This window comes from Cornus florida, unplaced genomic scaffold, assembly GCF_030987335.1.
Source record: "Cornus florida cultivar Cherokee Brave unplaced genomic scaffold, ASM3098733v1 CherokeeBrave_3.0.0_Hap2_Chr01, whole genome shotgun sequence".
Lineage (NCBI taxonomy): Eukaryota > Viridiplantae > Streptophyta > Magnoliopsida > Cornales > Cornaceae > Cornus > Cornus florida.
Genome location: NW_026775571.1, coordinates 113,535,988 through 113,680,166, shown reverse-complemented (window position 1 = coordinate 113,680,166; position 144,179 = coordinate 113,535,988). Strand labels below are relative to the sequence as shown.

Below are 144,179 nucleotides of genomic sequence, written 5' to 3'. Positions count from 1 at the left end.
TAGTTAAATAGTAATATAATGCAATATAAATTGGTACTTGGTAGAATACTCGTTGTTTTCTTGTGTACCTTGAATTCTATAGAATATACTCATGGTATCCTGTTTCCATGACCACTTGCGATCCTGCATGATGAATGCCCTGAGTTGTAATTGTTTGATTAAATTCAAGTATCAGATGTTCTGACATGTTTGTGTACATTTTGATGCAACAGGTAAGGCTTGGAAAGAATGGGGTGGAGGAAGTCCTTGGACTGGGTACCCTATCAGAGAAACAAGGTCTTGAAAGTCTCATCCCTGAGCTCAAATCTTCAATAGAGAAGGGAATCAAATTTGCCAATCAATAGCTAGACTAATCTTACTATGTTTGTTGGGGTACTAATCCCCTATTGATCTTTCCGTTTGAAGTCATCGCAATTTTGCTTCTGTAGAAGAATTCATATATTTACGAAATGTTTTGCCTGCCTATCAGAGATGAGAACTAGGATCATTATTGACTCTTGAGATCCAATTAATAAGTTTCACTATCTTGTAATAGTTCTTGTAATAAACTACACACCCATTTTTTTGTCCTTAGTTGGACTTAAATCTTCGACCCTCTAGAGATACCACTAGGCGACAACAGTACAACTGCTAGTGTTATTTTTATTCTTGCAGGGTTATTCTTCGATGTATCCAACAAATTGAAGTTCTAAATTGAATGGGATATTAAGTGCAGTTGGTGAAGTTTTTATTGATGCTTTAAAAGCACTTTTGGGGTAGTTGATTTTCTTAGATGAAAGATAGGACCCTCATTTTCTTTGGTTGTTTTAATAAGGTGAAAACTTCAAACCATAACAAAAACTGATTATGATACTATTGTATATCATTGAAGCCTGATGTATGATTTTAGTTTCTACAAGGAAGGTGTTTATCTGAAGCTAAGCTACAATGTGTGCATCTACTCAAAAATGGTTAATGGTGAAACACTTGATGTGTGATGGATCACAGACGTCCGGTGTGTTGTAGCACTGTGCTATAAATGCACCAAATCCTCTCACTTGCATTACTCCCTTTCATTTGTAAGGAAGTTTTTAGTGAAGAATTTAATGCAATTAACCAGACGAAGGAATAAAAATTCCATTACCATTTCTCTCCGACTATGTTGGTTGTTTTTTATATTTAATTGTTACCTTATTCTTCTCTCAACGATCAAACGGCCTAACGTCAAACAGATGCTGCTTTGGAACTTATTATGTGGGTAGAATGCCAAGCCCATACAACACATTTATGTTGTGTATGATCCTAGATTGGGGAAGAAAAGGAGTAAGAGAAGAAGAGGTGAGAATGGGATTCATTGTGTGAGCAGCATGATTAACAAAATTTTAGGAAGTGAAATTAGGTTGTCTTGGAACAGAGGTTCTACTCCAAATAAGGAGATAAGTGCCTAACAAGAGGCCTAAGCTGTCATACTTTGTTCGTTATTAGGCAATAGTTCCCCAATATGTGGGATGGTGATTAATACAGTTATTTCCAAGATTTTTGACGCCTTCTGATTTGTTTGGATGCCGTTTGGATTGTGTATGCTCTTCAAATATGCTGTAGCTGTGTGTTTGCTGTTGCATTTTGGTGTTTTAATGAGCTTTGTTAAGCTTTTACTATTACTTGTTTATTGTTGTTTTGGTTGGAGTGGTTGTCTTTATGTTCTGTTCTGTTTGTTTCTAGTATTTCTCTGGAGGAATTGTTATGATGGTTTGCTAGCTCTTGGTTTTGGTTGCTCTCATATTAATAAACCTTATTATCAAACCAAAACAAAAATCAAGGCACATGGAAAGAGTAACATTAAACCGTTCTTGAGCACAATTCAGTCAATTTCGATTTAGGCTTTTACATAAAGAATGAAAATATAAAACGAACAAACAAATTTTATTAACATACCATGTATAGTCTCAGATTAAGAGAACCATACTAATTAACAAACAGTTGTCCCTTTTGGTGAAGCAAAATGAACAATGGACATTAAACATATCAATGAGCTGCATGCATGCTGAATTTAGGAGTCCCAAATGGGGCCAAAGCCAGGAATTCCCGCATCCTTGCATGCATTGACAACGTCTCTGCTCCCTTCCGAATTGCTAGTAACAATCACAACTTGTGCTCCCCATCTTTTGGCAGCATCAACATTCATCTGAGAGACGTTAGGCCGGCCAAGCACTGCGGTGTCATAGACAATCACTTTCTCTTTAGGGTGCCCACTCATCATCTCTTTGATTTCCTTCCCAAAGTTCTGTTCAATCCATTTTGCCACCCAAAGCATGCAAACATCAGCCGAACATGGCTGCAACAGGAATGACAGGAACACGCATATGCCTAAACCCGTCGCCACCAACAAAACCCTGTCGTACATGTTGGTAAGATAAGGCAAGCCCGCAAAGTGCACCTGCCGAACCAATAGGTAGCTTGGTGCGTTGGAGACCAAGGACTTTGTGAAGTCACCAACTGCACCAGCCAACATCATATGCTTTTGCTTATCATCAGAAATGATGCCAAAGGCGTGCCATTCTGAGAAGGGCGACGGACTAATCCTGCCCAATATACCGGATTTCACTCCTCCTTCGAACTTGATTATGGAGGCATGGCCGGAAGGAGCAGAGACCTTAACCGGGACACGTCTCATAGTCACCCATGGAATGATAATAAGTACTGTGATGGCAAGTGTAAACCAAAACTCTTGGTGTTTAACCAACCTAAAACCAAAATGGTCCCTGTAGGACTTAGTCATAGAATCATAGGATATTTTAAGGAGGATAAAGGCCCAAAGGAGTATAAGAGCTGTCCAACCAGCAAAATGATGAGTCCTTTCAAATACATTATGATGGAGATGTCGAACAAGAGGGAATGTTGCCAAAGAAGATAGACAGAGAAGGGCCAGAATGGCAGAGGCAACGCCAATGATGAGCCATGCAATTGACGATATACCACAACCACTATGTATCCCGCTAAGAGACTGTAAGAGGGATGTGGTGGCTGTCTTGATTCTTAGAGGCACACATGACCATCCCAAGACGTTCACTACTAGCCAGAACACAACTCGCAAGAAAGCCTCACTTCGACAAAATGTCAAAGCAAAAATGTTGGCGATGGAGAAAAGGACAGCTTTGCGATTGGCGTAAGAGAAGTGTCCACTTGCTGCAACCACCAAGGCAGTGATGTTCAAAGCCAAACAAACTACAAAGAGTCGCTTGTAGACAGTGAACAAACCTTGATCAAGCAATATAACAGACAGTCTCGACTCTTTTGGCTTAGTAGGCTTGGATGGTGGTTGTTCACGCTTGCTACGAGCCAGTGGAAGAAGAAGTTCCAAAACTTGCTGTTTGTTCAATCCCTCATTTTCTTGGCCTTCTTTTAAGGACTCCAAAGAGTGGTCGACGTCCTTGTCATCCTCAATGTCCAAGTCACAGAAATGGCTACTAGCACGACTCGCGGACTTTGTATCGGATCTCCAGATGGGAAAACCTTGGAAAAGCTTCCCCATGGAAACCAAGATTTTTTGCTGCCACTGTGCTGATCAGGGGCGGCTGGAGCCTTAGGCGAGTTAGGTGGTTGCCTATGCCCCAACCAATAAGAAAGCCTCATAATTTTTTATTTCTTTATATATTATAAATTTCTTAAAACAATTATAGTATTTTTTTTAATTATTAAACTTTAACGTATAGAGAAATTTGACAATTAACTTAAAAGATTTCTATTATTTATATTTTTCTGAGGGGCTTCCAAATTTTTTTTCTTTATATATTATGTCACGACCCGAAAATCTTAATAAAATCTTCAATTTATACAAAATTAGATACATCAAAATATACCCAGGATCATAAAAAAAAAATACCCTCTTTTATACAAAGTCAATTTCATAAAAAATACACAAAAAAAATAATACAAATAAAACTCGCAACGCCAACTTTTCATCCTAAGCCCGTCTCTAGCAATTTCCGTTCATTTTCGGTACCTGAAACTAGAGGGTGGTGAAACAAAAAGTCCCAGTAGGAAAAACCATAATAAGAATTTTATGGAAGTTTAACAAAACAGCTTCACAAAATATACATATTCATGTGAGTATATAAACAAAATAAAAATGCATTTAATCAAAACATTTAATAAAAATATTTAATCAAAACCACCCCATGCCATTCAAGATACAGAGAATCCTACAGTGAAAAAGATTTTTCCTCAAACTACCGGCCTTCTCCGCAACTCGGCTCACTCTGTATCTGCAGTTCATTCTCTCACTTTCTCATTTTTCTATTATGTTTGGTCACTAAATTCACAAGACAAGGCCCCACATATAAAGGCAAATCCATCCACCTCGCACAGAACCCAGCCAACAGACCCACGTGAACCCACTACTTTCCTTCCTAATCTTACATCATTTCAGTACCAACCTGTTCCTCCTTTCTTTTCTTCTCAGTCGTCCACCTTGCTTCCTTATCACGTCTACACTGACAAAACCTATATGAAAAAAAATCAGCCCAAAACCAAACAATTTTTCAACTGAACAATCCAAGTGGGTCCCGTTCAAATCACACCAACTTTTCCTTCCTTCCTTTTCTTTTCAATTCATAACACACACAAAATATATAAAAAAAATGAAACAAAAACAAAAATTAATAAACAAGTGGGACCCGCAAAAGCCAACTTTTCAATCTTTCCTCTCCTATTTCGCTGCTGCCCACTTCCTTTTCAAATGCAACAAAAAATATATTACGTATATATACAAAAGTAACCAAAACAAGACCAGATCAAATGGGGCCTGCCAAAATAACTTTTGCCTTTCTTTTCCCACTTTTCATTTCCCAGCCTACCATGTGTGTGTATATATATATATATATATATATATATATAATATAACAATATGAAACAACAATTACAAACCAAACCCATTACTCTGTTTCGGCTCATTTCCTTACAATACATATATAAATATATATATTATATAACAATACTAATTTAAATTTCAAAACCCACTAACTTTAATAAATAAATAATTAATTTAAACAGTCTAAAACTCATAAAATAATTAAATTAAATTTTTAAAAAATCGGATCATCACATATTAAGACTTACTTAAGTATTTTATTTTCTTATATTATCAAGCCTCAATAAATACAAACTATGCCCAAAATATTTCTATCTTTTTATTATTATAATTTTTTTTTTTTTTTTTTTGCTCTCTCTCACCTTCATTACATTAGCATATATACACACACTAAATATTAAATATATATTTAAGTGAAAATTGGTAAAACTTTCTATATTTTTCTAATTAAGACTCCTATTAACTTTTATTTTCTCTTTTTTTTTTTTTTTTACTCCTTATATTTTTTTTCTCCTCTCTCATTATAAATTTTTTTTTATTTTCATCTTCTCCACTATTACAATTTACAATCTCACAACCTCACTCTGTAATAAGATTTTGAATACATTTATATTCTATTAAAAAATTTATTGGAGTATTATACCAAAATATAATTTTATTAATTTTTGTTATCATAAAATTATATATTTTGTTTATAATTTTTATTTATATTGTTAAATGTGACTATTAGAAAGCACATGACCAATTAATTAACAATGGAACTAGAGTTTTGAAAAAATTTAGTGATAGATTTAAAAATCACAAAACAAATAATTATCATAATATCGACATAAATATATCGGTAAATTTAATTAAAAGGCCACTTTATTTTTTTACCTAAAGTCTCAAATAACATTGAGCTGCCCCTGGTGCTGATTAATAGACTGTGTTGGAATGGCGAATGGATCAAAGTGAGGTTTGATCTCAAACGCAACACCTCTACAGCTCGAAAACCTATCAATTCTTTTCTGGGGTTCCATGGTTGATTGATTCTCTCTCAAGACCACTACACTAACTAGTAATTAGAATGTACTAGAGCTTGAGAGAGGCTATATAGCTTGTTCTCTGGTGGCATGAGAAGGTGAGTATTTATAAGCATGTGTAAAGTGTATGTACGAAGTGTACGTAGCTGGCACATAGCTAGTGACATCTTGAATCATAGTAATTTTTCTTTGACCAACTCAAATAGTGTAATACCCCTAATTTTAAAAGGATAGTCTCGGTATTTATTTATTTATTTTTATTATATTTTTTTTAATTGTTTAATTGATTATTTGACTAATTGTTTATGTGTTTAATTGAATTAAGTGTTACTTGATTAATTGGTTACTTATCTATGTGTTATTTGTATTTTGTCTAGGTGTTATTTGTATTATTTGTTTAATTAGATTGTGTGCTTAAATGATATATTTGATTAATGTTAATTAATTGTAAATTAAATGTTTTCATTTCTTTTATTATTTTATTTTATTTTTCTTTTATGGTTATGGTGAGTGGTAATTGGCCAACCAATTGGATCCCATGGACTGCTTGGATAGGAGGTTGGATGGGTATGGATAATTATCCATGGATAGTTGTATATGTATATATATAGATATATATGTATATACATATATATAAAAAGGAAAGTAATTTATTAATATTATAGTAACTTTAGTATTAATAAATAATCTGATGTATATATTTTATATATTTATATAATAAGGATATACATATATTTTATACGTAACATATTTTAAGTTACCTTTTTAATATTTTCATTTTTATTTATTTTTATTAAGTTGACTTGGATTGGGAAAAGGAATAGGGTTATTATTTAGCCTATAAATACACAACTATAGGTTGAAAAAGGAGTGAAAATATATCACGTAATATATTCTAGAGAGAGAGTTAGAGAGAGAAGGAGAAAGAGGGAGGAAGGAGGAGAAAACCCTTTAGAGAGAAGATCAAGGAAGAAGAAGTTTAACTTTCAATCCGAAAGTTTAAGGCAAGTTCTTCTTCTATCTCTTTCCCTTTGATTCGTATTTCTGTACATGCCTAGGAAATTCCAGGATTTACTAAACACATAAAATTAAATAATTATGCATGTTTAATTGAATTAAAGTATAGGTTTTTGTGAAATTGGGTCATATCTGTTCTTGTGTTATAAATTAAAAAATGCATGATTTTGATTTGATTTCTGGTGTGAATTTTTATATGTTTGAATTATGTATTTTTCATATATGTGGAATGATGGAACGTAGAAACATGCCTAGGATTCCTGAACATTAAATAGGGACTAGGTTTGGGTTTAAATAAATTTAAATACACTCAATCATAACGATGCTTGCTATTTAAATGTTTACACAAACGAATGGATTTAATCTTTTAAAATGCTTTAGCAATTGAGAATAAATGTGTAGGATGAATTGGATATGGAGAATGCTTATTTGACGATATAATAAAATATCATCATGTATAAGATTCAGTTTGTGTAGGACATATGATATATGAGCTTAAATAAATAATAAGTCATTCATATTCTGTGATAACTTGATATCATATTATCATAGTTATTTCTGGAATGTTTGATGTATTTCTTTAATTATTACATCAATTGTTGGATTGTGTGGTTTAATGCACCGGTATGGGACGGTGGCATTCTAGGGACGGATTAACTTATCAGTTAAGTCCTACCTATTTTATATAAGGGAATGGATTAACTAAAATGTTAAGTCCTACTTATATTCAAGTTAGGTCAGCTGAACAAGTTGAATGACTTATAGAGGATTAATTTATTATATAAGGGAATGGATTAACTAAAATATTAAGTCCTACTTATATTCAAGTCAGGTCAGCTGAACAAGTTGAATGACTTATGGAGGATTAATTTATACTGGATAGGATGGTCACTATATTTTATATATATAAGTATGGTACCATGATATGAGTTTGAGTCTCAGGATCAGTGGTTAGGGTGCGTATATCGCCAGGGATGTGTAGCTAGATATAGTGTAGTTGTGTACCCTGGTAGGTCTAGGTACTCATGCCCACTATATGTGCGTTTTGCATGTTGCCTACTATTCAGGTTGAGACAACCCTATAGTCTAGTGAGGTTCCTTTAGTGTGTGTATATATATATACGGACTACTAGTTACTGTTGGATTGACTAGGATGTATACGTGTATCGGATCTCTGCTTGGACTGTAGTAGAGTAGAACTTGTTTATGGGCCTGACCCACCATTGTTTTTCAGGTGTTCGTCACGAGTAGAGGTTGTTCGTGCTGAGCGGGGATCAATCTACTTCATTCTTCCGATGCTACATAGGAGTTCCTTTATGATTCAGTTTCCTGTTTTAGAATACTGTCATTTGTTTAGTTTGGATTTTCTAGGGGTCCACACAGTATGGATTCCCGAGTTGTATTTTGGAGGATCAGTTTTATCAGAAGAGTTTATTAATTAATGGAAATATATTATGAGGTTTATTATTAGATTATCATTTTAGTTTCTGGTCAGCATTTTATTTATTCTTCTTTATTCTTTTGTACTCTGTGTTCGTTTATTATCAATTTGTTTTGATATCCTCGGGTATTCGGGCGTGGGCCTGGCCAACCCACATTCGGAAATTCGGGGGTATCACAGTTGGTATCAGAGCACTCCAGGTTCAAGTGTCCTTAGGAGTGTCTTTCGTTATGTGACTTCCGCGTTGCGTCTCTTAAAACTTAGAGCTCATATTAGGATTCGTTGTACTCTATTTACGGTTCGTTAGGAGGAGCTGATGTCAATTAGATTCTGTAGTTACAGAATGGTTGGCATTAGGAGGAGGATTGGGTTCAAGGCGAAAGCAATAAAAACCCAAAGAAGTAAAGGAGTAAGTTATCGATTTCATTGCCCGAAAGCAGAGTTAAGGATTGACGGTTTAGGTTCGTTTGGCGTTACTTTAAAAGTATAAGCCAAGGAATGATTTAGGTGTACGTGATAGGTCACCGCATATCGGAACCAACACGACTTCAGTTGATCTCAAAAAGGAGACAAGCGAAGAGTAGGAGCCGAAGAGGATCCTAATGGAGGAGATTTATGTGCATTCAGTAGAGAGGGTACTAAATCTTGAAGATGGATGATCGCACGAGGTGATCTGAATTACTAATAGTATAGCGAATGTTATTAGTAGAATTAGGGTTGATCAATCTACAAATAATTAAGCTTTCTTATCATCTCTAAAAGAGGTATATAAGAAGTATTGTTCAGGAGTTTGGGGATCGGATGTGTTCTTATCAGAACGAAATACATAATTTTTAAATCACATACAAAAAGGCATATGGATTATGTTGTGACGTTCTAATTCACTTTATAAAGCCAAGTTAGATAGTTTACATTCCGTGTATAGGGAGGATGAGGGTTAAGCCCTTAGTATTTGCTTAGACTAACAAATGTTGCTTTTAAGCTATGTTTTAAAGGATATGTTTCGAGGTTGAATGATTATTTACAAAACTATAAAAGGAAATTTTGAAACAATCTAGTAAGGTTGATTTCAAAGGAGACTTTCTTTTCTAGAAAGAACGATGTCCTAAGTAGGAGTATATTTTGTTCTGTTGTGTTTATCATACGTGCTTTATGTTATTATTATTATTTTTTATTATTATTATTTTTTTTTTTGTTAATTACTCGGGATTTGGTATGTGGTTTAGTTGGGGACATAAGCGTGTGATCAATTAATTATTGTTTTAATAACATGGAGTCATAGCGCTATTTACGCTAAATTTGTGAGCATACGGTCATAGGATTTGGTAGATACACATAAATTTAACCAATCTATTGGACCTGGACATGTGTCATTATGGTGCGTTTTGGGATGGGATAATTAAACCATCACTACGAGTCAAACAATCTAGAACGATTAACTTGATATACTTTACGTTAGGTGTGGATTCGTATCATATTACAACGCCATGATATTGGTGATTGTTAATGTTTCGGTATGCGTGAGGTATTGGTAAATAAAGATCACTAAAACGCCATGATGATATATCAGAGGTGCTGGATTTGTTGAACATCTTCTTGAAAATTTTAGAAGTTGTTACCAAGTCGGAAGGAGGATTTAGTACTGGATTAAGTACTTATTGGAATGACACCGAGTGAGGATAGGAGACTGAATAAATATTCAGCACTAAATTCTTAATCAAGAATTTATTCAAGAGGGTGTGTCATTAGGAGGAATTTACCGGTGTTGCACATGGAAGAGGAAGCTAAATATTTTTATTTCCATAAATAATATGGAATTATTTTTTTAGTCACAATTTGCAACAAATAGTTGTTGCAAGGAAATTGATGACTTATGTGGAGGATGGAAAGATTTCATATTCTTTTGAAGTTAGACAAAGAAGTTGGATTGACACTAACTTGTCTTAAAGAAGCAGGGTGTGTCAAAGATAAGATGGTAAGACCAAACACCTATATAAAGATGAGGTGCATGGTATATATGGAAAGGTCGTAGTTTGTTGACTTTTGTTGAGTTAAAGTCATAGTTGACTATTGATAAATGGAATTACCGATTGACTTTCAATATCGGTAAGTTTATCACAGATCAGTAGTGGATAGATTTAGTTGCAGAATTCGCTTTTGAAGATGCTCCAATTTAAATAATGGGTACAGACGAAAACTGGTGGTACTGGATTAACAGTACTTTCTGCAGACAAATTGGATGGAGGATGCAAAGACTGAGTTTCACAACTCTTAGTACTTTATTCACCCTAATAGAAACATGATGCTTCACAGTATGAAGCAGATGTTTGGAGGACAGGCAGGAAGAGGAATATAGTGTTTTTTCTCTAAGTCTAATATTTATTAAATAGTAGAGATGGACCATCAGAGATCACTGGATTCTTGCAGCTATTTTCTATACTGAAGTGGAAATGACAGAGCATTTTCACGGATTTAGTTAAGGGATTGCTGATTTGATGCAAGGGTCAGGATTCTAGATGGGATATTGGTTGACTGATAAAATTAAATCAGTTTCATTTTATCTATTTTGATCGAGCTGGTAAGATATCAGTTCATACGAATATAACGGATCACGAGATGGTTTAGATAGATAGAAGTGGTAATTCACACTTTATATCAAGTTCCGTCTGGTGGAAGCAATTATGGAAGTGGATGCTCTTAACAAATGATAGAATATTTAAATCTTTCGATTAGTTGTTGAGTTATTAGATGCATTTATAGCATGTGTAATAATAACACTTGTTATTACTACGGTAGTTGAGGAGTTCAATTTTGAATATCGGAGCTAACCCTCGAGAAGGTGTTACCTTACTCAGATGGAGTTTAAGGTACTGGAGGAGGAGTTAGTAGTTTCTATAAATAGTGATATGACGGTCGAGCGACTGAGATGGAAATTTATAATTTTTTTTTGGTACACCCAGACGGTTAGAAGGTACATCACGACATCAAATATCGGTTTTGGTGAACAGGTACGGATAGGGACGTGTCTATAATTGCCCTAAGTGTAAAACCTGCTACAAAGGTGGAAAGTTGATCATTAGATATCATAGGAATCTTTAGCCACTTCCTATACCAAATATGGAAGTTGAACTAAACAAGAGTGATAGTCGGTGGGAATGATCGACATTGATTTGGAATTTCAATTTTCCATATGGAATCCGAGTGGTGGATTGAGAAAGATCGCTTATTTTAGAACTTCATAGTAGTTTTATAGTTCAGTGATAGTGGTGTTATAGCATGTGGATGTCCATATTAGTGGATGCAAAGTGCTATTTCGAATGAGCTTTATGAAGATTTTAGAGTAGCAGCTCTACTTCATAAATATAGACGGGGGAATTAATCGAGAGATTAAATTAGACCATAAAGGATATGTTTGAGGCGTATATCCTAGATTTTCATGGACTGTTGGAAGAATTTACTTCACTTGTCGGAATTTTGTCTGTGATATTGTTGGCACAAGGAGGTTAGTGTGACAACTTTGGAGGTTTTGTATCTTTCACAATTCATACCTCTCATTTGTTGGTTGGAAATGGAAGTAAGGATTGTACAATTAGACCTTGACTTCATTTAAAAATATGTCGAAAATAGATACTTCCCTTTATATTGAACTGCGCGCGGTTGGGAAGCAACAGTAGGATGTTGTAAATAGTTGAACTCGTATACTAGAGTTTTTCTATCAGGGAGTAGTTTGCTCGTTCTGTTTTCTATGTAGGAAGAAAGACGATTTTTGGAGAAATGTCAATTTTACTTATTACATTGACTTTTACACGATTGTGTTTCGCAATTGAGGCAGTCACCTCTGAATTAGCGTTACCAAATTATTAGCGCTGGGTGCATAGGAGTTTGTGCGTATATTCTATGGCACTTGGAGGTATGTAGATCTTTCCCTTGTCGACATAGGAGGATTACGTTGTTATTTGATACGACCTACACATTGTATGATTATTGTGTTTCTTAAAATATAGGAACTCTGTATACCACTGGGTATATTAGAGTTAAGTGGAGCCCTTATAGTGAGGTTGCGTCTATTTGGGAATATGATGATGTTTTTCGCTCACAGTTTCCAAGCATAATAGAAGAAAGTAAGGGCGAATTCCGAGGACGGAATTCCTTTTATTAGGGGGGAAGAATGTAATACCCCTAATTTTAAAAGGATAGTCTCGGTATTTATTTATTTATTTTTATTATATTTTTTTTAATTGTTTAATTGATTATTTGACTAATTGTTTATGTGTTTAATTGAATTAAGTGTTACTTGATTAATTGGTTACTTATCTATGTGTTATTTGTATTTTGTCTAGGTGTTATTTGTATTATTTGTTTAATTAGATTGTGTGCTTAAATGATGTATTTGATTAATGTTAATTAATTGTAAATTAAATGTTTTCATTTCTTTTATTATTTTATTTTATTTTTCTTTTATGGTTATGGTTAGTGGTAATTGGCCAACCAATTGGATCCCATGGACTGCTTGGATAGGAGGTTGGATGGGTATGGATAATTATCCATGGATAGTTGTATATGTATATATATAGATATATATGTATATACATATATATAAAAAGGAAAGTAATTTATTAATATTATAGTAACTTTAGTATTAATAAATAATTTGATGTATATATTTTATATATTTATATAATAAGGATATACATATATTTTATACGTAACATATTTTAAGTTACCTTTTTAATATTTTCATTTTTATTTATTTTTATTAAGTTGACTTGGATTGGGAAAAGGAATAGGGTTATTATTTAGCCTATAAATACACAACTATAGGTTGAAAAAGGAGTGAAAATATATCACGTAATATATTCTAGAGAGAGAGTTAGAGAGAGAAGGAGAAAGAGGGAGGAAGGAGGAGAAAACCCTTTAGAGAGAAGATCAAGGAAGAAGAAGTTTAACTTTCAATCCGAAAGTTTAAGGCAAGTTCTTCTTCTATCTCTTTCCCTTTGATTCGTGTTTCTGTACATGCCTAGGAAATTCCAGGATTTACTAAACACATAAAATTAAATAATTATGCATGTTTAATTGGATTAAAGTATAGGTTTTTGTGAAATTGGGTCATATCTGTTCTTGTGTTATAAATTAAAAAATGCATGATTTTGATTTGATTTCTGGTGTGAATTTTTATATGTTTGAATTATGTATTTTTCATATATGTGGAATGATGGAACGTAGAAACATGCCTAGGATTCCTGAACATTAAATAGGGACTAGGTTTGGGTTTAAATAAATTTAAATACACTCAATCATAACGATGCTTGCTATTTAAATGTTTACACAAACGAATGGATTTAATCTTTTAAAATGCTTTAGCAATTGAGAATAAATGTGTAGGATGAATTGGATATAGAGAATGCTTATTTGACGATATAATAAAATATCATCATGTATAAGATTCAGTTTGTGTAGGACATATGATATATGAGCTTAAATAAATAATAAGTCATTCATATTCTGTGATAACTTGATATCATATTATCATAGTTATTTCTGGAATGTTTGATGTATTTCTTTAATTATTACATCAATTGTTGGATTGTGTGGTTTAATGCACCGGTATGGGACGGTGGCATTCTAGGGACGGATTAACTTATCAGTTAAGTCCTACCTATTTTATATAAGGGAATGGATTAACTAAAATGTTAAGTCCTACTTATATTCAAGTTAGGTCAGCTGAACAAGTTGAATGACTTATAGAGGATTAATTTATTATATAAGGGAATGGATTAACTAAAATATTAAGTCCTACTTATATTCAAGTCAGGTCAGCTGAACAAGTTGAATGACTTATGGAGGATTAATTTATACTGGATAGGATGGTCACTATATTTTATATATATAAGTATGGTACCATGATATGAGTTTGAGTCTCAGGATCAGTGGTTAGGGTGCGTATATCGCCAGGGATGTGTAGCTAGATATAGTGTAGTTGTGTACCCTGGTAGGTCTAGGTACTCATGCCCACTATATGTGCGTTTTGCATGTTGCCTACTATTCAGGTTGAGACAACCCTATAGTCTAGTGAGGTTCCTTTAGTGTGTATATATATATATACGGACTACTAGTTACTGTTGGATTGACTAGGATGTATACGTGTATCGGATCTCTGCTTGGACTGTAGTAGAGTAGAACTTGTTTATGGGCCTGACCCACCATTGTTTTTCAGGTGTTCGTCACGAGTAGAGGTTGTTCGTGCTGAGCGGGGATCAATCTACTTCATTCTTCCGATGCTACATAGGAGTTCCTTTATGATTCAGTTTCCTGTTTTAGAATACTGTCATTTGTTTAGTTTGGATTTTCTAGGGGTCCACACAGTATGGATTCCCGAGTTGTATTTTGGAGGATCAGTTTTATCAGAAGAGTTTATTAATTAATGGAAATATATTATGAGGTTTATTATTAGATTATCATTTTAGTTTCTGGTCAGCATTTTATTTATTCTTCTTTATTCTTTTGTACTCTGTGTTCGTTTATTATCAATTTGTTTTGATATCCTCGGGTATTCGGGCGTGGGCCTGGCCAACCCACATTCAGAAATTCGGGGGTATCACAAATAGGCTCATCGACCTCCATTTTGAGTGTATGTGTGTTGTGTGGTGCTTTTATTATTATTAATTTAGAGTACAGCAATATTAATTGCATAAACGGCTCTTTATATTCACCGAAAAATCAAGTAGACCTAGTCAAGAAACAGTTGTTTGCGTGATAAATTATCTCATTGCTTTATAACTTTTATCGCCAATCATTTTGATTCCTCCGAATGAATTTTGATGATCATATGAGTTTTACATATTTTCATCAACTTAATTGAGTGTGAAGTTACATGATCTTATCAGCAACAGATGGCAAGGTATTTCCGTAATCTTCAAACACGTAATTTTAGTTAGGATGGCAAATCTTGCATGAATCAAAACGTACAATATGGATACATAGTATCTTCTGTTTGATAAATGTTTGTTTGTTATTCAAATGGTTAACACTTACTTCTACACATCCCAATTAAGAAGGTACTTTGATTCTTGAATATGAACTTGCATGAATATTAATTACTGAAAATCTTCAAACACTTGTAAATTGGGACGGCAATTTTGGCATACATTTACATCAATATGGATGTATACATATTATCTTCTGTATGATAATATATATATTTTTTTTTCCCAATGATTGTATGATAAATGTTTGTTGTTCAAATGGTTAAGAATTTTAATTACATAATATTCTAAAATGGAGTTTCATAATGAAAAATGTTACAAGGAGTCACATTTTTTAAAAAAAAAAAATCATGATCTTTTTTTATTAAATATGTGACTGTACCGGATTCGTGGGGCATGTTTCATTGGTTCCATAGATTAATCGGGGCAAAAGTTTCAGAAACCTTTGTCATAAAAAAAACATGTGATTATTTTTTTTTTTCCAAAGAAAATGAGTTATTTAGATGGATCAATTAACCATATTTTTATTAAACATGAGTGACATAAAAATTATTTTGAATTCTATATATATTTACGCAGATTAATTAACACTGAGAGTTATTCTATGAGCAGTTATGCTTGGGAAATGTACCCTGCAATCACTTGTGAAACACACACACACATATATATGTACATCTAGAGAGATAAAACAAATTAAAAAAACTTAAATTTAAGAGACAATACGGTGTATAAAAGTAAAAATTGAAAAAATTAAAGAGAATTCAAGTTGTCATGAGATTATAATGAGATAAAGCAAATTTAGAATAGCCAATTTAATAGAAGTTCTAGTATATATTAAAAAGTAATGTTATCAAAGGAGTCATCTCATTTCAAGACTCAAGAGTATAAACTTTTTATTTATTAATTATTCTCTCGATTTCAAAATAGATGTTTACTTTGAGAATTGTGACTCATAAAAACAAAAAGGATATTAGATTTAGACAACTTGTAGGAGAAGTAAAATGCCAAATAATTTTTCTTAATAAATCTCTCGATTTACCCTTTTTTTTTTTTTTTTTGAAAGGTATCTCTCAATTTACTTGATTGAGAAAGTTTGTAGGTTATCATGACTAAAATTGAAAAGCCTAATTATAAGAACACATAGCTCCAAGGGAATTGTATTGAAACCAGCCACCTGGTTAAGGACTAATGGGGGCGGATGCCCCAGTGGAATTTTTTCTATTTACATTATTATTTATATTTTTTTGTTAAAAAATAACTCCTCTTAATTTGTAAAAAATTTAAAAATGTTCCCTTTCAATTGATAAAAATACCACACTTTATATTTTTGTTCCATTGATTTTTTTAATCCAAAGGATAATAATCTCTTTTTCACTTTCTCTGTCACCCGCCACATTCATGATTCTTTCACACACTTTGATATTCCCACACAATTTTTAAAAATACCCACTATATATATATTCTTGCGTTTTAGATCCAAAAGAAAGTAAAGTAAATCGGCTTTCTTTCTTCCCGTCCCACATCCATGGTAATCTAGAAAGCTCAGACACAGTTAAAAGATCAAAGAACCTCAATCAGACAAGCCACACAAAATTAAATTATTATATTTATTTTAAAAAAATATCTTCAATTTTCTTTATTCTTTAACAACGCCCCCTCAAAAAATATTCCACGATCCGTCACTAATTGAAACATATATTTGAGGATATACTTTTTCACAATGCTATGCTACTATAACTCGTTGATACACCAAGCTGGGATTTTTTTATCAGGAAAAAAAAAAAAAAAAAAAAAACAAAACAAAAAAAAAACACACACACACACACACACAGAGGAAAGCCTAACAGAAATATAATTGGCAATATGCATGAAATTTCTTGGCACTTGGTAGAATGTGCATTATTAGGTTATAGCCATTGCAGAGTCAAATATTTAACCCAAAAAAAAAAAAAAAAAAATTGCAAAGTCAAATATAAAACTTTAAAGTCTTCAAGATTCTTGTGTTGGGTTGACTTGAGTAGAGTTGACAAAGAATTGTGAGCGTGAAACACGTTCAAACTCCAACTTGGAGTAGTTTCCAAATTGAGACTTGCTACGCAAATTAAGTCCACTACCCACAGTAACACCCTGATTGCAACGCATCTTCCTCACCATTATATATATATATATATATATATATATATATATTGTGAAGTGACTCTTTCAACCACTTGCACTAGAACATTTGGATGGAAGAATAACTTGGAGCCTACAAGGAAACTCTTCATTGATTCGCACTTTGTAGGTATTATGACCAACAGTGAGAGTGCAAAACATTGATATTTGGGCCATGTCATTAATATAAATTTTTTTTTGATACATATGTGTAGAAATTTTTTGATTAACAATTATTTGAATTATTGACAAGAAATTTGTTTACCCAATTGTCACTATAGAGGTTCAAACTCTCATCATTTCAAAATAAAAATAATTAAATTTCGACATTTGTAAGATCAAAATTGTTGTCTAGTCCGTCAACAAAATTGGCCAAAAATAAAGAGTACTCCAAAATTCCATTAAAAAGTACTCCAAAATCCCAATTATACAGAGCTTTTATACACATACTTTTTACACCATTTAGAGCTTGGGTTCCACATAGAAAAAATATTTTGAAAAGAAATACAAAAACTAATTTCCTGTGTTTGTTGTAGTTTGTTAGTAGTTTTAAATTTGGGTGGATTGTATTCCACTTGATACCATCCTTCAAATGGACACGAAAACAGGCCGTGGAAAACTCGTGTGGACCTACTCTTAAAATTCGTTTGTTAGTATTGATGTTTTTAAACTTTCAACAATTCACTAAACTAGCAAAGGCTTAATGAAATTAGGTGTAAGCTACTCTGCTGTTATGTTGGATTGTATGACATTGAAATTTTAAAATTAAAATTTGAGAAATATTAAATTAAAGTTCAAATATTATATATATATTTTTTAATTCCAAAATACTATTTTCATGCAACTAACATAATATGAATGAATGTTCATGACCGGACATGATTGATTATAGCAATTAATTAGATGAAAACATTGTTGTTTTGGTTACTTAAACAATATGTGCGTCTAGTGCTTCAGTCTTCAGCAATATTATTCTGTTACATAACTGAAAGAAGTAATCCCCAATTACAAGTTTTATTGATCATTTTGAAATTTGTTTGGAAAGAGTCGAGCAATTCTATCACCTTTTAACATACTTACTCTGTCCCAAAATACATGTTCTGCATGGAAAATTCAACTTTTTATAGTAGTGGAGTTTTAATAGCTTTTTATTGTATTGATAAGAATAAAGTTTCAAATATATCATTATTAAAAGACAAAGTAGTACTTCATAATTAGTGCAATTATTTAGTTAAAAGGATAGTTTAAAAATGTTATAAAAAATAATATATTTAATTTTGAGATGTGATATGTATTTTTGAGACATACCAAAATAAAAAGATGGATAAGTATTTTAAAAAAAAAGAAGGAGTAAAAAAATTTTATTGTTTGATTTACATCAACACTCACTTTAAGCTATCGACAAAGAGCATAACATATTAAATTGACTTTAATTAATTAATCAATTAATGGAATTGTTCTATAGGGATGATATAGTGTTAAACAGTGACCCCTCCAAATTTATGGTGGTGATGTCAGTTCCATTATAGTTATATATACACTGTCTACCTTGAAGATTTCCAATTTGAAAATTTTAAAACTTGCGGATGCGACAAGCCTTTCTACCTGTTCGGGTGTCCCATCGTCACTCTTTCAATATTCCTGAAAACTTGTGGATACCGGTATTAACAAATAATGATTTCGGGTATTACATACCTACATAGATTTTGAAGACATTCGGGCTCGAGCCTAGGCGGGTTACGTAGCCGCCTAATACCTCAGCTAATAAAAATATTTTAAGATATTATAATTGTCTAATATATGATATATTGTAATTATTTTTTTATTAAACACTAATTCAAAAAAATTTAACACTAATTTTAAAAAATTTATCTCCTAAAATAACTCTTCTTTTTTTGTTTTCTCACTCCTCTTCATCATTCACCCCTTTCATTAAACTTTAATTAAGAGAGAAATTATTTATCTCCTAAAATATTTCATTTTTTATTTATTTATCTCCTAAAATATCTCATTAATATTTTATTTCTTTGTCTATTTTATGTATGTTTTTTTTTTTTACACCAGTACTATATATATTTAATATTTTTTTAGTAAGTTGCACCACAATAAATATTTAGCCGTTGTATGGGAAAGTAAAGAAACTTTTCATATTCTCTTTTTTTAGATTTTTATTTTATTTATTTAATAATTAATATATTGCATATTATGATATGAAAAGACCTTCAAAAAGCAAGAAGGATGATTTTTAATTAATTATTATTTAATAATTAATATATTACATATAATGATATAAAAATGTCACTTTTTATTTTTCGCCTAAGGCCCCGATTTACATCGAGCCGCACTAGAAGACATACATTTAAAACATAGATCAATTTTATTTAACCATTTTAATTCTAGAAAATCTAAGAATGTTGGCAACACTACAAATAGAAATTAAGATGAAGAAATAGTATTTCAATTTCGTTTTATTTGTTTGAAAAATTGTTATTTTCCTTTTCTGCTTTGGTAGATTACAATTGTTTAGATCTAGCCGAATAAAACAAAAAAGGGCATAAAAAAATACTCACACTTTAATAAAATTTTTAAAAATGCATACAATTAAAGTGAAGTTCATCTGAAATTTGATTGAGATCCTTGTGGGATTTGTTCAAGGTTGGCTGATTTTGTTAAGTTGGAAGATGATATATGTTCATTACTTTTCGAAACATAGGTCATTGAATCGATCTCAATTGGATTCACGGAACTTGGTCATCTTAATAGTTGTTATCGAAACGATGCATTTAAATATGGAATTAAAGAGAAATAGCATCGTCCTCTTCGCTCTCTCCCGGAGCTATTGCCGGAATTACGATTGCATCTGTTGTATTCATTGTTTGCTTATCTGGGTTTAAGTTTCTAACGTTAATAGCATCCTAAACAATCTCATAATTAACAATGTTAGCTTCAGCCTTCACACAAGCAGTTCATATGGTGCCAGGTCCATGAATATTTGTTTGACATGAGAATTATATGTTTTACAAGCAGGAACACATGCATGCAGTTGTAAGAAAGTCAATACATGGATTTTGTAATTAATCATTCACATGCAACATTAAAGAAATTCTTCTACAAGAGACCTGTTCCAATTATGATTATCCCTCCAGTTCTTTGTAATTTTTTTTTGGATGGTGATGTCATTTCACGGTGTTAAATGTTTTTAATTTAAAATTAAGATTTCCTCTTATGCACTAGACGGTCCAATGCGTTGTGAGAGAGTGGAGACCATTCAATATGAACGTGAATCCAATCCAACAGACAAAGTGGAATGGTCGAGATGATCTCCACGCTCCCTTTTATACCTGACCATTTCAAAAGAAGATCTGAATTCTTTTAATATATATATATATATATATATATATATATATATATATATATATATAATATATGAGTTTGTGATTTAAAATTAATGGAAAGTTGAGAAAGATTTGGAAACGATGAGGAGGGTACAGTTTTATGGAGCACAAGCTTACCCATTCAACTAAAAAAAAGATGTATGGTTGGACTAGCACTCATTCGATCAGCGGAAGGAATTGATCCAATCTTATTCAATCTTATATGGATCCAATCTTATTCAATCTTATATGGATCCAATGCGTTGGGAGAGAGTATAGACCATCCAATATGGATGTGAATCCAATTCAACAGACAAAGTAGAATGATCGAGATGATCTCCACCCTCCCCTTTGTACCTGACCATTTCAAAAAAAGATCCGAATTCTTTTAATTTAATAGTTCGAACCACTTCAACCATACATCTTGCTCTTACAAAATATTAAATAAGATTGGATCCATTCCCTCCACTGATCGAATGAGTGCAGTCCATATATATATATATATATAATATGAGTTTGTGATTTAAAATTAATGGAAAGTTGAGAAAGATTTTTGATCTTTTACAACCAAGAAAAAAAATTAATAATAATAATACAAGTGGAGTAGTTAATAATTTAGAGAGTAAATGCATGGGAAGTCAAGTGATCAGGAAACATTATTTTCATAATAAAGATTGCTTTCTGATCCAGTTCGTATGCTGCAAACTGCAATGATCAACAAAATTTCCTATTTAACTTGAACTAGATGTTGTTGACAAATTATTTATTTATTATTAAGATTAATTGTCAAAGTTTTATTTCATTAACATAAACTTTGCTAATAAATATTACGTAATATAATTAGGTCCAACATAACACAACTAGACAAGTTTATTTATTAAAGGTTGAAGATTTGCATAGAGGAAGCTAGGCACGCATATAACCTTGCGGCATAGAAAGAGTCGAAAAATTAAAGCATCATATTTGACTGCAGAGTCTTCTTGAGAAATTTCAATGTAATTTTGTGGTGTTTAGGTGGCGATGTGTATTGATTTGGAGATAAAAATCGATTTGTTTGATCTTAAAAGGGCTTGCGAGAGAGAAGAAACTAAAACTCACTGGTCCACCCAGTTGTAGGAAAGCGAGTCTTTTTGGGAACATTTGATGAAATAATCCTCATTTCACATTGTTTGGTGTTAACTTTCAAATACATGAATGCCTAGTTTGAAATGACTGATGTCTCTTGTTTATTGCAGTTTTTGATCCATTTTTACATCTATATAATACATTGAAAGATGCTGACCGTATATAAAGAATACCATTTTCTATTTGATGTGTTCTCCCATCTTTAATTAATTAATTAATTAATTTTTTTTTTTTTTGGGTAAATTTAATTGATTTCTTTCTTGAATGTAATACCTTAACTACTAATTTTTTTTTTTTTTTTTTTTTTTAAAAAAAAAAAAATGCATTATGACTGAGAATAATGCTTGGGTCCAATCCAGTTGGATGAAACTTTATCTAACCCGCTGATGTGACCCAATAGATCTAAAATAAGTGTCCAAAAGCAAAAACTAGATTTAAAACACATGTTCAAAAACAAAAGTTAGACAATGTCCAATTTAATTTTAAATTTAATTTTAACAATTGTCGCACATTTATTAGACTACATTAACAGGTTGGATGAACCTAAATTGGACCCAAACATTATTCCATGATATATATTCGTAAAAAATAAAGTAGGCACATTTGATGGAGCAAATTAAGTGAGATGTTATTAATCTGTTAACAGATATGTTTGCTAGTGAAAGAAGGCCAAGTCTAATGCTTTTGTCATCAAACCTATTGTTTGGGAATAAGTTGACAAAGACTATCATCATTGACGTACCCTCCCTATCTTGCATTATTTGTTTATTTGATGACTTGCAACACCAAACTGCTCTCTGCCATGCATACAATTACTACCAAGATGTCTATTAGCATTAACTTAATTTGCATGTATTATCCAACTTATAACCAATATATATTCTACATTCAACTCTGGAAGCAACTGCTTCATGAAATTCCATCCTCCAACTACTATATATTACTCTATTGGTCTGCAATATGTGCTTTGCTTTAAATTCCTTCTTTACTTACTCTGCTTCTGCGAAGAAAAAGAAAAGAAAAAAAGAAGAAAGAACATGATGATCATGTAATCATAATTCTCTTGACCAATTTTAATCATTTAAATTAGATAATATTACACACATGTAAATAGTAATATTACATTCTTGATCACTCAGTTGAATCCTGGAAAGGCTCTTACGTCAAGCATAAAAATGTAAAACAAACATATTATCAACATAGCATGTATCAGCCCCTTATTTATTGTTATCCCTTTTGCTGATGCCTTCAAAAACACACACTATGATATATATATATATATATATATTGCATGCTGAATTTTAAGAATCCCAAATGGGGCCAAAGGCAGCAATGCCTGCAGCCTTGCATGAATTGACAACGTCTCTGCTCCCTTCAGGATTGCTGGTTACAATCACAACTTGAGCACCCCATCTTTTAGCAGCATCCACGCTCATTTGAGAGACGTTAGGCCTTCCAAGCACAGCAGTGTCATGGACAATCACTTTCTCCTTAGGGTGTCCACTCATCATCTCTTTGATTTCCTTCCCAAAGTTCTGTTCAATCCCTTTGGCCACCCAAAGCACGCAAACATCAGCCGAACATGGCTGCAACAGGAATGACAAGAACACGCATATTCCTGAACCAGTTGCCACCAGCAGAACCCTGTCATACATGTTGGTAAGATAAGGCAAGCCTGCGAAGTGCACCTGTCGAACCCATAGGTGGCTTGGTGGGTTGGAGACCAAGGACTTTGTGAAGTCACCAACTGCACCAGCCAGCATCATGTGCTCTTGCTTTCCATCAGAAATGATGCCAAAGGCATGCCATTCTGACAAGGGCGATGGACTAATCCTCCCCAGGATACCCGATTTCACTCCTCCTTCAAACTTGATAATGGAGGCGTGGCCAGAAGGCGCAGAGACCTTAACCGGGACACGTCTCACAGTCAGCCATGGGATGATAATTAGTAATGTAATGGCCGCTGTTAACCAAAATTCCTGCTGTTTAATCAACCTAGAACCAAGTTCATTGCTGTAGGATTTGGTGTGTGGATCATAAGAGATTGTGAGTATGATAAAGGCCCAAAGGAGTCCAAGAGATGTCCATCCAGCAAAACGATGAGTCCTTTCGAATATGTTATGATGGAGATGTCGGACAAGAGGGAATGCTGCCAAACAAGATAGGGAGAGAAGAGACAGAATGGTGGAGGCAACAGCAATGATCTCAGGTGAAGTGTTGTCTCTGTCCTTGAGAGTGAGGACTAAGGCATATACAAGCCACGCCACAGATGAGACACCACAGCCACTGTGTATGCCACCAAGACACTGCAAGAGGGATGTGGTGGCTGTCTTGAGTCTTAGAGGCACCCATGACCAACCCAAGACGTTCACCGCCAGCCAGAAGACAACTCGCAGGCAGGCCTCACTTCGGCAGAGTGTCAAAGCAAGAATGTTCCCAATAGAGAACAGAGCAGCTCTGTTCCTTGCATATGGGAAATGCCCAATTGCTGCAAGGACCAAGCCAGTGATGTTCAAAGCCAAGCAAACTACGAAGAGTCGCTTGTAGACAGTGAACAAGCCTTGATCAAGCAATATAACAGACAGTCTTGACTCTTTTGGCTTAGTAGGCTTGGATGGTTGTTCGCGTTTGCTCTTGGCAGGTGGAAGAGGGAGTGGAATTGCCTTCAGTTCCTCCTCCTCGTAGTGGCCTTCTTCTATGGCCCTCAACGGGTCATCGTCATCTTCATCATCATCGAGGTCCAGATCACAGAAATGGCTACTGGCTCGACTCATGGTCCTTTCAAGCATAGCTGAGGATGGGACAATTTTGGAAGAGCTTCCCCAAGGAAGCCAAAATCTTTTGCTGCCGCGAGGAGGCTCATTCATGACGCGAGTTGGGATGGCAAATGGATCTAAATGAGGTTTGATCTCAAAAGACACACCTCGGCAGCTGGAAAACCTTCCAAATGTTTCTTGGTTTGCCATTGTTTTCACTGATCACGAGGACCAAAACAATAGCTTAATTGTAAAATGTAACTAAGAATTAAGGTATAGAGCTTGAGAGATGCTTGTTCTAGCTGTTGGTGTGTAATGAGAATGTTGAGAACTCTATTTATAAGCGTGTCTATGAAGCATAGATGACTTGGTCCTAAAGAAATATAATCATTTGTTTTCAAGCTAGTGTGAACTTTTACTTGGTCAATAGTTCAATGGAATGGATATAACCAACGGGTTCTAGTGGTATCAGGTCCTTACTTCTTAAAGAGAGATTAGGGGTTCAAGCCTTCATAAAATTTTGTAAGAATGAGTATCAACTATGAAAAAAAAAAAAAAAAGTTCAATGAATATAAATTTTATGCGTGTCTGTGTAAGTGTGTAGTGTCGACTTTTTAGTTCAAAGTGTTGTGACGGTTTTACATTCTGTAACACATTTCAGGCGGACCAAGACTAAGACCAAGTCAACAGTGGACTTGCTTGTGCTAGTACGTTAGAACTTGTGTCTTGCTTTGTTTCGTTAATTTCAAACTTAATTTGACGAAGTTTGTGAGATGTATTGCTTCCATCGATCGGATTTTGACTTGGTCAATATGATAATTAATTAATATATATTATTTTAATTAGCGTACGTCCTTCTCCTTATTGATTCTCTCCACCGTCCCATGAATTCTATTTGATCTTACCACTTCTCTTCCCTAATTTATACTCTTAATTAATTTAGAAGCGAAATGTCCTGTCTTGTAATATGAAGTTTGCATGAATTAGCTGGATATAAAGCCAAACATAGATGAACGAACTTCACATAAAATACTTTCCCATGGATTCACATTAGTGTAGCTGGAGACAACATTCCCACATAATAATGGTTTAAAATCATATAATGCTTTTATGTGAAGTTGATTACGGCTGTCTAGCTATATGGCTTGATTAGACCAAGTCCAAACCCACCAACATGCTGACCGTACATTTTTTTGGACAGTCGAATAGAAACAATAGATAATACTCACTAATTATATTTGTAACATATGTTATTTTTAAGCCTACGATAATTTTTTACTCCAAAATTGTATTTTTTTAACATGTACGGTTGAATATTTCAATTTTTTGTTAGAAAGAATGGATTCAAATTTTTCGTTCTTGAGTCGTTTATAATGATTAGATTTATCTCCTTTTTTTTATAATTTTTAGACATATGATGTACTTATTACGTAACGATGATGTCAATCATTAAACACATTTGCTTGAACTTGAAATTTATTTACAAATATAGATTGGCATATGGATTTTCTTGGCAATTGATTGTAGTGTGTTGTTAATTCGTTGTTGGAGATTGTGTGTTTGTGAAGAAAGTTCAGAAATTGCTATCTCGAGTACTTTCTTCTTTGATGGTGAGTTGACAAACAATTCTGCAAGTGCTACTATAACACAATCAAACCCCTCATTCATAGTTGCTTCACAATTGACTTGCCATACCGTATATAATCACGGATTTGGAACCTTTCCAAAGGTTGCAATGATCGTCTACTTTATTAAAGGTGGAGATTGCATTATTAAGTGACAAGAGTTTACCGCCCATCTGATGTGTTTTCGAGGAACAATGCATCCACCGTTTCACATTGACTAATTGGCAGAAGAAACAACGTCATATTATTCCATCCGTGTGAATCTGCACGTCATATTATTCCATCCGTGTGAATCTGCAAGATGCATAAGTCAACAATGTAAAGCTGATAAACTTTCTCCTTAGAAAAAGTTATCAACTTTCTGCTCTTTTGAGCTTTAGCCTCGCCAAAAGCAACGAAATTGATCCACAACAATCACAAATGAAACTGTTAATGTTGGTGCCAAAAAGGTGCATTTCAGAAACGCTATTTTGCAATATCAACTTTCAACAAAAGAAAACAGAAAGACAATTTACTGTATAATATATGCAAGTTAAGCTTTAGTTTTCCCGTTTCTTATGAATATAACCCGAAACGGTAAACTTTTTATTAATTAATTTAGTTCTTATATACTAAAATTGGAATATGTAATTTAGTGATTTATTCTCTGCCTTTCAAAATAGTTAATGAATTTCTTATAATCAACAATAATAATAACAATAATATTAATAATACTAGACTACCTTAATTTATTATACGTCAAATCAAGGATTAGCTTACGTACAAAGTGCATGCATGGTGCCCAATATTTTTATTAATTAATATTGCTTTATCGTTTTGGGGCCAACAAGTATAAAGTGGCATGCTGCCCATTGACAAAATGTAAATAATTCCGGATGCTATGCTGTAATCCACCTAGTAAGTGGTGTTGTATACACCTTCACCACATTACATGTGCTTTGTAACACTTTATATCTATTTTTTAATATATTATATTTGTAAAAAATAAGTAGATGTAAATGTATTAAAAAAATATATAATGATATTATATTAAAAATAGAACAAAAATTTACTGAACAAATAACTTGATACGAGTTAATACTTAAAAGAAATTTCTAGATATTCACATGGAAACATAAAGTAACTTTGTATTATTCTAATCCTTTACGTGTGAAAATACTTTTAAACGCTAGTTTAAGGATTCACTGCAACAAGTTTAAGAAATTTCTTTGTATAAACTGCCATCTTTTTTCGATCATTCTCAAAGAGGGAAAGTTATACGACAAATGCCAAAAAAAATAAAAATAAAAATAAAAAAGTTATACGACAATTACGTTTAACATGCATAAGTTAATACTAGACATAATGTCAATTCAACGATTTAATTAAACAATCAAACAAATAATTTAAGGAATAACATATTTTAGTCAATGTTCTATACATAGGAGACTTGGTCCTTAACGATAATCCCTAGATTAAAATTAGTGATTATTTCTTTTAATAAAAAGCTTTTTAAAATAAAAGTTTTTGGATTTTATTTTTGGCTTGAAAGCATAAAAACATAGGACAAGATAAATCCGTGCGTAAAGAACAAGTAATTAGGTAACCGACACTTCCATTAACATGTTATATAGAAGATTGAAAGTGACATTTAATTGAAACTTGTCCAAATTTAAAATAAAAACAAAGCAAGAAATTGCAGAAACCAACCTCTATTTTTTAGATCGAATATGAGTCCTTAACAAATTAATACCAGTTCACATCAACCACATAAGCTTTAGGTTTCAAAGCTACCGTGTGCCATACCTTCAGAGTATTTAATATTTTTTTGACATGAAAAGAAAATTTTAATTTTAGTAGTTATTTATAGATGACTGATTTTAATTTGACGCAAAATATTATTTTTGGGAGAGATTTTTCTTTTTCACATAAAATAAATTTTACTTTTTACTTTTTCAGTATTTAGTAAAAGTATGAGTCAAGATTGATGTCAAGTCCATCAAGCGAGACATATAAGATAATTTGTCAAAAATTGACGAATAAATTATTTTTATTAAATTTTAATATATATTTTTCTCATAAATTTTGTACATCAAACATAAACCATAAAATAAATATTTTACATCAAAACAAATGAAGTTAAGATGTTCAATTCTTGAAGCAACTAATACTGACAAGATACATTAGTGCTTGAAGTTTTTGACATAATTGAAAGTTCACACACACACACACACACACACATATATATATATATTTATATTGCCGGGTCGACAATATATATTTGTTTAACATGCAAATTAAACACTGGTTATAAATTAAATCGATCCATGGCCGGCGTTTATAATCAATTATGCACATGTACATAGGTCGACTAAATAATCATGAAATAAGGTTGAGTAGACAGAGAATTGTTCAATAAGAGATCAGTTCTAAATTCCAATGATTTCATGCTCATGTCATTTTAATTTAGTTTTTTATTTTTATAAAATTAATTTCCAAAGTAGCTGTATGACTGACTCTTAGCATTAATAGGGTTTTAAAGGAATGAAACACATGATCAAAGCTAATTTTGAAACATTAATTTATTATTGTTAAAAAAATTTAATATTAAAATTACACTCTCCACCCCTTAAAATTTTAAAACAAATGATTACTAATATAGTACTCCATCAGAGAGCAGGTAGGAGCCCATCATTGTCCTGGTTGTGTTACTTGTGTATGATTTTTGTGTCAATATACATCAAATCTTGTTTTGAGTTCAAATATTTGTCATTTTCCGTATTTGGTTGTAGGTAAAATATCGCAAAATATCACACGATCTTCGACATAGTAGTATAACTTTACTATTCTTAAAGAGAAAAGAAGGGGAAGTTCGAGTTTGATGGGGAGATCCGTTTTAGCCTCCACTTAAGCTATCAGTGGATCACTTTAACAAATAAGTCTAATTAGTCTGTAACTCTAATTTAGACCTGTCAATAAATCAGATCTAATCCAAATTTGATTTGATTAGTCGGATATGAATTAGAAAAAAAAAATCCGATAACCCAATCATGATCCGAATCTAATAACTCATTAGCTTAATAAATCAAATATAAATTATACTGAACTGATCCGATATATATATATATATATATACTTTTATCAGGTTTTTATTAGAATTTAGAGGTAAAAAAAAAGGTAATCGTAATATTATACATACAATAATGTAGTGTTATCACTCAAATATTAAGAAATATGCTAATATACATACTAATAATGTCATAATATTTATTCATTAACAAAGAGTAAATGATTTTCTTTTTCTTTTTCTTCCATATTTTATTATCTTTTGTTTTTTATCAATTTTTTTTTTAATCATAGTTATTTATTTATTTTTTTAACATTCATTTCGTTTTTTTAATATATAAAATTAGATATTCGCTGATTAACAAATTGGATATGAATTTATTTATACAAGACTTATTAGATTCGGATTGGACCAGGCATGATCCGGTCCATGGACAGGTTTACCCTAATCCACTGTGCCACCCGTGTCTGTTAGCATTCTTGCACATTTGCTCACAGCATTCATTCACGCGATCAATCTTTCACAGGCAGCAAGAAGCTTAGAAGAGTCTACTTTGCTCCAAACTCATTAACATCATTTACTGGGCAGGAAGCTTCAGTGACGTATGTTTCCCATTTCTCCTTGCCTCTTTTGATCTCTTATATGTGTGTTTGTGTGTAAATATGGTTTATGCAATGTTTAGTGTTATATGGAAAACTTGTTGGGAATTATGTCTCAGATTCCAGTTCTGATTACATCTCTATTTTAGGGTTGTATTTTGTATTACTGGTGCATAGGAAAATGCGGAAAATTTGCAATGTGTGTTTTAGTGCTCTGATTGGTTTCTTTAATTAAAATTTGACTAATTTATTTTGACTTGTATGAGGAAATGATAGGAGATCAGTGTGATCTCAGAATCTGGATATGCCTTGTTTGTTAATGTGTGTCTTGGTGTGTTATAAATTTGTAAATAATACTGTCTATAACCACAGGGATGGTATGAAAGTAATCAAGTTGAATTAAAGCTCTATGCTTGTTGAATCCGATATCCCACTCTCTGTGTGTTAGGGTTACTCCATATCATTATTGAAGTAAAATGTGTCTTAGTTACCCTTTGATTCACTACCTTATCTTGGGGTTAAATTGGATTATTGTTGAGTCTCATAATCAGCTTGTTTTTTCTTCAAAGCATTACGGTATGTGAAATTATTGTAAATTTGAACTCAAGCAATCAACAACAAATTAATGTCAATTCTGTGGATAAAATTTAGGGTTTAAACTTAGTTTACACATGTTAGGCCTTCAAAATAAGAGTAATTAGGCTAAAAGTTACGTGGTAAGAGTCAGAGAGCAGCTACTTCGTATGAATGCAACTTTTATAGCAATGATCTTTGAGAGGATATTTTTCTCAACCATAATAACTAGTTTAACAGTTTGAACCACTTCAACCATGCCTCTTGTTGGCACAAATTATTAAATAAGATTGGATCCAATCTTTCCATTGATCGAATGAGTGCTAGTCCACATATATATATATATATATATATATATATATATATATATATATATATATATACATGAGCCTGTGATTTAAAATTAATGGAAAGTTAAGAAGACAGATTTAAGAATGATGAGGCAAGGTACAATAACATGCAGTAGATGTTTTTTTATTATCAAGAAATAAAAAGGCACTAGTAACTAATATTTTAAAGAGAGAATGCATGGGAAGTCAAGTGATCAGCAAAAGATTAATACAATGACATCCTTAACAGTTTCATAATAACGATTACTTCGTGATCCACTCATATGCTGCCAGCTGTGATGATCAACAAAATTTCATAGTTAAGTTGAACTAGATGTTGTTGACAAATTGTTAATGCATTTTAGATGCTAGATAAGATCTATTGACAAAGTTTTATTTCATTAAAATGGACTTTGCTATGATTTGTCTCTTTCTCTATTTATCTTAAATGAAAAAACTAGTACTGTTGGATATAACATTATGACAGTTTTTGATGTAGTTGTATATAAAAAATGCCATTTTCTATTTGATGTGTTCTCCCATCTTTAATTGATTTTTTCCTTAATTAGTTTGAATGTATTTCCATTTGAATTTTAAGACGTTTATCAAAATATACACTCTCAAAAATCTATACTCTCTCAAAAATCTAAGTAGGCACATTAGGTGCAGCGATGTCTACTATTCAACTTCAATCATGAAGTATGTTTAGGCAAAAATTTCTGACATTTTCTCTTTGCTCTATTTATCTAGAAAGAAAAAAACTATGTTATTAGAGATAACAACTAGTGTATGACACGTGATGGAATTTCTAGATTAAGTGGTTTTGGCGACTTGTGTTTATGCCCTTTGGATGGAGAGAAACAATAGGGTATTCAATAATTCTTCCTTAGCTTTTAACTGAATCCATTTCAGAGACCATCTCGAAAGAGGGAGGAAAAAAAAAAAAAAGAACGTAAAGTAGATTTAAGTAGGCACATTGGGTGGATCAATGTCAAAGTTTGATGTCAGATATTGTCAATCTGTTAGAGATGTTAATTTATTATTACTGAAAGAAGGCCGAGTCTAATGCTTTTGTCATCAAACCTATTTTGGGAATGAGTTGACAAAGAGTTTGTGCTAGCATCATTGACAGTAACCACCCTATCAACTGTTTTTTAATTTGATGACTTGCAACACGAAAGTTCTCAGCCATGCATACTATTTCTTCCATCAACTTCGCAAATAATATCCAATATTGGCTTGCAAGATGTGCTTTAAAATCCTTCTTTAATTACTCTGATTCTTGAATATCTTCTAGGAAAAAGAAAGAAAAACAAAGAACATACCTCTTCATTCAAAATGTTGATAACTGAAAACCCAATAAAATAGCTTCTCAATAGGACATAATTTGCTTAATTTGGAGAGCAAAGGCGCTTTGGTGTTTAGCGTGGAAGTTCCTAACGAATAAAACGTGATAAATTTAATATTTAATTTCATGTGTATATAGTTATATATTTAAAAATTTTATTGTTTTTAATGTTTATTTATTAGAGGAATGTTTAGAACAATGACCAAGGTCATTTTTTTTGGGTAATTAATTGCCAAGGTCATGTCCATTCATAGTCGCTATTATTAGAAGTAATGATTTAAAATGACTTGAGAAATTCAAAAAATTAATGAAATCCATTTGATATTTTGTGTGAATTGAAATGCAATGAATTCTTCGAACGTATCCTTAACTGAGATGTTAGAATTTGGGTAAAGTACGCTGACACTCCTGAGGTTTGGGTGAAGGACACATAGATGAAAGTTGGGTTATTTTCGGACAGTGACACCCCCTTGTAAAATTTATCATCCAAACAGAGCCCTAAAACATGTGAAAAGTCAATTTTACCCTTCACTATTTTATTAATTTTAATTTTAAAAATCAAAATACTTAAATAACCCAAATTACCCTTTTCATCTCTCTCTCTCCCTATATATATACACAGAATAAACTCTGTGAATCCCTACTGTACATGTTCTTGAGATCCATAGGATCGAATTCCCATCTCCGGAATCCAATCATCATGTCACGATGCCTAGACTCGAAATCTCCTTGTTGCGTCACATTTGCCTGGTTGTCGCAAGTTACAAATTAGAATCAACCATGAGAAAGAGCACAGCAACAGAAATCTTCTTAAACCATGATATGTTAAAACTTGAAACGAAGGAAACTCAATTGCATCACAAATTGCTCGAATGGATCTAAAAGTTGCAGTGTGTATGAATATATAGTGTTGAAAAATATAGTGTTGAAAAGTATAATTTCAAGTTATCAAAGAGCACTATCTTCTTAAACCATGATATGTTTAAACTCGAAGGACACTCAACTGCATCACAAATTGCTCTAATAGATCTAAAGTTGCAGTATGTACGAATTTATAGCGTTGAAAAACATAACGTCAAGTTATCAAACACCACTACCTGACGTCGTTCCATTAATCAAGGGTGCTAGGAGGAGTGGACTATAGCATCCCCAAGATTATTTGCACAAAGCAGCTGTTATCAGACTGGAATCGGCTTTTCAGTCTGATAACCCGACCTTTAATGGCATCAAAAACCATCCACACGCGCGAGCAAGGATGCCGGCGACGTGACTGAACTGCGATGAAGGAATGACCGGCAAAGAACAAGGATCAGAACCGTATGTCCGTAGCTACAGACGGTGAGCTTAGAGGACGGCAGAACTGCAACCACCGTCACCGCCTCTACTGCAACATGGTCGTTGCCGCCGCCCCTGTGTATATATAAGTATACTTGTGTGTGTGTATATATGTATGTATCTGTGTATACATATATACATATATATATATGTATATATGTGTATATAAAAAAAGAAAAAATTGAAGGATAAAGAAATGGCTTTGGTCGAATTAGGGGGCGGTGAAGAGGAAGAGAGAAGGAGAGGACAGTTGCAAATTGAGGATAAAAAAGTCATTTAGCTTTTAAATTGGTCAATGCAAAAGTCAAAAGGTAAAAATTGTTAATTCATTAATATTGGGGTGTCTTTAACAGTTGTATTAAACTTGATGGGGTACCGTTGTCCGTAAATAGCTAAACTTTCGTATGTGTGTCCTTATTCCGTACCTCAGGAGGTGGTAGTATACTTTACCCTAGAATTTTATGTTAGACGCAAATTAATGTTACAAAAGGTATTTATCTCACATAAAAATTTAAATGAAAAATAAAAAAGCACAAAAAAATATAAATAATTGAGCATGCAATATTACTCAACGGATTAAGTTTGTAAGTAAACGGTTATAGCTACCTCTTTTTACCCACCCAATCCGCACAGGTAGTTTTAGGGATATTATTGTAAAATGATAAGATTTTATTGATCATTGACGGAAAGAGATAGCCAACAGGTCCCACTGAAGCCAGCTTTCACCATATGACAATTACGTTTAACGTGCATGCATGCATGAACTAACACTTGATAAAATGTCAATTCAAGGCTTTACAGTATTAATTTAAACAATCAAACAAAGAATTAAGGAATAACATAATTATTAACCACTTTTTTTGGTCCAAAATAAAAATAAAAAGAAAACAAGAAATTGCAGAAACTAACCTTTATGTTGTACTTAGATATGAATCCTCAACAAATTAATATATATATATATATGTATGTATGTATGTATGTATGTATGTATACCAGTTCACATAATTAAGCTTTAGGTTTCAAAACAAGTACCTTGTGAATAGAAAATTTTAATTTGAGTAGCTAATTAAAGAGTTTTAAGAAGATAATACATGATTAATTACATGCGTGAAAGAAAAAAAATAAATTAAAAAAGAAAAGAAAGGAAAGACAAGTGACATCAAATGGATCCAATTCTGGAAGGAACTAATGCGAAAACCAGGTCAGAAGAGGCTGCATTATTTTGGTTGAATTCCCATTTAATTCTGGCATGAAATTCCAGAAGATCGAAAAAAAAAAAGTACGAGAATATTGGCTGCAAGACTAGAGAGAGAGAGAGACAAGACACAGTAGTAGTTCAACTTTCTAACATAATAAAAAAATCATATTGTTTGGTCTCTTCAATGCTTCAACATTTATTTCATATATTGTTTGACATGCAAATTATGTTTGAATTGCATACAAGGGCTGCTCAATATGTATAAGAATCATGAAAATGGTTGAGTTGACAGGGAATTGTTTAATACATAGGAGACTTATTCCAATTACAATTATTTCTTTGTGATCTCATTTCCAACTTGGAATTATTATAATACAAAAAAAAATCAAGAATTGTCAGTCAATCATGCTAATCCATATGATATGATCCAGCATGTTAATTTAGTTTTTTTTTTTTTTAAATAAATAATAATTTGCAAGTAGCTAAATGACTGAGTGTTAACATTAATGGGGTTTTAAAGAGATGAAATGCATGCATAATCTTAGGAGGACATTGTTTCTATATACAGTATATAGCAGTATTGTTATAACTCCTATTAGTGCCATAATGGTGCATTGTAGATGATTGATACAAGTGATCCCCTAATATGTTTTTGTTATCGTTAGATGGACATCATGTCTCAACCTTAATTCTGAAACACGTACTATTTTGCAACTAAAAGAAAAGGGAAAAAAGAAGAAGAAAAACACTTAGACTGAAAAATTAATGTTTTCTGTTTTACAATATAGTTTTGTAAGAATATATATAGTTTTTATCTGCTTTATGAGAATTTGAAAATTTAAAAAAAAAAAATGTACCAAATGTAAATATGAGAAAAATTTACCATGCAAATAGCCCGATGAGAGTGAACATTTAAAAGAAATTTCTGGAGATTAACATTATTAATTGGAAAAATGAATTTGCTACGTTTCATTTAACATAGAGATAAATAAATAAAGAGCTAGCTTGTTTAGATATACTGAACTTCATTTATCTGACAGTTTTTATGCCATAAGTTGTGGAATTAGTTTAATGCGCATAAGAATTTACTACAACAGAACCGGTTTTAATAATTTTTGTTGTATTTTATACGGTGAATGTTATTAGTCTACTGCTTCAGCAATAATATTATATATTCCGTGAGGAAATTGAAGTAGCACTTGATTACGGTATATGTATATATATATGTGTGTGTGTGTATGTATGTATATATGATGAGCTTTTACTGATACATTCTTAAAGATGGAAAGAGATACACCAACAGGTGTTATAGGTCCAGTGAAGCCATTGTAACACCTTTGCCAATAAATATAATTAAAATAAAATTATATGACAATTACATTTAACATGCATGAATTAACACTAATATATATAATGTCAATTAAAACAATAAAATTAAGAAAAACAAAGAATTAAAAAGCATCATATTTGAGTCGATATTCTATACAAATGAGCTAGACTTGGTTCCAAACGATGATCCCTAGCTCAAAATTAATGATGATTTCAATTAATTACAATCTTTGGATACATTTACAATAGCTAAGAGACACTTCCATTAACATGTTAAATATGTTGAAGATTGATAAATATGTTGAAGATTGAAAGTGACTTTTACATGAAACAAATTAATTATCAATTTTTTTTTTTACATACAAGAAATTGCATGCAGAAACTAACCTTTATTTTGTAGAGGATATGAATCCTCAACAAATTTAATACCGGTTCAATAAAGCTTTAGTTTTCGAAGGTAACGAAGGTATAAATTAAGTCTCCCATTATTTAAAATAATTAAGCAAGGTACTTACCTTCTGGTATGGAGAATTTTTAATTTGAGGAGCTAATTAATTATAGAGCACTTTTAAGAAGATTATACATAATTAATTAAATCGATCCAATTCTTGAAGGAACTAGTGCTAAATACTGAAAAAGAAAAGAAGAAGAAGAAGAAGAATAAAAAAAAAAAAAGTAAGAGAATGCCTGCAAGACTAGAAATAGAGACAAGACACAGTTGTACTTGGAAGTTTCTAACATAATTAAAAGATCATCTTCAGGAACAGATGTAGAAATTCATATGAAGGGGGGGGAATTTATATAGAGGGGTTTTTTTATAATTTCAGTGAGGACAATTTCAAAATTTTATGGGCATAAATGCAAAAAAGTACAAAATTAGAAGTGAAAATGTAAAAATAAAAAAATTCAGTGGGGGCATTCGCCCCCACTAAGCCCATTGTAGATCCATGCCTGATCATCTTGCATGGTCTCATCATTTGTTCAATATATTTGTTTAAGATGCAAATCATGTTTATATTGCATACAGGAAGACTGGTTATGAAGTAATTTCATGGCTAGATAGCCTTTATAATCAATTATGCACACATATGTCACTAAATTAAAGAATGAAATATTGCGGTTTTTTTTTTTTTTTTTGTTAGGTTAAAGGGTAAGCTTGTACATAGAAAGGATATACATGGAGCCCCAAGAAGGGGAAATACATCGCAACACAAATAACAAATTCATACACTAACTACAACAGCAAAAGAACAGCTACCACAGGCCAAAGCATTGGTTACGGTTCAAACTCAAAAACCTCAATACCACCCTATGAGATCAGCCATGAATACACACGTGATGAGGAACAAGACTGCACAAATAGGTTATGGAGGCCATGTTCAGTTGTGATTATTCTAAGATCATCACTCCTCTTCAACTTAATTGCTGCTAATTGAGATCTGATGCTGGATTTTATCATGGAAATAACATGATGAGGGGTATTGGAGACATTCCTGAATGCTCTTCCATTTCTTTCTTGCCAAATTAAGAAAGTGAATTGCTGCTGACAGTAGGAGTTTGTGAATCAAGAACTTTGTTGAGGTCCAATAAGCTGAACACCAGCTAATCAAATCCATCCAGCAGCTTGGTAGAATGTAGAACCCTGCAATATCTTGTATGAAGTTCCAAATTTGTGAGCTAAATGACATTGGAAGAACAAGTGATCCATTGATTCCATCTCAGCCTTACAAAGGTAGCACCTGTTAACATAGTACTTGTGCATCATCGGTTTAAAGTCAAGTGTGTAAAATCTTACCCTCACTGCTAACCAAGCAATACAATTGTGTTTGGGAATATGCATGGTGTTTGAACCAAATAAGCTCATGCCAAATAAAGGTTGGTGAAGGTGGTGCAAAGTGTGCAGTGGTATGAGAGAATGAGTAAACCTGAGAAGGACAAGGCAACCAAACAGTACTATCTTGTTGTTTAGAGGGTTGAGGTAAGGAGTATAACTGAGAAAGAAAGTTCAGGGATTGGAAAAACTGTGAGTAGTTCAAAGATGGGGGGACCAACCAATGAGTAGTGGAAATTAGGCTATCAACTAAGGTCTTAGTGTCATTCAGCCCTATCTGTTGAATAATATATTGGACCATTAGGGAGCCAGTAATCAACTAAGGAACTGAAATATTACGATTGATCGAGTCGACAGAGAATTGTTCAATTATAGACTTTGTTCCAATTAAAATTACTTCATGGTGATATCATTTCCAACTTAATTTGAATTATAAAACAAAATAAGGGATTGCCAGTCAATGATATTGCTAGCTACTCCATATGACTTCTTACTTATCAACTTGTTATTTTAATTTTTTTAAATAAAGAAATATATCTATTAATTTGCAATTAGCTAAATGACTGAGTATTAAAATTAATAGGTTTCAAAGAGATCAAATACATTATCAAAGCTAACCCTGAACCAAAGAAACTGCAGTTTCTTGACTCGGTTCAAGCCAGCATCATGTGCTCTTGTTGTGATGCATTGAAAATCAATCATAATAACTGTGAAGTGTTTCAATCAATCACCACAGCAGTGAAATAAAATAAACTAAAAATTATTTATGAAGTAAAAAGTTTCAATCAATCGCAACAATTGTTTTGATTTTGATTTTTTTTATTTTATAGTTGTTGTGATTGGTTGAAATATTATATATATATATATTAGAGATTTGTTGTGATTGGTTAAAATATTCTTTTAAAAAAAATTCAAAGTTGCTCTAATTGGTTGAAACAATTTTTTTTATTATTATTATTTCACAACTGTTTTGACCTTCTTTTTCTTTTTTCTTTTTTTTTGTCATTTTCTTGGTTGAAGTAAAATATTTTATGTGTAAAATCTTAACAAAAATATTGCAAAAAGGACTTCTACTTATAAAAAAATTCACGTATTGGGCCTCCTCGGTTTACTTGTATCCTTGGATTCGCGTGTTGGGCCTTCATGTCCCTATGGGTTTTTTTCAGCTAGGCCCAACCCAAAATAAATGAATCTAACCCATTTGAAAACAGAGCCCATGGGTTTTTGTCTTTGCACTTTTGTCTCAAATTTTTATTAACACCCTAAAATATTGGCCTCGTGAAAACTGAAACCTACCTTCCCTGTTGAAAAATACAGTAAATGAGATACATGATATATCACTAGGGTAGGTGGTTTGGCCTTTGTTAGACCTTACTAGCTTCAGTGAGGTATGTTTCCTATTTCTCTTTGCCCCTTTTGATCTGTTATATGTGTGTAATATGTTTATGCAACGTTTAGTGTTATATGGGAAACTTGTTGGGAATTATGTCTCAGATTCCCGTTCTGATTAGATTTTTATTTACAGTTGTATTTTGTTTTACTGGCAAAATGGGGAAATTTTGTAAATGTGTATTTCAGTGATCTGTTTGGTTTTTTGTAAGTAATAATTGATTCATTCATTTGAACTTGTATGAGAAAATGATGGGAGATCAGTGTGATCTCAGAATCTGGATCTGCCTTGGTTGTAATTGTGTGTGTGTGTGTGTGTGTGTGTGTGTGTGTTTGTGTGTGTATTATATATATGTTGTTCCATTGTCTAGTTGTATATGGTAAAATGCATAAACTTTGCAATGCCCATTTTAGTTTTCTCTGGCTCTTTCCAAGAAATTATGCTAATGGAAGTGATTGTGGTATGCTCAATTTCTTTGAATGTAAAATATTTTTCAGAAAATATTTTTTTATTTTTTTGGTGTTTGTTTGTCATGCAATATTTATGAAGAAATTTTTTTTTAAAATTTAACAAAAATAACTTACCCATTAATTTTCGATAAGTTTGTTCACAAAGTCCATCCGATGGACTCAGATCTAAACATTTGTCAAATATCCAAAAATAAAATATTTTTTCCAAAAAATATTTATTTTACAACCAACCGAACCTAGCCCTTCCATCTTGTTTTCATCGATCTTTACAAAAATATTCTAAATTTGTAAATTCTTTAATATCGATATAGAAACTAGAATACCAATATTAATTAATACTGTCATTAATCACAGGGATACTCGGGTGGCGGAACCACTCTCTCCGTGTGAGGATTACTCCAAATCATTATTGAAGTATCTTAAACCACCATTTGATTCACTACCTTATCTTGGGGTTTAATGAATTATTGTTGAGTCTACTCGTCAACTTGTTTTTTCTTAGCATTACAGTATGTGAAATCAGTGTAAACTTTAACTCAGATCAACTACAAATTAATGTAAGTTCTGTGTATAAAAATAAATAAATAAATAAATAAATAAAATAGATGCCCAATTTAAATTTAGGATTTAAACTTATTTTACACATTAGCTAGGCCTTCAAAATAAGAGCAATTGGGCTATCATTCTCCAAGTTTAAGCAGGAACAATCCGCTAAAAGTTACATGATCAGAGAGCAGTTACTTCGTACTATATTACATGGACACTTCAAAAGTAGTGAAGTATCCGTGTTGGACACGTATTGTTCGAACATGGGTATGGGATATATGTGTCCGACACTTTTGAGTGGACATATAGTTAAATTCCATATCTAATCATTCAGTTATATTATATTATTAATTTTAAATGAATTAAATGCCTTTATTAAACACTATATTAGATAAAAACATTACTTTATTATAGAAAATAAGATAAAATAATGAAATAAAAGGAATATTTAGCGGTGTCCATGTGTCATTATGTTTATAAATCTAAGATGTCAAACGCATGGATACATATCCGTGTCCAACACACGTACTCAAGTTCAGGTAACATAGACTTCGTATGAATGCGGCTTTTATAGGAATGATCTTTGACAGACAATATTGCTCTCCACCATAATAACTAGCCAGTACCAGCATTCAACACCTTTGTATAATTCAATCTAAACAACTTGATTTGTACAACAAGACATGACTTCCTTTTACAGCACTCAAAGATATCTGTAGTTCTCTACGTACCCCAAATACATGTATACAACTTTTTAACTCAGAGCTTCTTTCATCAACAATATATTTTTTACACACATAATATTCCTCTGGAAACTAACTAAGATTTCTTTAAAATTCTAGACATAATATCCAAACCTTGAAGTTTACATCAAATCTTGTTGACAATTTAAGATACAACTATGGTTGGAGGGTACGGTTTGACAAATTAAAGCTTGCTGGCTGAATTACAAAGAAAGAGTAACTAAACCTAGTTGGTTAATTTTTCTCCCGCCTTGTTAAGATCTTTTACATGCATGAATTAGGATCTTTTCCAGTGCACTGAATTCCAGAGCATAGGAAATGGTGGAGATCACTTCATACGTTTGGACCGTACAATGCACCGGAGATAATTCAACATTGTTTCAGATACCAACAAATTATATCAGATGAACATCTACTTAATATACAGAAATAGACCCGACTAGACACCAAATGTTAACCACAGGAAATATTCAAGGAGCAAAGTCATCTGTCTCGTGATCCATCAACTTCCAAGAGCCATCAGTCTGCTGAACCATGCCCTTGTTCTTCTCACACCACCACGAAACTGGCACGCAATACTCATCCTTTAGAGCATCCGTTCCTTTGTTAACAAGCGCAATATCGCGATTAACTTCCAATTCAAATCCTCCCTTAGACCCTTGTGTTCCTGCAATCCCATGCATGTAAGCCTCCAAGTTATGCCAACTTTGGACATTTCCAGGACTCTTCAGATATTTAGACTTTGTAGTATCAATAGCCAACTCTTCTCCCACATCTGAGTAGCCTATAAATGGATATTTTGGAACAACATCCAGTGCATTATGGACTCGCAAGACTCGTAGATTGTTCAGTCCAGAGAAGACCTTCTTGAAGCCCGAGTCTCCAACCCGAGGGCTGGCATATACAAAGGCTGTCACAGGACAGGCCTTGTTTGGTTGATCTCTAGGCATGTTCAACCCATTGGAAACTATATCAACTGCGTTTAGTGTTGCAATCGCTGCACCCAAGCTGTGCCCCACTATAGTTATGCTGATTTCTTCATTCTTATATTCTTCCACTAGTCTCCTAACCTCACCAAGAACCTGAATTTTAATATACAAGAAAACAATGGTTTTAACCTTGGTATTAATTTCCAGGCGAAAAAAATAGTTTTAACTATAGCATTATCTTTTGTTTGTAATAGCTTAAGAAATACTATTATATGTTATTAAGCTATATAAACAGTAAATTAATTAAAAACTTAAAACCTACCTGGTCTCTTGCACTTGTCTTGTTGAACGGTGACCTTGGATCATCTGAAGTGTAAATGGAGTACCAGCCTCGGTGCACCTTAGAGTCACTATCCTTTCCAAATACTTTTGGAGCTGAGACTAGAAGAAATTCCAAATCATTAACCCATTCCAAGGCCTGAATTGTTCCTCTCCAAGCAACCACAATATCTCTCCTCCCTAACGCAGCCTTCCCTTCATCTGTGGCCACCGCGACATACCCCATCCAATTTGATTCCTTGCTCCATGCCTCCCTTGATAACGACTTTATAAAGAAGGCCTCAGGGACTTGAACGGATGATGTTGCGTAGAAATATTTGGTCACCCGATACTTGAATGGATTGCCTTTGTCTATACTCACTTTGGAAAAGAAATCCTTCTCTGTATACCGGCTACTTCCTGCATACCTAGACACCTTCTCAGAGATGAAGGCGTCAGCAGTTGCTTGAGCCATTTCACCATAGTGAATTAAGTAACGACGAAGATCAATGTCTAGAGGATCCAATAAGTCCTCCCAGTTGTTCTCGCCGCTGAGATGCCTCCATTTTTTGGCAATGCTATCCATCTTATATATGCTTAACAGTTTGCTTATACTAGCTAGATGAAGTTGTGAAGATGGGGTTTTGGTGCATGCTTTATATACTGAGCTTCAGAGATGTTGAACTACTATTTTATTTTTGTTATATTGACTTCTTGTTGTATATGCTACTGTATGTTTCAAAGGAAAATATATGTGTATATATATATCCTATGTTAACCATGAAAACTTAACGTGTCTCCTTCCACTGAGTTCGTCAATGGTTGGATATGGTAAGTTGTCTAATAACTTGGGCAAATTATATTATTAATTTTATAAAAGAAAATTCACTTTAGCTAGGTATGGATTGGACCCGAGAGCCGTGATCATGATGATGATTAAGGTTAGGTGATGACCATGCATGTTTATGAACAACTATTCTTGATCCGAATCCACACTACCCCCAACCCAAATGAAGGTCATGCTACTTAACGTGTAAGCACTTCCAATTCTTTTTTTCTTTTTATGTATTTACATATGTGTGTGTGTGTGTGTTTTTTTTTTTGTATGATTTTTATATAAATAATATATTGATAGGAAATATGCTCTGTTCACAAGAAATATCATGTTATCAGTGTAACCAATTATATGTGTCAGCATTAAAATTAGATACCATGTTATCAATATTCCAAGAACATTACAAAAACTACGTCCTAACAGCCAAATAAGCAGATGACAAAAATATAAGAATATACACCCAATTCTTGCAAACATTGCATGTTCAAAACCATCAAAATCATCATGAATGAAGCTACTGCCGAAGAAGAACAATTATAAAATTGGGTATGGAAAAAAAAAAATAGTACTAATTCTTGGCATGCATTTCAACAGTTAATTCAATTATTTATCCTTAAAAACTAATATTTGATTTTTTTTTCCGGTAACAAAAATTTCGTTTGACATTGTATTTAGTTGTTTTTTTTCTTCCCATAACCAAAGTAACGAACGCCCTTCTTCCAGAGTTGTGCCTGTGCAGGTGCCATGCTAACATAAACTGTTATCTTATTACAGAAAGAAATCATCCATTATTGAAACAATGTCTCAAGGCAATGATGATGATGACGATCATCCAGAATATCTTGTTAATTTGCATATATCTACTTCAATGAGTTTTACCATACCCATGAGTTTTTTGGTTGAAACAATGTCTTAAGGCAATGATGATGATGATGATGATCAAGAATATCTTGTTAATTTGGATATATCTACTTCAATGAGTTTCACCGGACCTATGAGTTTTTCGGTTATTAGTCGTGAACACAGTGATGTAGAGAGGAATGTGTTTCGAAAATAATTTCTCAAAGACTGAAAAAAGTCTTTGCTTTGAAGTATTACGGAAATATATATATATATATATATATATATATATATAGGAGTATGTTAGATTAGGAGATGCTTGCAAGTTACATAAGGTAAGTATTGCAATTTATTGAATATTGTGGTTACCTTTTTTTGTTAGATGATGTTTGAACTTTGAATAGGGCAATTCTAAGGTATTCCACGAAACCTCCAATTTGAATTCAACCTTATTTGATGTCCCTGTAATGTAACTTAGCTGGGGATGTTTATGAAGAAAATGTGAAAATGATTAGCCAACTAATTTAGATAGCTAGGACTTAAATACTAATCCTAATTTGTGATAATTGTTTTTTAAGTTGGATGATACAATTTCTTAAGGCAATGATGATGATGATCGAAAATACCTTGTTAATTTGCATAGATCTACTTCAATGAGTTCCATGAGACCTATGAATTTTTTTGGTCATTAAAGTCGTGAACATAATGATGTAGAGAGGAATGTGTTTCGAAAATAATTTCTCTAATACTGAAAAAGTCTTTGTTTTGAAGTATTACCAAAATAATAATAATAGGATCGAGTATGTTGGATTAGGAGATGTTTGCAAGTTACAGAAGGCAAGTATTGCAAGGTATTCCACGAAACCTCTAATTTGAATTCAACCTTATTTGATGTCCCTGTAATGTAACTTAGCTTATGGGGATGTTTATGAAGAAAATGTGAAAATGTGAAAAAGATTAGCCAACTAATTTAGATAGCTAGGACTTAAACACTAATCCTAATTTGTGATAATTGTTTTTAAGTTAGATGATTTTCTGGAAACAGCTTATTAGTTGAACTTCTAATTCAACCATTAGTTGGCTTATGGGGGATTGTTTTGAGAATAGGGTGAGAAAATGATGTGTAACTAAATTTATATTACTAAACCCCCACTAAGTGCCAGCAAAGAATTCCATAGCAAAGAATTCTCATGATGCTTTTTATGTAGTGGGGGTCCCTCTTGTCTTGAAGCTAACCCCTTTTCGGTATTAAATTTCACGTTCGGATTGGAATCTATATAGGGTCGATAATGGTTTGAGAAACAAGTAATGTGTAGTATCTAGATTGGTTAACAGACTGGGCTCTAAAAAAACTGTTTCGATCCGTAAATCAATTCGATCTGCTCTGCTTAATTTATACAAATATATGTTTATATGGTATATAGTATATAGTATATACATTATTTAAATATATTTTTTATTCTTTATTTATTTTTAAGTATTTCTTTTATTCTTTATTTATTATTTTATTGGACCATCATTAAAATATTATATTGAGCCGTCTGGAAAAAGCCAAATCCATATAATCGAACCCATCCAATCCGAGATATTTCACGTATCGGATCGGTTCGGTTCGGCTCGAATTGATGCATTCTACATATTGGTTCGATTTCAAATTTAAACAATCTGTTGAAACTAGATTGGATTGAATTTGACCCCTAATCTGATCTGATATGGATCATACCTATTGCCGTTGCATCTTAGGTGGATGATCTATTATCGTGATCCTCTCTAATTATATTCAAATTTTGTTTTTGAATGGCACTGGGCTTTTTGACTCGGTTTGTTTTGACATAATATTTTTGTCATTTTTGGATTGGATTGGAATAGTTCATAATATTTTAGATTTTTTTGCCCAAATTCGCATCACCAAATTGGTGATATTGTGTATTTTGGTACTGTTGCAAAGGAACAAAAGCAAATTTCTGAATTTGCCAAAATAAATTTTCATTACCTAACATGGTTCTGAATTTTACCCAAAACACTTACAACAAAAAGATTGTTTTGATACTAACAAAAAAACATAATACTTAAAACATATCACATGCGGCCCTATATTAACCCAAAATTTAACTTGTATCTTTCAGGACTTAATAAATTCTTATCACACTCTTATTATAGTCTTTACTAATAGTAAAACTATTAGTTTCCGCCCTTGCTTAGCCTTGGTATCTCATGAAGCATCATGCTAAGGTTCAACTGCCTTAATGCAAACAATTCCTTAAGGGTCACCCAAGATAAAAATCCATGACTTACTCGGGATATCCAGATTAATATATAAAAATAATAATAATAATAATAATAATTGTTGCGAAAATTGATGAGACTCAAAATTTCATGTATTGAGCCTTCTCAATCTACTTGTTTTCCTGTGTTGGGCCTTCTTAAGTATGGAACAGATCTACTTATAAAAGTCATATAGGTTAGTATTGGGCTTCCTCTTTTTCCATTTACTTGTTTTGTTTATTTTTCGGTCCCTCTTGGGCTTACGAGGTTGGGCTTCCATATTTTTTTTTACCTTCGCTCTGTCTTAATTTATATCTGCTTGTCCTTGTATAGGCCTTCTTGGGCTTGTTTTGGTTTGTTGTTCCGTCTCCTCTTGGGATTGCGCGGTTGGGCTTCCATGGGTTTGTGTCTTTGCCCTTTGTCTTAATTTATTTCGGACTTGATCTTTTGCCATCTATGCAGGGGCGCAAATCACCTGCTGTGTGATTCCCATTCTGTTTCTTACAGTAAGCGGTAAGTGGCTTTGGTTTGTCCACGTTTTACTCCACTTAATAGACACTAACACTGTATTCACTATTTATAAGTAATATCACAGAAGTCTAAAAGTAATATCACATAGTCTAAAAAATAACATCACCTTCCCATGCTGTTTCTTACAGTGAGCGATAAGTGACTTTGGTTTGGCCACGTTTTACTCCACTTAATAGACACTAACACTGTATTTGACAATTGCGCCACTATTTATAAATAACATTTCACCACCATTTTTAAGTAACATCACAGAAGTCTAAAAGTAATATCACATAGTCTAAAAAGTAATATTACTTTTTAGAATATGTGATATTACTTTTAGACTTCTGTGATGTTACTTATAAATGGTGGTGAAATGTAAAAATATGTATACATCTAAATATGTAACACCCAATTCAGCAAATTCAAGTTTTGGCCTAAATTTTAGACACCTAATTGAAAAAATCGATCTAATTGTGCAATTTTAACATTGGACATTATTTTGAGCACTCAACTAAGAAAATTCAAATAAAATTAAGAAATCAACCAGGGTTAGAATAATTTTTAGCATTTTCACAAATAAATTAATCAAATTAAGCATATATTCAACAAATTATGAAATTACTTGAAGTGCTTGCATTTTCAAAAAATATAATTTTTTTTTGAGGCATCAACTACAATAATTCAATAAAGAAGTATTATTTGTTTTAACAAAAAGAATTAATGACGAAATACAATTCCCAGATTCTGAAATTTATAAATGGTGGTGATGTTACTTTTTAGACTATTTTTACATTTCACCACCATTTATAAGTAACATTACAGAGTCTAAGAAGTAACATCACCATTTGTAAAAGGAAACATTCCCACTTTTAATTTCAAATAATAACATAAATGATATGTTGAATTGAGTTATGTTTATATGTGACATTACTTAGTTGCATTATGTGCATGTTTTATTTTGAGGGTGAAAATGGTTTATTACTTAAGTGGTAATGTTGCCCTTTTACAAATGGTGATGTTACAAAAGTGGTGATGTTTCCTTTTACAAATGGTGATGTTACTTTTTAGACTATGTGATATTACTTATAAATGGTGGTGAAATATTATTTATAAATAGTGGTGTAATTGGCCAAACACGACCTTAGTGTCCGTTAGCTGAAGAATGATGTGGCCAAATATGGATTACTTAAAAGTTAGGAAACTACATGGGAACCTCACTGCAGGTGATTCGCGCCCTCTATGCAGTCTGTTTTGGTTATCTTTCGGCACAGTGGGCGGAGCTAGGGGTGGGCCAGCAAGGGTGGTCATGGCCCCACCCAAACTTTTTTAAAATTTTTATTACCCCCCCCCCCCCCCCCCCCCTAAATGTTAATTAATTTGTTGATATTGTCCCTAAAATTTATTAAAAATTTTAATTGTCCCCTCCAATTTTTTAAAAATACTTATATATTGACCCTAAGTAGAGACTTTTGAAAATTGACCCCAAAATAGAGTGTTTGAAAATAAATTTAATACGTGCCTCCTAAACATTTAAAAAATTTCAACTTGAACCATTTTAACTATGCTTCTAAAACTTGAATAGTGTGAAATAAATATTTAAGCTCATTATTATTGTAGTCGTTATCGCAACATGCAAATTGTTATTTTATTTTCATATTCACATGTACAATATCTATAATATTAATTCAAGAGAAAAAAAAAAATAGGATAAAAATCACTAATGTCCCTTTTTGTTTAATAAAAATGAATGAAGTATTTTTTTGTCAAACATTTTTGTAAAATTGTATTTACAAGAAAAAAATATCTAGAATTATATAACAATCTTTATAAGAAAAATATCTAGAATTATATAACAATCTTTATTGACATCTTGTTTAATTTAAAATTATTTTGTTTAGTTAAAATTCATTATTTTTTTCTAATATTTCATCTATGTATATCTTTCCCAAGTGGAATAAAAGTACTAAAATTTTTTCTTCCAAAAATTAGATTTTTAAAAAGCTGAAACAATTAGAAAATTTAATTCTCCAACAATGCTTATTTCTTTACCTCTTTTCTTTTTAATTATAACTAATCGTTTTTTCTCTATATTTTTCTTTCTACTATTATTTTTTCCATCTACTATTAAGTCCCATTTTTTTCATTTATGAATTTTCTCAACGTATATAACTATATATATTATGAGTGGCATTTAAACAAAATTATATTATAATTGATTTATAATTTTTTTAAAACTTTAGTAACATAATACAAATCCGGTCCTCCAACCAAAAATTTATGGCTCCGCCCTCAATTCGGCACCTCTTGAGCTTGCGTCATTGGGCTTCCATGGGTTTGTGCGCATATTGCAGTACCCTTTGTAGAAATGATGCAACCAGCGTAACTCAACAATTAACTTTTTTATGCAAAGATCAGACAAGATGCTATGGAGGCTGCTAGAGCAAAGTATCACGCCCCGGCAAAGGTGGTAAAGCAGCCATGTGAGGGGTCACCAGTTCACAAAAATGATCATTTAAATAATCAAATAACCATAGGCATTTATTAATTAACCCAATAACCCCACAGGGCGGGATAGGGTATCTTGTCTACACAGATGCTTCTTTGCAGGGTCTTGGAGGTGTTTTGATGTAGGAGGAGTGACCGATTTCGTATGGATCTGACACATTTTCCGAATTCAAATGGGATTTTGAGGGCTTAAATGACATTTTTTGGAAAAAAGTTGTGAACAAACCCCCCCTCCCAAAATCATGTTTTCTAACTTTTGAAATCACTTGCATAGCCAGCTCTTAGGGTTAGTGGCCATTTTGGAATTTGCAATGAAGTCAAGTATCTAATGAAATGATGTTTTATTTCTCAATTCCTTTGCATGTGCTTCTTTTACAATTTATATGAAAAAATTCTCAAAAAGGGGAATCGAGGTGGATAAAGAGATAGAGGGTCTGGGAATCTCAAGAAGATGAGGCAAAACGGGCAGGGCGAGCTCCTCAGATATCCCTGGATAGATCTTTAAATATAGTCGTGATATCTGTGCGGAGTGCAGCAAAGTCAGCACGTACAGCCACAACATCAGCTCGGATAGTGGCAGTGTCAGCTCTGATAGCAACCACTCCATCCTCAAGTACCCCTAATTTTAAAAGGATAATCCTGGTTGTAATGACCCGGTCATTTTCCCTCTTTTCTTTTTTTCGGAGATTTCTTTTTTTCGTCTTTTCCCTTTTTCGTCCTTTAGTCGTTTTTCATTTTTCCTTACTTAACCTCACTTTTGTGCTCGGATTTGATTCCGGCTTAGCATACATCCATGATATTTCATTTCTATGATATCTACATTTTTACTTTTGTAGAAAAACATATTGGATGTCCACTTTGAAAAGTCAAACAAAATAAATGGCAATCTTTTCATAATTACTTTTCTAATTTTTTAAAAATCTTGAAATGAGAACAATGCATTAATTGCATGTCTACTCATTACTTATTTTTATAATAATTACCATATTTCGTTCAACGAAAATGGATTAATATAAAAAATTTTAAAAAAAAAAATTATATTTTACGGTGTAATAACCACAAATGTTAACAATAATACGTATTTGTGCGGAATACATCTTGGTTTTTAATTTCCTAAAAATAATTCCAATCTTCTATTTATAAAAAATATATTTGGAATTAAATCAACAACCTATTGATTAATGTAAGAATTATCTTTAAAATGTACAAAAATTTATTAATGCATGTAAATTCTGTGTATAGATAAAAAATAATAATAATAATAAAATAAATAAAAATTAAATTAAATTAAATTAGAAACTAATATTAATGTGGTATAAATATAAATTTTATAGGAATAATGTCTTTTGAGAGAGAATATTGCCGTAATAACTAATAACATCATTCAAATTTCAACACCCTTTAATAATTCAAAGTTCAACTTATTATACAACAAGAAACGACTTTCTTCATTTTACAGCACTCAAAACTCAAAGAGAACAGTACTCCAAATACAACTGCTAAGTTCTAACTACCAACTTCTTTCAAGAACACCTTTCAATCAAGCAGCAAAGTCATCTGTCTCGTGATCCATCAACTTCCAAGAGCCATCAGTCTGCTGAACCATGCCCTTGTTCTCCTCACACCTCCACGAAACTGGCGTGCAATACTCATCCTTTAGAGCATCCATTCCTTTGTTAACAAGCGCAATATCGCGATTTACTTCCAATTTAAATCCTCCCTTAGACCCTTGTGTTCCTGCAACCCCATGCATGTAACCCTCCAAGTTATGCCAACTTTGCAGATCTCCAGGACTTTTCAAATATTTAGACTTTGTAGTATCAATACCCAACTCTTCTCCCACATCTGAGTAGCCTATAAATGGATATTTTGGAACAACATCGAGTGCATTATGGACTCGCAACACTCGTAGATTGTTCAGTCCAGAGAAGACCTTCTTGAAGTCCGAGTCTCCTACGCGAGGGCTGGCAAATACAAAGGCTGTCACGGGACAGGCCTTGTTTGGCTGGTCCTTAGGCATGTTCAATCCATTGGCAACTATATCAACTGCGTTTAGCGTGGCAATCGCTGCACCCAAACTGTGCCCTGCTATAGTTATACTGATTTCTTCGTTCTTGTATTCTTCCACAAGTCTCCTGACCTCACCAAGAACCTGAATTATAATATTATACCAGAAAACAATAATTTTTAATAGTTGTTTGTAATAGCTTAAGAAATACTATATGTTTTTATTTAACTTCACCTAATTAATAAAACAGTACATTAACAGCCTAAAACTTACCTGGTCTCTTGCACTTGTCTTGTTGAATGGTGATTTTGGATCATCTGAAGTGTAGATGGAGTACCAGCCTTTGTCCACCTTAGCATCACTGTCCTTTCCAAATACTTTTGGAGCTGAAACTAGAAGAAATTCAAAATCATTAATCCATTCCAAGGCCTGAATTGTTCCTCTCCAAGCAACCACAATATCTCTCCTCCCTAACGCGGCCTTCCCTTCATCTGTGGCCACCGCAACATATCCCATCCAATTTGATTCCTTGCACCATGCCTCCCTTGACAAGGATTTTATAATGAACGCGTCAGGGACTTGAATGGAAGATGTTGCATACAAATACTTGGTGACGCGATACTTGAATGGATTGCCTTTGTCTATACTCACCTTGGAAAAGAAATCCTTCTCTGCATACCGGCTACTTCCTGCATACCCAGACACCTTCTCGGAGATGAAGGCATCATAAGTTGCTTGAGCCATTTCACCATAGTGAATTATGTAACGACGAAGGTCAATGTCTAGAGGATCTAATAAGTCCTCCCAGTTGTTCTGGCCGCTGAGAATCCTCCATTTTTTGGCAATGCTACCCATCTTATATATGCCTGATTGCTCCTTTTGGACCAATCTAATAGTTTGCACATAGAAATGGAGTTGTGAAGATGGGTTGTGGTTCATGCTTTATATATTAAGCTTGAGTGATGTTGAACTACTATTTAATTTTTGTTAACATTGACTTCTTGTATATATTACCTTTTACTCACGGCATTTTAATTACTTGTAACCGGCGCATTAAAAACCCTCACTCTGTGTGAGACACACAGAGAGACCATTCTATGCTTGATTCAAAAGTCAGTCTTCATGACTAGATAGGAATGGATCGAGATCAGGTTAGGTGATGACCCCCCAAATGAAATAAGGTCATTTTTTTTTTTTTTTTTTACATATTTTAATTAATTTTTTTATATGAATAATAATAAGTAATGAAATCATGACATCATTAATATAATAATGTCATTGTTACATTATTCTTTATATATTCAAATGAATTTTGGTTAGATGTTTTCTTCCTTATTCATATAAATTTCGTTAGAAGTACGTACCTCGTGTACAAAAACTACATCCTAACAGCCATCAGTTTCAATTGACAAAATATAAAACTACAAAAAGGTCCAATTCTCACATATATTGCACATTCAAAGCCTTCAAAATCATCAGAAATGAGGCTGCCATGTGCTAGATACGAACCATTAAGAAATTGGATATTCTTGGTGGGACAACTTGATGCACTTTGAAGAAAGTGAAATATTAAATTAGGTATTCTCACACTAATTATATTAATACAATATTATTAATTTTTATTTAAAAATTATTTACTTTTTCTTAACTTGCAATAAGTTCAAAGAAATATAAAAATGTTATTTATGTTTTTAGTTTAAGAGATAGTGATTTGATTGTGCAGATAATTAATGTGTAAGAATGTCAATAAATTACAAAGTTCAATAGAAATATAATGTTGAATTTATTAATATGTAAGAGAATTTAATAATTAGAAGTCATCAAAAAGATGTGAGATTGTTGAGAGGAAAAATGAAGGGTAAACTTTAAAAAAAGAAAAAAGAAAATGAAGTAATGGTAAAATTAAAAATAAATAAATAAAAAATTGTTAAAAAAAACTGTGTATTGATCAATAGAAAAGAAGTTGTATTTATTTAATAATTAATAAAATATAATTAATACATTAAAGAAATTTATAAATAATAGGGCTTAAATCATAAAATCTCCACTACTTTTATTTTTTGATCATAAAACCCCAATTTGTTTGTAAAAACTCCAACAGGATTACAAAGTTGTCACTTTCCCCAATTCTGTTATATTGGATCGTTAACCTAGCGCATGATTAACAAGTACTTTGGCAATCAAAATTTAGTGACGAAAATACCTTGGAGGAACATGTGCTAAACAAGTGTTATCAATTTATATTTGTTGTTCCGAAAATACCCCCAAGCATCTCTTCTCTCTTTCATGCGTGAAAGTGTTTCAGTAAGCCTTAGAATCGACACCTGGAAGAAGAAAGCAATTGTTTTGAGCCCTTAGCTTAAAAGTTGAGCAATCTCTAAATGCCACAAATAACCAAAACGAACCATTGAATATAAACAACAATTACAATAATAAGCATAGAAATTGTAATTTGAATGCGGCACAAATTCGCAGAGCTTTCAAATGTTGAGCTTTTATTTTAAAACTTGAATAACTCAAGAACACATCCAATGCCCTCTGATCATTCTTGTAATCAATCCAAGCAGTGATCAGATTCCCACTCTTGAAATCGATTTGCTACAACGTGGTATCAGTAGTTTTGATGGATTTGAGGCTGTCAATGTCCAAACAAACATGGTTGTTACTCAGGTCATCGAAACGCAAATCGAGTTTGGTGTCGAATTCGACAGCCACAAACTTGTTCTTAGTCAATTAGGACGAATTGACAAAGCCTAAGTACCCACTTAGGCTTCCCAAAGTGTGGTTGTCAGGAGATCAGAAAGAAGGTCAAGCCATCGCCAAATGATGTGGGATCGACGTTGTTGATGGCAAAAGAGAATCTCGTGGAGAAAAAAGATGTGGTGTTGGATTGGGGGTTGAAAAAGGGAATTGGGTAGTTGTAGATGAGAGTACCGGAGCTGGACGACGGCACACCAAGCTCTCGGGTGAATCCGATAACGCTGTTCCGGAGGTATAAGTCGCCGAGGAGAGTGAGGCCAGGTTGCGGAGAAAGAAATATGAGAAATCGAAACTCCCATTCTCTACTAATGATAATACCAATGGTGGGTGTGAGAATTGGAAGAGAAAGAAGAAGAACAAGAAAACCCCAAACTTATCCAATCTGTCCCTAGAAGAAATATAAATTAAATATATACATTCTAACATAATCTTATCAAATAGTATTTAAAGTTTAGCGGAGTGTCAACAAAAATATTCAAATCTCTATTTCATTGGCATTTTGATTGTATGCTCGTTTTTTCTCTTTCTTTTTGCCCTTTTGAATGGAATATTGTGGGTTTTGTCATTCTTAATTAAATGCTTATTTCCATAATATATAGTTGTTATATCCCACTAATTACGGTGCTACATTATTTAACATGTCATTTTTTTTCTAGTTATTAATTGTAATTGTTAATTACATAGTTGGATTAAGCCAAGAGGATAATATTGTAATTTGTAAAATATAAATTTTTGTTTTTTTAAATAAAGTGGAATAACATAAGGGTAATTTAGTCATTTCACAAACCCTTAACGGTTTATTGACAGAATTGGGGTAAAGTGATAACTTTGTAATCCTGTTGAGGTTTTTACAAATAAGTTGGGGTTTTATGATCAAAAAATGAAAGTAGTAGGGGTTTTATGATTTGAGCCCTAAATAATATAATGAGAACAATTTATTAGGCCTCTTCTTCCATTGAAGGTTAGGAAGCATGGATACGGGTATGACACGCTACGGAACAAAAATATGACAAATCTAAAAAAAAATAGGTGTCGACACCCATTTTGGCAAATTATGTGGCGATGACTTGACAGGTATTTTAATGGTAATGTGGCCACTATTTGAGTGAAGATAATGGCAAGTTTGTTACAGTTTGTTTAAAGCCGTACGTGAATTGGGTAAAAAAGATAATGATATAAACCAAAGTTTGAGGATAAAGCTTGAGTTATTTAGATTTGGAAAAGATTATCAAGTGATAACAACTTGGATGCGTTTCAAGATGATCCAATTGCTTGATGGTAGGTTTAGTTATTTTGGAATTCTATAAATAATTGTAAAAACCTTTGTATAAGAGGTCCAATACGTCGATCATAATCAATTGTATAAATACAATTTCATTTTCAATCATGCTTTCCTAGTTTAGTTTGATTTCTTTAATTTAATTTAACTCTAGTAGTTAACTATTTTAGTTAATATATTCATCTCTCTTTAGTTAGCATTCTAATTTAATTCGGCTTCCTTAGTTAATTATTTCCTTTAGTCTTTGCACTTATTTTCAATATCAGTTTCATCTTTTATTGCAAACACTTGCTATTTCAATTCACGTTAATTTAGTTCTCGTAGCTATAATTTCTTCCTGTTTTAATTTCCATTTCAATTCAATACAATTCAGTTTCATTACTATTGCAATTCGTTTCCCACTTTTAAGTCATTTTTCTAAAGAAGACAATTAGAACCTATTAAGGAGTTTCATGTTCTCTCTTCTTCTTGTCCCCTATTTAAATAAATTTACAAAAGAGATTTAGTTTGACCAAGATCTTTATAAATCGAACCAAGCCAATGGTTCTAGCACGCCAGAATCTAGCCAATTTCTGAATCGGCAGGTTTTGCCGATTTAAGGGTCAACATTTTAGCACGCCCCGGTGGGACCCCGAGTCAAGAAGAATTGCAATTATTCAACAAGATGAGTGCTAATTTTAACAATGTGCAATCGGAAGCCAATATACCAATATTCTGATCAGCCATATAATTGCTCAGAATATTATCAGCCACCAGCAGCAGAATATTATCAGCCACCAACAGCCGATTATCAATAGGTAGTAAATCAGCATGTCACTCCTGCACCACAGTACCCTCCAGTACATGGGGGCAGATAGCCAATCAGCCATATGGTTGGCCTGAAAGTTATCAATCACTAGCAGCCGATTATCGGCAAGTGGTAAATCAGTCAGTTTATTCTATATATCAGCCATTGTCAGTACAAGGGGGGCAGCCAAATAACCAATCAGTTATATGGTTGGCCAGAATATTATTGTTATAATCTGTTGCCGATCAACATGATCAGCAGCAAAGTTAGTTAGAATATTAGTTACCATCAGTAGAAAATCAATTACCAATAGAAAACCAGATATATTGCTAGCTAGATTATCATCAATCACACTCGGAAAAAAATCAGCCACTACTTTCGGTACACAAGGGGCAGCCGATATCGAATATTGAAATCGGCCAGCCTTGTCGATCTCGATAGGAAATTTTACCATAAAATCGACAGTAAAGTTGGCCTGATTATCATCAATCACGCTCGGCAGAAAATCAACCAATTATAGAATTCAACCAACCTTGCCAATTTAATGAGTGGGAATATAAGTCACCATCGGCGGAAAATAAGCCGCCAATGGCTGTTCAATTCAGTATATCAACTAGGAAGAATTCCCTCAAGGATATAAAGTCTCAGACTTTGTTACCACTTATAGTGGTGAAGGAAACAAATCAACTGTAGAGCACATTGACCGTTTTACAATTCAGTGTCGGGAGGCAGTGCTGATCACTGGTGGGGATTAAGGTTTTTTCCAACCTCTATAACAGGAGTAGCCTACTCATGGTTTGCTAGTCTGCCTCCAAATTCTATCCATGCTTGGGGCCAAATGGAAGAAATGTTTTCACGCTCGATTTTATTTTACAAAACCAAAATTAATCGGAGACAATCAGCCATCTCCCTATCAAGTGAAAAGAGAGTGGTTGATACTAAAAAAAGGTCAATCGACAATGGTACTTTAATGTTTCCCGAAAAGTAACCAAAACTTAAGAATGACAAAAGTGTGATCGACCTTCTTTCTAAAAAAAAAAGGTTGATCTTGGTAATGAAAAGAAGTAGCTCAATGTTGTTAAAAGTACGTTGTCATCCAATCAAGACGGAAAGATTTGGCAGTTAAGAAAAACCAAACTTGCTTTAATTCAATATGGTTGCTGCCCTGAATGGAAGGGTAAGTAAATCGGTTGAAAACTAGTCAGCTGAAAGCAAATCGACTTATATACCAGAATTCATTGCCGATTGTGACAGCTAATAATCACCTAGAACATTAATTGGCTGAAAGAATTGTTTTAGCTCACCGTACTCAACCTAATTTCAAGAAAAGAAAAATGAGATAGCAAAAGAAATAGCTCAGGGTGAAGATAAGATCACGAAAGAAAATAAATCGGCTGAAGGTGAATCGGTAGAAAGGAAATTAACTATCCAATGCAAAAATTTTATCTGGCCAATGCAGCACTATATGGCAAGAATCGTATGCTAATAAGGTTCATCGGTAGAGATATAGTGGGTCTGCCGATATTGGCTGCCATGAAAAGAAGTTTAGCCGATGTTAAAGAGTTACATAAGCAAGTATCTCAGCGAGAATGGAATCTACTCAGTTATGGCCGATTGGGTTAAGATGGAATCGGTAGAGGGAAAATCGGTCATCAAAGAAATTTTGTTCTTTTCAGCCGATATGACCAAAATTATTGAGGAACACAAAAATTCAAAAAGATCAGCTGAGAGAACTCCTCATTGGTGCAACATCGTTCTTCATTGGTGCAACATCGTTCTTTTGGCAGAGATAATAGTCAAATCGGCTAATACGATGCTTCACAATAATTTAATTCTAACCGATTTTGATTATGCTTTGTCAGCAGAGTTGGAAAACACAGGGGGGCCAAGTACTTCATGGGTTCTTATGGGCAGCCGATATCAACTAACTTTTTAAGAAGCTATCAAAAAGCCGGGATCAGTAAATTTGGCTAATATGAAATAAAAATTATCTTTAAGGTGATTCAGAATAAATGAAACTTTGGAACTCATTAATTTGTCATCTTATTCCAAGTGATTAGCTCAGCCATGGTTCAAAATATCATTCTAAGGTACTTTAAATTTCAAATATCTTATCATCTTAGGCAGCTGACAGCTAATAAGATTTTTAAAATTAGGGGCATTGTTGATACCCATTTTGGCAAATTGTGTGGCGATGACGTGGCGAGTATTTTAATGGTGATGTGGCCACTATTTGTTAATTCATCTATCTTTAGTTAGCATTCTAATTTAATTCAGCTTCCTTAGTTAATTATTCCCTTTAGTCTTTGCACTCCTTTTTAATATCAGTTTCAGATTTTATTGCAAACACTTACTATTTCAATTCACATTAATTTAGTTCCCATAGCTATAAGCCTATAATTGCTTCCTGTATTTCCATCTAAGGCAATTAAAACCCATTAAGGAGTTTAATGTTCTCTCTCCTTCCGGTCGCCTATTTAAATCAATTTACAAAAAAGACTCGACTTGACCAAGATCTCTACAAATCGAACCAACCTATTGGTTCTAGCAAGCGCTCGTCTAACCAATTGGAGAATCGATTTGCCAATTTAAGGATCAATAATAGGACATGGCTTGAATACATCAAAAAATATAATTAATATATATATTTATATATGTAAAAAAAAAAAATCCCATTTTATACATAAAATCATAAATAAATCACTAATTTTGCATTTTAGAGCAATGCTATTTGTGTTTTCTTAAATTTTATATTATATTTTTAATTATAACTCATAGTAATTTTAAATTGCATTGAATTTTATTTTTTTAAGAAAAATAATTACAAAATCACCATATTTTATTTGAAAGTGTCCAAAACGTATCATTGTCGTTTCCATGTCATATCCTAACGATCAGAAAATTAAATTATTTATTATTTAGGATACTTCTAACTGTATTCGACACGTATGAGAATTATATCTGCATATTCAGAAATGTCTAAGTGTCCGATACTACTTCTTAAGAAAAGTATCCGTATTTCCTAGATTTAAATAGGGGTAGGCAAATAATTCACGAATCCAATCCAAGCGAATCGGATTGGATTGTTACACCTACAGATCGGTGGCAGATTCAAAAAAATCGAATCTGTAGCTCATGGATCGAATCACAGATTGGGTTGTTAAAAATACGATCCGATCCGTGAAATATATATATATATTTTCAAAGAATACATTGTTAATTTAATTAGTTAATGATAATTTAATGGACTGTAAGGATGTATTAGTTCATAATTATTTAAATATATGAATTAATATTAATAAATTAAAATTGTATCTATTAGGTTATGGTTAAAAGATAAATAAATAATAAATAATATTAATTATAAAAAGTAATTATAAATAATTTAGATAAAATACAATCCATGAATCCAATCCGATCCGTTATTACACGGATCCGATCTAATCTGTAAAATAACGAATCGGTGACAGATTAAGATTTGTCTAATCCGTTAGGAACTGACCGAATTAAAATTGATGACTAATCCGATCCGATCCTTATAATAACGAATCGGTAGCAGATTAAGATTTGTCTAATCCGTTAAGAACATGATTAATTTAAAATTAATGCCTAATCCGATCCGCCGCCCTAAATTTAAAATGTTATGCGGCAGCCTAATTAGTTGTCTTCTTGGCTGAGCCGCCTCTGTCCTTGGCCTGCATTTAGACAAATAACTAAATTATATTTGCTTAGAAACTGATATTTTGAATTGACATTTGCTTAGACAATTATATTTTCGTTGTTTTCTTTCCATCTCTCTTTCTGGTCCTCCACCCTTTAAAAACTCAACTGTACATCACCAATGGACCATATGCCCTTCTTCGAGTGAATGTGCTCGCCCACACAATGCATCTTCTTTTTCTTTGTCTTTTTTTCTAAAAAAACTCTATTCTTTGCCACGTGTCAACACCGATTGTCTCACAGTTCACGCAATTAGTTTCAAAGGCCCATTTATGGTTGTAGTTCATTTTTATGTCTAGGTTCTCGAAATTCTCATTAATTTCTCCACACAATTCCACATCATAAGTTATGTCGTTCGTCGAGGGGGTTGGGGTTACTACCTCACATCCACAGTCGATGCGGACATGTGGCAAAGAATTTAGAATAGCATTGCTCATTTTTTTATTATTTTCAAGTCACACCATAAATCGTTGTTAGAATAAACTACTCCGTATTACTAATTCCAAAAGAAATAAAAGTCGCCCTTTATTGAATGGAATATAATCTTATTAATTTGCATATATCAATGAGTTCCATGAGTCGTATGAGTTTTATGGTTTTTTAAAGTCACGACCACTGAGTGATGGTGGAGTAGTATGTTTCGAAAATAATTTGTCAAAAAGTCTTTGCTTTGAAGTATTGCCAAAAGAAAAGTAGTAGCAATAATAATAATAATACATAGGAGTATGTTGGTAAAAATAAGATTGTTGCAAGTTTCAGAAGTCTAGTGCTGCAATTTATAGAATATTGTGATTAATTACCATTTTTTGTTAGATGATGTCTGAATATGGCAACAATTCAAGGTATTCCACGAAATCTCTAATTTGATTTCAACCTTGTTGGATAATGTAATTGGCTTATGGGTATGTTTATGAAGAAATTGTGAAAATGATTAGCCAACTAATTTAGTTCGCTACGACTTAAACACGTATTAATCCTAATTTGTGATCATTGCTTTTTTAATTAGATGAATAAAATTTTATTCGTTGAACCATTAGTTGGCTTATGGAGAATTGTTTTCGAGAAAATGATGTCTGATGTGAAACCGAATTATATTCCTAAACCTACACTAAGTGCTACTTTAGTAAAGTAATAAAATGAAAAGTAAGACTTTTTTTTGTAATCCTTTTAAACTGAGCAAAAGACTAACCAAATGTATATATATATATATATATATATATATATATATATCATGACGTGTAGATGTGATTCAAGAGAATATATATATATGAAAAAAATGATAAATGGGGGAGTTAATTAGTCAACAGAAGAAGAGTGAGATCAACTATCGAAGGCTGAGCAACAAAAACTACACCTCATCAAAACGAGCTCTCACTCTCTCAATGAATGCTAATGGACTGAAGTCTGAACTGACCAAGCCTGGTGGGTAATGCGTTTGGACCTCTCACAGACCCGGATATATATATATGTTTGTTATCAATACATTATAACCAGGCCCACGGCCCAAAAGCAAGTGCCTAAATATGTTTTGTATTCTCTCTCTATATATAATCAAGATAAATATGTTAGCATAGTTAGTAAAATACGGTGCGGGAAAAATACGGGTACGGAAACGTACGAGTATAATTCAATATTTTCCAAAAAATACGTTTAAAAAATTCGGCAAAAAAATACGAAAACGTAAAAATACGAATACAGATACGTACATGTATAATACGTTATATACACTAGAAATTCGGGATCAAAAATTTGACTATACACATCTTATTATTTTCTTATATATCATATATTTGTAAGGAAAATAAATAATATGTAACAAATAATAAAATAAATATATTACAATTGACACAATCATAATAATCATAAAAATATATATATATAAACTATCTAAATATAATGAAACAATAACCATATGTCCATAACATGATCAATTTCATTACAAAATTAATGAAAAAAATTCTAATTCAAATAATCAACTATGTTACCCAAAATAAAAATAAAAATAAAAAATTGTTCTAAATTTAGATAACACCATCTAACCAAGAAAGATCTTCATTATTGGTGACTATATCACTAGAAACGTTATCTGTTGGCTCTAAGGAATAATCCTCCAATTCTTCATGATCAATATATTTAAGATTGTCACTAAGTTTGTCAAGATTAATTGGCTCAAAATCTTGTGCTTCGAGTGTCTTGAATTTTTCCATCATCATTGTGTCCATTCTTACGTATACAAGATTGTCCAACATTGTAGGTGCCAACCTATTCCTTTTCTTTGTTTGCGCAGCTTCCCAAGCACTCCAATTTCTCTCACATGAAGAAGAACTGCAAGGCTGACTCAATATACGAATGGCATACTTTTGTAGCACAGGAAGACAATTCCCACAATAATCCCACCAAACTCCTACACATAATAAAAAATAATAATAATAATAATAAAACTAAATATATAAAGCTTATTATAATTTTAACAAGAAATTTTAAAAAATAAAAATAAAAACTTACGAGGATGAGATGTTTTCAACATTGTCTTTGCTGTATTTGTGAATAAAGTTGTGATCTTCATACGGTAAAATTGCAGTTCTCGAATAAAATCTTCCTTTTCTTCTTCAATAATAAAATTTCCTAACATAAAATCTATACCGTCTTTCATTTCACGATTTTCTCTGAAGTCCTCGCTACACATAAAGGTAGGATTTAAAAATGCAGCAGCTGCATGTATTGGATGGATTACATTTTCAATTCTCCGTTTTTCAAATAACACCCATATCTGCATGTAATTAGCTTGATTAATACAACAACGTTGTTTAATAGTTTCTTTTGCCCTTTCCATCGCCTCATACAAATATCCTGCAGTTGAACCATCTCCATCAACGAAACGAAGAACTCTAACTAAAGGCTCCAGAGTTTGTATTACTTCTTTCCCTTTACTCCAAAACTCAACACTTTGAATAATACTAGCAACCTTTAGTCCCATCCCTCTTTTGTTGTAATCCAACCCCCTCCATTCAGAAGATGCCACAAGTAATCGCAATCCATCTTCAACTTCTAAAATTGATTGAACCATCAAAAAATTGGAGGCAAATCTAGCCGCACAAGGATGTTTGAGTTCTTTATGATTTGTGTGCTCTCTCATTAATGACAAAATAATAGTGTGCTTGTACAAATATGTCACAATTAATTTTGCATCATCAATAATATCATGTATCCACAAAACTTCAGAATAAATATCTTTCAAGAGTAGCTGAATCCCATGAACAGCACATCGTGTTTTATACATACGAGGGTACTTACCAATAAGCATGTCACCAGCTGATTCAAAATTTGATGCATTATCAGTAATGAACTGCACAACGTGATTATGTCCAATATCTTCAATTACTGATGACATAATATCTTTTAGATAAACACCTGTTTTTTTATCCTTTGAAATTTCAAATGAATTCATAAATACTGCCCCACCAGGTGAATATGCAATTATGTTGATAAAGGCACGTTGCTTCATATCACTCCATATATCTGACATTAGTGTGCAACCTGTAGCAACCCAATTTTTCTTCATATTCCCAATGTATGCCTCTACTTCTGTCCTAGAATCTGGTATTAGCTTTGTGCGTAAAGTTGAGTAACTAGGTAATTTGTATGTTGACCCAAATTCAGCAACACTTTTCACGAAATTAATAAAAGATTGAGTCTGAACCACATTAAATGAAATATTATTCAAAATAATGTGCTTGGCAAGTTTTTTATCCACCTCACTCTTATCCATCTTCTTAATTGTTTCTGGCATGGTAGATTGTTGTAAGCCCTTTGAAGATGAAGAGGAAAAATTAATAGACCCACCTTGTTCAACATCAATTGGAGTAACTGTAGTTTTAATTTTTTTGTTCGGACCACCAATTGCTAAAAATGCAGCTGCTTGAACCTCTTGAAGTACTTTTGAACAATTTCAATGTCTCTACCTTTTACCCCAGATAAGTGTGATTTGATTCTTGAAATACCTCCAAAATAGTTTAAGTTACAATACTTACACATGAAACGACCTTGTAATTATTCAACGTGATCCCAAAATGCATCCTTCTTTTTTCCCATCTTTCCTTAATAGCCTATATATTTATAAAATTCATAAGTATATAATGTGATACTCTACTAAAACATCTAGGGAGTGTGGTGATTTACAAATTTCTAAAATAATAACAATAAAGATACAAACAAAATTTAAAAGATCTCACAATAAAATAAAAAATCTATAAATATCTACAAACATCAATAAAAACTTATAATTCTTCAAGATTATAGTATTCCACAAGTATATATATATATATATATATATATATATATATATATATATATATATATATTTCGTTATTTTGATTAAAGATCATACAATGGAGTGACAACAATAAGAGATTAAAAAAGAAAAGAAAAAAGAAAGTGATACCTTGAATGTAGAACAACTGAGTGAGAGAATGGTCACAACCTTCCCCAAGATTGCACAACAAATAATATTATTTTGATAGCGCGACAGATAATGGTTATAGAAGCAAAAAATGGTAGAAAAGACGGTAATTTGTATTTCAGAAAAATAGGTTATTAGAAACGTGAAGTTTGTGAACGAAAAGAAAATAAAATAATTAGGTTATGAATTAAACGAAGCGACTAAAACGAATAAACGAATAAACGCGTTAGATACGGGGTAATGGAAGAAAAAAAAAACGCGTATTTTACCGTATCTTTCAACTCTAATCGGCAAACGGAAGTATTTTCCCAAAATTCGTACGTACGCGTTTAATTCACGTATCATACGCGAATTAACTAACTAGGTATGTTAGTATAAGAGGGTAAATATGATGAATATTCATAGTGTACGGGTTTTTGTGGTTTTATCCCTATATATTTATATCATCTTAACCTAAAAAAAATAAAGGTTGAATTTATTTAGATCCTCACAAGAACTAAAATGTTTTACAACCCTAAAAGAAGCTAGACTTCAACAGTCGATATGATATATTAGAAATGAAAAACTCGAACAATCGATCTTATATATTAGAAATGAAAAACTCAAACAATCGCTCCTATACATTAAAAGGTGAAAGTATCACCGGTTGCTCTTGGTTTAAGCATTTTTTTTTAATATTGTAAAATTGTATATTATTACATATACATACATATATATTTGAGATAATTACCTATACATGAAATTTTGCATCCTTATTAATCATTTTATGGAGTCAAAATCATATAGTTTCGAAATAATGGTTTTGACCAAAATATGGACATGCAAAAACATTGTCCACATCAACATTTTGGTCAAAACCATTACTCCCTCCGTCCCATAATAATTGTCCATCTTTCTTTTTTAGGTTCTCCCAAAATAGTTGTTCACTTAACAAATTTAAACAACATATTTCACATCTTTCTATAAAATACCCTTAAAATCTTAAAAAATTTCAAACTTGATTATATATATATTTAAATTTGAAAAAGCAATTTTATAATTTTCAAAGAAGACAATGCAATAATTACATGTCTCCTTAAAAAGTTCTACTCCCAATAAGAAACATCTCTTATAGGAAGGAGAGAGTATTTCGAAACTACAGACTTTAACTCCATAAAATAGTAAATAATGATCCAAAAGTCCATGTATACGGACTACGAAGCTAACCCTTTATATTTCATCACAGATCTTCGTATACTTGGGAGGGGGAACCCCTGAATATATATATATTTTTAATATGTAATTTGCCCTTATTAATTTATTTATTTTCAATTATATACCCATAAGATATTATTATTGCCTCCCCAAAATTAGTAGAAAAAAATCATTATTGTCTCCCTCATATAACTTTCTAGGTCCATCCCCGTACTATATATATATATATATATATATATATATATATATATTTTGTAATGCTTGTGCCATTGAGTGTTCTCAAACCTGTATTTGATACGTAGTCATACAACGCCCCACCAGAAATCATTGGCTTTGTATCTTTGCCCCTATTTGAGTAGGAAGAGTAGAAGAGGTACTTTGTAATACCCGTGAAAAAAAAAAAAAAAGAAAAAAGAAAAGAAAGAAACAAACATTTATCATTAGATGTGTTTATTAGAGATATTAGACGAGATATATATTTTTTTAACGTATCTTTCAGTTAGATAAATAATTCTTATCCTGTATTTTAAAAACAAAAGAGTTCTATAAGAACTAAACCACTGGGCATATATCTATCTCTTGTATTGTTGGTGCAAAATTTCGCTCAACCAATTACGATCGAGAGAAAATAATACAACACACTCAACAAATAATAAGAATAAACAAGAACAGCGTCTATAGAAGAATTGAATTGCTTGCCCCTTTATTGGAGGTCTAGGCCTTTATTTATACACAAAAGTTGGTAGAATTATGGTAGGACTCGCGTTACTTGTCCTCCAATTATTTCCATATATGACTTTCTTTACAAATAGAGTTCTTTCCATTGTATGATATTTCCTATGTAGAATTTGCTTTATATAAAAACTTTCCTTCCGGGTTGACTCTTTTGTTAAATAGGACTGAGCCATATTTAATTATACTTGGGCCGGATGCGGTTTGGTGTAAGTGACTTGACTAATGGATCAAAACTTCAACAGCGGTGATGTTGGGCTGACCTGTACTCTTGTCTGGCTTTGGAGGCCCAACATAAATGATAATGGGTTAAAGCACAACGTAACTTGGGCTTGATCCGGATAAGCTTCTGAGATTTCCTAAATGCAGATTGTATAATGGTGACGTGCCTCATTCTTATTGGAGGGAAATTTTTCCCTCCACACTTTGCCCCCAATTCCACTTTAATTGGGTTACGGCTTCTAATTAAAGGGGAATTGAAGTCGTGTAGTTGTCATTCTCGCACGAGGCGTTTCCATTTGCGTCTATTGTTATTCTGACTCAAAGGCTTCTTCAAGACTCGCTTTTGTTCTCAGTGTGCTCATTCTGTCTACTGTGTTCTTCATACTCTCATATCTCCAGGTCAGTTCTTCTTTCCCTTCTTCCAATCTTACATTATGAGTACTTCGACTACTCCTGAGCGTATAGAGATCGTAGATTCTGAGTCCATGCCCTCGTCTTCCCCTAATCTTATTAGGGTTCCCCCTCCTAGGGTTTCGAACTTCCCCAACCCTGCAAATGACTCGGTTAATCAGCCGGATGCTTCCCCGATCCAGGCTGAAACATCCACCTTTGGGTCAGAGAATATCTTCACTAAGGAAGAAAGGAATGCAATTTTATATATTCGTCATATCCCGTTTTCCATTGAATCCGTAATGGAAGAGTTTGAGATTCCCGAGGGGGTAGAAATTACGGAATACCCCAAGGGCGTCGATTTTTGCGCCTGCGAGGGCGTCGGAGAAGACGAGTTACTCCTTTCTGTTGGGTATCTCAACGCTCATAGGTTCCCCCTTCATCCTTTCTATCACCTAGTCTTTAACAAATTGGGGATTGCACCCCTGCAAGTAAACCCTAACTTCCTTCGAGTAATCTCGGTACTCCTCATTCGCCGATGGCTGAAGAGTCTTGACCTGACTCTGGCTGATTTGCTGATTACTTATTCCATTTCTAAGCACGGGACCGAACCTGGTCGTTTCTTTTTCACCTCCCCCTTGCACCAAAGGATATGTACAGACCTCCCTACTTCTGAGAAGAAGTGGAAAGAGAGGATGATAATCGTTAAAGGGAGATGGGCCGTACCCCAATGGAGCAAACTCCCAATCCCTCACAAGTTCGGGAAGTTAGGTATAGAACATGCCCCCTTTCTTCATGAAGATTGTTCTGGCTGTTTCCCATGTCGAGTCTTATTCTTTCGATATATTTATGAGTTTCTTGGTGTTTTTTTAGCGACATTTCCTTATTCGGCTACCAAGAAGAGGCTTTCCTTCCTGGAAGGGCAGGTTTAGAAAGACCCTCCTTCGGTTGAGAACTTGCTTACTTCTGCAAATCTTAAAACAGTTGCTTCCAGAGCTGTAGCAGCTGATTTCATGGACCTCTCACTTTCATCATTTGACAGCTTCCCCGTGACTGAGGAAGAAAAACAAAAGGCTGAAGCCTTGAAGAGGAAGGCTGCAGAGAGTGCCCCGTTAACTATATTGCGCTCAAACGAACAGGAAAAAGAGATTGACGAAGTCCCCTTGAACAAAAAAGCGAGGCTGAACTCTTCTTCAACCACGAAACCTAAGGGGCTTCCAACCCAAAAAGCAAAGGGAAGAAAGCTGAAGAGATTAACCCTGAAGATGATGTCAGTGCTTACGTCCTTACTGAGGCTGGGGCACCTTGGACTCCTTCTTTCTCGAGGGCTGACAAGTCCATCCTCCATGTTGGTGATTCTATGATCACTGACCCATCTGCAGCGCTGGCTGTTGCTCGGGGAATGTGGCTCCCCAAGGATGAAGAAATTATTGGTAAAATAGGATTAGAACAACTACTCCCATCTGCCCCTGTTCGAGCCATAGAGGTTTGCTCCTTCCTTCTTTTCCATTGTCATAATTATCTTACAAATTTTTTTACATTATTATTGTCTCTATCTTGATAACGCAGGGCCTATATCACATTATGGCTCTTTGTGCCACTGCTGAGGCTCAATCTCTCTCCACTCAGAAGCTGGAGAAAGATCTCAACAATTCTGAGAAGAAGGCATCCTATGCCATTGCAAATGCACAAATTGCATATGAGGCTAGGGATGTTTATAAGAAACGTTTGGCTGCTTTTGATGCAAAAGTGGAATAGCTGGAGGCTGAAGTCCAGCGTTTGAATGATGCCCTTAGCACCTGCATCATTGCAGGGAGGCAGATGCAAAGTCGTTACTCCAGTTTGGTGCGCTTATCTAGCGTCAAGGCCTTCAGGTCCGGCTTCAATCAAGGTTCATGGAAAAAAAACAACAGATCCCGAGGCTTTTGATGCTCATATAGGAGTGTCTTTCCCTTATGATGAGGGTCCGAAGGCTCAAGAAGCTGAAGTTCTTTTCACTAAGATGGTGAAAGCTCATCCTGAGGTCCCTTCAGCTCCAAGTGTCTCCACTCCTGCAACTGGCCCATCAAATCTTCCACCTGCAAGTCCAGCTGTGGTAGATGCTTTCGAATCTGCCCCGTTTGATCTGAAGAGGAAGTAGGATTGAGTAACTTTTTTTTTTTTTCTTTTTTGTAATGAAACAACATTGGGAATGATAAACATGAATGATATAACCTTGTTTCTTATGCTGTGTCACTTTTATTCTGCTTCGACTGAGTATGCTTGTATGCTTTTGATATTACACACACTCTGTTGGATGAGATTTTTTTTTTTTTTTTAAGGAAAGTACCCTGCCTGAGGGTTCCTTATCTGTTTCAGTCCGAAGCAAAATAAATAAGATGTGAAGAAGAAATCTCCTCTAACGGTTTATTTGATAATAAAGGATTGCTTTTTCCTTTGGTGATTTAACCGTCAAGGGAACCCTTCTTAAAATAGATTTGTGTGAAGTAAGTATATTTATACTTTTTTTTTCTTGTAGTTTTTCGATGTGGGACAATCTCGTGGCTTATATTACCGAACTTAGAATCAATGAATATGAGCGTGAGAATAAGGTTTGTTGAACCGGACACTTAGGGTCTGAAGCGAATGAATTACTCCCCAGCGCTGAGACTGAGGGGAGTTTTGCCGAGCCGGACACTTAGGGTCCAAGGCGAATGAATTAGTCCCCGGCACCGAGCCTAAAAGAAGGTTTTCTGAGCCGGACACTTAGGGTCCAAGGCGAATAAATTACTCCCCGGGGCTGAGCCTGAGGGGAGTTTTGCCGAACCGGACATTTAGGGTCAGAGACGAATGAATTACTCCCCGGCGCTGAGCCTGAGGGGAGGTTTTCTGAGCTGGACACTTAGAGTCCGAGGCGAATGAATTACTCCCCGGCGCTGAGCTTGAGCCGGACACTTTGGATCCGAGGCGAATGAATTACTCCCCGGCGCTGAACCTGATGGGAGGTTTTCTGAGCCGGACACTTAGGGTACGAGGCAAATGAATTACTCCCTGGTGCTGAGCCTGAGGGGAGGTTTGCCGAGCCAGACCCTCAGGGTCCGAGGCGAATGAATTACTCCTCGGCGCTGAGCCTGAGGGGAGTTTTGCCGAGCTGGACACTTAGGGTCCGAGGCGAATGAATTACTCCCCGGCGCTGAGCTTGAGGGGAGGTTTGCTGAGCCGGACATTTAGGGTCCGAGGCGAGTTGGTTCCTCCTCAGCGTTGAGCCTGAGGAGAAGTTTGCATATATATATATATATTTTTTTCTTTTTCAAACAACTTATCATAAAGCTGAGGACTCAAAAATGATAGGAGGCCAAGAAAACGAGTAACAGTGGTTGGGAAGTTTCCTATTTGTTTACTTTGGAGACTTTCCTCCATTGATACTCCCTTCTTGGCAACCAAATGTAATGGACTACGCATATATTAACCACATTTCTTTTCTATTTTTATCCGATGTGGGACATAAACTAAATTTTGTCAAAAAGGTCGGTGTAAGGAATGCCTCTGGTATTGAGCTTGACAGCCTTTAATACTAGTGGGCACTCCTTACACCGCAATCAACTATTTGAATATTCCCATATATAACAGAATGTAACTCATATTTTTTTGTCGATGTGGGATAGAGAGTTTTAACCATAGGCCAAAACGCAAGCTTTTTAATAACTTGCTTCCAACATTGCTTTGCATAAAAGCATAAAATTACATAATCACAGTGTAGTATGAAAATCTCTTTGCATAAAAATTACATAATGCATAATGCGACGCAAAATTACATAATCATAGAGTGGTATGACCCCTATTTTTATGGAAAGAAACAAATGGAGTAGAATTATACTGAATATGATAGAAGCAAAATAAAGAAAAGTTTGGCTGACTGTGGGCATATGCAGCCTTATTTGTAAAGAATTCTTAACAAAATTGACAAACTTATCTAATGGAAATACCTTTTAAAGTGTATTGCATTCCAAGGAAGCGCAATGGGACGTCCGTCAGCTTCGGCCAAACAATATGCTCCCTTCCCCACTACTTCGGTAACCCTGTAGGGTCCAGTCCAATTAGGTTCCAGTTTCTTTACATGAGCTGTCTCTTACTTCAGAACCCAATCGCCTACCACAAAGCTCCTGAATCTGACACGTTTGTTATAATTGTTACGCAGCTGTTACTGATATGAAGCAAGCCTAATTGCTGCAGCATCCCTTTTTTCATCCAGGAGATCGAGACTATGTTCGAGTTGCTAACTATTGCTTCCTTCAAGCAACAAGAATGTCCGAAGGGTTGGAACTGCCGCTTCGGTTGGGATCATAGCTTCGGATCCATAAGCCATGGCAAAGGGACTCTCCCCCGTGGGCCGCCGTGGTGTGGTTCGGTACGCCCAAAGCACCTGAGGGAGATTCTCGTACCATTTTGTTTTGAGTTTCTCCAGCTTCTTCTTTAAACAACTGAAAATGATTCGGTTAGTTATTTCAGCCTGTCCATTCCCTTGTGGATGACTGACTGCATCTAGCTTTTGTACAATTCCATGCTCAGCGAAGAATTTTCTTGTACTTTTATTGTCGAGGTTCTTACCATTGTCCATCATAATGACTTTTAGGACCCCAAACCGGCAAATGATGTTGTTCCAAAGGAAACTTTTTACCAGCTCATGGGTCACACTTGAGTAAGCCTCGGCTTCTACCCATTTAATAAAATAATCTGTAGCCCGTAGCATGTATTCCTTTTGTTCCATGGTTTTGGGTAAAGGGCCCACCATATCAATCCTCCATTGTGCGAATGGCCATGGATTTGCCATTGCATGTAAATCTTCGGCAGGTTGATGCTTCATGGGACCGTGGTGTTGACATTTGTCACATTTCCGAGTATACTCTTCTGCATTCCAGGCCAAGTACGACCAGAAGTAACCTTAAGTTAGAACTTTATGTGCAAGGGATCTACCCCCATAATGGTTGCCGCAATCTCTATCATGGATTTGTTTCAACACCACAAGAGCCTCAGTAGGGCTTAAACATTTCAGGTAAGGACCTGAAAATGACTTCCGGTATAACTGGTTGTTAATGATGGCATATTTAGCTGCGGTGAGTCGGAGCTTCCGTGCTTCAGGCTTCTGGTTTGGAAGAATTCCATACTTGAGGTAGGCTTCCAGTGGATCAATCCAGCATAGCTCTCAAGGAACAATTGGAATCACCATTACTTCTTACTGAGGGTTAATATTGGGCTCGTCCAAGACGTCAATCGGTACAATCTGAGTCAGATCTTCATTTAAGGATGACGCTGCTATAGCCAATTGATCTGCTTCGGCATTCTCAACACGAGGTACCTGACATAATTCGATTTGATCGAATCCCCGTGTAACATTCTCTACAGCTTCTTTATATGCCTTCATTCTTTCCTCTTTGGGATGGTACTGACCTGTCACTTGATTTATAACAAGTTATGAGTCACTAAAAACCTTTAAACAACGTACCTGGAGGCTGCTGGCCAATCGAAGACTAGCAAGTAACGCCTTATACTCAGCCTCATTGTTCGTAGCAGGGAATTTTAAGCAGATAGATTGCTGCAACTTGGTGCCTTCGGGTGTTGACATAACAACCCCTACCCCTGCGCTTGTTTGATTCGAGGAACCATCGACTCGAAGCTTCCACTGTGGTTCAGGGGGTTCTGACTCTTCGGGAGTGTCTTCATATTCGAGAAGAAAGTCTACTACGGCTTGTCCTTTGTGTGACACCTTCGGCTCATAAGTTATGTCGAAGGAACTGAGCTCGATAACCCATTTGGTAATTCTCCCAGATAGATCGGGTTTAGAGAGTATACCCCGTATAGGATTGTTGGTGAGTACCACAATGCTGTAAGATTCAAAATAATGTCAAAGCTTCCTCTTAGTATAGACCAAGGCTAAGATGATTTTCTCTGCTTTGCTATATCTTGTCTCCCCATCTGTCATTGTTTTACTTGTGTAGAAGACTAGATATTGCCTCTTTCCTTCCTTTCTAATCAATGCTGCACTTGTCGTTATACTAGAAACCGTCAAATACATAATAAGAACCTCCTTGGGTTTTAGAGCAGATAGAATTAGTGGTTCGGCCATATAACCTTTCAACTAATTAAGGGCATCCTACTGCTAAGGTCCCCATATATCTTTATTCTTAGATCTTATAGTATCGAAGAATGATTTGCACTTATCTGACAATCGGGATATAAACCGGCTGAGGGCTGCGATCCGACCAGTAAGAACTTGTACCTCCCTACAATTTTGGTTCCTGATTCTGATGAGGGCCTTAGCTTGAGCCGGACTTACCTCTATCCCTCTTTTATTCACTATGTGGTCGAGGAATTGACCTGATGATACTGCAAAGGAGCACTTGGATGGATTCAGCTTCATGTTGTACTTCTTCAAGGTATTGAAAACTTCCTGAAGATGCCTTAGATGGTCTTTCTTCTTCACACTTTTGACCACTATGTCATCTATATATGCTTCAACTGTCTTTCCCAACAGATTGTCAAAGATCTTATTTACAAGACGTTGATAAGTAGCCCTAGCGTTCTTCAGTCCGAAGGGCATGACCCTGTAACAATAAGTCCCCTTTTTCTGTAATGAAAGCCATTTTTTCTTCATCTTCAGGGTTCATAGGAATTTGATTGTATCCCGAGTATGCATCAAGGAATGTTAGCCTCTCGTAGCCGGTGGTAGCATCAACCATCTGATCTATCTTGGGCAGATTAGGGCAGGCTTTGTTAAGGTTGGTATAGTCTACACAAACCCTCCACTTTCCATTCTTCTTTTGTACGACCACCATGTTTGACAGCCACTGTGGACATTGCACTTCTCGAATGAAACCTGCTTGCAACAACTTGTTCACTTCTTCAACTATAATGCGATTGCGTTATGGGGCAAACTTTCGGTGTTTTTGCTTAACCGGTTTGAACTCCGGATCCACCTTCAGGCTATGGCAGGAAACTAAAGGATCGATTCCTTCCATGTCCGAGTGATCCCATGCAAAAACATCTACATTACTCCGAATAACATCAGTTAACGCCTCCTTTTCTTTGAACGTGGAGGAAGAGCCTAAATAAGTGACCTTCTGAGGGTCGCCGAGGATAACTTCCATGGCTTCAAGGGTCTCCTCGGTGGGCTTTGCAATTTCCTCTTCCTCCTCTACCTTAAGATACTTGGGTAGAGGGCTCTGTAATTGCTATTTGGGTATATTTTTGGAAGCCACAACTGGTTGCTGCTGAGTAGACACCTTTGCTTCAGCCTGTGTCAACATATAGCATTCCTTCGCAGCGACTTGATCGCCCCATAGATTAATCACTTCTTTTCCGTCCGGAGATAAGCACCGCATCACTTGGTAAAAGGTGGACGGAACTCCTTTCATCCGGTGTATCCAGCCTCTTCCCATGATGAGATTATAAGAAGGATGGATCTCTGTTAAAACAAAGTTCTCCTTCAGAGTCCTCTTCACCGCAGTTACAGACAAGTCTATTACTCCAAGGGGATTTACTCTTGTGCCATCGAATCCCATCAACGGGCTGGAGGTAGGTCGAATAGATGATAACATGATCTTTAACTGCTCAAAGACCGTCTTTGTGATGATGTTGGCGCTACTTCCTGGATCTATCAAAACCCTCTTGATCATACAATTGGCCACTAAAAAACTGATGGCCAATGGATCCTCGTGGGGGTGTTGAACTCTGGATAGGTCGCCATCTCCGAATCCAATACTGATGCTACCCGAAGCGATAGCATTGACCGAGGATATCTTCCTGAGCTTGTGGGCTGCCCTCAATCTGGATCTGTATACCCCCTCGGACTCTTGATCATCTTCAGACCTGCCATATATTGCATGAATGACTTTTACTTGCGTACCTTCCACCTTGCGGGGATAGACCTCACGGGGCTTTGCATACTCCTTTGTCATGAGGTAATCCGCCAACTCACCTCTGGCGATCATATTCTCCACCTGTCACCTAAGGGATCTGCAATCATTGGTTGAATGCCCATAATCTCGATGATAAGCGCAATACTTGCTTTTGTCCCTTTGCTCCAGGGGTTGCTTTATTGGCTGCGGGGTTGTGAACTTCATCTTATTCTCTTGGAAGAGCCGAGCCAAGGTAGTTCAGAGAGGTGTAAATCCTTCCTCTACCCTTTGCCTCTTCTTAGGTGGCTGGGTGATCGGCGTTGAGGTGCGTTGGCTTTTCTGAATCTTTGAATTTGGAATTCTTTCTCAAGGCTTGTTCTCCACCTTCACGAGGGTGGCGTGCTGTGCTCAGTGGGCTATATTTTCCTCGAGCCGAATGTAGATCTGGGCCCTGGCATTGAGAGTCTGCATGTCGGGAGGAGAATATTTGACCAAGGAAGTGTGAAACTTCGTCCCCTGAATCATCGCAAGTTTAAATGTCTCTATAGCAGTCGCTGGATGACAATCTGCTATTTCTGAAGCTTCCATGTTGAATCTTGATAAGAAATCCTGCAATGTTTTCGCCTTCTTTTGCCTTACGGTGAAGAGGCTGGCAATGCTCTTCTTTTGTTTCTTATTTCTGCAATACTGTGCCAAGAACATGGTGCACAGAGTTACGTAATCCGGGATGGACTTATGCGGTTTATTCATGAACCACTCTAGTGCTGCTCCTGTTAAACTGGTAGGAAAAACTCTGCACATCCAAGGGTCATTACGATCATCCAAAGCCATCTTTTGAGCATAATGATCTAGGTGCCGAGAAGGATCCCCCGTTCTATCAAACTAGGTAAAAGAAGGCATAGTAAATTTCTTGGGCCTCTCAACCAGATACACATCGTCAGTGAAAGGAGTTTTGACCAAGGAATTTTTGTGTTCTCTAGCCATCTCAGCAAGTGTCTAAATCTTCAGGAGTCTTTTCTCATCAAAGACATCCTGAACACTTGCACCATCTAGAATTCCATTGGACCACACCGTGAGCTTATGGCTGGATTCGACTTGCTCGTCCTGCGTGCGATGAGGGACGTTGTCTGAAGCCATAGCCTCAGATCTTGCCCTCTGTTGTTGCTGAACCTCATTCGGCTGAGCCTGATTGGGTCGTGCCCCATTAGGTGGAAGCCCGGTAATCGGAGGAATATTCTAATTAGAGGGTGCTGCTATGTCACCCATTGGTGGCGGTGGTGCCAACTGAGCCATCGCCGTTTGTAGAGTGTTATTCTGCTGTTGAAGCAAGGCGATCTGAGCCACACTTGCTTCATTTGCCTGACGAAGTATGTCAAACTGGTGTAGAAACTCTTCACGCATCTTCTGCATCAACTCCGTCTGTTGATCAGTTAAAGATCCTCCGTTCGACATTCTGGATGGTAGTTGCAGGATTCACCTGTGAAACAAGAGTGGGAATATATTTGCACACGTTCCCACAGACGGCGCCAAAGTGTAGGTGCAAAATTTCGTTCAACCAATTACAATCGAGAGAAAATAATACAACACACTCAACAAACAATAAGAATAAGCAAGAACAGCGTCTATAGAAGAATTGAATTGCTTGATCCTTTATTGGAAGTCTAAGCCTCTATTTATACACAAAAGTTGGTAGAATTATGGCAGGACTCGCGTTGCTTGTTCTCCAATTCTTTCCATATATGACTTTCTTTACAAATAGAGTTCTTTCCATTGTATGATATTTCCTATGTAGAATTTGCTCTGTATAAAAACTTTCTTTCCGGGTTGACTCATTTGTTAAATAGGACTGAGCCATATTTAATTATACTTAGGCCGGATGCGGTTTGGTGTAAGTGACTTGACTAATGGATCAAAACTTCAACAGCGGTAATGTTGGGCTGACCGGTACTCTTGTCTGGCTTTGGAGGCCCAACATAAATGATAATAGGTTAAAGCACAACGTAACTTGGGCTTGATCCGGATGGGCTTCTGAGATCTCCTAAATGCAAATTTGTATAATGGTGACGTGTCTCATTCTTATTGGAGGGAAATTTTTCCCTCCACATGTATCTTATTAGAAATTAGGAGGCATCGGTGCAGTTCGGCATATACAAGCTATTTTAAGGATATCTTTTCACTGAGATCGCAAAGTCATAATCTGCTCAAGCGAATAGTGAATTTGAAGGCAAGTTAATTCTTGCTTATATTTCTTTATGTATATATTTGGTGGGGTTATTATCATGAATGTTTATGATTTAAATATAGATCAAGTGGAAATTGATGTTAGTCTGAGCTTTGGAGATTGCATATGTAAGTGTAGAATTAAATTGATGATAAGGAACTATATGATATTTTACTTTATGTGGGAGTAAGAAATGTCAATTAAATAAATATACATATGATGTGTGTATATCAGTATGTTCTTATAAAGCATAAAAGATATATTATGTATGTTGGGTGGAGTTAATAGTTTGAAAAACGTGATTAGAAAGATTCCTAGACTTTTGGCCATGGAACCATATATGGTCTATACCCAGATTAATGATGTATATAAATGCAATCACATGGTATGTTTAGATGAGGACTTGTAGATTATTCTGGTTACTGGAATGGTTTTATGGGCTAAGTGGGTTTCTATTATGTGTTTAAATATAATCCGCATGGTTAATAGATTTGGGAAGGACTGGTTAATAGATTTTGGAAAGACTAAGGCTTAAGGCTACGATGCAATGTGCAAGTGTATGGTTACGGTTTTCAATTATATTAAGATTGTTAGTTTTATATTAAGTTTTATAGATGAACTTAGTTTTTCTTTATATAGTCATGAATCAATGTGAGCCAATTAATCATAATATGTGATTGGGAGTCCATATTGGCCGATTATACTGGTTTAGAAAATTGTCATATGTGTCATCTGAATTGCAAGATACCATACTTGGTTGGGTAGCAAAACCGATTTAGAAAATAGCTCAGTGATTATGTTAAAAATGTTGTCTGGGTAAGTACTAGTCATTATTGAATGAGTCCAGATCAAGAATTGAAAGTTTCAGTAAGAAACCATAAGCTAGTAGTAGGCTTTACAACAACTAAATACTTGGGATTGATGCAAGTGATTTTCTATTGGGTTGAATGTATGTAAAGATGGGTACATGATTAATTGGAGTAATGAATCAATTAGACAAAGAATGAAGGTTTTTGTTGGCAGTAAGTGGGTTTTGAGGTGTCATGAATTAATATGGTCACTAATTTATATAATTTTTATTTAAGCCCATAGGTATATTTTGGAGTCATTAGAATTAGATATTTAAGGTTCGCTTTATGTTGATGACAGACCTTGAATTTGTTGGTATAACAGGTAGTATACAAATTTAATGCTATTGAGATTGAAATTTAGAGTATTTGCAACCTATTGTATTTAGGGCTATGAGTTGGTATGTCATTATTTATTAATTAATTATTAATTATGGTATTGGATAAACTCATGATATTATGAGTAGGAATTATTTAAATATATTCAGTGTTTAATTGATGTGATTAAACAAGTTGGAGCAGAAGTCTGGGACTTTTATAATAATAAGGTTGTTGAGTGCAGTCAGGGACTGTCTTCGGGAGTGAAATACTCTTTTGTTATGGCCATTGGGCTAAAGGTGCCCTTAGTATGTGGACGTGGTCAAGGGCCATCTAGGTGAGTAGATGTACAACCCAGCCACATATGTGTATTTGGTAGTCAGGGACTATACAATTCACACCATTTATTCGGAGTGGAGCCAGGGGCTCATGTGAGGTAATGGCATTAAAAACGCTAACTGATTGAGGGGAGCCAGGGGCTCATGTGAGGTAAGTGGAATTTTAGTAATTTAAATTCTAGATGGGTTACAAGTTCACAGTTTGAATTGATATTATAGAATGACGATGATTAGTAGATATTTTCGTGGTCACTTGTATATGTATTTATATACGGATTAAGTAAGGATTGACTTTCTAAACGATGATAGTGTTTAGCAATTTCTTGTTGAGCTTGTGAGCTCACCCCTTTATTACTTTCAGGTGCACACGGATTTAACTTGCAAAGAAGGCTCAGTGGGAGAAGGACATTTTCGGATTTCTACATTATGATTTTATTATTGTTTCTTAGTAAACACTTTGTAATAAAAAATCACTTAGTTGGTGGAATTTTTAAATTAGTTGGGGATGTACCAGATTTCCTTTGGATTGATAAATTTTTTAATAAAATGTTTTCTTATTGGTTTAATCATTGATTATGGTGAATGTATGATTTGAGTCACGCAGCACATTTTAGTATAGGACAATGGTTCTTATGTTAGAATTTTTGGCGCGTGACATACTTGGTATGAAAATGATGATGAGTGATCAGAGATGGGGGTTGTCCGAGGGTGTGTGGTTAGGTCAATTCAGATGGCATGGGATGTTGAATGAAAATGTGGTAGCATGGAAAAAGGATTTAAAAGTTGCTCATCTTTCAATTTCAATCAATTGTAACTTATTATTAAAACACTACCAAAACAAAGAATAGGTTGTAAAATAAGACAAAAACAAACTGTAAAAGAAGCATGCAGGGGGTGCAATGTTTGTTAGCAATCATCGTTTGCTTTGCTCCGCATCAATCTTGCAATGAAAGTGATGTCTCGGCCATCAAATTTCAAATACAAACCCATCAACATTACTGCATCCCATGTTCATATAATTCAACTGCAACACCTAAAAGACAAAGTTATAAACACCCCTTGATAATATATATATATATATATATATATATATATATATATATATATACCGAATGTACAAATATTCCGTTAAAAAAATAATATTCTTATATTTTTCAAATTGAGCAAATAAGTGTATTTTTGTAAATTTGAAGTCTGAAATATTTAAAATTCCTTTTAAGACAATATATATATATATATATATATATATATATTGATTTCATAAAACATTAATTAATTAAGCATTAAATTTTGGGGCTGTTATCCTTGGCCCCAAACAAAGCATTATATTCTTTATGGATGTCAAGCTAAATCCGTAAGGCTTCTGCATTAATTACAATGATATTCATATTGTGGTGATGAATGGAGTCGGAGATCGAATTGTCTCACTCTTGGATGCAATGAACTGAGTTGGATACCAGGCATATCTCCTAAAGTCGACTCGTAAATCTAAAATTGAAATGGGAGAAATGAATCCAATTGAAAGGCGGTATTAAGTTGAATTGATATCCCACTAACTCATTACCAAATGAAACTTATCGTAAATCACATTAATTAATTTGTTTGTTTGCTTGTTTTTTTATTTTTATTTTTATTTTTTTATTATTATTTTTTTTTGACACAATTTCTTTGTTATGGTAAAGCCATATATGATATAAAAAGTCAGTAACGTTAAGTTCATATATGATATAAAAAGTCAGTAACGTTAAGTTCATATAAGACATAAAAATATTAATTTGAATAGATGCAGGATTGGCTTGTACAACTTAAACGTGCACTTTTTTTATATATAACATGTTGAAATAAAAATATTAGTTATATAAACTATAGATGAAAATAAATAATTAATTATTTTTCTTTCTAGTAATGAAATTGGCATGGTGGATTAATATTCAAGTATAAAAAAATTAAAAAAACACAGAGTAGGGTTGAAAAGAACTTTTTCTATGTACTCTTTTTCTCCCATGATCTGGTCTGACTACAATTTATATTTAACTTGTTAACTCGACATGCGATACTAAATTGGATAATATTTATTTTTGAACTAAAAAATTATAGTTATCTTATCCCTAGTTAGAAGACAACTTCATCTTGAAGAATTATATTTGAAAACTTAAAAATTGAAAAAATTGAAAGATACCAATAGAAACAGTTCGTGATTGGTTTTTTAAATCAATTTATAACAATCTAATAAGGACCAGAGAACCACCTTATTGGCCTTATAAGGTGGAGTTGTTGATTTGGTGTGGATGATTGGCCTTATAAGGTGGAGTTGTTGATTTGGTGTGGATGCTTAAAAAAAGTCCTCTTTCCTTTGTGAATAGATGATTTCATTATTCTAGATTCAAATTAATCAACAAAAAATAGTTAATATACATTTTCAATTTAAAATGTAAATACGAGCGTGTAATTGAAATAGAAACATGAAGATAGAATCTAACTATTTATAATCCAAATTAGAATCCAACTATTTATAATCCAAATTCGGACAGCCTCACTCACATAAAAAATCCCCTTGGTCTAGGGCCCGAATCCTCTAAAGTCATTTTGTCTTGTTGTTACATGCAATGCACTTTACGTGGTTTATATTTGGCCACGTTCTTATTTGTTTAAGTGATATTGAGACCGCATTTGAATGCGGTAATTATACAAAATAGCTTATTCACTCACCGTTACATAGTGCCGAATAATTAATGTCACACATAAATTTAACCCAAAAAATTAGAGATATTGGTTGACACCTAAGGACAGACGTTGACAAAAAAACCCCTAACTGGTCGACGTGTAGTCATTTCGTGTCGAGTCCTGTATACATAATAAAAATAAATAAATAAATAAATAAAATCACCACATTCGCCATCAAAATAAAATATCACGTAGTGCTGAATAACTAATGTGACACATAAATCACCAACTGATCGATGTGTAGTCATTTCACGTCGACTGAGTCTTGTATACATGAAAAAAAAAAATAATAATAAATAAATAAATAAATTTATGGCTATTTTCATTATTTTGCTAAACATAGTATTTTGTATGTTGTCTAAACTTTAATCTTGGGATAAAACTCTTTAAATTAACATATAAAAGTGATTTTTTGGTTGCTATAATTTTTTTTTAAAGTAAAATTTAATTTTAAATAACAACATTGATATATGACATTAGTTATTGAGCACTATGTAAATTTCTGTTTTTTTTAGGGTGAATGTAGTAGCAAATAAGTTAACATTCTTCATTTTTGTAATTGTTGCATTTAACCAAAAGCGGTCTCAACCCGTGCAAAGCAAAGACCCACGTGACCACATATTAGCCAAGTAAAACAAATATCAAAGAACTTGACAACGCACATCAGAGAATTTTGGTCCAATTTTGAATTTGGATTGTATATCTTAACTCTAATTTTAAAGCCGAAGATGACCCAATAATTTTGGCAAGACTTTGGAAACAAATTCTGTGAATGTGTTATAAATAATTTTTAACATTTTAAAGATCATTTTAAAGATTTTTACAAAATTTATTAATAATTTTGTAAATAAATTTTTTTTTTTTCCCTTAATGGGTGGGTTCGTGCCTGCATTTATGCATGGTGTGTGAAACGACCAATAACATTACTCAAATAATTTTAGGAAAAGCTGGGGTTTCCAGCAATTGAATATTGAACTTAGGCTATGAACTCGGTGCAAATTCAACTACCCAAAAATGTTATCATTTACTTATTAAAGGCAATGCAATTTTATATTTTAAATTTTAGCATTTTTATTTAAAATTTCACCACTTTTAAATTTTAGTGAAATTTTACTAATTTCACTATTTTAGTGATGAAATTTTAAAGTAAATGTGGTAAAGTTGCATAAAAAAGGTGATTAAATTGAAATTTTGATTCTAGAACAATTATATATGTTCCTATGGTCAACCATTATATCCTAGATTTATATGTTCCACTTTTAAACTTTGGTTAGGAGAATATTGTTTTATGTGAGTTAAGAATGATCTCATCAAAACGTTATCAAATATAATAATGTCATGATAAATTTACTCGAATATCTTTAACATCTGTATGATGACTATTGTATAAATTTATATAAAAGTATTTACGACATCTTTTCTTTGTTCGGACTCAAACAAGAGCGCTTATTAATAACTCTTTCTACCTTTTTGGTTTTTTCAAAAATAAATCATTAAAGGAGACAAAATAATCAGTTTATAAGATCAATTAACATTAAAAAAAAATTAAATTAAATTAAATTTGACATTAAGAACTTATTCATTTAGATAATTAAAAAAGACGGAAAAAAGAAAAAAAAAATAATGGTATTAACTCTTGTGAATGTCAATTTAATTTGCAAAACCCAACGATATTTCCTCTCCACGCAGTGAGTGCGAGGTTCTAAATTGGGTTAAGGCAGTTGTAATAAAATAAAAACGCATATAAAGCAAGTTTTGAAATAGATAATACTCTACTAGTTTTTCTTTGTTAAACAAAAGCTTCTTTACACACTTTTCAAATTCCAAATATCCGAGTTTAAATAAGTTTTTGTTTTAATTTTATGATATTATCTTTTAAATTTGATATTTCATGAAAAAAAAAAAAAAAAAAAATTCATGCGACTTTCAACAACCATACAAAATTGGTTTCAGATAATAATAAAATTTTATTATCTAAAAACAAGCATTTTTAATTATATTTTTGAAAAATGGAAACCAATTTTTAAAATTTTTTTAACATAGAAAAAGTCTTTTTAAAAAAAAAAAAAAAAAAAAACACATAGTTTGCCCAAACCAGATTCAATTACTCCGTAGAATGCTGGGCGCAAGATCCGTTGGAGTGGATAGATCGTTTGTTATCTCATTTTTAATCAAAAACATTCCCTCTCATTTTTCTCCTTTTTCGCTTTCCCTCTTCATTTATTTAACCAAAAATGATTCACATGTTCTCTCTTTTTCCCTGTCATTTCTTTTCTTCCTTACTCTGATATAAACGCAGTGGTAAAAGTTTCCAATCTCTCTCCCTTTCACAAACTCCAAGTTGACGTTGAAAACCCCAACTCTCACAGATAAACAGACAAGGACGTGTTTGGACTCTTCATTTATCATTCCAAAAATTCGTAGGCAAAGAAATATATAGATACACACCGAGAGAGAAAGAGACCTTAGCTTTGCTTTGATAAGGGCAACAATGGTTGCTGGGAAGGTAAAACTCGCTATGGGTTTCCAAAAATCACCTTCAAATAAGAAACCAGACTCGTCGCCATTGCCACCGCCGCCAACGGCGACGAAGGTTCCTCAGAAAGGGGCGGTGTTCTCGAGGTCGTTTGGCGTCTACTTCCCACGCGCAACCACTCAGGTCCAGCCTCGTCCACAGGACGTCATGGAGCTCCTCCAACTCGTCGAAGACTTGCGCGAGAGAGAGTCTCGATTGAAAACTCAACTCCTAGAACAAAAGCTTCTGAAGGAGTCCGTGGCGATCCTACCACGCCTCGAAACAGAGATCTCCTTGAAAGACGCAGAGATTGAGCGCTTCGTGGAGAAGATGGAGTGTTTGGAAGTCGAGAATAACAGGTTGATGCAAGAAATGGAGCTTTTGCACACCAAGGTTTTCGAAGAGAAGAGCGAGAATGAGAAGAAGGTGAAAGCAATGGAAGCGGAGATTTCAGATATGAAGAAAGCCCTAACGGAGCGAAGAAGGATAGCAATAGCAGAGAGTGACGAATTCTCATCATCGCAGAGGTTTCAGGAATTGATCGATGTGTCTGTGAAGTCAAATCTGATAAAGAAATTGAGAAAGGGGGCAAAATTGAGCGACATTGGTCCGATTCACGAGAATAGCAACAGGAATGAGGCTGTGGGGTTGAACAGAGAAGAAATTGTTGAAGCTGAGACATCTGAGTCTGTTATCACAGTAAAATCTCGTGGACCTAGGGTTCCAAAACCCCCTCCGAGACCATCCTCGCCATCATCGTCTTCTTTATCATCCACATTGTCTACGTGTTCGTCTTCTTCATTTTCATCTCACGGTTCTTCAATCGGCGCAGTTGATCGAGAGCTAGCAGAACCGTCGTGTATTACACCTGCGCCGCCTCCGAAGGCTGCGCCACCACCGCCTCCGCCACCGCCACTGCTAGCGAAAGGGTTGAAGTCTGTGCCGTCAAGGGTTAGAAGAGTGCCGGAGGTGGTGGAGTTCTACCACTCGCTAATGCGGAGGGACTCACGGCGGGACTCTGGCGGAGGCGCTCCGGATGGTCCGGCGCCGGCCAACCCTCGCGACATGATCGGGGAAATCGAGAACCGGTCGGCGCACTTGCTCGCCGTAAGTTTCAAGTTTCTCGGTCTCAGATATCTCACTATTTACGACTTTGCCACTGACACCATCTTTATGTCACCACCCTGTTATTGACAAGCGACCATTCGTATTGTCTTTAGTGCTATCTCCTGCGCTTTTCTTCGATTTTAATTTCCTTACAATATAAGACAACTTTTAGATTGGAAATTATAATACAGCTGCAATTTGACCTTTCATTTTCAACAACACATGTATGCGTGTGTGTAGATATATTTGAATTATGGCTCGAGAACAACTACTGCTAAATCAAAATTGTATTGCTTTGGTAACATAATAGTCACTAATAGAATTTGAGTGGGTAATTCTAGTTTCTGATTATACTATTATTATGCTTATTGTTACAGATTAAGACAGACGTAGAAACACAAGGTGATTTTATCAGGTTTTTGATCAAAGAAGTTGAGGATGCTGCATTTACAGACATTAAGGATGTCGTGCCTTTTGTTAAATGGCTTGATGATGAGCTATCTTACTTGGTACTTCTTTTTTCTAACCATTAGAACCCACTAATTTGTTTCTTAATTATACCCTCTAGTTTTTTTTTAATAGTTTCATGTCATTTCTTCAATTGCTTTGTTCAGGTTGATGAAAGGGCTGTGTTAAAACATTTCAATTGGCCAGAGCAAAAGGCCGATGCATTGCGAGAAGCTGCATTTGGGTATTCTGATCTCACGAAGATTGAATCCGAGGCTTCTTCCTTCCATGACAGTGCTCGCCAGCCCTGTGCCCTTGCTCTTAAGAAAATGCAGGCTTTGTTTGAAAAGTAAAAGAATTTCTTAGCAGTATAAATGTGTCATTTTCATTGATTGTTGATGCCTGGATAAAACTCGAAATTGCATAGATATAAAACTTCAACTAATTGCTTTGAATTTGATGTGATTAACACAGATTAGAACACGGCGTTTACAATCTCTCCCGAATGAGAGACTCTGCTACTAAGCGATATAAGGTTTTTCAAATTCCAATAAATTGGATGCTTGATGCAGGATATGTTAATCAGGTAAAGTATAATTTCCTCATTTTGTTAATTGTGTACCATTTTTATATTGATTGATTATTGTTATTCACTAATTTCTTGTCAAGCAAAACTACAAATAATACACATTGATCATGCATAAACCACTTTTGTTAATTAAGTTGTGGTGGTCGCCCTTATCGAGACTGGTAAAAAAAATCTTGGGCGTGACAATGAAAAATTTTATCGAGTCTATTGACACTGTCCACCAAGTATTATACCATAACACTATGTGACAAAAAGAATAGTTCTCTATTTTGCTACATCCTTGCTGTCCATCCCTGTGTGAAAGTTCTCTCCCTAGCACATGTGAGTGAAAAGTACAAAAAGAGAATCAGATTCCCCATATTGACCATTTATACATTTTCATAATTTTAAAATAGATGTAGTAAATAATTTGTACCACTACCTTTTTTTTTTTTCTTTTTTTTTTTTAATAACAATGTTGAAGAATGAAGACCCCATTGTTCTTTATTGATTTTTGACTTGTCAATCTGTTAATAGATGTGCTAACCCTTCGTTTATTTATTTTTTAATGTTCTTAACTGTTTCCTTGGTCACTTTCAACTAAGAAAATGAATTTGAGTTGTTTAAATTTGTTATGTTATTGAGGCTAACAAATTTTAACAGTATGTCTCGGAGCTGTGTGTATCTGTTGCTTTGATTGAGTAACAACACCATACAAAAGGACCATTTGTATTAATTGTGCACATTACTGCAGATGAAGCTGGCATCCGTGAAATTAGCCATGAAGTACATGAGGAGAGTGTCTTCAGAGCTCGAAACAGCTGGGGGTGGACCCGAAGACGAAGAGCTGATAGTGCAAGGTGTAAGGTTTGCATTCCGGGTGCATCAGGTAAAATTATCACATTCAACAGCAATTGCATTAGTTTCCCATTTTCATCCTACTGATGAGGTGGTATTGTAAAATTTTTGCTAGTTTGCCGGAGGTTTTGACGTGGAAACAATGAAGGCATTCCAAGAGCTCAGGGATAAAGCCAGATCGTGTCATGTACAGTGCCAGAACCAGTAACAACAGAAATTTTTATGCAGGTCTACACCTTGCTAATCTGTAGCGAAATCGGCTTCAGGATTGCAAACAATTTTCATTGTAAAGATGGAACACCATGTCCATGTTTGTGAATATACTGCCTGCGGCCATTTTGCTTTACTCGTTAGTAAATATTTTAGGTGACAAAAACCATGTAATAATTATTTCTTTTTCGCTTTTTTTTTTCGTGCCATTAACAATTGAAAGAACATAACTCATGATGTGCCATTTTTATTGAGAATTTGTCAAATGAGTTCATAACTTCATATTGATCAATTGAGATGCTTATTTCCATTTTGCAGGCAAGCATAAATCATTATAATTTGTCCTCTAATAAATAAGATTGGGCGAATTTTGATTGGTCTATTATAGACGAGTTAAGTTTATATAATGGACTGTTTGCGATTGTTTATGGAGCTTCATGCACCTAACTCATACATCGTGCAGTTTCTGTAATGGTAAGTTTGATGTTGATCTAAATTAAATTAATGGCCATTTATTCTTATCATTATCGATAAATATGAAGCCGAAAGGAGAATGTAACTTAATGATGCAGCAGTCGCTCTCTGGTGATTTGTCCGTGGTTAGAACTTTGACCTTTGTGACTGGTCATGGGTCTCCTCCATATTGCTGGTTCTATGTCGTCTGAATGTTCCGCCTTCTCAAGCATCTCCAATCCAAAATGTTATTATTTTGAGAAGAGTTACAGTGTCAAAATGTTATATTTTAGTAATTCAACCTCTTAAAAAATTTTGAAAACTGTTATATATGACAATACTTTTGACAATCTCTGAGAAGTTTTTTAAAAGTCCATCAGAGTGTATTATTTTTATATACCTATTATATTCTAACTTTAAGAACCCCTTTAGGAATTGCTGGTTTGATTGAAAGCTATTTGCTGGCATTACAAATTCCCAACCTAGGGCAACTTTTTGGGTTAAACCAACTGAAGGTTTCAAACTTCAAATATGTTATAGTTAGCGCGCGTTACATTCATTTTGGCCAAAAATTTAGGAAGAAAAAAAATGACTATAAAATGAAAAGGGAGGTTGATATCTTTCGGTAGTTGATGGTCTAAAAAGGGTAGTGTCAGTACTCATATTGTCCCCATAATGATTCTATTCTCCAGTCATCCAAGCTTTCAATCACCCTGCAATTTAACAGTGAGATTGGACATGTCCCCAATGGAGAAACCATGAATATTGTTGGTAAAAGAGGGTAGTTTTGCAATAAATGCTCTCATAATTTCGCGATTTTATTACGCGGAATACTTCCCCCACATTTCTTTGTGTAAGAAAAATAATAGGTAGTCCGAATGATGCTATATCATTACTCTTTTGATTATAATCAAATAGCCATGTTCTTACATCATTGTTTATTTGGATATGTATATTGTATAGTTAGGAGACCATATTTCCATCTTCTTCATTCTAAGCACACTCTCTCTAAATGACAAGTTTATTCTGTCATGCTTTACTCTTTATTTTAACCTTTCTGTGAGTTATTTCTCTCTAAATCTAAAATTCTCTTTATTTTATAGTTTCAATTGATTTTTTTTTTTTTTATTTTGTTTTGTCACGCACACTCTCTATCCTTTTTTATTTTTAAGCTGTAAATGTGTTTGGCATTTATGATTGAAAAAGCCGAAACTGAGGTCAGGCATTCATTTGCTTAGACAATACCGAGCTCACCAACTAAAGGAGCCTCCTGTGTCGACATTGTGACAACCTATGGTCTTACTTTGAGTTGTCCTAATACTAATACTTTGAGTTGTACTAATACTAATGTCGCACAATTTATTGTAGTTTTATCAAACTGATCTTCTGATTTGTCAAACTTGGTAGCCAACAATACCAACACTTGTACAAGCTACACACCACACCTGAATTTTTTCGGCTAGTGCCGACTAAACTCAGTAACACTTCCATTAAAATTATAGTGTAATCAATGAACCAACATCTCCAATAAATAGTTAGCAAAGAAAAAGAAAAAAGAGGGAATAGAGTCATGTACTGGGGCATATATTTATTCGCATCACATGCACCAAATCAATACATTAATAAAGAATAATCCATGAATCATTCAATTCATAATTATTGAGTCATTAGCCCAGCTGGTATAACCTCTCTTGCTTTAAAGAGAGATTGGGGTTCAAATTTCATAGTAAAAAAATATAAATATTTATGCCACTACTTACTTAACACACCCCCTACCCCAAAAAAAAAAAAAATCTTGATTCAATCTATTGCTCACATATGGAAGCTTTTATGGTTAAAATGTATGGAGTATTTATTTGGGAGCAGTGGAGCAGTGGTGACAATTTATATGAAATTGGTCTCAGATTTAATTTGATCTAGCAATAGGCCAACTTTTAGAAGGCAAAGGCTAGGCTACAACAACAAAATTAGTCTAGCAATAGGCCCGTCTAACAAAGCCCAGAAGGCAGTCCTAGGCTACAATTTTTGTAAGTTTGTGATAAACAAGACACAAGAGGATTAAATTCAATGTCTAGTAATTCATTGTTGTTTTGTATTTTAACGTTAGACTCTAATAATAAATATACGTAGTGCTTTTCTTTCAATTGCCTTATTAAGATTTGACTCATATATTATCTAAATATATATATATTCATATATATTTTGTATGCATCACATGTATAGCGTGTCTATTAAGAATTTTAAGTCTTATAGTCCGAATATTAAATTGTTATAGATTATCGTTTAATAATATCATTAATTTGATGGCGTAATCACTCTATTTTAGAGAAGAGGTTGAGAATTTCAAATCATACTACATTACAAAAGATAATATTATAAAGTATTATGCGTTTAACTTATTTAAAAATAATAATAATAATATAAACAAACCAATAACAATGGATTAATGTCATTGTAGTTATATTCAATAGATAGAACCAATAAGAATGATGGCAATCATTAATGCCACATTAGATCGGTTGTATAATGGGATAAAATAAGTAGTCAGTGTACCATATTTCATAATAATATAAACAAACTGTGTTACAAAAAACAAAAAACAAAAAAACAAAAGAGTCTCCAATACAAATAAAAAATGAGGTACCTAGTGTGATTCGAACCTTGCTCAATAAATTTATTGACGGAGAGAAAAAGATTCTTATTTTAGACCATAAAAATCAGAAAATGACGACTTGCTCGATCCTGAATTCCCAATTTCCTTCTTGTCTTAGAGAGTTTCAGTGTGTCAGCAGCAATCAAAGTGGTACACTAATCGGCGGTGCCTTTCACTCGAACCCACTTTTTCGACTCAGAAATCGACACTCCGTCCAGTCTCCTCGAAATTGTCGTCCAATCAGAGCTTCAAAAACCACAGCCATGGCTTCCGAGCAGAGCCAAGGCACCGTAGAAGCTGTTCCCAACTCTTCGATGACCCTATTGTTCGTTGAGATGGGTGTTGGCTACGATCAACACGGGTACTTCACTTCTTAATCATCAATAAATACCCACATGTCTGTATATATATATGAACTCTCAAGAAAAAGTGTTGTTTAATCTTTATATCTATATCTATATATATATATAATATTTGATGATGGGAATGAAATGCACAAACAGGCAAGACATTACAGCGGCAGCGATGCGGGCTTGCAGGGATGCCATCTCCTCCAATTCAATCCCCGCCTTCCGAAGAGGTATTCTTTCTTGGCTATTTGTGTGTAGATTTGAGCAATTATTTGTATTTATGCACACAGATGTATAGGAATTTATGTTTATGGATGGATGTAAATATATTTGAGTATTGGATAATATATGAATGTATCATGTTTAAAGAAAGGAGTAAAAGGAAGATCATATTTCAAGCAGCTCTAAAATCCGCTATTGTTAGTCAATTAGGATTGTGGTCATTAAGGTGCTCAGAAGCGTTATTAATAATGAATTTATACTGTCATTTTGGCTGTTAGGTCTTCTAGTCTAAAAATTAAGGAAGGAAGTGGTCTTATTCTACATTGGAATTATTAGATTTAGGATTGCTACAATTATGTTCTTTATCGATCTAGGTATGACAGAAGTAGCTTAAAATGGGAAAGGAAGAGAGATTTGTTCTGAGAAGATGGAACTACGGGATAGGGATCTATTCTTTGTTATTTATGGGTTTCCATTACCAAATCCTTTCAGAGATGCCTCTATGCTATGTTCAGTTGAACTTAAACTAACTTTTCTCCAATTCCAAGGCACTAATTCCGTGCAGCAGAACATAGCATTAGAGTTTTTAGCAATTGGAAGGCTATATCTTTTATTTTTTTTTATCTGGTAACAGTATCGCTCCTGTGCTGTGTAAGCTCCTGCACGTGAGAAAAGTTACATAGAACTTTGATGGTTGTTATTTGGGGAATCCAGGTTAGATCGATCTTGGAGGTTTTACCAGAAACCCTACAAGGAGCATTATTATTTTATTTTCTAAACCAATTGGATCTTGTTTTTTATCATGGCAGAGGAGTTGGCTCTCTTGCAAGGCTTCTTTTATGTGTGCAATGCAGTGGCTGATAGAGGCCGATGTTGAGGTTCTTGTTGATTGGGTATCTATCACCATCTGTTTAAACATATGGTTTGAAGTTATTCAAAATTCAATGAATTTATTCACAACTAAAAAGGAAAGGTTTAATCAAAAGTTTTGAACTTTGTTAATTTGAATCTTCGAATATATCTGCACCATTTATTTTCACTGATATAATAATTCCGGCCACTCCTGAAGTGAATTTTGATGGTGACTTGTTACTGTGCTGCTTGCAGGAACTTCTTAATAAAAGATAAATTCTTCTTTTGAATTGGACATCAGTAACAAATGAAATTGTTTTTGTATTATTATCTTATTTGAAACATGGTATTACATTAGGAACTATTTCTGTATTAAACTTTGTTAGCTTCTCAATCATAAAAATTTCCGTCTTGGTTGCAATTAATTTAATACTTCACTCTGTGTTATGATTTGCTGGCTGTTGAGGGAGGAACATGTTTTTAATAATTAAAAATAGAGTTTTGGAAAGGCATTACCCGAGGACAACAATATTGATTACTGTCTTGCTATGAAGTATGAACCCCAAATCTCTATAAAGGACTCTCAAGCATCTTACCCAAGGCTTAACGCTTTGCTAATGCTCTCATTTTGCCGGGATGATTTCTTATTTGATTTAAAGACTTCTCCTAGAAGTTCTTAAACCAAACGTCTGAAGAATTAATAACTGTGTGCTTCAAAGCCTTATATTTGTGGGTGTTGCTCTTTGCTAATGCTCTCATTGTATTGCTGTGGATGTGCGGGGGTTGTTCTTCCACTTCTAAGCCTTATATTCAAGAAATAGAATTCTTACAAATGTCTATGTATTTGTTTATAACTTTTCCAACCATAAATCTTTATTTTTTAAAGTTTGAACAGGCGTCGATTTTGTGTACTTCTATTGTGAACTCAAAACTTAGGTCCATATGATACTTATTTCTCAACCTTAAACCTTGTTTTTTTTTCCTTTTCCTTTTCCAAGTAAACTATACACGGCTAACTAAACATCTTACAAAGCCCTCGTTGAGAATCATATGAAAGCACTTCAAAACCATCGAGCAACCTATTATTAGCCATTTCAACCTATGAGGACTCTAATCAAGCTCTTTAATAAAAGCAAACGGCAATTAATATTAAATTTATAGAAGAAAACCTAACTAAATATCGTAGTTTGATTGAAAAAGAATTGAAGATTTTGGATCAGAGCATGTTGTTAATGTATTCCTTTCTTTTACCTATTGGGCTTTGTTGGATTTTGAACTTCATTTTCATTTATATCTTTATTTATTTGTTTGTGTGTAATATTATAGGTGTACTGGGTCAAGTTTGTGCCTATTATATGGAAATTTTGAATTAGAAGACATGAGATTTTATTGGTGCAGGGTCTATTCCCGGTGTTTCATTTGATCAGATGAAACTGCAGATTAAGCTGGGAGTTCCTCAACCTCTCCAACAGTCCCTAGATACTGAGAAGGTCAAGTCCATCTTTCCTTAGTAAGTATCTATACTCTTGGAGTCACGAGCTCTGATTGTAGCCTCTTGAATGCTTTACGTCAGTAAAACATCATTTGAATTACTTCACCAGTACTTACATGTTGAGGAATGGCCATATGACCATCATATGCATAAGCACAATCTAAAGATATATACTTTTTGGCCGATTTGTGTAGATTACGATCACATCTACAAGGACAGTTTTAGTTCGTAAACAATGATAGGTATAGCGGGAAATATATCCAACTTTAGCATTTTGATTTGTCGTCTTGGCCCAGTTTAGACTTGTAACTTAATAATCATCCGTGAAGATGCTACCCAATAAACATATGCACGTGCATGCAGGCAGTTACATCACGTGCTCACACATGTTAGTGCTCTGCATATATTTTGTAGAATTGTTTAGAAAATAGAAACTAGTGGAAATTCTATTAATCTTTGGAATAAACTGTTTTATCCTTTTTGCAGAGATAGGCAGGCAGGGCTTTCACAGTGATGCTAATATATAATAAAACAAATAGAACTATTACCATAATGTTTACTTAACACTTTTTTTTTTTTTTTCCTTTGCCTCTTCTCTAATTGGCAGCGGAAAAATTGTGAATTTTGAAGTTGTTGATGGTGGCCTGATATGCTCAAGTGGTGTGCATGTGGAAGAAATGGGAGATAAGAATGATGACTGCTACATAGTGAATGCAGCTGTTTATGTAGGTTACTAAAGTTGCGGTTTAATCTCCTCCCTGAGTTTTGTTGGTTGGTTTTCTCCTCTTCATCCACTAACTTTAAACAATAAAACTCTGTTGGTGGTCCAATTTTCAATGGCTGGTGGGCAAAAACAAAATGAGATCTTTGTTGACGTACAATTGTTGTTGTTGTTGATTAGTGTCAACTATTAATTCTATACAGTAAAAACTGAACCATATGCATTTCAATTAACACTGCTAGATTTCATGTGTGCTAAGAACCATGCCTGCCGCTGGGAGTATTGATGAAAATAGTCAACTATTTTCAAATTCCATGTCAAGTGTATAACAAGATTTTAAAAATAAAAAATGAAAAACTATAACTACATAAAATATAATACTGATTGTGGCTTTGTGATTGGTTCAAAGCTAAACAATTATTTGTCATTAAAAATAACAACAGACTTTACAATTGATTATTGTCCCCTTTATTATCTCCTTACAGCAGTAGGACAATGCCTAGCAGAAGTAGAGTAATGCTTACCATCCTAAATACACAACCAATGCCATTAAATAGGAATGGAAAATAAAAAGAGAAAAGAAATGATCGCTTTGGAGTCTTTGATTTCAAGTAAGAGCTGCATATAGGAGTTGGTTCCAATAATCGGGTAATCCAGGAAGGCACCAATGGCTGCAGTCTGTGCCCGAGTCTCCACCATAATGAGAAGGGTGGGCATCTTTTCTCAGTTGTGAAAGTGTTGTGATGTCGAGCAGATAAACAGGTTTCCTCATTCTACTCAGTACTGCTTTTACAACAGTATCAGCTGGAGGTTTGCCTGCTGGGTAAGTTGAACCGGTCAGTGGTTGTTGCTCACTACGGCAATCATCTGCTCTTGAATTCCACTCCTTGCCACTGTTTTATTGACAATTCATGTTGTCAGTTAATTTGCAAGCATTCTACCACCTTTAAAGGCACAATTTACAGTTATAAGACAACTTATATATATTTGTTCTTTATGTGTTGGAATATCTCTTATCTTGTTTTTTGATAAATTATTTGTTGGAATATCAGGTGAATAAAGTCATGAAATATTTAGCTTTACATATTACATAATTTTCTTTTGGGATTGCTAATTTTTAAATAATAATAATATTTAGTAGATTTTCAGAAAATTAAATTTTTAGTAGCTAATGAGTAGCATATGATAGGTTGAGAAAAGTTTGTTTCTTTAATTAAAAAATGGGTAATTATTTATGAGACGACCTGTAATTCTATCAAATACAAATACAATGTTGTCTAAAATTTTTAAAGATAAATAACTTACTCATAATGGGTGGGAGAAATCCCTTGGAAGAAGACTTTTGTTTTGAAAGGATCAACATTGAGGTCAACCCATCGGGCCCATGTGGTCAACCCTTTATAAAATGCCGTCACACGATCCATATCTTTCGAAAGGGTGGACCCAAATCGAACGTAATCCCATCTGTGAATGTGCAAACAAAGTGATATTGCTAAAGACTTTGGACTAAATTGAAAGACGGAGACTCCAGTCCAGTTCGGAGTCTTTTTTTCTTTATTTTTTCGAGCTCTTTGGGTTTAAAATCATTATTGAAAATATATATGGCAATTGTAAAAGAGGAGAAAAATTCTTACGGCTGAGATTTTCCTTTGTGGGTCCACCAATGCCACGAGTTGAATACCAGCATGTCCATCCCCTTCCATGAATTGCCACCTTGGATGGAGTCCAGATTTAGTACTCGCCCCTTTTTTTCTTTAACTATATCCACCAAATAATGCGACCGATACAGAAGTATTGTTACTCCAAAGTCCTGTACATAGGCAATCGTTAGGACACTGTTTATATTTTTAGCACCATCAATCCTTCATGTAAGCTCCGTCCTAAAATATTTTTTTATTTTTTATTTTTTCGGTGTTTGATAAAGATTTAGTTAAGGAAGAGTCCATCGGACGGGTTATATAAAATAATTTGTCAAAAATTGATGAATAAATTATTTTTATTAAATTTTAATATTTTTTTTCTACGTAAATATTTTACGACAACTAAATATCAGAAAATAAAAAAATATTTTTGAAAAAATATTTTACGTCCAAACAAACGAAGCCTTAGATTTTTTTATTAAAAAACAGCAAATTGACAAATTCCAATTCATGCCTGTTATAGCCTCTGCTCTTTAAAATTATGATAACTATTTCTTAAGAGTCTTGAGCTTATTCTAGGACATAGAGGGAATTGGGCCAGACTCGAGCTCAGGTTCGAACACTCAAAAACTCAATTAAACTCGCTAAATTGCAACCTGATTTGGGCAAAATAATATCACATGGTTTAATAGTATCATTTCTTTTGAAAAATATAGAAATTTAGAGGGAAGGTTACCAAAAGATTGTGTTTTTGTTATTATTTTTATTTTTATTTTTTCTTCTTATTTTTATCTCTTAACCAAATCGATAATAACAGAACCGTCAATGTTATTGGAGTCAGGTAATAACTAATGGGCTGAGCCAAATCTTGCACCATTGGGTGTAATCAACCGAAAGTTCACAAAAGTGGCTGATGGGTCAGTATCAAAACAGATGGGGCCTTGACGGCGTGGGCTAAATGAGAGGTGTGTCGGTAACTAATGCGTGAGTCGGGATTCAACGCATGTGATGTACTGTATCAATCGATTCACATGCATAATTTATGTACATATGAATATTTATGAGTTGTGTGGTACAGTAAAAAGGAGAAGTTGACCGGAGGTGTATTAATGGCGGACCCTTGTTTAGGTATTGTGTCACGGAGTTGATTGGATGAGAAAGAGACTTTCCCTTGTCTGGAATAGAGATTTTGAAATTTGAGGTCTGTTTAAATATCCAAATACTAATCTTGCAGATTTAATTGATTGGTCAAGTGAAAATCAAAGAAAAAGAGTGAGATATAGTTAATATTAACACACACATACATATACATGGATAAGATGTGCAAATATTGAATACAGATAATTCTCAAAACAAACACAATAATTTCATCAATAGTAATAATTGACTTTTGAGACGTTAAAATGAAAAATACAAAACTGACCTGAAAAATCACCGAAGAGAGTGTGTCCCTCTTCACATAACTGATCCTGGTTTTGGGCAAGGACGCGTGAATCATACACGCCAATGATTCCCACTGGTTCTCAATCAGCGAGTCACCCACAAACATTATCTTCTTCCCCCTCAATCTCGATAGAAAAATGTACCCATTGAACCTACAAACACACACAAAAACACACTAGCATTTATTCTTGTCTTTACAAAAATAACAACAAGAACATGCCAGAAATTCAATTTTGAAGATGTTCTATATAGATGAAGAGGGATGTCTTAGGCTCTTGCTCCATTGTGATATAAAGCTCACGGGTTCAGAACTCCGTGCAGAGATAAGATTACGTACATATGACTCGAACACGAACGGAAGAAAAAGAGATGGAAGGAGGGGAGAAGTATATACCTGGGTAAGTAACAGGAGTCTGGTTTCCAAGCATACTTGAGGTAGAGCTTATCTGGGCGACTTTTGCAATCAAACTCATCATCAATGAAGGGACAGCTTGAATAGAAGGGATATGAAAGATCAATTACCCATTTTCCTTGAAACAAATTACACCCTCCCACTGCCTCTCCTTCTCTCAGACTGCTCACATTGTTGTAAACTAGCTCTGTTCTTGCTTCTTTTACGAAAAAGAGACACACTAACAGAGCTTCAACTAACATACCCAAAAACACTTGGTACCCGGAACCCATCTCGGATTTCGGTCCGAAAAGTAGAAAATATAAAGACTACTACTGAGAAAAAGCTGCCCGAGCGTTGGGTACATATGTCTGTATGTATGTTTATGTATATATAGAGAGAGATATATATATAGACAGACTCCTTTGTATGCTTCTGCACATGGTTAGTGCCACTATTTTTATTTTCATCAATGCCGTGAGTTGGATATCTTGGAAGCATTCGTATGTGGTGTATTGTGAGGATGGGTTTTGTATTTCTTATTTGTTTTATTGAAAATCACAAAGTAGGACCATATAAATTCTTCTTATTATGCATTTTAATTGTTACTCGTGTCACCGTCTAAATAAAATTTAGGAGTTCATTTGGACTGACAATGAGACCCTTTGGATAATTTCAGGTAGAACTTTTGTCATGCGTAGTATTTTGAATAGACCAATTCAATTGAAAAAACAAAATGCCCAATCTACCCTTATGGTTATTTTATTCTGAGAACAAACGTATTGGTGTCCCACATTGATCAATAGGTAAAGGTTTGGAAAACAAATTTGAGAAGAAGATATACACGGGCAAAATTGAATTCAAGTTATTAAACTATATATTAGGATTTGGATTCTATAATCATAAGTTTTGCTATTGTTACACATGTCACCGTCTAAATAAAATTTATAATTTTATCAAATTAGGATCTACTGAGGAAATGTTTAAATTAGTCATTAATTTTTTATTTTTGAAAATTAAATTTTACAAAGAATATGAATTGAAAGATTTAAATTCATGATTTTATCAGATTAGGATGGACAGCAGAAAGGTTTAAATTAGTCATTAGTTTTTTATTTTTGAAAATTAAATTTATTTTGGGAATTAAAGTTTCTAAGGTTAGGAATTGAAATGATTTAAATTTATGATTTTATCAAATTTGGATCGGCTAAGGACAAATTTAAATTAGTCACTAATTTTTTTTAATTAAATTTATTTTGGAAATTTAATTTTACAAGGGTTAAAAATTGAAAGGATTTAAATTTATTTTATGAAATTCGGATCGATTGAGGAAAGGTTAAAATTAGTCACTAATTTTTTATTTTCAAAAATTATATTTATGCGAAATTGAATTTTACAAAGGTTAGGAATTGAAAGCATTTAAATTTCTGATTTTATGAAATTATAAAATAAAATGCAATTTTAATAAATAATATTGTGTTTTGAGAGATTAAACTCAAGGTGGTGGGAAATTGAAGAGTTTGGTTAGACAGAAATCAATACTAAAAAGTGAAGGAAAATAAAATATATTTTATAGGATTCATTTGGTTAGTATAAAATTTCTTCAAGAAATTTGTGAGAAAATATTATTTTATAGTTTATAAGCATAAAAATTAATAGAAAATATTATGATTTATCTTAATTGTCCATTTTTTTTAAATTAAATATGAAAACAGGACTAAATAAATTTATATTTAATAAATATTTTTTTAAATAAAAGTAATATAAGAATCTAAATACTAAAATTTTGTAAGATACCTATAAAGAGGTAACTATTATAATATTCTTACCAAAAATATAAACACAATTAATTTTAAAAAGTGCAAAGTTGGTATAATTGGAATTTCATACAGTTTTCTCAAGAAACCAAAAATTTTCTATTTTAAAAGTTTATTTTCCTTTTTTTGCTATTTCCAATTAACCAAACTAAAAGGAATTTGGTTTGGTGTGGGTGAGGTTCCATCTAACCAAACTAAGCTTAAGGAAATTGGTTTGGGGGGAATGAGAAGGGTGTCAGCGCAAAACATCATCTTTGACCATAAGAAGGGTGGTCTTGGCATTATGACTTACTGTTTTTATGAAGTTGGCGAAAACATCTTTGATCATGGTTGACCATTATGTGAGGGGAAATCTGATGTGTGTCAGAAAAGTAAAAAGTTTTACTGATCATGGTGTACCATTATATTATGGGGAATTTGATGTGTGTATAAAAAAAAAAAAAAAAAGTTTTACTAAAATTATGTAAATTTGGACGGTTTCCTTAACGTATAACGATACCTAAGGGAGTCCAAATAAAAATTACCCTAAAATTTATACCATGTCTCAAGACTCGTCCATTTCATGTAAATATCGTCTCTTTACTCTTTTATAATTTTCAAAAGGTGTTTACATAATTAAGAGGCATTTAACTCCTGTTATTCCTTCCTAAATATCACAGGGTTGCTTCTCAATTTTTAATCTTTTAAGTTTTCTTTCTTCCACCGTAAATGAGGAACTAAATAACTTATGTGTTGGAATTGAAATAAAAGAGTAATTAGTTGCTTAAATTGCATAATATAATGTGGAATATGCAATATTATGTCTTAAAATTATGTTTTGCATTGAAAGGACATTAAATGCTATTTATATCCTTAAATTTCAATTTATGTCATTCCAATCTATGTCTTCACAACTATAATTACATTGTGCTTTGAAGTAATTAGAAACTATTTTGAGTGCCAAATTCAGACAACCAAACATAGGTTTAAATTTTATTAAAGTTTTAGAAGTACAAAAATTAGTAAGGGTACATTTGTAGGTTGGAAATAGAATGTAAGAGTGGGAGATTGCTTGTGGTCAGTAGTGGTTTAATTAAGAATCACTGAACTAATTATCAGCTATTGGGACCACAATTGTCAGGCTCCTTGCCAGTTGTTAGGCCCACCATTAGTGGACTTCAGAGGCCCAATGGGTCCACACTTCTTACGTACCCATTTGGTGGTTGGCGAACAGTAACATCACAGTGGGGTTTTATAAGAAGCGCAAGTTTTTTTGCGTTTTTGGAAATGAGAATCTCTCTTTGTCAGAAATAAACAAAAATAAAAAAATAATTACAAAGGAAAAAAAAGTCTTAGCCAACCAAGGCTTTCAATTACTTTCTGTACAACCTGTTGTACGATCTTCAACTTTTAAATAGTTGATAATATTCCAGGGAGTGAATGTCAACTTTCTGCAAAATTCACCTAAGGTAACAACCATCTTGAATTACACTATTTAATGGTGTCCCTTTAAGGGAAAGAATAGAGAATCCATTTTTAGTTGTGTGGATATGCTGCCTCTGTAATTAACACATTCAAAGAGATCACTGCTCACTTCTTGTTCCATGAAGGAAAAATTATATTTTGGTGACAAAATTAAACCTAATTGTTGTAAAATGACCATAAAATTAAGAAAAGGTAAATAGTCGCCAAACCTAAAACTTAATTTGTAATAAGTGACCATTTGATGGTTTATTACCTAAATGACCTTCTTATAATATATTATTATGTAAGTTAACAAATTTACCCAATACATTAAGTTGAATAAACACTTACTTAAATTGACTAACAAAGAGAAGACACATTATGGGGTGGGTCTTTGAAGAGAAGATCAAGATGGGAGAGAACTGAAGACAGATGTTCTACATCGTTTTCTTCAAGGTTCTAAGAGGCCTGACAAACTTTACATATTGAATTGATCTAATACTAGTTATATCGCCAAAGCATACAATAAGATGGTCACAAACCTGTCCTTGAGGGAAGGCACTAAAACAAGGCTCACAGCCCTTTAACCTTTCGTTTTCGAATGACAAAAATGAGTAATCCACAACCCTAGTTTAACTAAATAGCCTTTCTATAGTCTTAACCACATCCTGTAGCCGTAACTTTAGAATCATTCAAAAAAAGATGATATATTAAAGCAACGAAGTGAGAAAGGACCCGCCTCTATAAATGTTCTATAAAGAGCATTTTGGGATGAAGCTTCTTTTTTTGATTTGCCACTATAAATATTATGTTTTGCGATCACAGTGGAGAGCCTTGGAAAAAAGAGAAGGGTAGAAAAGAAATAATGTTCATAAAGAAACCTTAATTTTTTAAATTGGTAAATTGGAAGCTAAAAAGGAAAAAAAAAAAAAAAAAAAACATTGGATGAGAGAGAGTACGAGGATAGATTCAATGAGTTATTACTTGTATTGGATGGCAATTTTGTCATCTAAAATTTATTTTTAAAATGTTTACCAAACGTTTAAGTGTTTTTGACCAAATTATCCTCAAATGGTCACTTAATATCAATTAAGTTTTAACATTGGTCACTAGACATTATTTCTTGACTTTAAAATTACTATAAAGCAATTATATATCATTTTGGACATTGGTCACTAGATATCTTTTCTTTACTTTAAAATTACTATAAAGCAATTATATATCATTTTGGTCACCAAAATATAATTTTTCTTTCCACCATTCAATGTCATATGTTGAAAACTTGGAATCGATTAATATATTTGGTAAAGTAAAATTTTACCCATGTTGTCTCGCTTCATTGTACAGTTAAGTATCTCACAATATTGTGAGCCGTAACTGTGATTAAAACTTAAATCCACAGTTTTTGTGAAACACGAGATACCGGTATTACTATTTGTTAAAAGAAGCTCAATTATTATATGGTCAGAATGATTAGTATTAATTTTTAAACTTGAATTATGTTGGTTGATGATATGTATAACCAGTAATAACAAAAAGGATTGCACCATTTCAGTGCAATCTCATCATAGAATTTCTAAAAGTGATTGGATGATGAGACCTTGAAAAAAGCTAGCAATGAGCTAGGTCTTGGAAAGTTGAAAAGATGGATAAAGAAGCAAAAGGAAATGATTGTAGACATAATTGTCGCTATCGTCTTGTCTCTTCAAATTTGCAAATGGCAGCTCATCATTAGAATTTTATTACGAAGGTCGTTGTATTTTGAGTGGATGTTGCCCCTACTCTTTGGGGTGCTTTAAATGATCCACATCCGTTCCCAATATTGAAATCTCCCACTGAACTATAATCCAGCTGTGATATTATTATTATTATTATTATTATTATTAGTATATATATTTTGTATTAGTTTAGTATGTATCCAAATAGTGAACTATAGAGTGCTTACATGTTCAACACCATCATTATTGAAAAAAATTAAAAATAAATAAATTATGAGATAAATTTGTCTTGGGTGTAAAGTTTATGCAATTAGTGTTTTGAGAAGCAGGGTATCAAGAAATTCGAATCCTCTCCAATGAACTTGTACTGTTAGTGGGGTTAGTCCCACGACGTCCCACTCCTCAGGTTTTTCTGTTAATAATCAATTTGATCATTAATTCATTCATTCTTTTTCCATATCCAATCATTCATTCTTTTTCCATATCCAAGTCAAGCAATAATAGTTCGCACCTTTCTAAGAACCAAAATTAAAGATGGTAGACAATGTCACTATCTTGGAAACACATCATTAGAAATTCATTATCAATGTCGTCGTTTATTGAGTGCTTACTGTTATGCCTGACTGATGAGTTTAATTAAAGTGGTGCTAAAACTCTTTTAAGATAAATTACAAGAGAATAAACCTATAAGGTCCTAGTTTAAATATCTCCGCGCTCTTTAAGAGAATTTTAGGGTAATTATTTGGTACAAATGGACATGAAGACTATATATGGTCTTGTGGTGGAGGTGTTTTTGACAGGCTCTGCAGTCAGAACTAGCATAGTCAATAAAATCCTCTCCAATGGGCCCCACCTGCTGTGGGTCGATCCAAGCCCACTTCTTAGTGTTGCAACTTTTCTATATCCAAGCCTGGTAATAATAGTTTTGCAACTTTAGCTAGTGAGCTAAGTTCATTGGGCTTCTCAGTGCCCATGTTACTTAAGCACCACTTTTCCGCAGCAAGTGTATTAAACTTTCCAAAAAACCACATGTCTGTAAGGAATAAGAAGTTAAGAACTACTACTATATATATTTTTTTTATTTTTTTTTTTTTTAACTCAGAATTCTTCTGGGCAGGGTCCTTTTGACTCACCCCAAGCTACAAACCAGGGTGTTGCAACCGACCCCACAACAACAACACAATTAAATCAGAGGTCATAATGGGAGTGCTGGAGTTAGAAACCAGGACATATTAGAACCCGAGTAATACTTGCATCCTGCGCAGGGAGGATGAGTTTCATCCTCCCCGCTGACGTGGCGTCCTTCCATGCTGACAAGTGTTCAAAAGTAAAAAAGAATAAAAACATAGGTAATACTCATTTGTGCGGGTCAAACCCGTTTTCCAACCCCTTTCTCTCTTTCACGGCAAGGAACAACTGAGTGCGAGAGGTTCATGGAGAAACTTGTAATCGCGTTGGGCGTCTTCCTGATGCTAGTCTTGTTGGGAGAGATAATAATAAACAAACACAGCAGAATAACTCTTCTCCCTATATATAAACAAATATAGTGTATCTCTATTTTTATATGTGCTAAAATAATAGAAAAATAATCAATCATACCAAGCCACAAGAACACAAGCAAATTTTTACGTGGAAAATTTCCCCAGTGTGAGGAAGAAAAACTAAGGGACCTAGTCCAGTTGAAATCTCTATTATTAACCAAATAATAGGTACACAAAGTTTTCTCTAATCGCAATTAGAAGTTATAATACATCTCATCAAGATATCACCAATCTTGGCAAAAATAAAAAGAATTGGAGAGAATATACCATAAACCTGGTTACTGTTCACAGGCACGAACCCCAATTCCTGAGCTCAAAATTCGATCTCCACCGTTAGATTGTAACTCAGTGAGTCGTGAACCTATCCTCCAAATTTCAGCTCGATCAGACCATGGACGAAGCGGGATCGGAGTTTTGATGAAATCTGGACAGTATAAGAAAAAGCTGCATTTTTCTATCTTTCTTAAGAAAAAACTACGGCTGATCTCCCTCTCTTTTTATTTTGACTTCCTTAGGGTTATTAACCCTAAATGGCTGGGCTTTAATAAAACCCACTTTGGCTTTCTTCCATATAAAAGGAAATAAACCCAACAAATCTTCCTTTTTTGACTATGTGGAGGGAATCGCCATCCCGGCGATCGAACAACAAACTTCAAGCTTCTCTCTTGGTAGGGTCTTTATCAACATATGAGAACCATTATCATCAGTGTGAACCTTCTCAAGTTCAAGTTACTTATTGTTTAACGCATCTCTGATCCAATGGTATCTTACATCAATGTGCTTAGATCTTGCATGGAAACTGGAATTCTTAGCAAGATGAATAGCACTCTGGCTATCATAAAACAACACATACCTCTGCTGTTTGAAACCAAGTTCTCTCAAGAACTTCTTTGCCCATAACAACTCTTTAGTCGCTTCCGTTGCTACAACAAACTCTGCCTTTGTCGTAGAAAGAGTAACACATTTTTGAAGTCTTGATTGCCAACCTACAGCCCCACCTGCAAAAGTGATCAAATAACCCAAAGTAGACTTACGAGTATCCACATCCCCTGCCATATCTGCATCTGTGTAACCAATTAACAATTGTTATCCGTTTCCCAAACCAAGTCTCAAATGGGAAGTGCCTCGAAGATACCTCATGATTCATTTCACTGCATTTCAATGCTCTCTTCCCGGATTTGACAAGAATCGGCTAACTACACCAACTGCATGGGCTATATCTGGTCTTGTGCAAATCATTGCATACATTAAACTTCTTACTGCTGAGGCGTAAGGAACTCTTTCCATGTCTTCCTTTTCTTTATCTGTAGAAGGCCATTGCTTTTTACTCAATCTGAAGTAGGTAGCAAGAGGAGAGCTAACCACTTTAGTGTTGTCCATATTGAACCTCTGAAGCACATTTTCAATGTACTCCTCCTGTGTCAAATATAACTTCTTGGCACTTCTGTCACAACTGATTTTTATACCAAGAATATTTTTTACTGGCCCCAAATCCTCCATAGCAAATGACTTACTCAATTGCTTCTTCAACTGGTCAATCCTTAAAGCATTCCTACCAACAATCAACATGTCATCCACATAAAGCAGTAGAATAATAAAATCATCATAAGAGAATTTTTGAACAATACACAGTGATCAGAAGTTGTCTTATTGTAGCCTTGCTCCCCCATAACAGACTTAAACTTCTTATACCATTGTCTCGGTGCTTGTTTCAAACCATATAGGCTTTTCTTCAGCTTGCACACATAATCCTCTTTCCCTTTCACTTTGAAACCCTCTGGCTACTTTATATAAATCTCTTCTTCCAAATCACCATGAAGGAATGCAGTTTTCACATCCATCTGCTCAACTTCCAAGTCAAGACTAGCTGCTAGGCTAAGTGTTATATAGATCGATGACATCTTTATAACTAGATAGAAGATCTCATCAAAGTCAATACCTTTTCTCTGACCGAACCCTTTGACAACCAATCTAGCTTTGTACTGTGGCCTTGAAAAGAACCCATTTGGCTTCTTCCTATAAATCCACTTGTTTTCCAAAGCTCTTTTTCCTTTAGGTAGCTTTACTAACTCAAATGTGTGGTTATCATGCAATGACTGCATCTCATCTTGCATGGCCTCAACCCACTCTGTCTTGTGTTCATCTTTTATGGCTTTTGCAAAACACTGGGGCTCTCCCCCATCAATCAATAACACATATTGCTCTGCTGAATACCAAGTGGAAGGATGTCGGTCTCTGGCAGACTTCCTGGATGGAATCGCTGGTGGAATCTCTGGCGCTGTTGACTGCTCATCAGTCTCAACATCTCCCTGAACCTGTAGGGGAACATCCACATCACCTGTACATTAGTGGTCATCATGAACATCATTTTCAACCTGATATGGCAGATTTTTCAGAGGAGCTGGATCCACATCAGTCAAGATATCACCTTGTTGAGACATAGATTTTCCTGCTTTCTCAATATCCTGAATCGTCTGATCTTCTATAAACACGACATCTCTGCTTCTCACAATTTTCTTCTCAACTAGATCATAAAGCTTGTACCCAAACTTATCTTGGCCATAGCCAAGGAATATACGCTGTCGCGTTATCACATCAAGTTTGGACCTTTCATCTTTTAGAATATGCACAAATGCTTTGCACCCAAAAACACGCAGATGATTATAGGAAACATCCTTACCTGTCCAAACTCGGTCTGGCACATCAAACTGTAGAGGAACACAGGGTGTAATATTTAACACATGAACAACTATGCTCAATGCCTCCCCCCAAAAAGATTTTGGCAACTGGGCTTATGAAAGCAAACATCTCACCTCTCAACCAGTGTCCTGTTTATCTTTTCTGCTACGCCATTCAACTGAGGAATTTTCGAAGTTGTCTTTTGATGCCGGATACCATGCTGTCTATAATACTCATCAAAAGGACCAGAATACTCTCCGCCGTTATCAGTACGCATGCATCTCAGTTTCTTCCCAGTTTGTCTCTCAACTCAACTAAGGCTTTGAATTGCTTGAACACTGCCAACACTTGGTCTTTTGAATTCAAGGTATATACCCACAACTTCCTTGAATGGTTATCAATGAAGGTTACAAAGTATCTGGAGCCACCAAGTTTCTCGTCTTCATAGGGCCACACACATCTGAATGTACCAAATCCAGTATCTCTGACTTTCTCGAATTAGAAAAATTCTTGAAGGAGACTCTGCTTTGCTTCCCAGACAAACAATGAGTACACCTTTTTAGAAGTGTACTTTTCAGTCCACATAGTAGACTTTTCTTCCCTAGTAGAGCTAATCCTTTCTCACTCATGTGAGTTAGTCTCTTGTGCTACAACTCTGTTGTCTCATTATCCTCCATCGCATTAACAATGTCGTTGGAGATCTTTATTTGCAGAACGTACAGTGCAGAGTGCTTCATGCCTCGAACCACAACCATAGCACGCCTAGTGAGCTTCCACCGGCCATTACAGAAAGTGCTGCAATACCCTTCATCATCAAGTTTACCTGCAAAAATCAAATTCAAACGAATGTCAGGAATATACTTCACATCTCTGAGAACTAACCTCGTGCCATTATTCGTCTTCAGATACACATCCCCAATTCCAATAGCTTTAACCAAGCCATCGTTGTCTATCTTTACTGTTCCAAAATCACCAGATTTATAAGATGTAAAAAAATCCTTCCGAGATGTAGCATGAATGGAGGTACCACAGTCAATCACCCAACTGGTCTCATGGTATGCAACATTTATCTTCTCATCATCATAAACAATGAGGAAGTCTGCAAGAGTGGTGGTAGCAACTCTATCATCACCATCTTTGTCATGTCCATTTTTCGTTCCCTTCCCTTTCTCATTCTTGTTTTCTTTCTTCAATTGCTTGTAATATTTCTTGATTTGTCCTTTTTTCCCGCAATGATAACACTCAACATTTGTAAACTTGTTGGACTTACTTCTATTGTTATTTCTGTTCTTCGGACCTCTGCTCTTACTTCTCCCCCTCTTTTCTGTAACCAAGATCTCTGACTGTGAAGAGGATCCATGTGTTTTTCTTCTCATCTCTTCATTTAGCAAACAACTCTTGGCTATATCCATTGTGATTACACCTTCTGGAGTGGAGGTAGACAATGAAGTTCTGAGCATTTCCCACGAGTCGGATAATGAACCAAACAATCATAACCCTTGTATCTCATCATCAAACTTAATACTCATTCTAGCCAGCTGATTAATAATTCATTGAAATATATTCAGGTGATCAGATAAAAGAGTCCCGTCCTGGTATCTCAAAGCCATTATCTGCTTAATCAGAAACAATTTATTATTTCCAATCTTTCTAGCATATAGCTGTTCAAGCTTACTCCATAGAGAACGTGCATTTGTCTCTCCACTAATATGGTTCAAAACATTATCATCTACCCACTGCCTGATATACCCACACACCTGTCAATGTAACAAAGTTCATTCCATATCAGACTTGTTTTTTGGTTTTTCAGCACTAAACACCGGTAGGTAATAATCTTTCACATAAAGAAGATCCTACATTTTTCCTTTCCATATGTGATAATTTGAACCATTGAGATTAATCATTCTACTCATATTTGCTTCCATAACTCAAACTGCCAACCTGACAATCTGTCAACCTAGCATTTTGATACCACTTTGTTGAGAGAGATAACAATAAAGAAACACAGCAGAATAACTCTTCTCCCTATATGCAAGCAAATATAGTGTATCTATACTTTTATATGTGCTAAAAATAATAGAAAAATAATCAATCACACCAAGCCATAAGAACACAAGTAATTTTTTACGTGAAAAATTTTCCCGGTGTAAGGAAGAAAAACCATGGGACCTAGTCCAGTTGAAATTTCCACTATCAACCAAATAATGGGTACACAAAGTCTTCTCTAATCGCAATTAGAGGCTACAATACATTTCATCAAGATATCACCAATCTTGGCAAAAATAAAGAGAATTGGAGAGAATATACCATAAACCTGGTTACTGTTCACGAGCATGAACCCCAATTCCCGAGCTCAAAATCCGATCTCCAACGTTAGATTGTAACTCAGTGAGTCGTGAACCTTTCCTCCAAATTTCAGCTCGATCAGACCACGGATGAAGCGGGATCGAAGTTTTGATGAAATCTGGACAATATGAGAAAAAGCTGCGTTTTTCTCTCTTGGGACAAAACTACGGCTGATCTCCCTCTTTTTTTATTCTGACTTCCTTAGGGTTATTCACCCTAAAGGGCTAGGCTTTGGGCTTTTCTCCATATAGAAGGAAATAAACCCAACAGGTCTCACTGGCCGGCCTAATCGGAGTGTGCTGTCGCGTGTCGTTGCTCCTCTTCCTGGAGAAACTTGTAATCGCGCTGGGCGTTTTCGTGATGTTCATCCTCATTGTGCTTTTCTTCTGTTTCACTATCTTCGCATTCATGGTGACCAACACGGGGGCTGGAGAGGTGACATTGAGTAGAGGGTATAAGGAGTATAAGTTGGGTGATTACTCCAGCTGGTTGCAGAAAAGGGTTAGTAATTCCAAGAACTGGAACAAGAACAAGAGTTGTTTGATGGACAGTAAGGTTTGCAAGTCTTTAATTGATGATAAGGCTAACACCCAGGTTCAACAGTTCTATCTCCAGCGCTTGTCCGCCATTCAGGTATATTCATATCAATTCTTATTACTGCCGTTTTTGTTTTTTATTTATTAAAAGGGTTTACTCATCTTTATTTTAGATCTAATTTTCCCAGAAATCCAAGGGTTGCTTCCCTTCTTTAGGCTGTAACTAGACTACAGAGACAAAGAGAGAGAAAGGGGTTGAAAAACGGGTTTGATCCGCACAAATAAGTATTACCCATGTTTTTATTATTTTTTACTTCTGGAGGGAGGCTACGTCAGCGGAGAGGATGAAACTCATCCTCCCCGCGCAGGATGCAAGTATTACTCTTAGAACCCAGCCCCTTACTTTACCACCATCATCAAGCCCACAGAGGCTTAAGAACTAGTACTATTATTCCTATTATTATTATTATTATTATTATTAAAAAATTATTTATTATTTTTTTTGAGAATTAAGCAATATAAACTTGAATTATACCACTACTCAATGGGGGAAGGTTTAGGATGGTCACTCTTTTTTCAAGTCGGATACGCGATCCGTATCAGTCAATTTACATTAACATTGTTCGAGTCCGTTACACCGTGACCGCGACCGATACCGCGAACTATAAAAAAATATTTTTTTATGGCACTCCAATGTACATATTTTTTATTTTTTCTTTTTAAACCCAAACTTATTCTAAAACTGTCCTAAAAAGGGCGGGATTGGCATCCCTACCCCTCACTAAATAGAGGGGCAAGTGGCAACTGGAATTGCTTCAGTTCATAACGACTATAGAGAAATAAAACTCAAGTGGGTCGGCCCAGAGTCGATAAGGTTGGAAATACCTCCCATTGTTGCAGAGGATAACATACAGGGGAGGTAGAGAGAGAACAATGGCTTGTGTAACGATGGCAACGTGGGTATGTTCAAGTGGTGGCGTACCAACTCGCACCCCATCGGCTTCTCTTACATTCCTCACTGGTTCGAGAACAAGAAGCACTGTGTCTCTAAATAGGGCCACTAAAAGCCCAGCTCCTTCTGGGTTGCTTTACTGTTCCTTCGTCCCTTCGTCTTCACTTTCTCTCTCTTCGCCTTCTTCCTTCTCAGGTGAACTGCAATTTCATTATCTTCTTACCCATTTTAATTTTATCGCATTTCGCTGACAAAAAACCCCCCAAAATTAAGCTTTCACTCACACTATCTTGTGATTTGTTTAATGGGTTTATTTATTTGTTTACTTTGTGGGGCTGTTTTTGAAATGCATGCAATTATGGGCACGATTCAATTTTGGGGTTCGTCTACTTGATTCAATTTGGTGTTTGATTAGTGGAATCAGTGAAATGATATACTATTGGATTTTATACTTGACACTGATTTTGTGCTTTCGTGTTTTGAGGAGGTATATGGTGGAAATTTCTGTAGCTAATTCATTTATTGGTATCAATTTGTGCACTTCTTTTAGAGTGATGGAATATGAATTCAAGGGTTTTAAGGAGTTCTATTGGCCGCATTGAACTTTAGAATGATTTGCTTCCACATTCAAGTACATGAAAACAAAGAAGCATTTTTCATTTCTTTGAGTTGAAATATATGTAACCTTATGCTCCATTAGATTGCTGAAAAATTGGTGGAAAACAGGAATAGTTTGAAAACTGCTAATCACACAAGTTAAGATAGCCACTTCAACTGCAACCTATTATATGCCAGTGCTGTCTCTGCTTTCTTCCTGGAAAGCGGACGTGACATTAGTTTTTGCTAGAATTTGAGCTTGCTGTTTGTTACTTTGTGTTTTAAGTGCTCACATTTCTTAAAATTTGCTGAAGTCTAACTATAACTTTAAAAGAATCTGAGTTTGTTGGTTGTTGGTGTGTAAAGTATTGAAATCAATGTCAAGTCACTTGCTCGGTATATATCACATTAAAATCAGCCAATGTCTCGCTCCTTAGCTTGTAGCATAGTGAATTTTATGTCATGATGGTATTAGCATCAGTAACGCATGATTAAGTTGCCGAGGTTGGTTATGATATAACTCATAATTTGCAGGTTTATCATTGGGGTGGAACCTGAATTCTGACAATGGGGTAAGAAGGGAGAAAGGCCGTAGTTTAGTAGTGAGGGCTGGCAAGGCAGCTCTTTGTCTAACGAAGAGGAATAGGTCTCGCAAGTCTCTGGCACGGACTCATGGCTTCCGCAGGCGAATGAGTACTACCAGTGGAAGAGCGGTGTTGAAGCGCCGACGTGCCAAGGGACGAAGGATTCTTTGCACAAAGTCCAACCCCAACAGTGGGAAATGATCTTGACCTCTCATTTCATGATTCGTCTTTGTAGGTAAATTCAGAGATGCTTACTGGTTGATTCATGTAAACTTGGTTGATTTCAAGCTCATGCCAACAATGCCTTTTTATATTGCTTCATTTGGGATTTCCTATCCAAACCAAGTGGCTAAAGTACCTGTGTTTTTTTTTTTTGTCAAAAATCTAAATCAGGTTACATCTTGTTTATTTTGATGTCTCGAATGCTACCAGTTGTAATTGTTTGATGCAATGATAAAAGATTGGACTCACCAAGCGTGACGACTCCAGTTTTTAAGTCCGAGAGTGGTCACTTGTGCAAGATAATTAAAAAGTTTAGGTCTGTCACAATCTCAGAGGCGAACTTTGGAAATTTAGGAGATTTATTTAACTGGAGACAAACTTCAGGAGATCCATTTAATTTGGGTATTATTGGTCATTAGTGGAAACGAACTCTAGGAAATCCGTTCACCACTTGATAGTATTATACAATTGGATAGGAAAGCTCCATTGCAATGACACACATACCTTCCTTGGCATCGATATCTCTTAAAACGCCTCTCTTTCTCTGCATTGTTTCATAAATGGGTCCATGATGAGCCATCCATTGCTCATGCTTTTCGGAAATGGTAGCTCCCTACAGTGTGCGGGACGTGGCTTGAGAAGCCCCGATTCCCAAAATAAACAGAATTACTGTAAGTACGAATTTTTTTCTTGAGTACCAAAGCCATTGTATATATAAGGCATATGACTGCTTGATGATATTTTTTACTGATACCATGATACAAGTTGTGAAAACAAAAGGACACATCACTTTTCAGAGATTTAGGTATATATAGAAGATGCATTTGCATTCTTAATACTCTGGCGTGCACAAGGTCCTTTAATAACTTGGACAACAAAGTTGGGATTTTTATACGCAACAGTAGAATGGACACATATTGTATAAGAATATTGGATGACATATAAATGAGTTGATATGAAAATTGAAAAAAATTGTCATGTGATTTTAAATTATTTGTTTTTGAGATGATTTTGTTGTTTGCTAATGTTAATATAGTGTTTCTATTTCTCTTATCGTGGTCACGCTTGTGCTTAGCATGAAAAAGGCTAGTTTAGTGCAATGGGATGGGGTAGTCTGCATGTTCAGGCACCATGCAGTAGTGTCATTGAACTTGTACACGGCATTAGTTACCTTGTTAGTCTCACTAATAAAATTCATAATTTTTAAAAGCATGATGGAGCATTTGATGGAAGATATGATATATTCGGTGTCATTAAAGCATTCATATTATTTGATAGACTTCTTTATTTTATTTTCTTAGTTTTTTATATGCTTCATATTTTTAGTGCCATGGACAAAGATTGATTACTGGGTAAAGTCTTAGTTTTGCATACAAGCCTTCTGGAGGATTGTTATATTTTGGTGATCATTGTTAGAAGGAGTGCTTGGTTGTCCATGTGTCCGAAACAAAAATAAGTTACATCCTCATAACTATTACTATTATTGTGATAAACTGATTCCAAAGGAACTTTCTGAAAGTTCATCTAAAAGTTTTAGAAAGATGAGTTCTTCCTAGTGTTTGCTTGAACTCCGTGGTATGGGTAAGTTACTTCAGTGGCAATGCCTTCATTGTGTAATATAAATTCAAAGGAGTCTTCCATGTAACAACGCTCATAAGCCTTGATTCTTTCCTTTAGTGTCAGCCCATTGCTTTCATTGTGTACCATAGATTCAAGTACGTAGTTTCTTTACTAACATTTGGGGTTTGTAATTTGTCATTCAAGCATTTACACAATCATGAACTAGTAACACACCACAAGTACATAAATTTAGATGTGTCTGAGATCGTAAGGGACCTCGAGACAGAAGATCCGCTCGCCATTTACTGCAACTTAAGCAGTTGGATAGGGCAATGCCACATAGGCCAGTGTTAGCAGCAATACCTCTTTCCATTCTAATGCATCCCTCCTCGCCCCAGCTCGTGCCCCATGAATTCTTTACTAACTAATACTTTTTACCATCATCACTTGTTCCATACCCAACTGCTGTAACGCCATGGTCCAAGTCAGTCCCGCAATCTCCTGTGAAGACACCACTTGAGTAGAATTGGAAAACTGATCCACTGGCATCAATGGCAACAGATACAGGTTGTTTTGCCGCAGCATTCAACAATGCTGCCTCACTATTGGCAGGCACGTCCTCATAGCCAGTGATCTTGGCTGCATGGGAAGCCTCTTTGTTAGCATTGCAAGAACCATCAGTTCCTTCATATGGGTAATTGGCTTCTGTGGTGAGGCCTTTGTTGCCTATTATGAACTCAAACGCATTATCCATGAGACCAACCATGCATCCTGCGTCTTCACCACTTGTGTCGCAGTCCACTAGTTCCTGCTCAGACAATGAAATCAACTTACCTGTTGTGAGTTGGTTGCCACTGCTGAAAACGCCCAGCAGCATCCTACATTTTTTTTTTTTGTATGATTCAAATAATGACATGTGTCTAAGTTAATCACATATATCATTGAAAAACATAAATGAAATAAGTTAACAAGTGGGTTGTGGTGTCTTACCACATTGACCCTGATCCTTAATCGGTGTAACGGCTCCTTTCTGTCTCCAATCCATGGTGGATGGAACTGCAGTCACGTTTTCATATTGAAATGAAGTTGTTTTAGATGACTTTAGATGGGAGGACATCTTGTATCCATTGCGAGAACCCCGGAACTCTTCATTGGTTAGGTCTGCAAATGCATTTATGCTTAGTTTGTAAGGCCTAGTCCCAGCAGGATTGAACGACTCAATAAAGTCCACATTTTCTGTGAATATATTGAAACGCCTTTCCTTCTCTGCATCGTCATTATACACACGTCCATAACGAGCCATCCATTGCTCGTGTTTCTCAGTCATGGATAGCTCATGCAGGTTGCGGCATTCGGCTTGAGAAGCCCACACCCCCAAAAATAACAATGCTGCAAAGGTTAGCTTACAGTTGAATGTAAAAGCCATTGGTTGCTAACTATAGATTGCAGAGGGTTTTGATTCTAAATGATGTGTATGAGTTGGTATACTTCAGTTTCTGGAGATATGAGTATTTATAGAACTGCATTTCAATTGCTTCCTCAAAATTGCATTCCCACTGTGATTTGAATCTTGCGGTGAGAGCCCGGCAGGTCATGTATGAGATGAGATGGGACAACCAAAGTACAATTCCGTAGACGCTGCTTAAATTATTTACCTTGTTGAACTAAATGTTAATTCTATTATCAGAATTTTAGAGTTTGGAAATAATAAAAATATCATATTAAAAATTGGAATTTAAATAAATAAAGGCCTGGTTGTGCAGATAAAAATGCCCGGTAATGTTGTAACTAAGAATCTACAATATTACAGGCTTAGTGGTCAATGAAATGAAATAAGTTGCTAGAAATGAATAGTTTCACTTTTTTATTTATTTTTTATTTTTTTTTCTTGAATAGTAATCCACTTTAGTTAGAAACGAAAAATAATAATTTCAAAAGAAAATTTAGTGATAGAGAAGCACAAATTGATCCTGATTCCGGCATCTTCGAAGGCAAATGCAACACCAACTTGGGCTGGTGTTATGAAATTAGTGACTGTGGATTGGATAAAGAAAGAGTAATGATTGAGAGTTCCATCATTGAATAAGTTTGGTTAATTTTATTTGGATAGGAATGTCAATAAACCACCATATTATTAATGATATCATAATAAAGTTAGCTCATTAGTCAGAATTGTCCGATCTTTGGACACCAAATCATTAGTGTAAAGAAAACATAGGGGCATTAGAGACTGAATTTAAGAGATGCAATGCCATGTTGATGCAAAGAAGGTCTATGCACAAATAATTTTGAAGCCTCCAACCTGTTGCCATATTGACAATGAGAAATAATTAGATAGTCATGCATTATCTGTAACGTGGTGACATATCAAAATTAATGTGCAGTCTCTGCATAATATATATTATTACACTTTTATAAATTTACTTTTTTAAATTAAATAATTTAAATTAGGCTGAACCAATAAGTGTCAATGGTGCAGAATCATCTAAAAATCTCTAAAGAGATTGAACTTATCACATAATACGTTTTCTCAAAATTTCAAACCACTCATTTTTAATTGCCAATTTAGCATCTTTCCCAAACAAGGTTATGGTATAGGAGTACAATATTAGATAAGGGTGGCAAAGTTTAACGTGATCCGCCAACGCGATTTGAATACGATACGAGTTAAAAGGGTTTGGGTTGATCTTAAACGGGTTTGAGTTGATTTTGAATGAGTTCGGGTCTTAAATGGGTTGACAAGATTAACCCGTTTAGTTAAACATGTCGTATTTGAGTTGAGGGGTTCTACCCGTGTAATTCATTTATACCAGTTTAACTATGCGTGTCATAAGCAAATTTCAATTTAAGTTCCAAAATAACTATATAAACTTGTATCTTATAATAATTTGGTGTGATTGAAACTTATATTTTTATAGTATTTAATGTTTAATCAAGTATTATTAATAATTTAAATAATAAAATATTTAATTTTATTAAACAAGTCATTAAATATGTAACCCGTTTAATAAACAGGTCGTATTTGTGTTAAAGGTTCCTAATACAATTATTAAACGGATCGTGTTCGGGTTGAACTGTTTAATAAAATACCTTTAAATCGACACGACACGACACGATTACGACCCGCGAGCACGAATTGCTACCCCTAATATTAGACAAGGAGATAGGAATAAAGTGCATCAATATACAAACAGAAATGCGAAAAAAATAATAATAATAATAATAAATAAATAAAAAAACAGAAAATCTGCAAGATACAAACAGACCATCAAACGCTGTCGTTTTGCTCTTTTGTATTTTTTTTGTTCAACAACCCACGTTCTCTCCCCCTCCTCTCTTTTTCTCACACGATTGTTCTTTCCACGGCAGACGAACTCATCGCTGGCTTCTCAATCTGAAAGCGTCCAGAATCTGGAGGTAAGATTTTTAGGTTTTACAGTTTCAAAACCCTAGCCTCCATTACTGACCGAAGCCCTAATTATATTTAAAATGGATAATTAGGGCTTCATACGTTCATTAGCTTTAAAATGTGTCCAATCAAATCATAAATTTGCCTTAATCTTTTCACAGAATGATTGTATTGTTATTGTTTACTAAAGGATTTTGATTTGATGATTATTCTAGAACAAATTTTTAGATACTGGATTTAAGTTGATCAGACTGAACTTTGTTTGTTTTTTGGGTTAGGAGTTAATTGCATCTCTCTTTTTATTATTTAAAACATCTTTGTATGAAATTCCTTCAAATAATTAAGTTAGTTATTCGTGTTAAACTTTGTTTGATAGTTTTTTAGTTTCTGTTTCATGTGCTTTTGGTAGGATTTTTTCAATGTTTTGATTTCTTTAATGACTCATATACCTTAGCCAACCCATATAGTATTTTGTTAATTAATCAATATTATCAAAATATCATTTATTCATTGACCAAATGTATTATGTTTTGTTTCTGGGCTGTAGTTATATTTCTATTTCATGTGTTTTTGTGGTTCATTATAGAAATTAATTCAAGTCATCCTATATCCTCCCCTTTTCTAAGTTGATTTAATGTAACCTATACACGATTGTGTTAATTTCTTCTATTCAATATATGTTGACAAAGAAGGGCCAACACAATGTGTAAAATTATCACAGGGTAACAAATTTTTACTTTTCTTTTAGGTCCTATTGTTAAGAGATTGTTCCATTGACAAACTAGTTATAAGAATAACACAAAGATGATATTCAATAAATTGATCTTATACTTTTTGTACAACTGTGGAATATGAAAATCAAAAGTATTTATAGAAGTAGTGTGTCGATATTTTATAAATATAGATAAACAAAATTGGAAAAGAAAAAGTGATCTTACAAAAACAACGTAAGTTTTAATGAGGAGGCTGCATGACTTACAATCATATATAATAATAAAAAGAGCTTATTATTAACCAAAGTGAGTGAAGTTGGTCCTTTGCTTCTTCCTGATTAGGCCTCTAGATATCATTATGAGCTGAGGGAATTAGAAGCTCATAAGAAATTTATTTTCACTTTAATCATATTTGGAATAATTTTTAACATATAGCACCAAAATACAATTTTCTGAAAAGGTTATGGAAATGGGAAAATTTTGTTTCTCAGAATAGTTTCTGCAGAACTTGTAAACTCATGTTTGCAACACAAAAATTCTAGTCATTTGTCATGTGGTAACAAACTCTATAATTGCTGAAAATGAATATATTTAGAAGAACTGTTGTAAATTTGAATGAGAAACAATCTTTCTCTAATGCTTGAAATAGAACATCTAACTTCATATACTATCTATATTATTATTCTGAAATCACTGAGGGGAGATGAATGAACTACATCAATCATACAACGACCAAAACAACATAATAAATTTATGTTAGCTTCTGCAGTGTTACTTCTACATAAATTCACATAATGAGTCTCTATGTGCTCAATTTTTGGGGTTCATCTCTTTTCTGATAAGACGCCATTTCCAATCAACCGGGGATCATAAATTCATTAGAAAATTCTACTTTTCTTCCTGTGATTAGAAAATTGTACACATTTTTTATTTTTGTTTGAGGGATCCAAATTTTGATGTTTTAAAATCACATTTTGAAATCTCTTGAGAAATAGCAGGCTTTGAAATCTCTTTCTGGTTATCTAATTTTTTGATGTTTTGTTGAAGTTGGCTATAGGATTTACCTGTTTAAAGGAAGAATGCAAATGGCCATCTGATTGTTTTATATTTACTTCGTTTCGTATGTATGAAGCATTGTTTGAACACAATAGATCACATAAGATCAGATGATCCAGAGATCTTTTCTAATTAAGTTGTAACACATATTGATTCTTGTTTCCCTTTCTTTCCCTCCTTTTCTTTTTAGAAATAAAACCAATTCACTCTGTGTTGATTTGACCTGTCTGTTGAAGGTCTCAAGGAACATTGATCTGGTCGGTTTATGGAGGTGGTAGCATAGGCTAATGGCTTTGGTTTTACAAGCTGTTCATAATGGTGGTTGGCATGTTATTGGGTGAGCTTCCTTTTGTTATCCTAGTAGTGGAATAGAAGAACACAATAGAAACAGCCGTTATTTTCCCTCAAAGAAGCTCTGTAATCCATCTAGACTTGCCTGATTTTCTCCACTTTCTGGTTTTTGACTCTCACATCATCCCAAGGAAGACGGCTCGAAACAACCAAAGATCAAACGATGGAAGATATTATTGTGGCAGTTCTTTGTATGTTTCTTGTTGTAGCGCTAATTCCCCTTTATCTGTGGAAACGGAGTCAGGGTTCTCAATCCCCTGATGAACATGAAGAAGAAGTTCAGGTTAGGCAGAGGGAAACTGTCGTGCGGGCCACTGGTACTCGTCGGATGCGAAGAAGACCCGCTTCTGGTGCCAGCACATCTTCAGCCCCAGTAGTAGAAGAAGCTGTTGATGGAAGTGATGAGGAAGCTGCTGGAGGTGAGTATTATAATGCTAAAACATCAAAAAAGAGAGAAAAGAAACGGCAAGAGCGGGAAGCACGACGGGCTGAAGAAGCATCACATGAATCAAGGCAAACAAAACAAGACCGCTATACGGAAATGCGGAGGAGGAAGGATGAGGAGCGTGAAGCACAAGAGCGTATGCTGGAAGAAGAAATCAAAGCCCAAAAGGCCAAGGAGGAGGAAGCAGCTGCGTTAGAATTTGAAAAATGGAAAGGTGCATTTTCAGTTGATGCTGAAGGTACCACAGAAAATGAAGTTCAAGATGGCAGTCAGGGCATGCTTTTTGACTTTGTGGAATACATTAAGAAACACAAATGTGTCCCCTTGGAAGATCTTGCTGCAGAATTCAAGTTACGGACTCAGGACTGCATCAATCGGATCACCTCACTAGAAGATATGGGGCGGCTGTCTGGTGTAATGGATGATAGAGGAAAATACATATACATCTCACAGGAAGAAATGAAAGCTGTTGCTGACTATATAAAGCGTCATGGGAGAGTTAGCATCTCACACCTAGCTAGTAAGTCCAATCAGTTCATAGATTTGGAGCCAAAAGCCCAGTTTGTTGAGGAAATCAGCAACACTGAGGGTATTACTGTTGCTTGATTCAATGTTGAAAAGAAATTAGTCTTTTTCAAGGTGAAAACTTTAACCCAACTCATTGTAGTTTGTGCTTTGTTAGACTCAAGAAAGTGTTCCCAAGGCCTGCATCACTCATCTTTTGAGCTTGTTCAACTGGGCCCTGTTTGATTGAGGGATAAAATGTCGTGGAAAATGTTTTACACAGTAGTGTTCCTTGTTTCTTGCTCCTCCTATTGTGCCCTTAAAACTCTCACAGAAATTAGAAAACAAAGTGATTAAGAAACATCATCACTGAGTTGGCTCTGTTGATATTTGTTAACTACCCATCTACTCTAAAAGCTTAAGCTGATAGAGAGGGTGCAACTTTAATATTTATACCTTCAACACGCCCCATCACGTGTGGCCTTCTTTTTGGTCCAACACGTGTTTTTTAATTTTTTAATTAGGGTGACGGTGAGGTTTGAACTCGAGACCTTTGGCTCTGATACCATGTTAACTACCCATCTACTCTTAAAAGCTAAAGCTGATAGAGAGGGTGCAACTTTAATATTTATACCTTCAATGATGTTGTTGGTTTATTTCCCTTTACTACTAATTTTTGTCATCTTATTGTCTCTCTTAAGAGTTGTCCCAAGATGTTCATGGCCTGAGAGGTATGTCACCGTACACAAAAAAAGTTTTGAATCTTTCCTCATAAGATTAATAAACAAGCAAATCCACTAATCTATTATTTGCATGTGCATTGAACCTGTACATGGCATTAGTTACCTTGTTAAATTCATAATTGTTAAAAACATGACGGAGCATTTGATGGGAAATATGATATACATGGTGTCATTAAAGCATTCATATTATTTGATATATTTCTTTATTTTATTTTCTAAGTTTTTTTATTTTTATTTTTTATATATGCTTCATTTTCGAGTGCCATGGGCAAAGATTGATTACTGGGTAAAGTCCTAGTTTTGCATACAGCCCTTCTGGGGGATTATTCTATTTTGGTGATCATTGTTAACTATCCAGTCCCAAATGCCAACTAAAGGAGTGCTTGATTGTTTAATGTATCTGAATCCAAAATAAGTTACATCCTCATAACCTAATACTATTATTTTGATAAACTGATTCCTAAAGAACCTCCTGAAAGTTTATCTAAAAGTAATAGAAAGATAAGTTCAACCGAGTGTTGCAATTCCATTATCTCCCTGGTGTGGGCAAAGTTAATTTAGTGGCAATGTCTTCATTGTGTAATATAAATTCAAAGATGTCTTCCCTACAACAACCATCTCAGCCTTGATTCTTTCCTTTATTGTCAGTCCATTGCCTTCATTGTGTACTATAAATTCAAGTATGTAGTTTCATTACTAATATATGGGGTTTGTAATTTGCTATTCAAGCATTTATACATCAAGAACTACCCATTTACTGCAACTTAAGCAGTTGGATAGGAAGCATCCATGGCAATGCCACATAGGCCAGTGTTAGCAGCAATCTCTCTTTCCATTCTTATGTATCCCTCCTCGCCCCAGCTTGTGCCCCATGAATTCTTAACTAACCAATACTTCTTACCATCATCACTTGTTCCGTATCCAACTGCTGTAACACCATGGTCCAAGTCAGTCCCGCAATCCCCTGTGAAGACACTGCTTGAGTAGAATTGGAAGGTTGATCCACTGGCATCAATGGCAACAGATACTGGTTGTTTTGCCACGACATTCAACAATGCTGCCTCACTATTGGCAGGCACATCCTCATGGCCGGTGATCTTGGCTGCATGGGAAGCCTCTTTGTTAGCATTGCAAGAACCATCAGTTCCTTCATATGGGTTTTTGGCTTCTGTGGTGAGGCCTTTGTTGCCTATTATGAACTCAAATGCATTATCCATGAGACCGCCCATGCAGCCTTCGTCTTCACCACTTGTGTCACAGACCACTAGTTCTTGCTCAGACAATGAAATCAACTCACCTGTTGTGAGTTGGTTAATTCCTTCCGTGGCTGCCACTGCTGAAAACGCCCAGCAGCATCCTTTCAAATAATGACATAGGTCTAATTTAGTCACATATATAATTGAAAAACATAGATGAAATAAGTTAACAAGTGGGTTGTTGTGGTTTACCACATTGACCCTAATCCTTAATCGGTGTAATGGCTCCTTTCTTTTTCCAATCCATGGTGGATGGGACTACAGTCACATTTTCATATTGAAATGAAGTTGTTTTAGATGACTTTAGGCGGGAGGACATCTTGTATCCATTGCGAGAACCCCGGAACTCCTCATTGGTTAGGTCTGCAAATGCATTGATGCTTAGCATGTAGGCCTAGTCCCAGCACTATTGAAAGACTCAATGAACTCAACATTCTCTGTGAATATCTTAAAAACGCCTTTCCTTCTCTGCATCGTTGCTGTACATGTGTCCATAACGAGTGTGCGACACGTGGCTTGAGAAGCCCACATCCCCAAAATTAACAATGCTGTGAAGGTTAGCTTCGAGTTGAATGAAAAAGGCATTGGTTGCTAACTAAAGATTGATGAGGGTTTGATTCTAAATGATGTATGAGTTGGTGTACTTAGTATTTTGTGAGATATGGGTATTTATAGAACTGCATTTCAACTGCTTCCCTAAAATTGCATTCCCACTATGATTTGATACTTCTGGCAAAAGACCAAGGTCCCCCGGCAAGTCATGTATGCGATGTAGATGTTGCTTCATTATTTCCTTTTACCTTGTTGAACTAAATGAATGCTAATTCTAGCATGGGGAAAATCGGGCAAAACTTCCGAGTGCCATCTTCCTATTGGTAACAAATGTATGGTCAGAACCCTTCATATTAAAATTAGATTTTGACTCAAATTAGAGTTGGGAAATGAAAAAAATATATTCCAATTAAAAATTAGTGGTTCTGAAGATAAAATGTTCCACTTACATGTTGTAATGTTGAGTATTATAGCCAACTAAGGGAACTACAATATGGCTCGGTGTAGCTAAGTAAATATTCTACCAGTTCTAGGATCTTAATAGAAACATTTCTTAGCATTAATTCAGAAAGGTAAATTGTATTACAGGAAGCACCAAGTAATTTTTCCATGAGGCAAGATTACTAATTTTCGTGTTCTTTGAAAAAAAAATAAAAAAAAAAATAAAAAACCAGTATGTCCATGCATACACAAATGAACAAAATTGCTATTATATGTAAAAGCATAGGACATTCTATACATTTCTTTATTTCGCTTGCATGAATCTTCAGAAACGGAAACTGGACAGCTCATTTTCTGGTTTAAGTTCAAAAGAACTTGAAAACCAATCACCGTGTTAAATATTGTACAGCATTTGAACAGCATTTGAAGCATGACGATGAGTCACTCCCTTCCAATACTTCGCTGAGCATATAGTTCCAGCTGCCAATTACTGCTACGATTGCCATAATGTCAAAAATCCGACATAAATCCTGGAACTGAGGCAAGTCTACCTGCAACCTCAGATAAAAAAAAATACAGTATTTAGTATCTGTTAGGAATGCATTTGAAGCAATCAATGGGAGAATATTGAGAATGTTGGTAAGGGATTTGCTAAAAGTTATACCTCAGGAAATACAGTGCAGATGAAAGACGAGATTTCAGTCGAAAGTAGATTCCTCAGGTAACCCTTCAATTTCATTTGTCCTATCAAAGACTGCTTAAACTCCTGTGACATTCATGCTCGTGCACTTACCAAATCATTGAGGGCTTGTATTAAGGCTTTTGGGTCAAAAATTATACCCACTTTCGGTTCATGCACTGAATCAACAGCAATCTGTAAGATTTAAATCAGGATAAGCAATGTAACTGTGAGCAAATGAAGTACTATCATCCTCACTTAGTGAGGTAAAGAGAGTATTTCAAGATTGGAAAGACAATTCCGCCAAATTTATAGTCCCATTTTTTCAGAGATAGCAACTGCTATAATTAATCAAGTCCGTGGGTAAAAATACTTCAGGACTTGATACCTTTTAAGTTTGAACTACTAATGCTCATCTCGCCAGGCCATTCTAGTAGAACCCAGTGAAGCTGTATAGATGGCATCCAAATGAGAGCATTGAGTTGCAAGGCCCAAGAAAACATTTGGTTCTAGAAATGTCAAAGGTGTCAGCCAGCAGTTGCAAGGCTGTTGATCATGTCTTGCTCATTGTCAATTTCCCTAATACTTTATGAAGTCTCAGTTGGCAGGCATCTGCCCTAAGTTGGTGATTTCTTTTGGAGGACTGCAGAGAAAAAGAAGGAAAAGAGTTCTGTGTACTTCTTTTTCTCCATCATCTGGTTTGTTTGGCTTGGAGGGATGCTAGGATCTTCAAAGATTAGTTTTCTGTTCACAAAGCTTGGGAGAAATCTTTGTTCTTGGCATCTGTTTAGTTTTCAGTTACTAAAGAATCTAACAGGATCCCTTAGGAAATATTTGAGATATCAACCCTCAACTTTGCTCTTCTAAGTTCTAATGAAACAATCAAGTTGCCGACATGTTAGGTCCCCGCCACCTTCCATAGGGAGAATCAAGTTCATCTTTTATGGCAGCAGCATCAAAAAATAGATTTAACTTGGCATTCAAAGCATGTTCAGGGAGCACGAGGCATATATCTCTATGTTTTCTCTAGGATAGTTGGACATGGTTAAGTCAAAGAGGCAGACTCCAGTTTTCTTGGAAGGTTGAAGGGAAACAGCCAGGTTCTCCTATTATTTAGTGCAAGGGGACTCTTAGGTGGCTATTGGTTTGTTTAGATTGGCCACTGTAAGCACATGGAGTGTCCAAGGCATGGACACTTGATTCAAAAGTTCAGGAAATTTTCTAATAGGGTTTAGGCGATGGAAGTTGCTGGGTGGTAAAAGTTGTGGTACTAGTCAGTAGTATTTCAAGAATGACGAGGAAACACGTGATTTAGCTAAAAGAGGAGGATTTATTTTGTGACCATTTTGGGGACACTTTAACCCTGTACGAGTGTTTGCTTGAGGATAAGGCAAGGCTTCTATGCCGGGATCAGTTTTCTAATAGTAATTTTAGAAGGAAATACAAGGATCCCGCTATGCACATTTTACATTTCTTATCAAGGCAAGTTTATATTTCTATATATACATATGTATATACACTTATCAAAAAATATATATATATATACATATGTATATACACACACACATATGGTTCTTAAACAGAGTTGTATATATAATAAAAATTGGTACTTAAACAGAGTTGTATGTATGATTAAAAAATGGTACTTAAACAGAGGTTGTGACATGATGGTTTGGCTTCGATAGGAAACTTTGCCACTTATAAGCGTAGAGAATCAGTTAAGCCACCAACATCAGGATAACTGAAAAGACGAAAGGCATACGAAAATTGTGGTATCTATATTTCAATGGCCACAAGAAATTATAAGCAAAAAGAAAAATATTTACAAGGCTACCTAATTTTTATTTTCAGCAGTGGTTAGCAATGTAAACCAAAAAAATAACATATATCCAACTTGAGCCTTATATCCACTAAAAAGAGAAATATACCAACATTATTGGGGTAATATTTGTACACGCAAACAAAACTCAAATGGATCATGGACTCATATACTTGTATTTCTCCATCAACAGGCACATTTCTCTACCAAAAACCGGAACCAAAAACCTCGAAAGGCAATAAAAGGAATGCATACCACATTAAAGATTCCTTGGGCAGCCAAGCATTCAACATCCACGGCAATTTGGCCATCTTTAGGCACCAAAAGTGTATTGATGTATTGACTTGGCTGTAAAAAGAAATAAACCATAGATAAACATATTTACTTATTCTTCATCTTTTCAGTGATAAAAAACATATGACATATTTACTCATTGTTCATCTTTTCAGCAATCAAAGAGCATGCTTACAACAGTGATATTACATAAAATACAACATAGATATAAAAACCAATTAAGAAAGAGTAAAAACAGTGATTTGAAAAGACTGTAGCTTCTATGTTGTGGTGAAAGTATCACCATTTGGAACGACACACCAGAATCAAAGTGACAGATGTCATTTTATTGGGGGAGCAGGGCTAGGATGATGATAGTAATCACAAACATTATATCTCAAAGGTAACTGTGCACCTGGAGATATGAAGACTATATAGATCATGAATATATAATTTTGGAGGTAGAGAAACAGAAGTAGAAAGAGAGCACCGAATTTAAAAATTAAAAGAGAAACATGAGAGACTAGGCAGTCTCTCTTGATGAAGTTGAAGAGACGAAGGCATATTGGCTAACCATCTATCTCATGAACTTAAAAAACCTAAAACCATGTAAAACTTGCTTTCCTATAAAAGTAGAAGTTGGTATTGTTATAACAAACGCAACAAACCCAAGATAGAATCAATAATCACGACAGAAAAGTAAACACACCACACAAAGAACACAAAGATTTATACGTGATTCAGCAACAGTCTACGTCTACGGTTGTGATCCAGCGAAAGTTTTCACTATGTGTAAAATCGGAAATTATAAGTTTTCAGTCCCACTATGTTTCTATACGAATTTTAGAGTCTCTCTCTTACACTACTCCAAACCTTAAGCATTTTTATATATTGGGCTACAAGAGACTAATTAGGGTCCACAATCCATGAGCAAAAAACCAGGTCAAAACATCCATCGGGTCCTAATCGGGTCGCAACGCGACCCACCACCAAATTCGGGCCACAACATCACAGGTATAAATTTCATTTTGGGAAGAAGCTGGAGAAAAAGAAGATAAAACAAATGTCGAATAGATTTCATCAGAGTTACCCATCCATGTGCTCTCTTCAATAAGTAAATGTTAAATATAACTCATAGAAGAGGCAGAATAATAGCGTAAGCGTGAAATTCAATAGTACAAAAAAGAGAAATCAAAATAAAGTAGAAAAAATAAATTATGAAACACCACCCGATAACAATAAATTTGAATCCATTGTTTGGCTTTCAATTACTCGAACTCATATGAGGGTGAGTATGAGAACAAAAACATTTTCTTAGCCTCTCCTAATAAACTACCAATCAAGTCCAGCACAAACAAAGAATAAGCATATATTCCAAGTAGAGTTTTTTATACTTTAAAAAACTAAAGAAAAGGGAAAGTGAGTTCGTACACAAATATATACATAAATATATATAAAAAAAGAGAGGGCAAGAGAGAAGACTGTAAACCCAACACATTCCACATATGAAATCCATCTTCTAGAGGCTTTCACGCGAGTTTAAATAGAAGCAGTTACCATTTTATGGTAACATTCCAGTCCGAGGAACATTTGATGGTTGATGAACACAGATTCTTACCTGGACTTGGGTAAGGGTATCGGGTACTATGCATTTAAATAAAATATATATGTTTTATTATAGTATAACATTTAATGATATGGTTTCGTAAAAATATACTCTATTATTACTCAAACTATAAAAGAAAACAGTTCCAATCTATCTCATAGATACAACTCATGTCTACTATTAAATTTGAGTTTTTTCTTCTTCAATCATGGCATGTGAAGGATTGGAGCATCCAATTTGCATTCATGTGTCAGAGATATATCCTGTACCCATACCCATATCATGTTGTGTCGAAATGGGTACCTGAAGGTAAATAAGAGAGTCCATGTAACAGAGACATAAATATATAATACATACATTCAGTAGCTATTGGAACATCATGGATTCTTCAATAGACACAAACAACCTAATAGCTCTGACAATAAACAATTGCTAATCAAACCGTAAGTATCCTATTTAAATATTGACCTAGTATCCAACAAAAAATTCAGAAATTGCAATATATATATTTCTTGTACTTGATGGATTGAAAAAAGAATTTATTAATCACAGTATAAACATAGCCAATTTACTTGACAAGTGAACTCTGCATCTAAATCTACTCACAAGATTCTTGAGACCATTATGAGGATTCCCATAAGTTCGATTTAGAGCATCCGTAATGGCAGTTACAAAGCAAGAAGCAGAAAAGCCACTAGTTTCTCGATCATGTGTACCATTCAACAGAAGTACCTAGTATTGGAAGGAACTGAATCAATACAAGAAAGCTATGTTAAAGCCTGCAAATTAACAACCATATCAGGTATTAATAACTAGCAGCTATAGAAAAATTCAAGGATGTCTAAACATCAAAACACTATCGAGGGCTAATCGGAGAGAATGCCAACTCAAAATTTTCATACGGAACCAATCATTACAAATTAGTTAACCTCAAGTAAATGAAGAAGCAAGCAACTATAGAACAATTACTTAATAGTCTCTTTTTTAGTAAAAAGCACATACTTCATAGCTTGATAGAAGATTACCTTGGGACAAGGTCTGGAAGAGATAATTTCCCCAATGCCAAGTAAAACCTAAAAATGAGACAATAAGAACTTGAATTTTTCTTTATATTTCTAATCAACAAACAACTGACAACTTATAGATCCATATACACAAAAGAACAAAACCATGGAACATTTACCACAATAGGAATCAAAAGTAGATGGGAGAAGACCTTGTAGGGTTGTATATTTCTTTATATTTAAGTTTAGCAAATATAATCACCTATACAATACACAATTAGGACAGCACAAATTTAAACAAAAAGAAGCTACGTAAGTGCCTCTGTACTTTAGCATGCTTGCAATTATCATCACTCCGTCAATTATCTACAGATAGACATATAAGTAAAAGCATGAAACAGGTGCACAAATGGACAAAAAAAGGGCATAGTTCCTGTGTTTTCATCTGCTTCAGGAAGATGAGCTTTAACAAGTTATAAAAAACCAAGTGAATTTAACATGTGGCTGATAAATACACAGCATTTGCAACATTTAAGACAGAAAAAAATCAAAAACAAAAATAATAAGAGAATTTCTTTTTAAAAAAATAAAATAAAATAAAATAAGTAGTAGAGGAAATAAGAGAGAGAGAAAGCAATCTAATACTGAAAACAGATTCAATTCAGGACCAATGACCAGATGACCCCTATGTTGGGCTTTCCCTTTGCCCCTCCTGATGAATGAGCTAATTTCTCTTTCCATTTCATTCTTCTTTGTATTTTCTAGTGAATATTACCTCAAGCTTGCCCAATATTCAAAAAAATAAAATAAAATAAAATGGTTCATAATCATACCAGAGAGGGGCAGATCGACGTAAAGAGGGATCCCATGGCATAAATAATGCAGTCCACACTGCTCAACTGGTCCAGTACAGCTGGGTTTGAAATGGGGAAAACCTATTAAGTAAAAAGCATTTAGACTATCAACGGCTGCAGATAAAGGATTCGCAGGCAAATCACAGTAATGTAAATTTATGCAACATCAAACTATGTCAACTATTAGGGACAATGTGAGGCATGCAACAGAATTCTTTTCCTTACGAGACAACAAAAATTCAATTTCAAATCTTCCAACACAAGGCAATTTTAAGAAAATAGTAGACGTTGATTGCCTACCACGTTGTATGGCTGTTAATGAGTTTAATGCTAGGTTCTGGATCTGAGGCAAATTTTAAAAAATATAAAAGAGTTGTGCTTCCCAAAAGTACTGAAAAGAAAAAATATATATTAATGGAAATATGGAATCTTTATTTCTTTATATCTGGATATACATTAGAATCAAAATAAAAGCAAAGAATTATGGAAAGTTTATAGAAATACAAAATCATATCATTAAAATATACAACACCCTTATATTTGACTCAATATTCATCAGATAACCAATGTAAGAATGTTCTTTGTGAAAGATAAGGATAGGCTGAAAATTATGCCATCTAGGTTGATTTTTTCAAGAAAAAATATTTAAAATATAATACATAGTCCCGTGGATTTCCTACTGCAAAGGAAAGGAGAAAAAAAACATATATGGTGACAGGCTACGGGTAATATAACATAATTGTCAATGATGACCATACGAAACTCTATATGGTGACAGGCTACGGGTAATATAACATAATTGTTCTTTGCAAGACATAGTGAGGCAAATCTAAACATTTCTTTGGTGTTCGTACTTTTTTAACTTTTCTTTTTCATTTTGAATTATAAATTCTCACATTGAATAAAACACGAAGAATTAGGACCTACAAGAAGGAAATAATATAGGAATAACATGCCACATGTAAATAATCTTTCACACTACATATGGTACAACCAAGAAACGTGTAATGAACTATTTACCTCATGCAGTGAATTCCCGCCCTCACTTGACATGTAGAACACCCGCTTTATTCTTGAAGGAAGTGCTGGAACTGAATTGCTTCCCTATCCATAACAGTCCAGCAGTCAAATGAATAAGAATGCTGAAAAAGGTGCTATAAAATGGATTATTGAATTGCAATGTCCAGATGCCCACTAATAGACTTGTTCTCAAAGCCGTTTAAAATATTCATTAGATTTGTGGAAAAGTGAACTCAGTTCAGCATATACAGATTTGAGGTTCTATAGAAAACGGATTTGGATCTAGCCTTCGAGTTCAAATAAACTTGTCCTACAGTAAAAAAAAAAATGGTTCTGAACCAAAAATCAAGGATTTGGCACTAACTTTTAATAACTAGTTATTTCTGAAATTAATTCAAAAAGGATTGTTATCACCTCCAGAACACCATGCCAACAAGTCCAAAACCACCTCACATCATCAGAAACTATGAGAATTTACAATAACTACTCACATGCAAATTCCCCTGTTACAATTATACCTCACTAGCCTCACTGGATATTTTACAACCGAATTTAATTTATTCAAAAGAAGCTTCTAAAGGAGTGCCTTTCCTTTCTTCGGGTCCATCAGCCTAGCTTAGTTAGTGAAACTGTTGTAGTAAGTCAAGTAACTGAACTTTCAATTGTTACATTCAAACAATCAACGACACAGAACTACGAAGTACAAACATACATGCATGGTTTCATGCATAGTTACACATCCGTCGAGAAGTTTAGTTTCTTCTTTCCACAACAACTTACCCTGGCTATAAAGTTATATTTAAAAAGGGTAGTCAAAGAATATGCAGGGGGGGGAATGGATAGAGAGAAACAATTGCATTAATAAATATAAAAATAAAAATAGTGTACATGACAAGAGTACACAGATATACCTTATTTACAGGTTCCATGAATCCATTGGTTGGATGAGATATTTCATTCTGACCACGTATTATAGTTCCATCCTATATAAGGAAAAAACAAAACATAAATCTGATTATGCCCATGAAGAATATAAAGAAAAGCAAGAAAGAAACTCTGATTCACATATGTTTAAATTTTCCTCAGAAATGATTACAACCTCATATTATTCAGTTCATGATGAGCAAGGACATACATGTAAAGGAATAGAATAATTTTCCATAAATAATAATAGTATCAAGATGTTAGATATTTTACACAACTGCAACATATCTAAGCATAAGAAATCCCAATACAAAAGAGATTCCAAAAAATAATGTGGCAATGTGATGTATTTAATTCCAAAGATGCCATATATTAAAAAAGTCCAAAAAGAATTTAGAAGACAGCAATTTTCCCCCTTCTGCATGAAACCAAAATTCTACTTTGCAAAGGATGGCTTACAAAAATTAATAAATACTGTATGTACATTTTGAAAAGCTTAGGTTCAGAATTCCCCATTTTCATCAGATGGCATGATGTATGCAGACCTTCTCTTTACCATTTTAAGAGTTCACCAAGTGATGCCTATACAGCATGGGATATTCTATCTAACTCGAGAGGATATAGAGTTGGGAAGAGAATTAGTAATGTGTTAAAATTGGGTTACACTTTGCCTCTGGTAAAGCATTAGGGGGGACCAAAAATACTAGGGATGTCTGAAGGATTTGAGTCTCCTATCTGGGTTGTTGAGTATTGCATATTGACCTCCTTGTATTTTTATTAGGGGGAGTTCCCTCTTCATTCATTGATTTTTTGGTAAAGTTTTGGAAGAGATTAAAGTATAGTCTTTACCTTTTGGTCTACACTCTCTATGTACATGGATTAACCCCTTCTGTTGGTGCCTTTTGAATGATTATTTACTTATCCAAATAATAACAATTGTTTTAATTCAAATATGAAAGTATGCTAAGTGGCACACACTAAATATATTTCAATAATTTGAGAATTCTAATCACTTCAATTTTTATAGGCTCGAGGAACTTGAATACATATAGGAAAACCAAAATGAAGGTAAAACAGAACAGGAAGATTGAAGTGATTGAAGATGAGAAGAAGACGGTGATAATAATAAGATGATTGTAGCAGATGATGAAGATGATGTTGATAATGACCTTAAGGGTAATAATGGATGAATTTGCTATATATATTTCATCTTTTTTCCCCATTTAAGTTATTTATTTGGATGATCACTGATGATGAACTCGAAATATTAGACTTGAGGGTCACAGCTGTGCATATGCCATTTATATAAGTATACTTGTATGTACTTAATGGTCTCCTTTTGGTACATGGGTGGCAAATTAGCTGGATAATTTAGTCCATATCTAGTGTTCATTTATGTATTGAAATGGACGAATGTATGTTTCACCAATTTGACACAGTAATTTTTTTAAAAAAATGAATATATATTGCTAAAAACTTGATTCTAGAATTATATTGCGTTTCTATTTGCATAAAATGAAGAAACAGAAAAAAGAATATATGATAGATAACAATTTGATCCAGCATTAGTGGTTACCAAATACGATAAGTTCTTTGATCCAGCATTAGTGGTTACCAAATACGATAAGTTCAAACCCTGTTCATGCTTAACTCGCTTCGGAAATTATAATTTTAAAGCCTAACCTTCTGTTACTATTTAAAGAAAAACACATCCTACCAAAAAATAAAGCAATTTATAGCCCCTCAAAAAAAAAAAAAAAATAGATAATATAAAAAATAAGAAAAGATCAACTACCCATATTGGATACTTCAACATATGAACTATCAACCAAGGATTTAGTGGTGAACCTATACGGAGCCATTTAATAGACAACATAGAATCACCATTTGTAAATCATTTAATTATAATATATATATATATATTATTATAGTCAATTTTAGCCCAGCCCAAAAAAAAAAAAAAAAATATTACTAGTATTAGCCCACCCAAAAAAATATTAGCCCACCCCATTGACAATTTCTAGATCCGCCCATGATTATCATGAATCATATGCCTGCACCTTCAAAGGATAACCACATCAAAATGTAAATTGATGTTCATACCCATAGTTCACAACCCAATGTAAGCCTGTCATTTGTAGAAATCACTGGAAGGACAAGGCTTTCTTTGGGGATATCTGAAACACGTGAAAACAAAAATATTGCAGCATCTAGAGACTGAAAGAATGTGCGTGCTCCGGCAAAGAAGAAATTTCCAATGCTGCAAAAGTGATGAGAGTTAGTAAAATATCATTAAATCTCAACTTGTTAATGACAAATACTTCTATCAAGTAGTAGCAGCAACAGTGGTGGTGTATGCAGAAGCCCAACAAAAGCAATTAAGAAGTCCATGTCAACTAAGCTAGTAAATAAAAAACAAATGAGGCACCAAAAGAAAGTAACTATAAGTGATGTAAAATAAAAAACCAATGTTGATTTTACATGAACTCAACTCAGAAAAGCCTCTTTCCAGCTATTCATGTAGCCAAACCCAAATAGTTAGGAAAAGACTTTGTTGAATTGAGTTTTTTTTTCCTTAGTTGGTACTCACACACACATGCCTCCACTGAAACTCGAACCCCTGACCTCCCTTTGGGAAGTAGGGGTCTGGTACCGCTAGGCCACTGGCCTGTTCGTTGTTGAATTGAGTTGAGTCCATGTAAAATAAATGTTAGACACTGTGCAGCAGCAGCAGTAGTAACATTATAATGTCTCACTCACCAACAAGCATATCCTGTTGTTAATCAGCCTCAATCAGTTTTCACTATCTAGATGAGATAAATGTTGCATATACTCATATAATAACATTAGAAAATAAAAAACCAAATAGCCTCTTATTGTACTATTCATCATAGAGAAAAATAAAATAAAATTATAGACCATAGAAATAGAAGAGAATTATGCATGAATTCTTTAAATTTCTCACTTACTGGAAAATTTTTGCAATTTCTCATATGAAAACATTTTCAATGTATTTCTCCTTGCCAAAGGTAATATCCATTGCCTCTGAAAATCATTTTTAAGAAAATACCGTGCCTCCTAATACAGAGATCAATCAGCCATAATAAAGAATCATAACTTAGTTCTCGAATTCCACAATTTTTCTTTTAAAAAAAAATCCAATATAATTCAAGTTGCCAAAGTTAATATCCATTGTTTATCAAAATCATTTTAAGGAAATACCATGCCTCCTAATAGAGAGTGCAATCACAATTATGGGTCAAACTATGTTGCGCAAAAAAATTTCTAACCCCGTGTATGTGGACAACCTTAGTAGTGAATTTAAAATATATATATATTGCAAGTCACACAAATCCTTTAGTCCAATTGGGGACGGGAACCCTTATCCATTTGGAAGGAGGAGTTGGACTAGACTCTTGGTGGTTTGATAATTATATTTACACCTTCAAACTCCATAAAGAATTTCATTCGAAAACTAAATTTACCCCTTTAAAGTCCACAAAGAATATCATTTTGTGACTTCCTTGTCTGGATTTAGAAAGTACAAATCTGGCGGAAAGGAAAGAAGTAAGCCCAATTTTTTTTACAGAAGTCACTACTACATATTAATCTCCATTTGTGTGTGTATATATAATATATAGTATCTCTTATCGATATAAATATGTGTGTGTGTGTGTGTGTGAGAGAGAGAGAGAGAGATGGCACTTGGTAGGCTCATTTTCGGCTGCTGATGTGTTCTTCTCTTTGTTCTTTATCCTTCTCTTATTGATTTGTAGGTTGTATTTTCTCATTTCTTAGGTTATATCAAGAATATCTACTAAGACATATTCCAAATAAATTTATATTACAACTCATATGTAATTTTTAAAAATTTAAATTATATAGTACTAGTTACCCACCCCCAAGTAAACTGTCTAGATCTGATAAGATTATACAAGATAAAGGATCATAACATTCCTCGATTTGATAATCTAAAGCATATCATGATCATAATGATTCCTTTTCACTCAACTTTCCATCTGAAATTGGTTTTTCAGCTGTATTTTAAAAGTTAATGATGACCATTTATTCAAGCTGATATCTTCTGATCAGTCATAATTTTCTCAATATCTCGAGGTGGAAATGATGCAATCCAAGTTTCTCTCTTCTTCATTCTCCAATTTCTAAGGGGGAAGAAACACGTAACAGAAAATTTGGGTAACTTTCAGGTGAAAATTATATTACGTCTACTTATTATATATTGACTTCCTTAAATCAAAATGTTTGGGTCCTTTTAGTAGAGAAATTTAAAGGATAAAAAAGAATAGTGTGCAATGTAAAAAACCAAGCCCATATCTTGGGGACATCAAAGCAGAATACTCCAACACTTCAAGATTCCAAATTTTGTTTATACCCACAAAAGGCAGAACTATTTCCTTTCCAGTACTTAAATTCTACTCCCTTTTAACCTCCACAACTTCATGACTACAGATATTCACAAAGCAACATCAAGAATTGAACATTTTGATTCCCACATAATTAAATTAAGTTAATCAAGCTCCTCAAAACAACTAATAGATCTTTTTTTCAAATTTTCAATTGCTATTGTATCAGTTATTGAGGGTGGACCTTGGCACAATGGTATGGTTGCTCTATTGAGTCATGGAGGTCGCGCATTCAAAACAGGATACAGCATCTACGCTTACGGGAGTTGGCAGCTTACATCCGACTCTGCCCAGACCCCGCAATGGCGGGAGCCTCGTGCACTGGGCTAACCCATATCTTGTCACTTATTGTTCCTAATTTTCTTGGATGATACAATAATGTAGGATAATAAAACAATTTAAAGTTTACCCAGACAAAAACAAGAATACAAATAAGAAAGATACAACAATCTGATAGGTCACTGTTTCAACACTAAAATCTTCCAACTCCAGAACCCCAACTACTTGAAATTGCAAACAGGAATCAAGTTCCTCCAATATAGTTCAAGAACTCATCATCATTCCTTAAAAATGCCTAAAATATGTAAATAAATAAGTAAAATAAAATGCATTACTTAAGATGCATGAAGTAGAAATCTCGACAATCTAACTACAAGAAGTAATGAAATACCTCCCATTGCTGAAACAAAATGATTCACTGGACCGCCGGAGGATCTAAATAAGAAAAGGTCATTAATTTTCCATGCTAAGCATTGATTCAGCAAGTTCAAAGAGCTATTTTAAGATGGAAAGGAATAACATTTGACAATTGTGAATTAAAAAGGGTTGGGGAAAATGACTCAAGGAAGTCATGTGCGTAAAATCTAAAAGGAGGTGCTAACAACCTCACCACAATAATAACCAAAATTGCAATAAGATATAAAAGGACATTGAACAATATAGCATGTCAGAAGAACTGATAATTTGTTGCCATATATAACCAATTCAACCTTAATCACAAGCACAGACACTGAACAAGTATAATCTCTAGAAAATAGTACATCAATAGAAAAAAATTTACAAAGAATCAAACCCCGCAATAGGGGAGGATATGCATGTCTTTCTAGACAACACTTTCACCTGAAGAATCTTTGTTTGATTTTCCAAGTTCTCACCTATTGAGTCAGCGTTGAGCTTTTACAAAGTATTATGCATTTGACTCAACAGGTGAGATCTTGGAAAATCAAACAAAGATTCTTCAGGTGAAAGTGTTGTCTAGAAAGACAAGCATATCCTCCCCTCAAAGTTTCTATCTTTCATCATTAAAAGATGAAAGTCTCATGCACGGTTTAAGCAGTGGACTCTTATCAATTGTTACCTTTCCAACAAGTATTTCAAGTAGCCTCACAGGCTATATTACATGGACTCACAAAATCACATAAAATCGGACATGCAACACTGGAAAAAGTGTATGTGATATGTGTCTGACACATTTAATTGGAAATTATACCCAAAAAAAATTGTTTTAGATTATTGCTTCAAATGAGTTAAATCCCTATCTCAATAATACGTTCCAAAAAAAAGTTTATTTTACTCCAGAAGATAAAATTAAAATATTAAATCAGATAATTATTTAGAGTGTCGTCTTCTTGAGCAATCCGAGAACATCCAGCTGCAAGCTCAACTGGTTGATTCTCTTCTTGTTCAGCAAGGTCTGGGTTAGACCTCTTATCCTTGTCCTTTTGTAACGCTTAATCACACTGAGCGTCAGAGCCTCTTTTGTGCACCCTATGTTTCGCTACCTGACTCTTCTGAATCTCGGCCCGACCACTGCTTCAGAGCCTATGCCTTCAATCCCAACTCGGTATTTGCTCATTCTATGTAGAGATTTAATACATCTGACAATCGGACACACATCCACACCCAAGTCCAGTTAACATAACGGGTTCTACCTGAATTATAATTGGCGTGTGATACTGGGTGTGCCATGTATTCGGAAGAGAATATTCCCACTTGAAGGGTGGGGACACTCCTCGTGTCAAAAAAATGAAGTACTACAAGTAAGAAGCAAACCTCATTCTGAAAATAAGCCAAAAAAGCACGAATAGTTTCCCTGTAGGCTTTTGAGACACCCTTCCATAAGGAATGCCCTCCTTCAACGATGTCATACCTGTCAAATTCTCAACTTAGAATACCAGCACAAGCCAATCCAGTAACAACTAACAAATAAAATGAGAGCCATTGAGAAGATGATGCATGCAAGTACATATAAGTCAAAGTAAGGGGGAAATAGAGAAAAAAATAAATCTAGAAGGAGCATGTTACAAGCTTGAAGGTGCAAGCTTTTAATATCTGATTGAAAGGGAAGGACCCAATCAGATGGTATGGATCTTATATAACAACAATAGACCTAGAGGAATGAAATGAATATATCTCCCTCTTTACAAGTTCTCTTTTAGTTTAATATCTTAACATGCTATTAGTTTAAATATCATCCAATAGAATTGTGTAATGGATGAGACAGTGCAACATAATTTCACAATTGAGATATCCAATTGCGAACTGGTCGAGGAATCTAGTGTTACATATTATATTGTTTCTAACCCATAAAATCCAAAACTTGGGACCAATAGTGAACTTGGTTGGCAGTAGCCAAGGACCTATCTAAACAATATGACTCTGGGACCATAACTAGTATATGTATAAGAACTGGCTATTGCTTACCCTACTTTTTATAGTCCTAAAATATTTGGCAAATAAAGGAAATTACACAAAAATCATTGTAGAAACATCTAATATGCTTGCAAAAATGGTTTAATCATATGGTTTCAAATTTTCTGATTACATTAGAAAGGAAAAAGGCGGAGAGAAATGGTGATGCTTAGTTTAATTTTCATGTTTATGAAAAGTAAAATCATATAGGAAAAAGACGAGGGAGGAGGCCAAGGAATTCACTTGATAGAACCAAATGTCACAGATGGGAATATTCACATTCCATCCGCCACTGAGAGAGAATATGTTCATTGCAATAAAACTAGCCATGATAAGTAACCAATTGCAATGGTGGAAATACCCTTAAGCAGAACATCCAAGTAAACATAGAAACACTCAATACCCATTCAATCCATCTAGAACAATATATCGAAGTAACATATTTAATTTCGCCAAACAATCATAAAGTCTATTAAACTAGGAAGAAAATATTATTATTTAGCATTTCATCATATTACCATTCTGACTTGGCTTGCTGTGCATCAAGAGGTAAACGATGACCAAGCAATTTTTTCACTGCCACAGCCTCATAAGTACTTTGGTCAGCCAATCGTAAACATCTTGACCGTATGTCTCCAATAGCTGGACCACCTATAACAAACCCATCCAGTTATCTACTTATCTTCCACTCACCTTATTAAAACTGATTCTTAAATGTACACATATGAAAAAGAGAAAGAGCTCAACATGCCAACAAATATCAAGTACCAAAATCTTAGTTATTAAACGTGACCCTAATGAAATATTTTGATTAGTCTTCATAAAAATTTGTGAATCCATATTTTGCTACCAAACATATGTATGAACAGATATTTAGAATACATCTCTATTAACTTAATACCAAGAAGCTAAAGAAGAATCGACCCTTAATATAAATAGTGAGTATTGAGAATGCAAAATGCATTTGCATCAGGATGCTGCAATCCCGTAGTAACTCTGAACTGTATCCTTTTGTTGCTCATTCCTTATTCCTTACCTTGCTATAAACAGTTACCATTATTATTAGTCAGGACCAGGGGAATCATAAAGAGAGAATAAAGAAAAGATGAGGCCATTTACTTATGAAACTTACCAAGCACTCGAACAATCTCAGCCGTACTTCCTCCATTGTCAGAAACAGGGAGAACATGCGCAACGCAAGATGTTAACTTTTTTAACTCTTCAACAACACCATTAAAGGCAGTTCCACCTGCAGTATTACTTTTTGGATAAATCTCGAATCACCATAGTCCTTTGCACAAACAAGCAACAGAAAGCAAATAAATCTGAATTTCTTACACATATACTAAACTAAAACCCAATGTTTGAAGATCCCAGCTAATTCCTTTAAACAGACGAACTCTTAGTTACCATTAGGCATCAGCTTCGGAATGGAAATAAAATATATATATATATAATAAATAAATAAATAAAAACAAAGCGCAAATCATCAACATGAGAGTAGCCATATCTGCCATCAGGAGAATTGATGCTTATAACAGGAAATGGCATATGATCGTTACATATATAAATATATAAGATGTTAACGACATAATGAGAGCCTATTTGTTGGAGATAAGAATGTGATCATTCAATCGTAGGATAGTTGGGTACCCCAGGGGTAGCGGTTATTAAATACCCCGGCCGATCACGACAATCCATTTCCTATTATCAAGGTAAATTAGGTGTTCTGATTGGCCGGAGGTATGTATAACTGCTACCCGGGGTAATGTATATTTTTCTCTCAGACAGATGGTATCCAAAATAAACTAGGATGTTAAGTGACAACATTGTTGTGTAATGGAGCAGCACCAACTCTTTCTAAATGTATAATAGTGGCTTAGATCACACAGTAACGCCCCAATATTACAATATTTATCCACATACGTCCCAACTCAGAAATCCACGATAGTCTTAAATGAGTAACTTGTCACATAACCTTCTAAGAATCTGTAGAACATATTCATTCCAACATATTTATGTAGATGAATGTGTTTGTTTTTAAACTCGTGACAAATGAAGTTATACAAACAAATTTGATAGTTAGAATGTGAACAGTATCTTTCACGAAGAAAGTTGTTAATAACATACGCACATTGAAAGCCCTAACACACTATTATATTCATAGATTGCAAGCAAAAGACAATCACCATTCGCTTGAATATGAGGGAATCAAAAGGCCAAGTAAACTTAAACTGGCCTTCAAAATTTTCTTATATTTTGTTCAAAACCTAATCTAAAATTTTCTGAGCAACAAAACGTTCTGAGCAACAAAACGTAATGAGTATGAAAGAAAGAAAGAAAGAAACAGACCTGAGAAGACGAGCAACGACGGCTGGTTAGGGCTAGGGTTAGGGTTTGAGGAGCAATGGCAGTGGTGAAGTGTGGAGCGAGCTGCTGCTGCTGCCATGGGTAGAAATCTGGAAGGAGAGAGAGAATGAGGAGGAGGAGGAGGAGGAGGAAAGAATGGAATTGGAAAGATCTGTATGGCCTTGCATAACGGGGGACCCAAGCAAATGTCCGCCATATTCCCGCGAATTTAATAAATTGTATCCACTTTCTGCCCACACATCACCCTGATAAAAACTCGGACCCAAGAAGAGAGACAACTGTCGCTTCTCATTTGCATAACTTTTCTTTTTTATTTTTATTTTTTTTGATACACTGATTTCATTTATTTGCCTAAGCAATGGAATTTAACAACTTTTCTAAAGGTTAACAACCAACATGAGTCACCTATTTTTATTTTTTATTTTTGTTTTCCTTTATCTCTAAACTATTTTTTCAATCAGGATATATATTGCAATAATTTGAAAAAAAATATTGAGTACTCCAAAATAGGGACCATCAATAAACATTATTTCTCTTGATAATAATAAATAACTATTTACCATCAATAAACATTATTTCTGCTCTTTCTCCAAGTTCAATTTTGAAGCCTTGTTTTAACAAATTGCTTTGTGAATATGTGTATTAACATACATATACATCCTCCTCCTGCAACATCTTCGTATGCAATACTTGACACATAAAATCATCCAACTCCGGCACAGACTATCAAACTTCTTGTGTATGTTCCCAATCCAGGCTGCATCTTCTACTTTCAAATCCATATGGAGTGCAAGTTATGACTCAAAGAGTACCTGAAACCTGCACTCAGTCCACATATACAAGTAGACTAAAGTAGTCTACGTGTAATAATAAGTGATCGAAAAATCTAAATTACTTCAAAGCAAATACACCATCAATTAGCTAAATGCTTAAGTATCAAGTGTCATGTCACGAGTGGTTGAATTGTTCCTCGTATTTTGGAATCCGTATTCGAGCCTTACACCCTTCCCTTCTCTCTAACAGCTAACCCCTAACATTCTTGTCAAAAAAAAAAAAAATCATCGAAATGCTTAAGGAAACTCAATTACCATTAGTAAACCTAAGGCAATGGAAAATTACTTTTGGATGGTGAAGTTCACTGGCACCAATTTTTTTACTAATGCCAAATGCCCTTAATTGGTGCACATGTGAGGGCAAAATTATATTGGGAATGTTTTAACTCGGTATTGTACATTTTGCATATTTTCTGTGCTCATGATTTTTCAAAATACTTCTACACAGTTAAGAGATGTCTGCATATGCCTTTTGTTCTCGTTGGCTTGACCTCATGAGTTTGTGCATGCTCCCCCATTTTTTCAATCAATGTGGAAAGCCACAATCACCCACTTTTGAACCTAGTGTCATCACTCGCTTGATCACACCCTCAAGGCCAATAACGACATTGAGTCCCACAAGAGAGTGATTGTGACGCCAAATATTGTCTTTCAGAGAACTAGTGATGTGTAAAATTTAACAATATAAATACAATGTGATTGGTCATGACTCGTAACGGTAATAGATGTGTAAACTTTAACTTTCAATAAAATAAAACATTAAATTTAATAAGTTTATATTTTAAAAAACTAAGAGCTGAATTTAGTTTCACCGATTAATTAAACAAGAATTACCTAGGCTATGTTACAATGTTTTTTTAAAAAAATACGCAGTAATGTATTTCAACTTTAACTATTTAAAAGCAAACCACAAATATACTACTTTAGCATCTTTAATACTCAATGTAGAGAATTTTAGATAGTCTTCAACACTTTAGAGGCTGTATTAATTGTGGAATTTATGGAATAGAGCGTTATAGAGTGATGAAAAATTCTACTAAGTTTGTAGAATATTTTAGAAATAACTAAAGTTTTGTAGTGTGTTTATTATTTATTAATATTTTAAAGGAAAATTCTAGATAGTGAAAATTAGCTATTGATTGTAATCCATGCTAGCATTTCTATTAAAGAGGAGAATGTATGTACAAAAGGGAAGAGTCTTATCTCTAGTGAACAAGTTGGGATACTGAGAACAGAGAGGATTGAACAGACCGTCTGAAGACTAAAATGAGAGTCTGAGTATTAGTGTTCTACAATAGCAAAGGGATTTAGAAAATTAGTAAATAATGGTGGGGTGTTCTAAAACTAACGATTCTGTATCATGATTTTTAACGAGCTTCAATGGTATTACAGTCACATGTATCTTGTACTATTTTAAAATGGAAAGTGTTTAAACAATACTAAAAATAACAACAAAAATTTGTGTCCTCTTTATTTGCTGTTAAAAATTATAATTATTGAAAAGATAATCATGGATTGTTTTTTTTTGTTTTCAAGGATTAATTTATAGTCTTTACATTAATTTTTTCGAATCCAAATATATATTTGCAACCAAATAATTAACTCTTTGATCAATAAGTGTGCTTTGTGTCCCAATTGGTGGGAATCTCTAACCAACTGTCAGGATAAATAAAAAATAACCCTTTGACCAATGAACAAATCTTCTGCACTCTTTCGTAAGAACTGGCCACTTATACTGCCATACACGTTAGGCTTTGATGGAATACCAAGACCTTTTGGATAAAACACTTGAGTTTGTTTAAGGAAATTTCTTTTTCAATTGTCAATAAATTCACGTAGAAATTAACAATGGAGCAAAATGGATCTGCATTGTTTCCTTACCTCAAAAATAAAAAAACACAAATTGCCAATTTTCCATCGATTTTTCTCTGATTCACTGGACTTGTCAACTTCCACTCTTTTCCTTCATGAGTATTCAGGCGAATGAACCACCACCAACTCCACACCGAAAACCACCATGTGTATTCAGACAAAAGTTACCACCATCTCCGCCCCACAATCACCACCAACAATGTATTAGTGAGCGAATCACCACCGCCATCACCATAACCTATGGCCACCACCGCCATCTCCAACCCCACAACCACCGCCACCACCAAAACCCCATCGTCGATGGTGAATGAAGCACCACTGCCATACATATTTTAAAGAAATTTTATTACTCCGCACATCATATATTTTAAATTGGATCATAGTTGGAGTGTCTTGGGTTCAAAAGTCCACAAGACAGGATAGTAAATTTGCAGTAAAAAGACGAAAAAAAAAAAACACAGAAAGAAAGAATAATACATTTTCATTTATTTTATGTTTCCTTTTCTTTTTCTTTTTAAATTTATTTTAGAGAGAGAGAACATGATTCATCCAACTTTATTTTAGAGAGAGAGAACATGCGTCAATAAACAAGTCGTTGAATGATGCATCGACCATGCACTCAAGTCTTTGATGCCACTTAAACATTGGCATGGGTAGCATCGGGTCTTGATTTTCAAACTACACAAGTTCTAAAAGCTTGCATAGAGAAGAAAGACAATTTTTTAAAAAACAAGGACAAATAAATTCTTCAAAGTTCTAGTCATTGACAATATATAAATATGTTCAATTATATAATGTAATTTAAAAATAAAACGCAAAACTGTTGACATCAACATTTCTCATTCGACTCATTCCGTACCATTGTGCAAAGACCAACAATTCATTCCTCAGCGAGACTGTCGTATTCACCACGTAACCAAGTTATTCCAAGGCTCATAAAACTGTTTTTCAAATATCAGAAATAAAATGCAGCTTGGCAAAAATATCCGAAAAAAAAAAAAAAAAACTCCACAAATTCAATATGTTAGTGTGTGGCTATATCATAAAGTCAATTATTAAAAGCTTGATCTTCACTATACAACCTTATCAAATTCCGGTAGCAACTTAACTGATATACACAAATGGCATTCTAAAGCAAAGGCTTTTTTGCATTGACATAGGCAAGGAAGAGAGGGTATGAAAGAGATAAAAAAAAAAAAATACCATGTGTCACACATTACTGCAATTTATGTCTACCCTAACTTTAATTTTTCATTGGACA

The 144,179-nt window shown here is 34.3% G+C and overlaps 13 protein-coding genes and 2 pseudogenes across 15 annotated transcripts in view; 6 read left to right on the top strand and 9 right to left on the bottom strand.

Annotated features, from left to right (window-relative positions):
• The window catches only part of LOC132267583 (malate dehydrogenase 1, mitochondrial-like), a 6,648-nt gene extending 6,063 nt beyond the window's left edge, over nt 1-585 (top strand). The window contains exon 2 of the mRNA XM_059768755.1: nt 213-585. Within this exon, the coding sequence (XP_059624738.1) occupies nt 213-344 (132 nt within the window). The 3' untranslated portion in view covers nt 345-585. The remainder of the gene's footprint in view (nt 1-212) is intronic.
• A 1,444-nt stretch (nt 586-2,029) lies between these two features.
• On the bottom strand, nt 2,030-3,511 carry LOC132281090 (adenylate-forming reductase 03009-like). Its single transcript, XM_059782831.1, has 3 exons — nt 2,881-3,511; nt 2,306-2,796; nt 2,030-2,251 (listed from the first exon to the last, which is right to left on the bottom strand). Exons 1-3 carry the CDS (start codon nt 3,509-3,511, stop codon nt 2,030-2,032), a joined length of 1,344 nt encoding a protein of 447 aa, XP_059638814.1.
• Nucleotides 3,512-22,978: 19,467 nt separating this feature from the next.
• On the bottom strand, nt 22,979-25,010 carry LOC132267476 (adenylate-forming reductase 03009-like). Its single transcript, XM_059768669.1, has one exon. It carries the CDS (start codon nt 24,929-24,931, stop codon nt 23,267-23,269), a length of 1,665 nt encoding a protein of 554 aa, XP_059624652.1. The 5' UTR covers nt 24,932-25,010; the 3' UTR covers nt 22,979-23,266.
• Nucleotides 25,011-41,553: 16,543 nt separating this feature from the next.
• On the bottom strand, nt 41,554-42,940 carry LOC132267377 (phospholipase A1-IIgamma-like). Its single transcript, XM_059768574.1, has 2 exons — nt 42,335-42,940; nt 41,554-42,165 (listed from the first exon to the last, which is right to left on the bottom strand). The coding sequence occupies exons 1-2, from the start codon at nt 42,914-42,916 to the stop codon at nt 41,554-41,556; spliced, it is 1,194 nt and encodes a 397-aa protein (XP_059624557.1). The 5' UTR covers nt 42,917-42,940.
• Nucleotides 42,941-50,828: 7,888 nt separating this feature from the next.
• Nucleotides 50,829-52,166, bottom strand: LOC132281081 (phospholipase A1-IIgamma-like). Its single transcript, XM_059782821.1, has 2 exons — nt 51,570-52,166; nt 50,829-51,440 (listed from the first exon to the last, which is right to left on the bottom strand). The coding sequence occupies exons 1-2, from the start codon at nt 52,149-52,151 to the stop codon at nt 50,829-50,831; spliced, it is 1,194 nt and encodes a 397-aa protein (XP_059638804.1). The 5' UTR covers nt 52,152-52,166.
• Nucleotides 52,167-61,863: 9,697 nt separating this feature from the next.
• LOC132281076 (uncharacterized) lies at nt 61,864-63,632 on the bottom strand. Its single transcript, XM_059782815.1, has 2 exons — nt 62,348-63,632; nt 61,864-62,246 (listed from the first exon to the last, which is right to left on the bottom strand). Exons 1-2 carry the CDS (start codon nt 63,630-63,632, stop codon nt 61,864-61,866), a joined length of 1,668 nt encoding a protein of 555 aa, XP_059638798.1.
• A 19,872-nt stretch (nt 63,633-83,504) lies between these two features.
• On the top strand, nt 83,505-87,159 carry LOC132267301 (protein CHUP1, chloroplastic-like). The gene is made up of 6 exons (XM_059768475.1): nt 83,505-84,784; nt 85,162-85,293; nt 85,399-85,580; nt 85,706-85,817; nt 86,554-86,688; nt 86,773-87,159. Exons 1-6 carry the CDS (start codon nt 83,654-83,656, stop codon nt 86,863-86,865), a joined length of 1,785 nt encoding a protein of 594 aa, XP_059624458.1. The 5' UTR covers nt 83,505-83,653; the 3' UTR covers nt 86,866-87,159.
• Nucleotides 87,160-89,959: 2,800 nt separating this feature from the next.
• LOC132315323 (uncharacterized) lies at nt 89,960-93,871 on the top strand. The gene is made up of 4 exons (XM_059813888.1): nt 89,960-90,334; nt 90,477-90,553; nt 92,796-92,907; nt 93,497-93,871. The coding sequence occupies exons 1-4, from the start codon at nt 90,045-90,047 to the stop codon at nt 93,624-93,626; spliced, it is 609 nt and encodes a 202-aa protein (XP_059669871.1). The 5' UTR covers nt 89,960-90,044; the 3' UTR covers nt 93,627-93,871.
• A 130-nt stretch (nt 93,872-94,001) lies between these two features.
• LOC132315307 (protein trichome birefringence-like 38) lies at nt 94,002-97,475 on the bottom strand. Its single transcript, XM_059813887.1, has 5 exons — nt 97,088-97,475; nt 96,674-96,845; nt 95,245-95,420; nt 94,916-95,074; nt 94,002-94,503 (listed from the first exon to the last, which is right to left on the bottom strand). Exons 1-5 carry the CDS (start codon nt 97,375-97,377, stop codon nt 94,218-94,220), a joined length of 1,083 nt encoding a protein of 360 aa, XP_059669870.1. The 5' UTR covers nt 97,378-97,475; the 3' UTR covers nt 94,002-94,217.
• Nucleotides 97,476-102,813: 5,338 nt separating this feature from the next.
• On the top strand, nt 102,814-109,552 carry LOC132281069 (tetraspanin-8-like). The gene is made up of 4 exons (XM_059782809.1): nt 102,814-102,975; nt 103,412-103,537; nt 108,899-109,261; nt 109,487-109,552. The coding sequence occupies exons 1-4, from the start codon at nt 102,814-102,816 to the stop codon at nt 109,550-109,552; spliced, it is 717 nt and encodes a 238-aa protein (XP_059638792.1).
• Nucleotides 109,553-110,014: 462 nt separating this feature from the next.
• On the top strand, nt 110,015-111,793 carry LOC132315291 (large ribosomal subunit protein bL34c). The gene is made up of 2 exons (XM_059813885.1): nt 110,015-110,311; nt 111,248-111,793. Exons 1-2 carry the CDS (start codon nt 110,098-110,100, stop codon nt 111,496-111,498), a joined length of 465 nt encoding a protein of 154 aa, XP_059669868.1. The 5' UTR covers nt 110,015-110,097; the 3' UTR covers nt 111,499-111,793.
• Nucleotides 111,794-111,979: 186 nt separating this feature from the next.
• LOC132315248 (senescence-specific cysteine protease SAG39-like) lies at nt 111,980-114,505 on the bottom strand (annotated as a pseudogene).
• Nucleotides 114,506-116,384: 1,879 nt separating this feature from the next.
• On the top strand, nt 116,385-119,926 carry LOC132315265 (DDRGK domain-containing protein 1-like). 2 transcript variants are annotated; one of them, XM_059813883.1, is made up of 3 exons: nt 116,385-116,496; nt 118,494-118,594; nt 118,744-119,926. In XM_059813883.1, the coding sequence occupies exons 2-3, from the start codon at nt 118,545-118,547 to the stop codon at nt 119,657-119,659; spliced, it is 966 nt and encodes a 321-aa protein (XP_059669866.1). In that variant the 5' UTR covers nt 116,385-116,496; nt 118,494-118,544; the 3' UTR covers nt 119,660-119,926. The 2 variants fall into 2 exon arrangements, with proteins under 2 accessions (XP_059669866.1, XP_059669867.1); XM_059813884.1 differs by having other exon boundaries at nt 118,740-119,926.
• A 1,138-nt stretch (nt 119,927-121,064) lies between these two features.
• On the bottom strand, nt 121,065-122,141 carry LOC132281064 (senescence-specific cysteine protease SAG39-like; annotated as a pseudogene).
• Nucleotides 122,142-122,671: 530 nt separating this feature from the next.
• LOC132315222 (uncharacterized protein YNL011C) lies at nt 122,672-140,530 on the bottom strand. Of its 2 annotated transcripts, XM_059813881.1 has the most exons (14): nt 140,196-140,517; nt 138,976-139,092; nt 138,362-138,494; nt 137,205-137,301; nt 135,823-135,866; nt 132,832-132,988; nt 130,716-130,787; nt 129,805-129,888; nt 128,764-128,865; nt 127,952-127,999; nt 127,533-127,658; nt 125,303-125,395; nt 123,214-123,423; nt 122,672-123,100 (listed from the first exon to the last, which is right to left on the bottom strand). In XM_059813881.1, exons 1-13 carry the CDS (start codon nt 140,407-140,409, stop codon nt 123,325-123,327), a joined length of 1,386 nt encoding a protein of 461 aa, XP_059669864.1. In that variant the 5' UTR covers nt 140,410-140,517; the 3' UTR covers nt 122,672-123,100; nt 123,214-123,324. The 2 variants fall into 2 exon arrangements, with proteins under 2 accessions (XP_059669864.1, XP_059669865.1); XM_059813882.1 differs by lacking the exons at nt 122,672-123,100; nt 123,214-123,423 and having other exon boundaries at nt 127,533-127,674; nt 140,196-140,530.
• Between the last annotated feature and the right edge of the window lie 3,649 nt (nt 140,531-144,179).

Excerpts from the sequence above, each read along its gene's own strand:
- LOC132281090 (XM_059782831.1), bottom strand. The coding sequence starts at position 3,511 with ATGGGGAAGCTTTTCCAAGGTTTTCCCATCTGGAGATCCGATACAAAG. Across the intron at positions 2,797-2,880 it reads TCTCTGTCTATCTTCTTTGG|TTTGGGCCTTTATCCTCCTT; the intron begins CAACATTCCCTC and ends CTCTTATACTCC. Across the intron at positions 2,252-2,305 it reads TCCTGTTGCAGCCATGTTCG|GAAATCAAAGAGATGATGAG; the intron begins GCTGATGTTTGC and ends AACTTTGGGAAG.
- LOC132267476 (XM_059768669.1), bottom strand. The coding sequence starts at position 24,931 with ATGGCAAACCAAGAAACATTTGGAAGGTTTTCCAGCTGCCGAGGTGTG.
- LOC132267377 (XM_059768574.1), bottom strand. The coding sequence starts at position 42,916 with ATGGATAGCATTGCCAAAAAATGGAGGCATCTCAGCGGCGAGAACAAC. Across the intron at positions 42,166-42,334 it reads AGACAAGTGCAAGAGACCAG|GTTCTTGGTGAGGTTAGGAG; the intron begins GTAGGTTTTAAG and ends ATTAAAATTCAG.
- LOC132281081 (XM_059782821.1), bottom strand. The coding sequence starts at position 52,151 with ATGGGTAGCATTGCCAAAAAATGGAGGATTCTCAGCGGCCAGAACAAC. Across the intron at positions 51,441-51,569 it reads AGACAAGTGCAAGAGACCAG|GTTCTTGGTGAGGTCAGGAG; the intron begins GTAAGTTTTAGG and ends ATTATAATTCAG.
- LOC132281076 (XM_059782815.1), bottom strand. The coding sequence starts at position 63,632 with ATGCCAGAAACAATTAAGAAGATGGATAAGAGTGAGGTGGATAAAAAA. Across the intron at positions 62,247-62,347 it reads GTTGAAAACATCTCATCCTC|GAGTTTGGTGGGATTATTGT; the intron begins GTAAGTTTTTAT and ends TATTATGTGTAG.
- LOC132267301 (XM_059768475.1), top strand. The coding sequence starts at position 83,654 with ATGGTTGCTGGGAAGGTAAAACTCGCTATGGGTTTCCAAAAATCACCT. Across the intron at positions 85,818-86,553 it reads ATGCAGGATATGTTAATCAG|ATGAAGCTGGCATCCGTGAA; the intron begins GTAAAGTATAAT and ends ACATTACTGCAG. Across the intron at positions 86,689-86,772 it reads TTGCATTCCGGGTGCATCAG|TTTGCCGGAGGTTTTGACGT; the intron begins GTAAAATTATCA and ends AATTTTTGCTAG.
- LOC132315323 (XM_059813888.1), top strand. The coding sequence starts at position 90,045 with ATGACGACTTGCTCGATCCTGAATTCCCAATTTCCTTCTTGTCTTAGA. Across the intron at positions 90,335-90,476 it reads GTTGGCTACGATCAACACGG|GCAAGACATTACAGCGGCAG; the intron begins GTACTTCACTTC and ends ATGCACAAACAG. Across the intron at positions 90,554-92,795 it reads AATCCCCGCCTTCCGAAGAG|GGTCTATTCCCGGTGTTTCA; the intron begins GTATTCTTTCTT and ends TTATTGGTGCAG.
- LOC132315307 (XM_059813887.1), bottom strand. The coding sequence starts at position 97,377 with ATGGGTTCCGGGTACCAAGTGTTTTTGGGTATGTTAGTTGAAGCTCTG. Across the intron at positions 96,846-97,087 it reads GACTCCTGTTACTTACCCAG|GTTCAATGGGTACATTTTTC; the intron begins GTATATACTTCT and ends GTGTGTTTGTAG. Across the intron at positions 94,504-94,915 it reads ATTTCTCCCACCCATTATGA|TGGCAAGGAGTGGAATTCAA; the intron begins GTAAGTTATTTA and ends TCAATAAAACAG.
- LOC132281069 (XM_059782809.1), top strand. The coding sequence starts at position 102,814 with ATGGACATGAAGACTATATATGGTCTTGTGGTGGAGGTGTTTTTGACA. Across the intron at positions 103,538-108,898 it reads TGGGCGTCTTCCTGATGCTA|GTCTCACTGGCCGGCCTAAT; the intron begins GTCTTGTTGGGA and ends TAAACCCAACAG. Across the intron at positions 109,262-109,486 it reads AGCGCTTGTCCGCCATTCAG|GGAGGCTACGTCAGCGGAGA; the intron begins GTATATTCATAT and ends TTACTTCTGGAG.
- LOC132315291 (XM_059813885.1), top strand. The coding sequence starts at position 110,098 with ATGGCTTGTGTAACGATGGCAACGTGGGTATGTTCAAGTGGTGGCGTA. Across the intron at positions 110,312-111,247 it reads TTCGCCTTCTTCCTTCTCAG|GTTTATCATTGGGGTGGAAC; the intron begins GTGAACTGCAAT and ends CATAATTTGCAG.
- LOC132315265 (XM_059813883.1), top strand. The coding sequence starts at position 118,545 with ATGGCTTTGGTTTTACAAGCTGTTCATAATGGTGGTTGGCATGTTATT. Across the intron at positions 118,595-118,743 it reads GGTGGTTGGCATGTTATTGG|ACGGCTCGAAACAACCAAAG; the intron begins GTGAGCTTCCTT and ends ATCCCAAGGAAG.
- LOC132315222 (XM_059813881.1), bottom strand. The coding sequence starts at position 140,409 with ATGGCGGACATTTGCTTGGGTCCCCCGTTATGCAAGGCCATACAGATC. Across the intron at positions 138,495-138,975 it reads TGAGATTGTTCGAGTGCTTG|GTGGTCCAGCTATTGGAGAC; the intron begins GTAAGTTTCATA and ends GGTTTGTTATAG. Across the intron at positions 132,989-135,822 it reads TTTTGTTTCAGCAATGGGAG|CATTGGAAATTTCTTCTTTG; the intron begins GTATTTCATTAC and ends TCACTTTTGCAG.